Source organism: Apodemus sylvaticus, chromosome 14 (assembly GCF_947179515.1).
Source record: "Apodemus sylvaticus chromosome 14, mApoSyl1.1, whole genome shotgun sequence".
NCBI lineage: Eukaryota > Metazoa > Chordata > Mammalia > Rodentia > Muridae > Apodemus > Apodemus sylvaticus.
Window position 1 is genome coordinate 1133369 of NC_067485.1, and position 121896 is coordinate 1255264.

A 121896-nucleotide genomic window follows, 5' to 3' on the forward strand; every position below is an offset into this window, starting at 1 on the left:
AATTAGCACAGAGAAACACCCTTGTCTTTACCAGTGTGGAACATGCTCTAAGCAGTCTTCTCTGGAGGGAGACAATGAATTATTAGTCTGAAACACTTTGAATATAATGCACGTGGGAATAGCTACAGGCAGTCACTGCTCCTTTGACCTTAGGAAACTGTCACAGGAGAGGATGTTAGAACCTAATAACAGGACTCATCTAAAGGTCATGAAAACAGGCCATATCAGACACTACACAAAATATACCAAAGAACTCGTGGTGAGATAAAACCCTAACTGTAATAATAAACATGGAAAATCCTTCTATCAGAAAGGACATCCCATTCAATATCACAGAACTCACACAGGCGAAAAACCATCTGCATGTAATGACTGTGGAAAGGTTTTCTCCCAGAAGTCAGCACACAGCAGAGAAACCATGTAAATGTAACAGATGTGAGAAAACATTTGTTCAAAAGTCAGCTCTCAGGGGACATCAAAGAATCCACACAGGAGAGAAACCACATGAATGTAGTGGATATGGAAAACCATTTGTTCAAAAGTCAACCTTCAGAGGACATCAGGGAATCCATAGAGGAACAAAAGCCTTTCAGTGTTGTATGTGGGAAAACTTATGGCCAGAAATCAAGCTGGAGGGCTGGAGAGATGGTTCAACAATTAAGAGCACTGAGAGGTCCTGAGTTCAAATCCCAGCAACCACATGGTGGCTCACAACCATCTGTAATGAGATTGGATGTCCTCTTCTGGTATGTCTGAAGACAGCTACAGTGTACTTACATATAATAAATAAATAAATAAATCTTAAAAAAAAAAAAGAAAGAAATCGAACTGAAGAATACATCAAAGAACTTAAGGTGACATGATGTAATGAACATGAAAAATCCTTCTGGCAAAAGGATCATCTACTTTAACATCAAAGAGGAGAGAAACTGTTCAAATGTCATGGCCATGGAAAAAATTTGTACCAACATCAACCCTCAGGGTACACCAAAGAATCCGCCCTGGGAAGAAACCATTTAAGTGTAATCCTTAGTGACCTTGAGAGAATTCATACAGGGGAGAAATCCTCCCGATGTAATGAATGTAGGAAACCGTTTAGCCAATTAGCTGAAGACTTAGAATCTTAGTCAAACCTTAGAATATGCAAGAGAAATCATTATACAAAGAAGTCTTATGAACTCAGTGAATATGGGTAAGATCAGCTCTAAATATGTACCAGAGAATTCAGGAAGAGAGGATGTCCTGAGGCTAAATCTTTCTGACAAAAGAATCACCCATTTGATCCATGAAGATTTTGACAGGAAAAAGCTCTTCAAAGTCTGTAAGAAAACAGTTCTTGTTGTCAGTACATGTACAGGAAAAACAGGATTCAGCAGGAGAAACCATCTTACTGACTATGAATATTTGAAAAGCTTTGTTCCAAGGTTACCTGCAGGATATATCAAAGAATTCACAGATGCTTCTGGCTCTTTCTATGAAAACTCCTTCTATATGAAACCATATCTTGTTAGATAAGTCTTCTCACAATCACAGTCTGGTATTCTGTTCATAAGTCATAATTTCAGTTTTCCTCCAAGTGGTAGACCCTCTAGAATTTCCAGTCTTCAGTTCGGGTAAGCCTCTCTTTGTGACTGGCTGCTAGAACAGGGTGCCTATGATTTATGGCATAACCAGGTCTGACAAATACGAGATTGCTGAGATAGGACAGGCCCTTCAGAATAAAATGAGTGTGAGCAGCCTAGGGAAGGCTTATCTGATAAAAATGACTTGCCACACAAGCCTAATAGCCTGAGTTAGGTCCCCTGAAACCACACAGAATGAAGGATAGGTTGGCAAATATCTGTAATCCCAGCACTCCTACTGTGAAATGGGAGCTGAATAAAGGGAAATCAGCTAAAAGATCCTGAGTCAGCTATCCTTGAGTACCTGACCAGGGAAAGAAACAACAGAAATTCTACCTCAAACTAGGTGGAAGGAAAGAGGTGCCCTCTGACCTCCAAATGTCACAGAAGACACCTGCAACTCTACCCCTCTCCCATACTAAATAAATGAAAAAAAATTAAAATGAATCTGGCTTCTAGGTCAACCTTGAATGCCATGTTTTAATGCCATTTTTAAAGACGATGAGAAGGAAAGGTGCCTGAATAAATATTGGGAGTAAACCTCTCAACATTTTGTGAACAAAAATAAAACTTTTATTGTATTTCATTGTTTTGATCTGTTTGTCTCTGTGGCTAGTTTAAATGTTTCACTGCTAAGACGCTGAAGACTGTTGTCAAGAATATGTCAACTAGAATGCACAAACTTTGTCAGGAGGTTATTAGGCTAAGGATTCCCTCAAAGGTCATCAGAAAATTCACACAAATGATATCTGAAGCGGAAATCTCTGGTTTCTTTGGAGACTTGGTTGCGTCATGTGATGTTTTCCTGGAAACTGTCTTGTGAGAGGATGTTTTGCTGAAACAAGCACTTGGGGAATATTTTGCTGAGAACAGACACATGGTGTTTTTTCTGGAAGCTGTCTGAAAAAGGGCATGTGATGGTTTGCCAGATGCTTGAGAGGACAGGTGATGTTTAGGAACGATATAAATACAGCCCAGCAGACAGCGGACAATGCCCTGGCATTGATTCGCCTGGCCTTCTTTGCTGATCAGCATTTATTGTGACTTCGTAAAGAATTTCTTGTGATATTCCAGTGACTTCTTGCCACTTCTGCGTGAACTCAGGCTGATTGGCAGAGCCTCACAGTTTCTTCTGAATTGAGCTACTGCTGCTGATTCATATGAACTGAACTGATAACCTGACAACAAAGATTAGAATCACCCCAAAGAACTATCTCTAAGCTTGTCTGTATCCTCCTTTGTTCTATGAACCTTTCCACACCTCTGGTGGGTGGTGGGCTAGAAGGGAGGTTAAAGCATTTAAAAACCCTTATTAAAATAGGTTTTGAAAAACCTAAGCCTACAGATATCCATTTGACATAACGAAATAGTACCAACAGATATAGGACTTTGGATGAACCTAAAATATTGAAAATAGATTTTGTTAATTTATTTAGTTGATTGATGAGCACTCTGCTTGAGTAGTAGTTCTATTCTTTTGGTGAAGTAATTTATCTAGAACCAATCCCTTTCTCAGGCTCCTAGCAATTTCTTATAACCAGCCACAGCTTCTTTAAAAATACAAATTTCAGCTGGTGTGGTGACACAAACCTATAATCTCTGCACTTGGAAGTCAGAGGGAAGTGAATCTCGGTGAGTTTGAGGCCAGCCTGATCTACAAATTGAGTCCAGGACAGCCAGGTCTGTTACACAGAGAAATCCTGTCTCAACAAAACAAAACAAAACAAAACAAAACAAAACAAAACCCTGTGTCTAGAGGGAAACAAGTGGCCATTAGCACTAACATGGATACTCTGAGTTGGACAGGAACTAAAATGTTTGTGATTGTTTTGGATCCAAGTGCCCAAGTAACATTTCTACAGTTTTTGCAGAAGTAGTGAACACCTAGATTTAAGTCTTTGTGATTGGGCAGGGTTTCCTGAGGATTAGGAAAACATGGAAGCATTCAGATGAGGTGCTTTAGGCCAACGCAAGATAGTGTGACTTTCATATATGAATGTAGTGTAAAAATTTATATGAGAGCCCACTTTGCAAATGCAATGGCTGAGTTCAATTCTCAATTCCCACATGGTAAAAGGAGACAAAGACTCCGACCAGTAGTAATTTTGACTTTCACTCATGCAGAGTGACCGGGGCATACATATCCATACATATGCAAATAAGTAAATAATGTGTAACCTTACACATAACAATGTAAAATTCTCCCTGCCACTTAGCATTCATCTATTAGATTGATCTTAGTGGATCAGAGACTGTCCAGAGAAGAAATGGTTTGCCTCTGTTCTTCCATTCCCTTGACTCCAAGACTGAGGGTCTATAGCAGTGGTTCTCAACATTCCTAATGTTGCCACCCTTTAATACAGTTCCTCATCTTTGGTGACCCCCAACCATAAAATTCTTTTTATTGCTACTTCATAACTGTGATTTTGCTACTGTTTTGAACTGTAATATAAATATCTATGTTTTCCAATGGTCTTAGGTGAGCCCTGTGAAAGGGTCATTTTATCCCCCAAAGGGTTACTGCCCACAAGTTGATAATTACTGGTTTAAATGTATCTGGAGACTAGAGCAGAGCCAGAGGCCCGCCTTCCAGGAAGCTTGCTCAGCTATCTGGCAAGGTGCTTCCTCCACTTGGCTGCTTCTCACAGCACAGGGTGTTAATGAGCCCTCAATGTGGATTTCTCCTGAGAAGTGATCCAAGTGGAAACCACATTTTTTTTTTTTTTTTTTTGGTTTTGGTTTTTTGAGACAGGGTTTCTCTGTATAACCCTGGCTGTCCTAGAAGTCACTCTGTAGACCAGGCTGGCCTAGAACTCAGAAATCCACCTGCCGCTGCCTCTCAAGTGCTGGGATTAAAGGCGTGCACCACCACTGCCTGGCATAAACCACTCTGTTGAAAGCCCAACCAAGCTATGCAGGAATTGAAGAAATGGCTCCATAGGCTACAGTGCTTGCCAGTAAGCTTCATAACTGGAGTTCAGTTCTTGAGACTGTCCTGAAGAAGGACAGCAACCTTCCATGTGAGTGCCATGGTACATACTCTGACCTTGCATAAAGTAATTAATTAATTAAAAAGTAAACTTGGGACTAGAGAGATGACTCAGTGGTTAAGAGCACCTGTCCTTGCAAAGAACTAGAATTCAACTTCTAGTTCTTACATGGTGGCTCACACGACTGCATAACTCACTCCATAACTCCAGTTCCAGAGGACATGATACCCTCTTTTGACCTCCAAGGGCACAAGGCATGCATGTAGTACACAGACATACACACGCACAGGCAAAACACTTATATGCAAATAAATCTTGAAAAATATTATTAAAAATGATTTAGCCAGGCATAATGGTGAATGTTTTTAATCCCAGCATGAAAGCAGATGGATGTCTGAGTTCAAGGCCAGTCTGGTGCACATAGTAAGTAGACCAGGATGTCCAGTACTACAGAGAGAGAACCTTTCTCAAAAAAAAAAAAAAAAAAAAAGTTTAAAGCTATGCAGATCCTGCTTTTATTTTGTTTTAGTGACTGGAGGTGATAGCATTTTTGTGTATAGCACCAATCTGCCTTGAATTTTCTGGCCTATAATACAGGAAGGATCCTCCTGCTACTTGTCTTTCAAACACTATGATTACAGATATGCACCACCACACCTTGTCTTATGTGGTACCAGAGATTGAACACTTTACCAGTTGAGCTGTATCTCCAGCCCCTAGAGAATATATTCTTTTTTAAAAAGAATTATTTATTTGTTTTATGTATAGGAGTATACTATAGCTGTTTTCAGACACACCAGAAGAGAACATCAGACCCCATTACAGATGGTTGTAAGCCACCATGTAGTTGTTGGGAATTGAACTCAGGACCTCTGGAAGAGCAGTCAGTGCTCTTAACTGCTGAGGCATCTTTCTAGCCCTGAGAATATATTCTTTATAAAAATTTATTTCAGGAGCTGGATAGTTCAGATGATAAAAAGTTTGTCATACTAGCATGAAGATTTGAGTTTAACTCCTAGAACCTGCATAAGATAGGCACATTTGTATAATCTGAGTGATTGGGGCTCACTGACTGGCCAATGTAGCCTTCCTGATGAGTTCCAGATCCCAGAGAGAGACCCTGTTTCAAAAAACAAGGTAGGAAAAAAAAAAAAAGCTGGACGGTGGTGGCTCACGCCTGTAATCCCAGCACTCTGGGAGGCAGAGGCAGGCAGATCTCTGAGTTCGAGGCCAGCCTGGTCTACAGAGTGAGTTCCAGGACAGCCTGGGCTACACAGAGAAACCGTGTCTCGAAAAAAAAAAACCAAATCCCCCCCCCCCCAAAAAAAAGGTAGATCGCTCCTGGGTAATAACACCCAGGGTTGACTTCTCATGTGCACACACGTAGCAAATAAAGTAAAACTTTGATATCAAGTCTGTTCTGTAGATCACTTTGTCCCTTGTGATTCATTCATTGTCCCAACACAATTGGGACAATTGCTCTAACCTTGCTTCCTAAGTGGAAAGGGTGAAATGTGGTATTTGTTGGTCTTGCCATTTGTTTAACAAGAGCCCACTGACGCCCATTATGTACCAACCTGTATTTTAGGTGCAGTGGGAGGCAGAGCAGTGACTGAAATAGATCCGCTCAGAAAGGTGTCATAGTTTACACCGGACAAAGAAATGAACTGGTAAATTATACAGGGTGTTAAGTGGTGATGGGTGCTAAGAAGGTAACTAAAGAAGATAGCAGTGCTCGGGTGGTCCAGGGGATTCACTGAGGAATAACTGAACCAAGACTTAAGGAGGATGACATCAGCATCTGGCCAGTGCCTTCCCAGAAGAAAGACATGTATCATAGACTCTGAGAAGGAGCAAGCAGGTGAAATTAGGAAAGTGCAGGAGTTCACTTGCCAGAGGTCAGCTTGCAAGGAAAACAGGAAATGATGTCATGGGTGAAAAGACTAGAGTCCATAAGTCCTAGGGAGCCCTGGACTATCTGGATACCAGAAATGTAAATCTTGAGCAGATGCAAAACAGTAGAGGAGATGCCCTTGGTCCCACAACATGTAAACATGTAAACAAATGTGCATTTGTAAGTTTTCCACTTATAAATGTAAACAATGCCATCTAGTGGCATTATCTCTAATAACACCAACAAAGTTCTTTGTAAAACATTCTATTCATACACACACACACACACACACACACACACACACACACATTACAGCACATGTGTAGAGGTCAGAGGACAACTTCTGGGAGTTGGTTTTCTCCTCCCATTTGGGTCTTTATCAGCTCAGTCATCTTGCCAGCCCCTTTGTCAAATATTACATCTGGCAGTTGTACTTAAAAAACTGCTTCTTCATACCATATTGATTTCTATCTTTTTGTTAAGTGAACCACTCTGTATGTGAAATAGAATGAGAATCCTTGTAAAAGTACAGAGTTTTTCTATGCCCTCCTTTGTTTTGACCTGACATATTTATGAAAAGCTTCAGGCACTAAGCTGGGCAGATTTTGAGCTGTTCTAACCCCACTATGCTGGCCTGACTTACTTCTGAGCCACATGGCCTATTGCCTGACATCTTAGCATCTTAGTCTAATTCTAGTACCTCCTTCTTCATGACCTGATGGCAACTGCCCTTCTTCCACCTGAGACTCTCTCTCTCTCTCTCTCTCTCTCTCTCTCTCTCTCTCTCCAGGAAATCCTGCCTTATCCTAACCTGCCCAGCTATAGGCTTGTCAGCTCTTTATTTAACCAATCAGGAGGTGATAGAGAACAATGTTTTACAAAATACTGAGTCATTCCAAAGTCTAGACTGCAGCCAGATTTCTGGGTACAGAAAAGAGCACATGAGTGCAAGGTACACATGAATCACAGTGCACATGAGAACACCGTGCACATGAGAATACAGTGTACATGAGTACACAGTGCACATGAATCATAGTGCACAACCCGCCCCCCCCCAACAAATTCGGATCCATGACATTTTCTACCATGCTGGATTAATTCACATAAATTCATATACTATTATATTTTATCTGACTTAACGGTAAGCTGTGATCTCATTTTGTCCTAACATGCCAGCTATCTTTGGGAAGACTTCATGATTTGGAATTATAGAGAACAACATACAGGTCAATGTCTCCTTCAGAGTTAGTGCGACAAGGACAGCACCCAGAGTCCAGTTTCTATTATTACTGTGTTCTTTTCCACTCAAACCTCAATTCCAGAATAACAACTCAGATGCTTATTATTTATTTCAAAATGCCTAGGCCTTAAGCTAGGCTTGTTCCCCAACTAGCTCATAGCTCAGTTATCCAGTTTATATTATCCATGTTATATTCATGTCTGTCACCTGGCTCGTTATCTTGCCTCAGTTTTAAATGTCTGACTTCCTCCGAGTCTAGATAGTGAATCTCCTCCACCAGACTCTTTCCCAGAGTTCCTCTCTCTGCCAGATCTAATCCTGCCTCAGCTTACTGGCCATTGGGCTTTTTATTGACAGGTGATGCTTCCACACAGTGCATGAGATTATCCCTACATTCTACAATTTAAGTGCTTTGTTTATTAGAAAGAAACTGGGTCAGGACACAACTCTGCTCACCTGCTGCCAAGCCTGACAGCCTGGATACAATCCCCTGTGCCCCACGTGATGGAAGGATGGAACTGACGCCCACAAGTTGCCCTCTGATCTCAGTGTCACAATGTGCCCACGTTCACATATACAATAAGTTCAATACAAATGTTTAGACAGAGGAATGAAGAACTGACTGAAGTTAAAATGCAAAATTTGTTACCGAGATTAAGAGTTGATTCAAATAGAACCCACCTGCAGGATAGAAGCCTTGACTGTGTTAGGAATTCTTTCTTTTATGTGTTCTTTGTGTATGCTTTATTTGTTTCTGTGGTCTCCTTTGAAAAAAATAGGCATGGGAGGGACTTACTGCTCTGCCTACAAGTTTTCCTGATTACTGAGGAAAACAGAGGAATAAGGACGTGTCTGGAAAACAGGCTGTCCCATAGAATATTTAAAGTCAATGGAAATGACTTTGATCACTGTATCAGGTGAAGACCCACAGCCAGCTGAAGTGGCTTCTGTGGGAAAAGGGAATACAGAATGGGAAATGTAAGGTGGTGAATACAAATACCAGGTGCTAGGCCTGGGAGATGGCCCTGTAGATAAATGCACTTGCTACCAAGCCTAAAGACATGAGTTCAACATTTGGGATCCACATGATAGAAGTAGAGAGCCAACTTTCAAAGGTCCTCTGACCTCCACACACAAGAGGCTTGAATATATCCACACACAGACAACTCACACGAACAATAAGTAAAATGTAATTTAAGTTTTAATTTGTTAATTTTGTTTTTATCGAGACAGGGTTTCTCTGTGTAGTCCTGGCTGTCCTAGATCTCACTCGTATACCAGGCTGGCCTCAAATTCATCCATCTGCCTGCTTCTGCCTCCCAATTCCTGCTTCTTCTGGAATTAAAGGCATGTACCACCACTGCCCAGCTATTATCTAAAAATTTTAATGAACTGTTATTTTTAATTTCTTCCTTCCCACACACTCTTGCTCTGTCTCATTCTGTCCCTCCCTCTGTCCTTCTCACTGTGTGAGTGCAGATACCTGTGGAGTCCCCAAAGAAGGTTTACAAGCAGTTATGAACTGAGAATCTAACTTGGCTCCTCTTTAAGAGCAGTAGACACTCTGAACAGTGACTGTGGAAGCCGGAATAGGGCATCAGATACCCTGGGACTAGAGTTAAAAGGTGTTGAGTTGCTATGTGGATGTTGAAAACCCGAACCCTGGTTCTCTATAAGATAAGCCAGTGCTGTTAACAGCTGATCTATCTTTCCAGCCCTTCTTCGGCATTTCTTGTGTTACGTTTGTAAAGAATAGGACTTTAGTTGGAAATTTTTGTAGGCAGTAGAAAGAGGGAGTGTGGCTCAGTCTCACCTCCCATAGCTCTGTCCCCCCTCCCTTGATACTCAAACTGGGAGAAAGATCGGTTTGGAGTGTTTTCCCTTTTGTAGCTCCTTCGCTTCCCTCGTGGCCACGCCTCCGAAGGATCGGCCCCGCGTGGCCCCGCCTCCACGCCCCTCCTTACATTGTGACCCCGCCTTTCCAACCTCAACCCCGCCCCTTCTTTTTGGCTCCGCCTCCCGCGGTCTGTGGCTGCCGGGAGCGGTCGTCTTCTTTCACGATGGCCGCGCCGGTGACGCGGCAGGTCAGCGGCTGCGCAGGCCGGGTCCCGAGCTCGGCCGGCTCAGACACAGAACGCGGACAGCCGCTAGCGGCCGCCGTAGCGGAGCTGCCGGTGCTGGATGCGTCTGGGAGACGGGTGACGTTCGGAACGCTGTTCCGAGAGCGGCGAGCGGTAGTGGTGTTCGTGAGGGTGAGCACGAGTAGGGCGGGAGCAGAAGGGCCTCTCCTTGGCCGCCCAGTTCCTGGGCCGCGGCGGGTGCAACACCTCGCCTGGAACCGAGCGCCTGGACCTTCTGGAACCTGGCTGCTACCTTGCTAACATGCTCTTATGTATTGCTGCCTTTCAGCATTTCTTGTGTTACGTCTGTAAAGAATATGTCGAAGATCTGGCCAAAATCCCCAAGAGCTTCCTCCGAGTAAGTTTCCCGAGTGGCCGGTGCAGTGGGGTGAGCTGTGAGTGGGTGCCCCCTCCTCAGCATCCTCTGGAGCTGCTGAGACCCACGAGGGTCTGTTTTTGTCCTAATGCGCTCCTTTGCGCCCTCTTGAGAATGGACTACCATAATTTTACCTGGTAAACTGCCTTGGCAGCAACTGATGTTTTGGACCCTTTAATTTTACAACCCAACTAGTAATCCATTATAGGAAAATGTAACGTGTATTAAAAGTGCAGCTTTGCATTTACCTGTAAGATGCAAGCACCGTGTTCCTGTTTTTCTTCAGACCCCAGATGAGCTTTGTAACTGAAGACACTGGGCATTTGTAAAACTATTTTCAGCACACGTTTATGTTAGGATGTGTGAGGAAAAAAATTAAAAACTTCTGCCTGCCCTTTTATTCCTGTTGTTTATAATATTCTGAAGCATCTTTGCATTGTAAACATTTTTAATATTGTTGACATGTTACTTAGCATAAATAGAAATGGGTCTCATTGTATTTCATATAATGCATACTCTATTCTTATTTGTGGTTACCCCTTCTTGTTGCTCCCCTCCTCCAGAGCCACATTTGTCTTCTTTGTTTTCTTAATTTCCCTTACTCTCTCATTCCCTCATGCCCCTAGACCTCAGCCTCACAACCTCCTTTCTACATAAAGATGTACATATAAACTTAAGCCTAGATTCTGCATGTGAGAGAAAATAATACCATATTTGTCTGTCTGTGGCTTGTTTGACTTGGCATAATCATGTCCATTTCCACTCATTTCCTGCAGTTCATAATCATTACCTCATTCTTTATGGCTAATTGCATTTCCGTGTGTGTGTGTGTGTGTGTGTGTGTGTGTGTGAGAGAGAGAGAGAGAGAGAGAGAGAGAGATTGTTGTTGTTGGGTTATTTGTTTTGGTTTTTTGTACATATTATCTGCTGGCCGATACCCATGCTGGTTCTGTATTGTGAATAATCAGCAATAAACAAGATGTGCATGTGCTTACAAAGAACATTTAAAGATTTACTTATTTTACTTGTATGAGTACACTGTCACTGTCTTCAGACACACCAGAAGAGGGCATCGGATCCCATTACAGATGGTTGTGAGCCACCGTGTGGTTGCTGGGAACTGAACTCAGGACCTCTGGAAGAGCAGTCAGTGCTCTTAACCATTGAGCCATCTCTCCAGCCCCCACAAAGAACATTTAAAGTAGATGATTCTTGGTGATTTTGGAATAGCACATTACTAGTATCTATGTCATTGTGATTGACAGTATGCTTCTAAAATGATCCCTTTTCCTCATGTCTAACTGAAATTGTACCCTTTGAGCAATTTTCTATATGTTCTATCCCCTTTTGCCCATCCCGTGGTAGCCACTTCCATGAGTTACAATGTTTGACTCCATATGTATTATATGTGAAATTGTCCAGTATTTGTCTTTCTGTTCCTGGCCTATTTCACTTAGCATAATGGCCTCCATGTTTTCACAGATGACAAAAACAAACAAACAAACAAAACCCTCAGCCAAGCTTGTTGGCCCATGCCTTTCATCCTAGCACTCAGGATGCAGAGACAGGAGTATCTCTGTGAGTTCAAGAGCAGCCTAGTCTACAAATCAAATCTAGGACTGTCAGGGCTCTCACACAGAGAAACCCTGTTTTATAAAAACCAAAACCAAAACAAGCTTCCTTCCTATGGTTGAATGCTACTTCATTGGGGTACCACACTTTTCTTTATGCATTTTCCACTGATGGACACCTGGGTTGCTTCTTTTTCTCAGCTGTTGTTGACAGTGCTACAGTGAACACAGAAGTGTGGGGTTTCCTTGGCATGTTCATTTCAGTTCTTTTGGATATATAACCAATAGTAGCAGTTCTGAATCATGTGGCAGTTCTCTTTAATTTTTGGAAGAACCCGTGTACTACTGTCTTCATAAAAGCTGTGCTAATTTATTCTTATCAGCACCATACAAAGATTCTCTTTGTTCTATGTCCTCACAGGTATTTACCTCTTTTTTTAATATTTATTTTTTGTATATGAATATACTGTAGCTGTTTCCAGACACACCAGAAGAGGGTGTCAGATCCCTTTACAAATGGTTGTGAGCCACCATGTGGTTGCTGGGAATTGAACTCAGGACCTTTGGAAGAGCAGTCAGTGCTTTTAACCACTGAGCCATCTCTCTAGCCCTATTTACCTCTTTTTGGTTAGTAGCATCTCTCCTAAGGTGAAGAGATAATTTCACTTATGTTTTCATTTCTCTAATGATAAGTGATGCTCAACATTTTGTGTTGAGAGCATACAAATTTGTATGCATGTGTGTATAAGTTTGTGAATGCATGTGCATGGAAACCAGAGGTAAACCACAAGTGTTGTTCCTCAGGGGACATTTACGTTGGTGTTAGTTAGTTTGTTTGTTTTTAAATTACTTTTTAAATTTTTATTGGATATTTTATTTATTTACACTTCAAATGTTATCCCCTTTCCCAGTTTCCCCTCCGGAAACCCCCTATCCCATCCTCTCTCCCCATTCACGTTTTTTATGTAACATCTCTCACTGGTCTGGAGCTTGCTGATTTGAATGGGCTGACTGGACAGGGAGCAACACAATCCACCAGTCTCCACCTCTATGTTCCTGGGGTTATACACACATGCAGCTGCACTAGTCTTTTTTGCAAGGATTCTAGGGATAGAACTCAGATCCTCACCAAGCACTTTACCCACTGAACCATCTCCCCAGCCCAAGAACAATTTCATACAGCTTCTCGGTATTTATATGTCTTCTGTCTGTTGAGAATGTCTAATTCTTAGACCTTCGTTGCTAGAGGTCAAATCCAGAACCTGGTCGGTCATACTAGACCGGTTGTGGTCCCTACCCCATTTTTTGTCCATTTTTAAAAACTGGACTATTTTCTTGTTGTATTTGAATTTATAACATAGATTTCATAAGTCTCCTGATAATCGTGTGCTTTGCATAGGTTTTCTCAGTCCAGTCAGTGGGTTGTATCTTTTCTTTGTTGTTGTCTTTGCTTTATAGAATACACAACCTTCGCCGGGCGGTGGTGGCGCACGCCCGTAATCCTAGTACTCTGGGAGGCAGAGGCAGATGGATTTCTGAGTTCGAGGCTAGCCTGGTCTACAGAGTAAGTTCCAGGACAGCCAGGGCTACACAGAGAAACCCTGTCTCAAAAAACCCAAAAATCAAAAAAAAAAAAAAAAAAAAAAAAGAATACACAACCTTCTTGGTGTGTTTTACTTTTGTTACTATGTTTTGACTTTGCATGTGTGAAGGTCAGACATCTTGCAGGAGTCAGTTCTCTCCTACTAAGTGGATCCCTGACATAAAACTCAGGTCATCAGGCAGAGTAGCACCTTTACTCACTGAGCCAAACCATTGCTAGACAGTGTTCCTGAGTTTCCCTCTGCATTTCCTTCTAGTAGTTTTATGTTTGATTCATAGGTCTTGAAATTCTTACATAGAAAAGCAAATCATCTTAATTATTCAAATATCATAGTATGCATTTCTTTCTACTCAAGCAATTTTGTTTTCTAGACTCCTTGAAGCCTGTAGGTGGCATTAGAACAAAACAAAAGAATTGCTTCAGGGAAAGTTCTTTCTAATACACATACTTTCTAATAATATGTACTTGTCATTCTTTCTCCCAAAGGAAGCAGACATCACCCTCATAGTAATTGGACAATCATCATACCATCATATTGAGGTAACTATCCTCTAGCAAACTGAGTAGTCACTGTATTAAATAGGTTTCAGATACAAAATCACATTTGTTGAGCCCTAGGTGTAGGCTCGTTGGCAGAAGCTAGATTGTCTTTGTCTCTCATTTGTTCTCATGAGAAATTCCAATTATTTTATTCTCTTTTTTAGCCTTTCTGCAAACTGACTGGATATTCTCATGAAATCTATGTTGATCCTGAGAGAGAAATTTACAAAAGATTGGGAATGAAAAGAGGTGAAGAAATTTCCTCCTCTGGTAAGACATATTTCACTTATGATTCTCTCAGACACATGTGTCTTCTCACACTAGGATCTGTACATAGCAAAGGTGTGTTCAATAGTCTTTCTGTTCTTGTGGCAAAATAGGTATCCAAGGGGCTGGTGAGTTGGCTTAATTGTCAAAGGCACTCACTGCTGTTGCAGAGGACCTAGGATCAGGTCCCAACACCCACATAGTGGCTTACAACAACCTGTAACTCCAGTTCTGAGGAATATGACACCCCCCCTCTTCTGCTGTTCAAGGGCTCCTGTACACATGAGCACATATACACACACCTCTATATGATCTTTTAAAAAAAATAATTCTTGGCTGGGCGGTGGTGGCGCACACCTGTAATCCTAGCACTGGGAGACAGAGGTAGGTGGATTTCTGAGTTCGAGGCCAGCCTGGTCTACAGAGTGAGTTTCAGGACAGCCAGGGTTATACAGAGAAACCCTGTCTCGAAAAAAAAAAAATTCTTGGCAAAGGGAATTTAAGGTGTTAGCACTGCTTAGAAAACCAAAGGCTTTACTGAGATTTGGGCTTTGAACTGTAAGCTCCCTGTAAAATAAATTATTTTTTAAATTTTACACATTTTTAATATTCAATGGTGCAGAATAAATACTTTCATTTGAGAAAGAAGGAAAGATAATAGGTGTCTTAGAATTTCTTTTGTGGTGATAAACACCTTCATCAAACATAACTTGGTGAGGAAAGGGTTTATTTCATCTTATACTTAACACATCACAGTCCGTCATTGAAGGAAGTCAGGGCATGAACTGGAGGCAAGGACTTGGAGGGTGAAGCAGGAGCCATAGAGGAACAGTGCTAACTGGCTTGTCCCCATAGCTTAGTCAGCCTGCTCTCTTGTACAGCCTAGGACCACGAGCCCCAAAGTGGTCCTATCCACAATGAGATAGACTTTCCCACACCAATCATCTATTAAGAAAATGCCCACACAGACTTGCATACAGCCCAGTCTTATTAAAGGCATTTTCTCAGTCAAGATTCCCTCTTCTCAGATATGTTTTAAGTTTGTGTCAAGTTGATAAAAACCAGGTCAGCAAGGAAAGACCAAAATACAGCAGGACTAATACCAAAAGCTAAACTCCATGTCCCTCACCTGGAACTCTTGGTGGAATCCTGTGTTCCAATAAGCTTAGGCAGCCCCACCCATCTGTTTCTGCTGCCTGCAGCATGTGTTGCCTTTCTGCTGAGCCGGCTCCACTCCATGTGGGAGGCTTTCTTTAGCAGATGTCTCACAGTCCTGGCATCTTTAGTATCCTGGGATTCCCACTGCAATGTAAGCTTTACCTTCACAACTCTACGTGATGGCTTCTCAAGCTACTTGCAGGGAATGCGACACTGCTACATATTGCCTGGCCTCAGCGGCTCTGTGAGATATTGGTGCAAGCTGTCATGACCCCATAGCTTCTGCATTTCTCATGTCTACAACCCCCTTAGGAAATGCCGCCCATTTCTGCCAACTCAAGTTGTAGACTGACCCACTACAGTAGTGATAATGACCTGAGTCTCAGTGGTTGAACCTGACTCCCTAAGCAGTTCTTTTTGGGTAAGAGAAGCCCTCAGTGGTACTGTCAGCTCAGGCTCTGGGCTTTATATTTTCTCAAGCCCAAGACTCTAGTCTTAGGGTTCTGTCCTCCAAGCATCTTTTCTTTTGTCTGTGAAGAGCCAGAGGTTCTATTTAGTTACCCCCAACCTCCTTAACAACCACACCATCTGCACAGACCTCATCTGCAGAATTTGCTCACATTCTCTTTTTTGCTACATCATATCTCTGCCCTCCCTCTCTGCTCGGCTGACAGGGAATAGTGAACAATAACCATGCACAGCCTGTACTAATATTACGTGTCATGAGGCGGCTTCTGCCAGACAACCTAGTCCATTACCTTTGAGTTCAGCCTCATTTTTTTTTTTTTTTGTTATTGTTGTTTTGTTTTTCAGGATGTGGGCGTAGTGTAGCTGATTCTTTGTCAGAGTGTGACACTAATGATCTGCAGCCCTTTATGCTTCATGAGCCAGGCCTCCACAGTCTTGTGTTTCTCCTAGCATTCTGGTCTTCCTGTTAAGCTTCATCCGATTCTAGCAGTCTGCAGCTTCTTTAGTGCGTTCCTTATAACCCACAGCAAATTACATGGGGAGCATTGAATGAACAAGAGCAGACAGGCAAAAAGTGTTCTCCTTAGTTCTGTTTTTGTGAAGACAAAAACAATTTCCATAAAGACATCTAATATTCATTTTCATATTTAAGGAAAAGGATTTTAGAAGATATTACAGTATTTATCTCAAAGTTGAAGTGAGAAAATTGGCATTTTGAGAGGAAAGGAGAAGCCTTGTATATGCTAGGCAAGCTGTCTACCAAGTGGCACCCTAGCCAACCCTTATACTTTTCACGAGGGCATCTTACTTCCATGATTAATATAAAAATATGATGTGTTTACATGACTCAACATCGTGTCACTGGATATTAAACCCTGCTTCCCAATAACAGTACAAGCAGAAAGAGAGGCTTCTCTCCCTGGACTCTGATGATTCCTTGCAGCCCACTGTATGCCCATTATACCATGTAGTTAGTTTCATGTTATTCAACATTGCATTTGCTATAACTTCAATGTGCTTAGTAGACCTTAGCACACATTAGCTATATTTTTATTTTGAGATTGGATCTCATTGTGTAGCTCCAGTCTGGCTTTGAACTTGTGGTCCAAGAGGCTGCATCTGCCTCTTGAGTACAGGGATGAATGGGCCCAGCTGAGTTGACCTATTTGTAGACTGAACTTGGTTTCCAAATACTAGATATGAGAACTCTATTTCAGAGCTTTCTGGGGACCTGCTTGAGGTTTAATAATAAAAATGGGGAAACGTCTGTATAGTACAAGGCAGTCTCTCAGCTAACCTCTAACTTACCCCTACTTTCCTGCCATTGTGTCCTGCCATGTGTCTCTCTCTCTCTTCTTCCCCGCCTTGTTCCTGACCATGTTTTTGTCTCCTGCCTATGTCCTTCTGCCCAGTTCTAGCCAGCTTCTAGCTCTTTATTTAACAAAAGCTATTAGCATAGTGGGAGAGGTTCCACCATGAGCCAAACAGCAGCAGGACTACAAAGAGTCCATATCTTAGTGTTGTTTTTGGCTAGGTAGAGGGCAACACAACCATCTATGACTCCCCCCATGGCAACTTGCTTTTTCCTCTTTGGGGGCTGATGAGAAGGTGACAAACATTTACATTATAGAAAGCAGGTAATGGTCCATAGAAATGACAATCCAAATATCCTGCCAGCACTTGGCTGCCTACACAATTAATTGAAATTATATGGCCACACCTACATAACCATGTGATACCATTTATATCGGTTTAGGTCATCCCAACTAAACTCATACTTCAGTCAGTCATTTTCAACAGTTACGAGTTCTTATCTATGATGCCCACAGTGTAGGATTCTTCTCAAGGGACAGAGATTTCAGTGCAGCTTACTCTGCACTGAATAGGGAATGTGGACAATGGAGCGTTGAATAACACCAAACTCGCCGGGCGGTGGTGGCACACACCTGTAATCCCAGCACTCTGGGAGGCAGAGGCAGGCGGATCTCTGAGTTTGAGGCCAGCCTGGTCTACAGAGTGAGTTCCAGGACAGCCAGGGCTACACAGAGAAACCCTGTCTCCAAAAAAACCAAAAAAAAAACCAAACAAACAAAAAAAGATTAACACAAAACTCACTAACTATACAGAACAGTGGGCATACAGTGAGCTGCAAGGGATCATTAGAGTCCCAGGAAAGAAGCCTCTCTTTCTGCTTGTACTGTTATTGGGAAGCAGGGTTTAATATCCAGTGACATGATGTTGCAGGAGATGTGGAAGGGACAAGTGCCTGTTTTGGGGATATGGAGAGAAGGGTCTAGAGGCAATTGACTTTGGAGATGAAGTCCCAGCTCACCATGAAAGTTACTGGTGGTATGAGTGTGGGAAAGAGGTGCTCTAGACAAAGGCAAATGTACAAAGGCTTTGGGAAATGCCACTCACTTGAAGATAGGCAGGTACCTGCCTCTATCTGAACTGGTGTGAGTCATTGGATAGGCTGGACTGGTTGTCACTTAATTCAGGTTGACTCAGAGTTTGGCTTTATCCTTGGGGAATCCTCAGGTGTTTTGTGGCAGCTAAGTGAAGGAATCACAGTGTTGTGGAGAAGGAATCAGACCTGTGTAAGCTGAAGTCAGTGATGGTGACAAAGATAGTCAACCAAGGAAGTCTCACTGAGATGGGGCTGGGATATGCTTGTGAAGTAGACGTGCCATGGTCTTTTTATTGCTTTTACGTGTATGAGAATCTTGGCTGCAGATATACTCTTGCTCTGCCTCCCTGGTGCTGGGATTAAAGACATGTACCATCACCACCACCCAGCAACATTTGATAAAGTAATTCTTAAAGATTTGTTTTTATTTTATATGTCTATTTTGCCTGTATGTGCCTGTGGGGCAATGGACTATGCCACCAGACAGAAGAACTGGTAAGGTAGTAGCAAAAGTTCAGAACCCCAACTCTTAATTGAGAAAGGCAGGAGTTCAGTAGCTCCTGACCAGATTCCTGTCCTGGAGCAGGTGACCACAACACCTTACTTAAGAGGACCATGACAACTGGTCATGTAGCATAGAAACCCAGAGTTCTCCATGCTAATGAGGTATCTAGATGGGCCCCAAGGATTTAGCAAATAAGCTTCCCTTCCCAGGCATTCTTCCTGCAAAAGGTATTTAATCTTTGGTTCACCATGAGTAAATCGTATGCATCCTTTCCCACCATGAATAGAGTTTGGACAAACAAGGACTGTCTGTCTCATCAAGGAGTGCCTAAGTAGAAGGCTTCTTCCCACTTCTGGCACTCACCCTGAGCTAAACTACACCCCCACCCCACCTCACCTCAGCCCTCCCTCCCCCCAACCCCATTTTTCAACTCTTAGAGGTTCCCAGTGGTGTCTGGGTACCCAGGAATTTGAGAACCACAGCCTCAGCCTCAGCCTCAGTCTCAGCCTCGGCCTCGGCCTCAGCCTCAGCCCCCAGTATTTCTCACCCAGAGAAACATAAGCTGGAGCCCCTATCTTAGGCTATGTCTTACCTCCCGTAAGCGGTGTGTTGGCACCACAGTAGTGAAGTGAAATTCAGAACCACATGTGCTATGTGCGGGGTCCACAAGGACTAGAAGAAGGAGTTGGATTCTCTGGAGCTGGAGTTTCATACTGGTCCTGGGAACTAAGCTAGCTCTCCAACTTCAGAAAATATTTTTTAAAGGTTCCTCCTAGTAAAATAAAAACACAAGGGAAAAAAACCCCCAACATTTTTTTAATTTTAAAACATTAAAGCACTTAGACATTTTATGCTAAGTGTTAAGTGATTATGTCATGGTTTCATTTCTGTTGCTATGATAAAAACATCCTGCTGGGCAGTGGTGGCGCATGCCTTTAATCCCAGCACTTGGGAGGCGGAGGCAGGTGGATTTCTGAGTTTAAGGCCAGCCTGGTCTACAGAGTGAGTTCTGGGACAGCCGGGCTACACAGAGAAACCCTGTCTCGAAAAACAAAACAACCAAACAAACAAAAATCCATCCTGTGACATGCAACTTGAAGGAGAAATTTTACTTGACTCACAATTCTGGGTTATAGACTGTCACTACAGGAACTCAAGGTAGTAGGAACTTTATGTATGTATTGTATATATGTAATGCATGGTCACATTATATCCTCATTTAAGAGTAGAGGGCCTTGAATTAACTCATGCATGCTTATGCTCAGCCTCCTTTCTCTACTCATAATACAGAATCCCTTAACCAGAGAATGGTGCCACCCATGGTGGATACAATGATCAAGATAATTCCCCACAAACTTGTCTAGAGGCCAATTTGATATAGACTAGTTCTTCACTGAGACTCCCTTCCCAGATGACTCTAGATCATGTCAATTTAATTAAATTTCATTGAAAGTTAAAATTAACTATCATAGACTGCTTGAATTCTGTGAGCCACTCATTGTATCCCTAAAGGGCTTATAGAAATCCAACTTTATAGTCAGTCAGTCTTCTGCTGTGCAGACATACATGCAGACAAAATATTCATCTACATAAAATATAAATAAATATTTGTTCAAATTAAACAACCCAGGCTTGTGGTTAGTGTCTTCATTAAGTAGGGCCCTATCATGAGACTTAGCCTCCTGCCTGCCTGACCTGACATTATCTTCTGGGAGATTATGTCACCATTGAGGCTCTGCTTAGTTGGCATGTAGAGAAACGCACCTACAGGTAGCTGATCTGAGTCAGAAGGATGCAGAAGGGGAAGGTAAGTTTGAGCCTGGGTGTTTTTCTCTACAGTCATCAGTTTTAAAGCTTAAAGTTTGGCATAAGCAAGGCAAGAATAAGAGATAAAAATAGTTTTAAAATGGGCAGATACTGGGTTTCCCAGCTCAAAAGGAGCGGTAATGTGAGTCACAGAGCAGAAGAGGTAGGCATAGTGAAAACAGTAGAAAATGACAGGCATCAAGCAGCACTTGTGAGGCTCATGCCCTGCCCCTCCTGTGGCTCTGTCATTTCCAATCCAAGCTTTCCAAGAACTTGGAGGGAGGTTTTGGGTGCTTAGCCAGGAAGCAACCACTTCACTCACTGGCTAGAACATCTCCAAGGCTAATGTGAGGGAAACTTGAAGAATAGCCTAGTCATGGGCCCAGGAGAAAGAAAAGATTTTGGCCATCTTCATCAGCTTGTGCAGCAGAATATGTCCTGGAGAAGAGCTTGAGGTGAGAAACCAGCAAGTATACTGGTTGGGAAATTAAGATAGAAGGAGTACAAATCTGAGAAGTGGGTTGCTGATGTTCTGCCTGGCAGATGAGCCAGGTCTGTTGCCACTTCTTCCTTTAAGACAATGTCCTCATTGTCTTAAATACCCACTCCCAGTATGCTTGTCCTGGAGATATTTTTGGTTATCCAACTCGGTGACCAGTGTTACTGGCATTTAGCTGGCAAGGATGTTGCCAGATGCCTTACTGTGCAATAGAAAACGATGAGCCAGTGTCAGTGACATGTTAGCCATTGTTTCAAAGAAGAAAAAAGATAAGTGGAAAGTTCAGTGCCGTGTCTTCCATTGAAGAGTAAGGAAAGGAGGATGGGGAACAATAGAGAATGTTTGTGGTGCTGGAGAGGTGAAGGTTTCATCATTAAGAGTTCACGGTGCTCCTGCAAAGGACCTAAGTTCAGAAGTTCAGTTGTCAGTGCTCATCCTGGGCAACTCGCAACTGCCTGTAACTCCACCTCCAGGGGATTCAGTGCTCTCTTCTGGCCACAGTGGGCATAGCATGAGCATGCACAGCCATTCACAAATACAGACATAAACACCTAGTTTAAATATTTTTTAAAGAATGTTTTATACAAGAACTGGCATCATATCTTATTGGAATATAAAATGATAACACCTAAAGACAGTTTTCAATATTTCAGGACAGAGCCCCCACATAAAGTCCAACCTGCTCTCGGGAAGCCTTCAGAGCCTGTGGCGGGCAGTCACTGGCCCACTCTTTGATTTCCAAGGAGACCCAGCTCAGCAAGGAGGAACCTTCATTTTAGGTCCAGGTGAGATCAAGGGCAGGTTACTTTCCAGTGCCCTCTGCAAGTCTAAGAGCCACCCACTTATCTTAGATCCTAGAACACTATGAAAATGGAAGGCAATGAGGTGACATGCTTTGGTAAGGAGCATCTCTCATTTGATGTTTGTGTTTGGTGAGGATCCCCATCACTCCTGAGTGAGGGTAGGTATTTGAGACACACAAAGTAAGCTCTCAGTAGCTGATTGATACATGACTATTATGGTCTTTAAAAAGTACAACAGGGGTTAAAGAGATTGCTCAGTGTTCACAAGCACTGGCTGCTTCTGCAGGGGACCCATTTTTAGTTCCCACGCCTATATCAGGTGACTTACAACCACATGTAACTTTCACTTCTGGGGCTCTGACTGCCTCTTCTGGCCTTCTTGGGCCCTATACTCTTGTGTACAAACTTCCCCCCTCACACAAAAACATACATAAAAATACACATAATTAAAAATAAAGTAAATCTTAAGAATCCAGTGTTTACTTTGACAACACATATTCTAAAATTGGAACAATACAAAGACTAGCATGGTCCCCGCACAAATGATGGCATACAAATTCACAAAGTATTCCATATTTTTTCCTTGGGCACTCAAAGAAATCTGGAAATTTCCCATGAAGGAGATGGGGGATCCATATGTGCACAGCCATGCCAGTCTCAACAAAGCCATCTGGCCCAAAGGAATAGGAATGCAGCAGCACAGATCCCTGTACATTTGTCCAGAAAACATAATGAGGGCGAGGATTCACCAAACAAGCTCTGCATGTTGATAACTAGCGTCTCTGTTACCACATTCAAAAATCTTCAGACAGAAAAACAAACAGACAAAAAAGCAGGACAGTGGTGGCAGCTCACGCCTTTAATTCCCTGCACTTGGGAGGCAGAGGCAGGTGGATTTCTGAGTTCGAGGCCAGGGCTACACAGAAAAACCTTGTCTCAAAAAACCAAAAAGAAGAAGAAGAAAAAGAAATCCACCTGCCTCTGCCTCCCAAGTGCTAGGATTAAAGGTGTGTGCCACCACTGCCTGGCAGAGTCATATTTTTTAATAACTAGTTTGCATCCTCAGATCTGGAAGGGGTGTTGTTGGTTTTTTTTTTTTTTTTTAATCCTGTTTCTCATCTCATGTCACTGATTCACTTGGCTATTGTCTTCATTAGGGTTCTATTACTGTGAAAAGAAACCACGGCCACTGAACTCTTAGGCAAGGAAACATTTAATTGGGCCTGGCTTACAGTTCAGAGGTTTATCAGCATGGCAGGAAGCATGGCACACAGGCAGATATGGTACTGAAGAGGTAGCTGAGAGTTCTACATCTGGATGGGCTAGAAGAGTCACCAGGCCTGGTTTGAGTTTCTGAACCCTCAAAGCCCACTCCCATTGACACACTTCATTCAACAAGACCACACCTCCTAATCCTTTCAAATAATCCCCTTCCCTATGAGTCTATAGGGGCCATTTTCATTGAAATCACTACAGCCAGGTCTTCAGTGGATGAAGAATTAACCCTGTTATTATAGGTTTAGCCAATGGATGTAAGGCTAAAAACAATGCCATTTGATCTAAGGTTTCAAACTAAATTCTTGTTTTGAAGATATGGTGGCACACTTCTTTAATCCTAATACTTTGGAGGCAGAGAAAGGAGGATCTCTGTGAAGTCCAAGCCAGCCTGGTCTACATAGTGCATTCCAGGCCTGCCAGGGCTATATAATAGAAAGATCCTGACTCAAAGCAAACAGAAACTCTGGTTTTATGTTTTAAATGGAATTAACAGAACTTAAATGATAAATTATAACTTGTGTGGATATAGGAGGATTGTGGGTATCTAGGTATTCTGTAGCTAATTGGTTTATTGCTTTCTCTTAGGTAAGTTATAAAACATCCTATGAAGTCAATGTTTTTCTTTCCTTCTCTTTTTTATTTTGGCAGTGCTAGGGGTGACCCGGATCTTCATGAGTGAGGTAGCACAGAAGTAATTTATTTATTTATTTTTTTTTTTTTATTTTTTGGTGTTTCCAGACAGGGTTTCTCTGCGTAGCCCTGGCTGTCCTGGAACTCTCTGTAGATCAGGCTGGCCTCGAACTCAGAAATCCATTTGCCTCTGCCTCCCAAAGTGCTGGGATTACAGGCATGCACCACCACGCCCAGCTAGTAAATTTTTTAAAGCAAGCAAATTTTTGAAGTGAAATGTATTAGTACATGTGCTTAGAAAATAGATAGAGGGCCCTTGAATTTCTCTGCTGATACATATGTTAGTCCCAGATTCCATTTGTTTTGTTGGATGTTTTATTTAATCATACTTGATGAAACTGAATAAAAGGTTAAATTTAGGATGCTGTCCCCTAGGTACTCTAACATATTAACACTCTTATTCAGCCATTGCTTTGTCATGGTCAATTGCCGTGATGCAGAATTACAGTGGCATTACATAGGGAACATAAGGGACTCCAGGTAATTAATTTTCCCTCTGGACTAATTAGGAGTTGAAATGCTTCCTTGATCCTGATCAGCAGTGACTCTAAAGACTAGTGTGATGTTTGCCCTCAGCAGTCTGTCCTTGTTCTCTTCCAGGTAACAACATCCACTTTGTGCACCGAGACAGGAATAGGTTGGATCACAAACCCATAAACTCTGTTTTACAGCTTGTGGGGGTTCAGCCTGTGAACTTCATGAGCAGACCTACAGTCATCCACGTGTGACTTAACGTGGGATCTTCCACTTGTGAATGGGCCCTTGAAACATGAACCAAAATGCCAGGCACCATGGCTTCACTGGGGTTATGAGACACAGAACTTATGTGCCTATAGAACTACGTGCTGAGGGGCATCAGTTGTCAGAAGTGGAATAGACATTTTCAATTTTATAGCTTCTATAATTTTATACAAAATACATAAAAGTCAAACATTATACAATTATTACTACCATTGTTAATATCACTTTATGAATATCCATTCAATAAAAGATTTTTGGCAACTATAATATAAGAAGAGGGTGCTGGAAAGATCACTCAGTGGTTAAGAGCACTTGCTTCTCATGCAGAGGACCCAGGACCCAGGTTTGGTTCTCAAAACTCACATGGTAGCTCACAATTGTCTGTAACTCCAGTTCCAGTGGATCCAATACCTTCTGACCTCAGGCGCTAGGTGCACATGGGCTACACATGCATACCTGTTGGCAAACACTCATACAAATAAAACAATAAATAAATCTTTTAAGAAATACATACATAGTGTGTATAGAGAAAGGAAATAAAGAAGGGGCCAGATATGATGGCACAGGCTTGAAATCCTAGTTCTGAGAAATGGAGACAAGAGTCTGACCTAAGCTGTATAGAGGAAGCCTTTCTGAGAAAACTAGTTAGTTAATGAAAGGAAGGAATGCTTAAAGGGAAAGAAAAGCAACTCAAGTTATCCTGTGAACAGTGTAGCCACAGATGTATATGTTCTTTTATTTTTGTATGTTTGGGGAAAAATAGTAAATAAACACAGAACTGTGTCTGTGGTGAAAATATAGGTATTTCTGCTTGCTTTCCAAGCTCTGCATTTACTGTGCTCTATCATAAGCTTGGCTGAGTTGGGGGTAGGTCAGGAAAGAATCTTTAAAAATTAAAGTGAAAATGCCTGCCTACATTAAACTTCTTTGGAGATTTTCTTGCACAGGGATTGCCTCCCAAGTGAGGATTCATTGGACCTCTTACAGAATGCCTGGTCAACACACGCCCACTACCTATTGCCCTAGGATTGTTTTGGTGGGATAAGTTGAAGGAAATACTTGGTTTGGTTTGGTTTGATTTGGTTTGGTTTGGTTTACGGACTGTGCTGGGAATAAAAATGTTTTTATGCATGTGAGGACATTCTGTTATCACTGAGCTTCATCCCCAGCCCTGATCATATTTTAAATATCTAGGACAAAGGGTACCTAGAATATATAGAACTCTAGATTCTTTCCCTAGCAGTGCACATACATTCTGCTTTATAAAAGGCAATATTAATATTTTTTAAAATATCTTTGTAATGAGAATGCATGCTGTGTGATTGATTGGGTATGTTAGCCCACACTAAAGATCTCAGCAGAGGCAGTAAGACTGTGGTAGATACTGAGTTCTGGGCTAGTCTGGGCTATATATAGTGAAATTGTGTCTCAAAAATAACAAAAATGTGCAGCCAGATATGGTGATGCATGAAGAGGCAGAGGCAGGAGGATCTCTTTGAGTTCCAAGATAGCCAAGGCTACATAGAGAGACCCTATCTCAAAAACAAAACAAGGACAAATGTGTATTGGGTTAGGTTGTATATTCATAGAATTTGCTTTTTCTCATCCCAGGTCTGTCTTTTTTTTTTTTTTTTTTTTTTTTTAATTTGGTTTTTTCGAGACAGGGTCTCTCTGTATAGCCCTGGCTGTCCTGGGACTCACTCTGTAGACCAGGCTGGCCTCGAACTCAGAAATCCGACTGCCTCTGCCTCCCAGAGTGCTGGGATTACAGGCGTGCACCACCACCACCTGGCCCCAGATCTGTCTTATTTGAAAAACTTTTCATATTTTACCTTTCAAAGATCTTTTGTCCCAGAAATTCCCATGAAATGTATCATAAAATCAAACCACTGGTAATTCTTAGTAACTGTAGTACTACTACCTTATCCTTTTATATTAAACATATTAAGTCACAAAACTGTATTTTAATGTATTTTTACACAAGTATATACAGTCAAATTTAAATCAATAAAAATGAATATTTTCAGAATTTAAAATTGTTTTTATTTCAGTTATTTTGTTTGCTCTGGGTTTCTTTTGGGGGTAAGAGAATAGTGAACATGGAGAGAGGGCTCAGATATTAAGAGCACATGGTCCTCTTATAGAGGTCCTCAGTTTGTTTTTCTGTACTCATATCAGGCCACTCACAAATGCCTAAAACTTCAGTTCCAGAGCCTCTGGCCTCATCAGCACCTGCACATGGTGTACATATTTGTACGGATACACACACATAAAATGTAAGCAATAAATGTTAAAGCAACAGCAACTACAAACCTTTCTAACAGAGGCTGGCCTTGAACTCTCAATCCTCCGTTCCCAGCCCTCTAAATGCTGGGATTATTGGCATGTGCTATCATACCCAGCCTGTTCCTTTTTGAACATAAAAGAGTAATAACCAGATTCTTTGCCAATTCTAGCTAAAATGTAATGCTGAGGACCAGCTTTGGCTTGGAGAAGGGTTCCCGGGAGAAGGGGTTGTCTGGGAGCAGCAGGGAAACAAAGCACTGGAAGTCAAATGGTGGGTTATAAGCTGAAGGCCTATGTTCTGCTCAAACAGCTTTCAGATTGCTCTTACCAAGTTCTGCTTCCTCTAGAGATCTCCAGAGAGCTCTCTGCCCGAGACATTTTTGCAATTTCTAGCACACATCTCTAGCAGACCCACAGCCCAGTCTTTTATTTTACATATCAATTCAGTCATTACTCCAAATTCTCTTTTGATTTTCCCATGAATCAACAACACTTGGCCCCAGCTCCTTGATTCTTAGAGACAGCAAGCACAAACACAATAAGCTAGGTGGTAGGGACCCCTACCCTGAAATTGCTGTTCCTACCAAGCTCTGACTTGGATATAAACTCCCTCTGTCCCAAGCTGACCTTTAACTCAGAAAAATGTCTGCCTTAAAAAAAAAAAAAAAAAAAAACCTTAGCAGGGCAGGATCTTGTCCTGCGGATCTCCACTTCCTAAATCTCTTTATCTCCTTAGTATTTTTCTGACAAGTTGGCTCATAATGCAGCTGCCTCTCTTCCTCTCTGGGAAGCTCCTTGTAGAATTCATATTACATCCTTATGTTTTTGCATAGTTGAGAAATTATATATTTCCGAACTCATGTTTTTAGCTTTCTTACCCACAGACTTAAGGGCTGTCCTGAAGGTCACAGCGTTCTGCCATTTTGCTGAGACATAGACACAGCCTTGCCTCCTGGACTCAGTGCTGTCTCTGATTATCATGGAGTCATTTATCTTGGCAAAGAAGACATTCCTCGAAGGAGGAATGTGAAAATATGTACACTATTATAAAAACCTTATGCTCACGCCAACTATCAACACTTGTGGAGGCCCATGCCCTGCTGGCTCTGTTCCAAAAGCAGGAAGCATGCCATTCCCCTTCCATGGCCAGGCCAGACTCAGAAAATTTATATATTTGAAAGCCTAAATAAGTGTTCTTTATGTAGGTTTAGGGAGTCACAGTTCCATAACGACTGTGCAGGTGATTGCCACCCAGACAAATACATGTAATACCAAGGCACTAGCTCTCCTGCACAAGGATGACACAAATTTGTAACGCATTTCATATTTTTGGTAGAATATACATTAAAAAGAAGGTGCTAAGCCAGGCAGTAGTGGCACACGCCTTTAATCCCAGCACTTGGGAGGCAGAGGCAGGCATATTTCTGAGTTTGAGGCCAGCCTGGTTTACAGAGTGAGTTCCAGGACAGCCAGGGCTACACAGAGAAAACCCTGTCTCAAAAAACAAACAAACAACAACAACAACAAAGATGGGAAAAAGGCATTTGACTGAGTGCTTGCTTAGAGTTTCAGATGCTAAGGGGATTAGCATCATGGTGGGTAGCATGGTGGCACATAGATAGGGATTGGGGTTGAGACTTTTACATCCTGGTCTGCGGGGAGAGAGACACTCTGGGCTTATGAAACTTCAGAGTCCACCCCCAGTGACACAGTTCCTCTAACAAGGCCACAGCTCCTAACTCATCTAATTCTTTCAAACACGTCATTCCCTGGTGACTACGCATTCAAATATGTGAGCCTATGGGGGCCATTCTTATTTAAACTACCACAGGTAGCATGTACCTGTAATCCCAGTCCTGTTACTTGGGAGACAGCCCACTCACCTGAGCTTGTGTGCATGCTATGCACATACTTCTGTGTGTGTATGTGTGTTATAAAATTAGCTATAATGCACTAATGCACACTGAACTTTCCAAGTCCAAGTCACGACAATTATACTAGAATTGAAATCCTGAAACCCTTTCTGTAAAAAGATGTAGAAATTGTAGATACAATGCATTTTGTGGTGCTCTGTGTTCACCAGATCTTACCCATACAGTCTGAACACGGTGTTGAATTACTATTATAACCATCATCAACAACATACATTTCACAGAGAACATTTTTTTCAAGATATTCCAGAAGGGCCACAAACAACCAGAGAGCAGGCTGATGACAGTGTGTAAAGCTACAGGCACTTGGGAAGCAGAATTAATTCCCGGCTTATGAGAAAGCTGTTTGTTTGTTTGTTTGGTTTGGTTTTTTGTTTTTGTTTTTGAGACAGGGTTTCTCTGTATAGCCCTGGCTGTCCTGGAACTCACTCTGTAGAGAAAGCTGTTCTTTAGCTAGTTCTACCTGAGATGGTAGAGTTGAACTATGACCTACAGCCTGAGTCCCATGGGCTGCAACCTTCTTAGAACAGTCAGATCTCTCCATAGGTCATGACCCATGAGGGAATTCATTGTGAAATTTTGCAGTGAACTGCTGTGGAAAGGAAAAAAACTTGATAACAACAGCAGCAGATTTTGAAAAGTATGGCTGAAAGCAAGGAACATCAAGGCTGCTGCTGTTCCAGCTACTCAGGATGCTGAGACTAGATCTCTTGAGCTGACAGGTTGCAAACCAGTCCTGGCAACAGCAGACCTCAGCAAATAAAGGAAAACAAAATGAATCAGATTAGTCTATGTACAAATATTTTAATGAATTGCAGCACAGGGTTACTACCTGCCTCAATGGCTTATATTCCTAGATGAAAGACACACACACAGCCTTTATATTTTAATATGCCTTAAGCAGCACAGTAGCTGGGTCACTGCCTAGCCTCAGTACTGTTAGAATCTACCTCCAACTCCGAGTTACTACTTACTAATCTCTATGTTCCATCTTAGATGGCTGCTTTTAACTCCAATTAGTCAGCCCTCTGAGCCACATTTTCTTGGCCCAGAGTGCCAGGGCTCTTTCTTTGTTTCTCTACCCCGTGGCAGTTCTTGTCTCTGTCCTGCATACGCCTAAGGTATGTTGACTCCCCTTCCTTTAGCTTCCTCAGGGTCTCAAGTCCCAGAACCCTAAATCCGGCCTCTCGCTCTCTCCTCTCCCCAGCTACTGGCTGATGGCATCTATATTTACTAATCAGAATTAACTGGGGCCAGGTTCCCAGAAGGTATGTGGAGACCCTCCCCTGCAAACTAATTTGGGGGACCCAAATTAGCATTAGAATACAAGCAGCTACAGTAGTCTGTAGCTCAGTAACAGTTTTTGCCTAGGATATGTGAGACCCTAGGTTCTTCTTTCCTTACCACTGGGGGGAAGAACCACTTTCATGCTTAGCATGAGTTCCATCCTCAGAGGCAAAGTAAATTAATTAAAAATAGAAGAATGACTGTCAAGGAGACATTTGTTCCTTACCTTCTACCACACAGCTGAGGTAGACTCTGACTATGTAGATCTGGGGGAGAAATTTTCTAAGGATGTGTCATGTCTACTTCAAAATCAAGTTATTTTAAGCAGTGTGTTCTAGGGCTGGGGTGTGACTCGGTGGTAGAAGGCTTGCCTGGCAGCATAGGCAGATGAATGGATGGATGGATCATTGAAGACATGTACTTGATGTACATACAGTTTGTAAAAGATAGTCTTCAAGTTAGGTTAAAGAATTCATTATAGCTAGGCCTGGTAGCACATACCTTTAATAACGGCACGTAGGAGGCAGAGGCAACTAGATTTCTCAGAGTTTGAGGCCAGGCTGCCCTACATTAATGAGTTCCAGGACACCTAGGTTACATAGTGAGACCATGACTTAAAAACAAAACAAAAACAAAAAAACAAAACAAAACAAAATCAAAACCAAACCAAATTAAACAAACAAACAAAGCTACCCCAAAACTAAACTAAATAACCCAAAACCCCCACAATCCTAAGGGGCTGGTAAGATGACTCAGTGAGGAAAACATGCTAGTCTGCCTAAAAACCTGGTTTCAGTACCTTGGGCTGACATAGTAGAAAGGGGGAATCAATTCCTGAAAGTTGTTCTCTAACCACACATGCACTGTAGTATGTATAAGCACATATGTACACACATGCACATACATGATCTAAATATTTTTTAAAACAAAAAAAAATGTTTCTTAGAAAAATATCAACAGGGCTGGTGAGATGGCACAGCAGTTAGGAACACTGACTGCTCTCCTGAAGGTCCTGACTTCAAATCCCAGCATCCACATGGTGGCTCACAACCATCTATAATGAGATCTGATACCCCCTTCTGGTTTATCTGAAGACAGCTACAATGCACTTACATATAATAATAAATCTTTAAAGAAAAAGAAAAATATCAACAATGTTTTGATTTTAGGCACACATTCAGACAAAAGGAAACAGACTAAAAATAAAAATGTTTTTGTTTGTTTTTTGTTTTTTTCCTGGAAGTCACTCTGTAGACCAGGCTGGCCTAGAACTCAGAAATCCGCCTGCCTCTGCCTCCAAAGTGCTGGGATTAAAGGCGTGTGCCACCACCGCCTGGCAATAAAAATGTTTAAAAATAATTATTCTGTTTATTCTTATCTAAGAATTAGTCAATATTAAGAGCACTCACTGATCTTCAGAGGACCCATATCCAGTTCCCAAACCCATGTCAGGCAACTCAGAAATAAAGGTAACTCTAGCTCCATGGGACCCAGAACTCTCTTAAGGGCTCCTCAGGAACTGCATGCAAACATGCATATACTCAGACATACATAAATAATTTTAAATAAATAAAATCCCAATAATAAGCCAGGTGTGGTGGTACACACCTGTAATACCAGCACTAGGTACATTTCCAGAGTCCACCTCACACAGAAGCCAGACATGAGGCTGGAGATGGCAACAGCCACACTGTTAGAGCTATGATCTGGGGATGACCCAAATGTCTAGGACTAGGAAAGTGGATGAGGACATTGTGGGTTACCATGTATACCTGCGAAGAACAAACAAGAGATGTGCATGTCTGAGAGGCTGTGAGGAGATATCATGGCCAAAGGAACTTATGAGGAAAGCATTTAATATGGCTCATGGTTTCAAAGAGTTAGAGTCTGCCACTGCCATGGTAGGGAGCATGGCAGCAGGCAGATATATGTGGTGGTGTTGGAGCAGTAGCTGAGAGGTCACAAGTTGAAGCAATGTCTCAGAGCCAACTGGAATGGTATGGGTTTTTGAAACCTCAAAACCTTCCCTTAGTAACATACCTCCTCCAATAAGGCCATACCTTCTTTAGTAAGGCCACACCTTTAATCCTTCCCAAACAGCTCCACCAACTGGGAACCAAGTATTCAAATATATGAGCTTATGGGGGCCACTGCCACACAACAATCCCAGAAAACAAAGTAGTTGCAGAAAAAAAAACAATCCTTTATATACATACAAACAAGCACACACACACACACATATTTATATATAAATTTCTGTGTGTGTTTGTGTGTGTTGATTTTTTTTTGAGACAGGATCTCTCTATGTAGCCCTGGCTGGCCTGGAGCTTACTATGTGGATTAGAATGGCTTAAAACTCACAGATCTACCTATCTCTGATTCCCAAGTGCTAAGATTAAATCCCTGTGCACTGAGTTCAATTCCTGGGACCCATGTAGTGGAATGTGAGAATTGAATAATGCAAGTTGTTATCTGACAGCCCCTCAATGTATGCACACACACATACACATACACACACACACACACACACACACACACAGAGAGAGAGAGAGAGAGAGAGAGAGAGAAAGAAGCTGAGTCAATGCACATAACTACACACAGATATATACTCACACATAAAAACAAATAGGGCTGGTGAGATGGCTCAGTGGTTAAGAGCACTGGTTGCTTTTCTGAAGGTCCTGAGTTCAAATCCCAGCAACTACATGGTGGCTTATAACCATCTGTTTTTTGGTTTTTTGATGTTTTTTTTTTTTTTTTGATTTTGTTTTGTTTTGGCTTTTTCAAGACAGGGTTTCTCTGTGTAGCCCTGACTGTCCTGAAACTCACTTTGTAGACCAGGCTGGCCTCGAACTCAGAAATCCACCTGCCTCTGCATCCCAAGTGCTGGGATCAAAGGTGTGCGCCACCACTGCCTGGCTGCTCACAACCATCTGTAATGAAATCTGACACCCTCTTCTGGTGTGTCTGAAGACAGCTACAGAGTACTTACAAGAAATAAAGAAATGAATCTTTAAAAACAAACAAATAAATGTAATTGTAAAATAGAGGACTAGGGGGCACAGCTCAAGTGATAGAGAAGTTAACATCTATCAAGCTCAGATCCCCAGCGCTGCATAGGCCCACAGACAGTGGTACATTTCTGTAGTTCAAACCCTTGAGAGATGGAGGCAGAAGGATCAGAAGCTCAAAGTATGAGACCAGGCTGGATTCCATGAGACCCTGACTCAGAAGACAGTATCAAACAGGACAATAAAAGCACAAGTTTTCCTTTACATGGTATAGACTGTGTCACTGGAACTGGAAAAAATTTGGGACTACAGTCAGTTGAAGCACTCCAAAAGGTTTGCTCTGAAGTACTTCAAAGCAGCTCCCAAAGCCACAGTGTGATTAGCCTTGTTCATCACAAGGTGGTATTTGATGAAAGCATTTATGGAAGTCAAATGTGTTTCTAGAAAAGAATTTCAAATATGCCAATCTTTGTACAGTGACATAAGAATATAAGCAGGTAGTCAGAGTGCTTTAAAAGATTCTTTAGCGATCATTACAATTTGCTGTTATTTAGTTTTATTCAACTAGCAGCCTGGAATCCATGAGTCATTGACATTTCCAGATCTCAACCCGTCAGGACTTAAAATGCCACACGGAACACGTTTACTAACTAAATGTAAATAGGGAATAGCTTTTTATTTCCAAGCACTGTGTGGGAACATAGGCCTGCATTCTCTTCTGTATAGAACATAAGACAGGAGGATATCAACTCAAGACCAGCCTGTGCCACTTAATGAAACCCTGTCTTAAAATTGACAAAGAGGGCCAGGCGGTGGTGGTGCACGCCTTTAGTTCCAGTACTTGGGAGGCAGAGGCAGGCAGATTTATGAGTTCAAGGCCAGCCTGGTCTATAGAGTGAGTTCCAGGACAGCCAGGGCTACACAGAGAAACCCTGTTTTGAACAAACAAACAAACAAACAAACCAAAAAAATTGGCAAAGAGGGTTAGTATTGTACCTCAGTGGTTGAGCTCTTGCCTAGCTTGCTTGTGCCTTTCAATTTGGTCCCTCAGCACTTCAAATGCATCTACCCACACAAACAATTCATACTTGTTAGTACTTTAGGAAATTAAAATTGAGCTCCATAGATATATAACCACATTTAAACATAAGCATCTGACACTTTTGCAGGAGAGGAAAAAATGTATTATTTCCCTACACTGAGAACTGAATTTGTGGATGGAGAACCCCAGGCTTTCAATCAAATCACACAACATCCATTAAAATCCCAGCACTTGCAACAGAGCTCTATGGAGTCCCAGGCCATCCAGGGTTGCAGTGATATGTCTCAAATAAAACAACATACCCTAGTTATAGAACATTTAGAACATGGGATCAGCTCACACACACACACAACACACAAATGTATACATATATACACACACATACACACACATGTGTATACATACATACATAATACATATGCACATACACATATATACATAACACTATATATATATTTAGCTGAGTTTGTTGGTGCATACCCTTAGTCCCAGCACTCAGGAGGCTGTATCTGGTGGATCTCTGTGATGAAGAAACAGTAGGAGGCGTCTGTAGAAGGCAATGTGTTTTCTAGAAGGGAATGTAAGGGTGGAGGCAGGTGGATCCCTGAAGCTCATTAGCCAGGCAGCCACTGAAACAGATGAACTTCCGATTCAGTGAGAGACTCTGCCTCAACAAAATAAAAGTAGAAGGGCTGGAGAGATGGCTCAAAACACCAGCTGCTCTTCCAAAGGAACAGGGCTCTAGTCTATATGTTAGCTCACAACTATCTGTAAATCCAGTTCCAGAGGACAGTATCCACTCCTGATGTCCACAGGCACCAGGCATGCAAGAGATTCCCAGTCAGAAATGCAGGCAAAACACCACACACAAAGTTTTAAAAGTTTAATTAATATAGAAAAAGACAGAAATTAACTGGGGAAAGACATCTGTCAACCTCTGTCTACCACACACACTGGCATAGGTGCATGTGTGTAACACAGACACACACAAACACAAACACACACACGATAATACACATGATCGCACACACAAACACAAAGTCAAGCACAGGCACACATAAGACATCAGTCACTTTCACTAATTTTCATTAGTAGATTGCCTTTTTTTTTTTTTTGAGAGATGGATCAGCAGTTAAGAGCACTGACTGCTCTTCCACAGGTTCTGAGTTCAATTCCCAGCAACCGCTTGGTGGCTCATAACCATCTGTAATGAGATCTGATGCCTTCTTTTGGTGTGTCTGAAACAGCTATAGTGTACTCATATACATTAAAATAAATAATTTTTTTTAAAAGGATTCGCCAGGTGGTGGTGGCGCATGCCTGTAATACCAGCACTCTGGGAGGCAGAGGCAGGCAGATTTCTGAGTTCGAGGCCAGCCTGGTCTACAGAGTGAATTCCAGGACAGTCAGGGCTACACAGAGAAACCCTGTCTCGAAAAAATCAAATCCACCCCCCCCCCAAAAAAAAGAAAAAAAAGGATTCACTGTTCACATGACTGCATTTAAAAAGAATAGAGGCTAAGGTGGTTCAGCAGTTGGGTCCAGAGTTCATTTCCCTGAGCATATATAGTGGATTACAACCTCTTAGAACTCAGGTTCCAAGGGATTCAAGGCCTTCTTCCAACCTTTGTGAGCAAATGGAGACCAAGGGTGGCTAGGATTTCCTCAAGAAAAGGCTTTAATTAAAAAGACACAGAGAAAAATCACTGTATTCAAATTGGTAGTTAGTTCTCTTCTTAAAATAAAAAGTCTGCAAGAATGTTCTTCCCAGCCAAACAGTTGAAGAATAAGTTGCTTTTGCATTTCTACAACCTTAGAAGAGACTTGAAATTGATGCCTTTCAGTTACTTCCTTGTCAATAAGGAGCTAGACAAGAATGTCTCTCTTGTTCTGTAATAGTTGGCAAGAAAAATGTGTGTAGTGTGGATAAAGGAGGTGATTAGCTATCTCTAATTACTGATTATCTTTGCTGATTAGGACTGTGAAGCTTGCTGTGTCCTGCCCTGGGGGGAGGAGGCCTGGCTTGGCAGCTGGGCCCACAGGCAGGTCAACTTGGATCTGCAGCCACTTTTGTGGAGTTCAAGAAAGATTGTTGGAACACAGAATGTTTAGAGGACCAGGACTCAGCCAGAAGAGCAGATCCAACTCGGTCAGTATGAGAGCGCCAGAAATAAATTTCAGAAGCCAAAATATTATGCCAGAAGATGCATCTGACATAGAGAGCAGCAAGAAAAACAAGGAGAGGCAATCAGAGGCAGGGAAATGTCTAGAGGACATGGTCTCCATAGAATCATAAATCATAAAAAATTAATTTGGTTCTACAATTTATTTGGGGTAGCCATTACATACCATATGTAATTTTATAACTCACCGAACGAACACCTACTGTGTTAGATTTCTATTCCTGTAAGAAAATACCCGAGATAATCAACATAAAAAGAACAGTTTTGGCTTGCAGTTTCAGGTTCTTAGGCTTGGTTGGCCCATTGCTTTGGGGCCATTGGTGAGACAATAGATCATGGCAAGAATAACCTGCCGAATAAAGCCCCTTATGTTATAGCCAAGAAAAATGAAAGAAGAATCCCACATCTCACAGTTTCCTATAATCATGCCTCCAATAACTGACCCTTTGACACATGAGCCTTCAGAGTACACTCAAAATCCTGTGCAGTCTTTGTATTGATCATGTGCTGATTATACTTTTTAAAAACTTTAGAAGCAGGCTGATTTTTGTGAGTTCAAGGACAGCTTGGTCTACACAGCAAGTTCCAGGAAACAGGACAACTAGAACTATCTAGTGAGATCATGTCTCAAAAAAAATTATTTTGGATTTTGAGATAATGTCCCTCTCTATGTCCAGTTGACCTGGAATTCCCAAAGTGACCCAGGCTTGCCTCAGATTCACAGCATTTCTCCTGCTTCATCCAAGGACTGGGATTAAAAGTATGTGTCTTCATGCCCAGCAGGAACAAGTTTACTTATTAAAAAATTTTAATTGTTTTTTATATGCCCTGGTGTTTTACCTGCATGCATGTCTGAGTGATGGTGTCAGATCCCCTGGAACTGGAGGATTACAGGTAGTAGTGAGCTGCCATATAGGAATAATTTTAACCTGGGTCTTTTGGAAGAGCAGTCTGCACATAACATAGGGCCATCTCTCTAGCCTCATGGGGTCAGTTTATTTTTAATAGATACAGAATACCACAAGTCCTTGACAGTATTTCTATATAAAAGAAATACATTCTCCAATTTGGAACCTTTACAGCAAATCCTGTGTTGGAATTCTTTGTGTGTGTTCATGTGGGGATGTCTGTTAGGTGACTTTCACTGATTTAGCTAGACTGTTGCCACCTGGCACTAGAAACCCTCCTGTTTTTGTCTCCCCAATGCTGGGATTATAGATACTTAGCCAGTTTTTTACATGGGTACTGGGAATCTAGATTCAGTCTACATTGTTTCATGGCAGACACTTTATCCACCAAGCCATCTGGAAGCCATCCAAGGCTACAACCAGATCCCAGCCTGGAACTCTTTTGTTTTAAAACAAGATTTAGTTTATTTCTGTACAGGTAGTTGCATGTGAGGTGCCTAGGTAGCCAGATCCTCAAGCTGGAGTAACAGGCAGTTGTGACCAGCCTGACCTGGGTGCTGGAAACCAGACTGAGATATTCCACAATAGCAGCATTCACTGTTAACTGTTCAGCCATCTCTCTAGCCCTAGCCTGAACTTCTTGATTCTTAGCTGCTAAGAGATGTCAGTGATTCCAGAGTGGGGCTTCTCCCTCTTGGGTCCCCATAATGTTCCCTGTCCTCACTGTGACCTCACTTGGACCAAAAATTCTCTAAGGTGCTTTAAAATGCTACAATTCTATGACCAGTGACCAAACAATGAACAATAATGCACTCGTGCAAACAAACTCGGTTCTTTCCTGAATAGCCAAATTCTCAGAACTCAGAGGTCAGCTTGCTGAGGAGAAAAATCAGTTCAAAGGAAATGTCACACACACACACACCAGCTAATGTATTTTTTGCCACTATCTAAACCTGTCAGGAAAACAAAACATAGAGTTTGAGGTTACATTTACTTATTTCTTTAGTATATGTGGAGGGGATGTGTGTCAAAGACAGCTTGTGGGAACTGGTTCTCTTCTAGTAAGTGGGTTCCCAGGAATTGAACTCAGGTTGTCATACCTGCTGGCAAATGCCTTTCCTCCCTGTGCCACCTGACTGGTCTTTTTATTTTTTTGAGACTGGATCTGGTTGTAGCCTTGGCTGGTTTCCAACTCCTTATGTAGCAGAGGATGACCTTGAAGTCCTGTTCCCCTAGCCTCCACTTTCAAGTGCAAATATTACAGGCAGTGTGGCCATACCCAAGTAATGAATATGTTTAGCACATGAACTTCTAGTTCCCAAGATATGTCTGAATAATTAGGAGTAATCAAAAGCCTTGTTTTTAAAAATATTACTTAAGCAGGATCATAATTATGTATTTGCAAAACAGGAAAATGCATACATGGTATAACTATGTACACCTAAGCATTCCCCAATGCGCATTTTGTTAGAATTTCTAGTGGCTAGAATCTAGCCAAAATTGAAGGTGAGAGAAAATCAACTGATGTATGGAAACTATTTGGCTGTTAGACATTTAACTAAGCCAGTCTCTAAAAGTAACGAATGTGGGCCAGGAATGTGGCTTGCTGGTAGATCATTTGTCCAGCACAGGCAAGGTTTGAGTCTCCAAAGGCCAAAAAAAAAAAAAAAAAAAAAGGAACATACTAGACACACACACACACACACACACAGAGAGAGAGAGAGAGAGAGAGAGAGAGAGAGAGAGAGAATCCAGTAAGGTGTGGTGGCTCACACCAGGAATCCCAGCACTGGAGAGGCAGATGCCATTTTCAACCCTATCTGGGCTGTGTAGTGAGGTACGACAGATAATCTGTTAGAATACTTTGTTCCATGTAATCCTGGATTACAGTAGGGATTTTTAAAAAATCTATTACTAAAATTTCTAATTGTGACATCTGGTGGCCCTTCTACTATGAGTCTTTGGAACAGTATGAAGGACTTCCTCTTCCTGGGTAAAAGTTTTTGCTAACACTACAAACATTTAAAATGTTTTAAATATAAGGCCTTGATATCCTTATGGAAACCCGAAAGATGAACAAGCAGGTTCTTAAGGGCCCCTGGCTAAGGAAAGCAGTACCACATCTTATCTCTTCCTACTTAGCAGGCTTAATGTGAGGCTTCAAAACAAAAGCCAAAATGACCCTAGAGGGGAGGAACTCCGTGAAATCTGCTTTTCTGAGAGGTTCTTTGGGGTAGGGGAGGAGGGGCTGAATTTTATCCCTCTGACTCTCGACTTCCCTTTCAGACAAGACGTGATTAAATCGCTGTTGATGACAGGCCTGCCGATGGGGAGTTTGGGACCACCGACTGCTTTCCGGTCTCCTCGTCCTAGTAGATGCTACCGTGGCTACGCTCTTCAAAATGGCAGCTATGGTGAAGTTCCAGAAAGATCTGGTATCTTTTTAACACAGTAGCAAAATATGGGGCTGTATCCCTGCAGACCCAAAGGAGAAAAGTCCGAGGGCTCAGCTGGCCACGTGCTCCAACACTTCGTGCTAAGTTGGACTGTGGGCACCTCGGCTACCCACAGCAAGAGTTAGCGCGCTCCTGGGTTCCGAGGTGAGGTGCAAACCACCGCGGTAAATCGCGTCTCCAGGTGGCTTTACCGACGCTAAGAAGCCCTTATTGCTCCGTTCGGATAGGTGGGAAAACAGCGCTGGTCTGAACTTCTAAGTTTGAGGTCCACGCTGCCTTGCGTCCACAGAGCTGCGGACCGTTTTAGCAGGCTACACTCTCCTAGCAGGCGGCCATAACAAGGCTCCCTTGGCGCGAATTACAAGGAAACCCAAGAAACACTTAAAAAAGAAAAAAATTCCATCTCAAAGATCCGGAGTGGAGTTATTAGGGTAGGGCTATGCAGTAACTTGGAGACTCACTCAAGGAACTGGGGATTGGGGCGTCACACCTGGACACAAGAGACAAAAGTTAGGGGATCCCACCAAGGGGTCGCCAACGCGCTTTCGGCCCGATTGGCGGAAGCCCTCTGACTTTTCTTTATGGCGTCACCGAGTACCTGCCTGTAGGAAGGCTCCAGCTGCGTGACGTCACGCTGCACTGACCAATGAACGGCCCGAGTCGGCAGGCCCCGAGGAGGGTTGTGGGCCCTTCTTTTTGTGAATGAAGCTCCACGGAACATCCCTCCTGGGGGTCCCCGGGAGCCGCGGCCCGCTGAGCTCCGACGCCCCGGCAGCAGCGTCCCAGGGAGCGCGCGCCTTGCTCCAGCCACCGGCTAGCGCTGTGGGGCCCCCGGGACGCGGGCGGCGGGAGACGCAGTGCGAGGACCCGGGCCGGGTTCCCGGGCCATGGTCGCGGTCCCCTGACGGGCCGCGGCCGCCTCCATGAAGCGTAAGAGCGAGCGGCGCTCGGCTTGGGCCACCGCGCCCCCCTGCTCACGCCGCAGCTCGTCCTCCTCTCCCGGAGTGAAGAAGAGCCGCAGCTCCACGCCGCAGGAGCTGCACCGCCTGGAGCAGGACGACCTGTACCTGGACATCACGGGTGAGCCCCGCCACACCCCCACGAGGCTCTCGCCTCCTCGAGCCTCTAGGGGCCCGCGCGCCTGCGGTAGCAACTTTACCAGAGATGGGCCGAAGGGTCACCTCTGCAAGTGCGCCCCGCCTCGGGAGCGGTGCGGCTCTGCCCTCGAACCTACCTCATCCCGGGATGAGCCGGCGCGGTTATCCCCACGCGAGTCCGAGCCTCTGATGACTCCCGCTGGTCTTTGCTGTCCCGAGGGCCCAAAAGCCTCGCTGAGCCTTAGCAACGCGTGGGATCCCGCCCGAGCCCCTGGCCGTCCGGCACCCCCTCCCCCTCCCCACACCGTCGCTCCCTCTCAGGCCTCCCTCCTGAGGTCTCTTTGCCCTCCCTCCGTTGCCTCCAGAAAGGTGTCACGTTGATGGCGTTTGAACCACCCAGCATGCTAAGAGCTCAGAGGTGTCACTTTTGAGAAATCCCCGCCAGCCGGAGCAGGTAGAAAAGCCTCTTTCGAGGGTGATTTTCTTAGTGCCTCAGTTCTTGAAGACGAAAGAAATCCATTTAGCAGCTGCTCGGTTTGCCGGGATTGATATAGAAGCTAGAGCTTGCCTTCGGTGTACTGATGTACGTGGAAATGCGTTGTCAGCTGCATAGCTGTCGGCGCGGTTGAAGGAAGGTGCCGCGTTTTCTGGGGTGGATGGTGTCCACCTCCTCGTGGGGTTTTAAGAAAAGGTTTCCAGGCTTTGAACTTGAACTTTGCTAGGTGGGCTCTCTATTGGTGACAACATTTATTTATTTATTTAGGAAGTGTTTAGACAAACATAGAAATTTAGTAGAAAGTATACTAACTAGATTGATGGGCAACTAGAAAGTAAGACCGGGTTTTAAAGGAAGCTGAGAGGAGAGGGGAGGTCTTTTAGCGTTTGAAGGAGGAAGAGGAAGGAGTTATTTTAACTATAGCCCCTGACTAGTGTCTGTCCAGGTCTACCAGTGAGTGACCCTGAAGGAGGAGACACCAGCTTGCCCAGGTTCCTCCCAGAGACTTCGTGCTGGTGGCATCTGCACATTTCTTTTGCTCATTTTTGTATGGGGCAAGCTTATTTTTGTATAGCTCTAATTTGTAAAGATACACGGAGTATATTGAGAAAATTTTGTGGCAAAGACAAAGGAGTGCCCACTAAATGTAACGGATGCTGCAAAGTTCTCTTGTGAATGAATCTTTCCAGAAATATCCTTGACTGGTACACATATGTATCTATTCTTTGCAAACCCATGCAGGATGGTACATGATTGATTTTGCATTGCTCTGCACAGAACTTCATAGCAGAATGCTAGCCTCCAATTGATATGTTCAAAATCTCATTTGATTTTAAATACTATGTAGGACAAAGGGTATATGGCGTTAAAGGATTAAACTATAAAAATGTTTATGGATTTAAACACATTTATAGATTTAAATGTTTTATGAACATTTTAGACAGTTCTCTATTAAATATTTAGGTGGCTGTTTTCAACAAAAAAAATTGTAGCTAGACAGTGGTAGCACATGCATTTAATCCCAGCACTTGAGAGACAGAGGCAGGTGGGATTTCTGAGTTCAAAGCTAGCCTGGTCTACAGAGTGAGTTTCAGGACAGCCAGGAATATACAGAGAAACCCTGTCTCGAAAAAACCAAATCCAAAAAACCAAGAAAAAAAAAAAAAGAAAAATTGTTAGTGGACCTGAAGCTGACATTGAAGGCCTTTGTGCACACTAGGCCAGCTCCTCAGCTCTGAGCTACGACCCACCAAATAATATTGACCTCAGTCATTGGGGGAAATCTTTCTCTTTCATGAAGATAAAGGGTAACTTGGCAAGCCTTCCTGAGGAAGTCATCAAAGAAATAACGTTTAAAAAGGTCAATAATACTCAAGGAGCTAGTGCATTTTATGCACAAAATCAAAATACTGTCCAGTTACAAGCCTTGATAATGGAGCAGTCCAGACTTAGTGCAAGATGCTAAACTAGCTCCAGGGGACAAAGCTTGCATCCCTTCAGGGAATAAATTCAGGTTCCTGAAAAATAAAAACAACCAAACCAAAAAAAAAAAAAAAAAAAAAAAAAAAGAAAGAAAGAAAGAAAAAAGAAAAAGCCCAAGACAACTAAAATAGTCTGTTTCTGTGTTGTTTGCAAAACAAATTGAAGTAATTGATTTTTTTTTCTGAATGACTTAATTGTATATGTGTGTGCCTGAGTGCATATATGTGTACCATATGGATAAAGTGCCTGAAGAGAAGTATCAGGAGGCTTCCTGGAGCTGGAGTTACAGGTGGTTAAGTGCTTGGGGGAACCGAACTTGGGTCCTCTACAAGAGTAGAGCCACCTCTCAGCACCATGTGCCCATACACCTTTAAAAACACTGGGTCTCATTATATAGTCTGGCCAAGCCTGGAACTCACTAAAACACACCAGTCTTAAACTTGAGATCCTGCTCTTTCAGATTCCTCAGTGCAGAGGTTACCGGCATCAGCTAGCTACCATGTAAAGTTGCAGAGCTCAGATTACTTTTAATTTTATTTCTCATTTTTTGTGAGGTAATAATGGAGGGAGGGAATTATAAGGCTCTGTGCGCTTAGCAAGTGGCAGCTGGTCCCTTCATTTACAACTTGTTTTCCCACCACTCATTGTTTTATTGTTACTTGCTTTTTGAGACAGGGTCTTACTATGTAGCATGCTGGTCTGGGACTCTGGGTAGACAAGGTGGCCTTGAACTTATAGAGATCTGCTACCAAAATGAGATATATGAGCAGTTTTGTTTTGTTTTGTTTTGAATTCTTCATTTTTTAAAAAAAAATTCTTTTTTACTTTGTGTGTTGAGGAAGGGGAAGGGAAGGACACACACAGGGATATTTTACTCTTACCATGACTATATGCCCCAGATAGAGGACAGCCGGTGGGAACTAGTTCACTTCTTCATGTTAGTTTCCAAAACTGAACTAAGGTCATCTGTCTTGGCTGCAGGCTCTCTTACTAGCAGAGCCATCGGGATCTTCTCTGTTTGATGCCCCGTGACTGAATCTTGATCTCTTTAGCAGTAGTAAGTTGGGATTTGGGAATATGTTAGGTTCTATTGCAAATGGCTGCAGAAGCAACCGTGGATGGAGTCTTCATACTTTTTCATACATGTGTGACTCTACAGTGAAAGTATGCTGGGCCAGCATTACACAGTGGACTTTTGGATTTGTATGAATATTGCCTTGCCACCGTGCACATTCATGTGTAGGTCTTTGCAAGGACAGGCTTTCAGCTCCTTTGGATCCATAGCTTGTTGGGATGTGTGGTAACTCCATGTTCTCACGTCTCGGGCAGCTGCCAGACTCTTGAAAAGTGCTTTCACTGTCAGCTTTCCGACCTTTGAGGTGCCTATCATTTTTACGCCATCTTTACTAACGCTTGTTCCTGAGCAGGAAGACTTTTGTAGTAAGACATGGGTTGGAAATATTAAGTCAAGTTTTCTGTTTTGTCTGCTGTGCCTCTAAGGCTTTCCTAATACTGTGTAGCTGAGGATGACTTTGAATGTCTGAGCCTTTTGCTTTCACCTCAGTGCTGGGGTTATGAACCTGAATCATTGTGCCTGGTGTCATGTGATGCTGGGAACTAAACCAAGGGTTTCATGCATCCCAGGTAAGCACTGAGCTACATCTCTAGTCCCCAAACTTTTTTACCCCAAAGATTTTCCCCCCCCTTTTTTAAATTTTTCAACAGGGTTTTTCTGTGTAGCCCTGGGTATCCTGGAACTAGACCAGGCTGATCTCCAGCTCACAGAGATTCATCTGCCTCTGCCTCCTGAGTGTGGTGATTAAAAGGCCTGTACCACCAATGCCCAGCAACCCTTGATATTTTTATAGCAGCCTGTTAAATATGTAAATGAATTTCTGCCAACACCAGGGTTTTTTACTGTGTGCTGTTCATATTAGATGTTTGTGTGATCACTCTTGTTTTGTCTAGGGGCTAACTATAACTAGCCTCATTGCTGTACTGGGGGAGCTGTGCTACCAGGAGCAGACCTACTCAATAGGGGTTTAATTCCCACTCCAATCCAATCAGTATGCTTTGTTGTTATTCTTTTTGTTTTGTTTGGTGTACACACACACACACACACACACACACACACACAGGGTTTCTCTGTATAGCCCTGGCCGTCCTGAACTCACTCTGTAGACCAGGCTGGCCTCTCCCCCTGCCTCTGCCTCCCTAGTGCTGAGATTAAAGGCATGTGCCACCACCGCCCGGCCTGTTTTGTTTTGTTTTGTTTTGTTTTGTTTTGTTTTAAACTTGAACTATATTTCTGATGTACCATGAAAACTAAATCTCTTAAAGATGGTGAACTGTGTAACTAATGTTCGAGATACTAAAAATACAAGAGGAAGCTTCTGGTTAAGGAACCAGGGAGAAAGAGGACTTGAGTTATTAGTGTGTTGAAAACTGTAAGACTCAAAATTGGGGGAAATCCATGAGAAAAATTGATTGGACAAAGGCGGGAATTTTATCTTCCTATGAACCTCTTTGGTGCTACAGAGTTCCCAAGTGTTTCTCAAATATCAAGTCATTAAAATAAACCTTTCCATTAAATGAGCATGCAAAGCTTCCTTATTTTGTTAATAACAAGACTGTTAATAACAGTCTCCCCGGTCCAAGAACATCTGTTCTGTTTGGAGGTAGGCAGTGATGACAGAGTTTCACTCTGTGTAGGCCTTGAACTTGTTATGTTAACCAGCCTTGAACTCCTAGAAATTTGCCTGCCTCTGCCTTCTGAGTTTCTCATCCACCCAAGACTTCTTTGTGTAATCTTGACTGTCCTGGAACTAGGTCTGTAGACCAGATCGAGGCCTCAAAGTCACAGAGATCTGCCTGCCTCTGCTTTCTGAGCACTGAGATTAAAGCAGTGAGCAACTATTGCCCCTCAACTGAGGATGTTTTTAAGCAGTCCAGCACAGCTGCAAAATGTGATCATAGTTGATACAGAACGTTGATTTATTTCACTATTTTATATTTTAAGTTTCTAATTATTGAAGAAAATTAGGAAATAGTTACTATTGGCTGACTCAGGACTTTTTTTTTTTTTTAATGTTTGTTTTTAGAGACAGAGTCTTACTCATGTAGGTCAGTATACCTTGAAATTGATAGGTAGCTAAGGATGACTTTGAACTTCTGATCCTCCTGCCTTCACCTCCATAGGGCTGTGATTACAAGCCTGGTTTATACAGTGCTGGGGATCAAGCCAAGAGCCTTCTACTAGGCAAGCACTCTACTGACTGAGTTACATTCGAGGCTCCTGTTTTAAGTTTCTTTATTCTCCCTCCTTTTAAGTTTCCAAGGGTTTGCCATGATTTAGTATATATCATAATACCTTACTGGAGAAACTCTAGTTGGGGTCATGCTAGTCTGGTCATTTCCAAGCACTGTGTATCATATTGGCAGCATAGGCTCCTCACCGAAAGGGAGCAACCAAAGCAGTACTCCTCCCTCCCCTCTCTCATTAGGGTCTTTAAAACTCACAGCAGATGTCATTGGCTAGGGACATTGATTCATTAATTCAAGGAGTGTTTATTGAATGCTTACTATGTAAAATCTTCACCCATATTCATTGTTTGCCTACATGGAAGTGTATTTTTCTGGATAGAAGAGGAAATACTGTGACACAGAACACAGAGGGCAAAGTAAATCCATTTCCATTGCTCCTGTAGTAGCCGAGGTAGCTAAGTCTCAGGAACCGAAGCTCCTCAAAATGTCTGTTTGTCTTTCCGCCTGCAATGTACTTCTGGACTCTTGCCTTTGTTGCATCCTGTGAACTCGTCTTGATTTCTCTGCTTCCTAGCTCTGGCAGTTCCATCACACACACAGGCAAAAAGTTAAGCCTCAAATGTTATTTCTTTCATGGCTTTGGAGTGGCCAGGCAAATAGGCGAGGGGAAAGTAGTGCAGGACCAGTCCTAAAGCCTGGGAATCACCAGTCAGCGGTCATTGTCTGTGCTCTGTGTTTACAAATGATGTTGAAGAGAGCTGAGCCAAAATCACACTGTGAATTCTTAGGATGTAGGTAGAAGTCGATGGTGCAAGCTGATAACAGTTCTGGGAAAATTCTGATTGTGAGTTAAAGGAAAGGTACTTTGTGGGTGTGCAGTTTTTAACATTTTAAATTGTTAATTATTTCTGTGTGTGTGTGTGTGTGTGTGTGTGTGTGTGTGTGTGTTTGGGAGTGGGTGGACATATGGCAGTCAGAGGACAACTTGCAGGAACTAGCTTTTTTCCTTCCACTGTGTGTGTCCTAGGGTTTGAACCCAGGCCGTCAAGCTTCAGCAGCAAGTACCTTTACTGATGGATCCGTCTTCCCAGCCATGTGTGTGTGTTAAATAATTTTAAGTGGTTGTCTAGAAATAATATGACCCTTCACTTTCCCATAAAGATGCCATCAAATGCTGGAGATTAGTGATTTGAGCAAATGGATGGTCTCTGTTTAATAAAGCTGTGACTGCCCAATTTTCCCTTTTTCCAACAGATATAACTGCTTCATAGTTGTACAAAAATTATTTGGCACGTTGGACATTTGCCAGCTCATCCTGTGCCACTTAGGCAAACAGGCATGTGATGACAGTCTCTTGGTGACTAGTACCTGCAAGTTGAACTTAGAACTGAAAAATTATTGGATTTGGACAAATACACAACACAAACACAATATGCAGGTCCTCCTTACTGAATGCTGTTTCCCAAATTGACCACAAGCACAGGCCCAACTTTCAGACACGTCATTTATTCATTGAATAATATCCTTAGGTGCAAGAAATAAAGACATGTTATCAGGACATCTCTGTTCTCCTGTATTTATTTCTGTGTTGAGGATACAGAACTTGGAGCGTGAGAGGGGGGGGGTGGCAAGCGTGTGCTGTGTTTGGAATCCACGGGGCAGGCTTTGAAGAGCAAGGTCTCAGGCCAAGCTTTTGGAAAGCTGAAGTACTCAGGAGAAACTTTACTTGGTCTCTGCCAGTCACAAGGACTGAGTCCAGGTTGATTGTTCACAACCTTTTGGAGCCTCGATTCTCCAGTGTGTCAAAGATAAAGTAAAGGGAATGCTGGGAACATGCGTTGCCTGGTCTTCAAATGCCTGGATTGAGGCTCCAGGGTTACCCAGGTAACTGGTGGAGTGGCACCAGGTGACAGCAAAAAGGTGGAGGTCATTATGCATGAAGGCTCCTCCCAGCTGAGAAGCACACAGTCCCCTATCCATGAGTCAGCACGAATCAGCATGAAGGCAGTGAGTGCTGTTTGTGCTGACAGCTCCCAGCTGCTACACTGCTGGCACAGGATGTATCAGAGTCAGCAATGAGGCCAGCCTTTGGAGACACCGAGTGTCCTTTAAAGACTTCAACGAGCACCAGTGCACCAAAGCTCCAATTTCACATCTGAGCTGTTATCCTGGAGTGCTTATAGGTCGTTAGTTGTGTCTCAACGCAGAGGCTTCGTGCAGAAGCTACAGGTAGAAAGAAGGTTTTAGAAAGCAAAACAAGCTGGGCACTGGTGGCACATGCCTTTAATCCCAGCACTTGGGAGGCAGAGGCAGGAGGATTTCTGAGTCGAGGCCAGCCTGGTCTACAGAGTGAGTTCCAGGACAGCCAGGGCTACACAGAGAAACCCTGTATCAAAAGAAAGAACAAAAAAACAAAAAACAAAACAAAACAAAAGGATGGTTGAGCAGATAAACCTCAGAACTGGTACACTAGAGTCTCTCACGTAGGAGAGAACGGGCTCACACAAGTTTTCTTCTAACCTCACACATACCCACAGATAAATATAAAGGAAAAAAATTAATTCATGATAATTTTTAAAAATCTATTTCCAGCTTTGACACTTGGACATAACAAGTCTCTGCTACCGATGGAAGGGCTTCTGTTCTCCATGTCTGCCATTGTAAGCCCCCAACTTTGCCTCTGTAAACAACCCCAGATAAACCAGAGTGGCTATCTGTGGAATACTAAGCATACTGAGATATGCTAGGACACAATCATGCTTGTAATTAACAATTCTGAAAAAAATGGTCATCTTGCTTTTTTTGTTTGTTTTTCGAGACAGGGTTTCTCTGTGTAGCCCTGGCTGTCCTGGAACTCACTCCTTAGACCAGGCTGGCCTCGAACTCAGAAATCATCCGCCTGCCTCTGCCTCCCAAGTGCTGGGATTAAAGGCGCCTGCTCAGCCATCTTCCCAGCTCTGAATTAGTGTCTTTATTTTTATATTTATTTGTTTGAGGTAGGGTATTTCTATGTAGCCCTGATTGGCCTGGAGCTTACTAAGTGGCCCAGGCTTGTTTCAGACTCATAGAGTACTACTTGCCTCTGCCTCCCAAGTGCTGGAATTAAAGATGCATTTAGTTGCTGTAATTTCCAACCCCAATAAACCCATTAAAAATGCACAATCCAATTATGAATGTAAGCTATATGCCTAGATTGGGCAGACTTAGCACTACACTAACTTATTCCCTAGCTGTAAGACCCCTTACTACTTGTGGTTTCTCCTGACCATGTGGCTCAAGTTCATCGAGGCTTCCTCCTCCTCTGTCCTCTCTTCTCTTTTGCCTCTCCTCCTCTCTTCTCCTGCCCCCACTCTCAAACCTCTAGTCCCACCTTTCCCCTCCACTGCCCAATCACGGCCTTTATTGATCAGTTAAAATGGGGAGAATGTTCACCTGAGTATGCGATGTACTGTTCTTCTGGGGCAACCCCTCTTGAAGAAGCACAATTAACATCAGAATACAAACAACATCAGGAAAACCCACAACAGTACTTTATTATTTTGGCTAAGATTTAAAAATGAATGTTTGGGGAAGTACATTTTACTAAACAGCATTTTATTTTCCTTTGTACCCTAGCTACAGAATATTTTCACCTAAGTCAGTCCTCTAAGATGTTTTCTATTGGAGTTGTTTGTTTGTTTGTTTGTTTTTAATTTTGGGAGCAAAGAACTGGACATACTATTTATGTGAACATCTCAAAGCCATTTGTCACATAGAAGGGTACCTTTACCAGTTGTATAAGCAGGCTCAGAAAGTGAAAAAAAACTGTACTAGACAGAGAATTGGAGTCTGTAGGAGTTAACCAGTCTTCCAACATGGCTTTTTTAACCTTATTTTTTAAGTTTCCAAGCTTGGTAATTTAGCTTCTAGTTGTTGTTTTTTTTTAAAATTTCTTTTTAAGTGCATGAGTGTTTTGCCTGCGTGAGTGCCTGCGAAAGCCAGCAGTAGGTGTCAGATCCCCTGGACCAGGAGTTACAGAATGTTGTAGGGTTCTGGGGATGGAACCCTGGTCCTCTACAAGAGCACTAAGTGCTCTCAAGTCCCTGAGTTTCTAGTGGGTTTTTGTTTATTTGTTTTGTTTTTAGATTACCTGGTTTCAGTATTATGCAGAGATTATTGTAGAAAAATGTTTCCAAGAAATAAAGTTGATTACAAAAACAAGGCAGGAGAGATGGCTCAGCAATTAGGGCTATATACTGTTCTTATAGACAATGATTCTCATCTCCTATGTCAGGCAGCTTACAGCTTCTTATAACTTCAGCTCTAGAGGAATCCAGTGCCCTCTTGGCTCCCTTTAGAACTTGCACACATTTGATATACACACATAGACACATACATAGTTAAAAATAAGAAATAGCTAGACAGTGGTGACTCATGCCTTTAATCCCAGCACTTGGAAGGCAGAGGCAAGTGAATTTCTGAGTCCGAGGCTAGCCTGGCCTACAGAGTGAGTGCCAGGACAGCCAGGGCTATACAGAGAAACCTCTCAAAAAACAAAACAAGACAAAACAAAAAGAAAAGAGAAGAAATCTTAAAAGCTGATTTTAACCTTCCCAAAGTAGAATATATATATTCTAAAAATTTTAAACTTACATTTATTTAGTGTGTGTGTTTGTATGAGAGAGACTGTGTGTGTGTGTGTGTATGTGTGTGTTTGTGTGTGTGTGTGTGTGTGTATGTTTACATGAACAAGCATAGGTGCTGGAGAATTGGTTTTCTTATTTCATAATGTGTGTCCCAGGTATCGAACTCAGTTTTTTGGGCTTGGTAGCAAGTTTTTACAATAAGTTATGCCATCTTACTGGCCCTTAAAATCAAGGCTCTTGAAGTGTGATATGTATATCGCAGCTGGGCCCTGTTTTGATAGAAGTTTTATGCCCCCCCTTTTTAAAATAACTTTTCATGACTATTATCCCATCAAAGGTAGTCAGATCCTTGGCTACTTTGTGGTTCTTTCTGATACTTTTAAATGGTCAAATCTAATCTGTGAGTTGTGATTCTTGGTTGTGTCTGTTTCTGCTTGTCCTTGGTTTAGTCTGAGGTGACAGCAGTTCTGTCTGTAGATCACCTTCTTTCCAACTGAAGCTGAAACTGCACTTCCTATGAAAAGAGGAGTTGATTTCTATATATTCATAATGCCAAATGTGATTTCTGGGTATTTTTTATTATGAATGCTAAGTGATGAATATTTTTGGTAGTACCAAAATTTGTCTTTTAAAATTGAAGTACCTTAAAATGTGCTTTCTGAATTAATATTTACAATTAACTGATATAACAGCTATTCTTTTTGGTTTGTTTTGAGAGAGGGTCTTTAAAATAATAGTTCTTTTAGTTTTCTAGGCATTTTTGTGCCTACCTGGCAGGTTTATCTAGTTTTTTGTTTTGTTTTGTTTTGCTTTGTTTTGTTTTTTGAGACAGGATTTCTCTGTGTAGCCATGGCTGTCCTGGAACTCACTCTTGTAGACCAGGCTGGCCTTGAACTCAGAAATCCACCTGCCTCTGCCTCCCAAGTGCTGGGATTAAAGGCATGTGCCACCACCGCCTGGCCTAATAGTTTTTTAATTCCATGAAGCATGAGGGAAATTTCCTGAAATGTTAGTTTCAATTTTGGTCTCAGGGAAAGGATTTTATGTTCTGTTTTGGATTCAGACAGGAAATCAAGCTGGGTGCTAGGAATGGGTTCCAGGGCCTTGTGTATGATTGGCAAGCTCTACCACAAAACCTCAGCATTAGTCACTTTTTTTTTTAAGTATTCTGATTTATTTTGATTTTCAAGTTACTCAAATAAGGGAGCCGTGCATATAATAATGTTTCAATAATCTATCTTTTTATGTTTCTTTTTTAACAATGTGTATAAATATATTGCCTGCATGGAAGTGGACCCTATGTATTTGATATCTGAGGAGACAAGAAAAGGCCATCAGATCTCCTCAGTTAGAATTACAGATAGTTGTGGGTGCTGGGAATGGAACATAGCTTCTCTGCAAGTGCAGCAGGTGATCTTGAACACTGAGCCTCTGCTCTAGCCCCGTCTAGTGTCTAGTTCTTTCTAGTTCTTAGTATTATTTATACGCCAGAGAAGCAGTTCTCTTAGAGGGTGCAAAAGATTTAGTCCCTCTGGAAAACAGAGGAAAGCTGTGCTAGAATTAATTCTAGACAAGCATCACACATGACTCCATGACTTCCCAGGTAGTTCACTTCTATCCCATTAAAATTCTGTTGGCAGCCTACTTTTCGCAAAAGCAAAACATCTTGTTCCTGATGTCACTGGAATTTGTTGTTCCTTCAGGTTCTCATTTGAAAGTGAAATTACTCTCAGCTCTGCTGTGCAGTTTACGACATTGATCTTTTTATACCCAATCCATAATGCTTTAATATCGTTAACGAATTTTGAATTCTGCAAAGCTCTCTATTTTAGGACCATCTCTGCTGAATCATTCTCTGAGTTTTGCTCTTCTGTATGAATTTATTCTATGGGATTAATTAAAGTATCTATTCAGTAAAGATTTATCACACAATTGCTATGAGCAAGAAATCGTACCATGTATTTATTACTGAGGGAGGGGGCAGAGGGCTGGAAGATTTATAATATTGTGTCTCTATCTCTAAACAGGGAGAACAGTAGATTCTTAGTCATCTCAGAGAAGACAGCTAACAAGGACTTAACCACGTGACTTTGTTCTCTTTAAAATATCAGTTTGAGATGGTTTTATGTTTGAAGTGTCACTTGACAGTTCCTGCATGACTTCAGTTACTTTCCCAGTGTTTGGCAAAAAGGATCCATTTTAATGATGTATCTTTGTGTGTGTGTCGCTGTGTGATGTTTTACTTTTTTTCCTTTTTTTAAAAAAAAATTCTACTATGTTTTACCTTTGTTCTGTTTGGACATAAACTAGGGTCATCTGGAAATAGGGAATCTTAATTGAGGAATACCTTTCATCAGATTGGCCTGTGGGCATGACTCTGGGACTTCTTCTGGGCTAATGATAGAAGTTGAAGAAAGTGACCCTTATCACTGAACACAGCAGTAGATTAGTCATCCTGATGATGACAGGAAACACAGGGACTCAATTGAGGGGCTACAGATCCTGCCTCCAGGTTCCTGCCTTGAGTTCCCTCAGCGATAGACTGTTATATGGACATATAAGATGAAATAAACCCCCTCTTCCCCAAGTTGCTTGTGGGAGAAGCCACTGAATATTATGTTGCTAAATATTTCAGTAGCTACATTAGGTGTGTGAGCTGAACTGAAAAACACCCCCACTTTGACATTCTTTTAGGGTGCCGAGAGAGAAGTGCTTTGACAAGAATGTGTGATGTAATTTAAAATTATGTTCTTAACTCTATGAAAGATGTTCTCAACCTGCATTTGGAATTTATTGTTGAAATATTAAGTAGCTTGTTGGAAGTGCCTCATAGGTGAGACTGAAACATCCTAACGTGCATTTCTCCCCCCTTTTTATATTGAAATATCAGCAAAGCTTAGTTTATAAAGGTAGGAACTTTCAGCTCCACGGTTAATGTGCTTTTGTTTTAAATCATTGAATCTGAAAGGGCCTAAAGCACAAATCCAATCAGGATGCTTGCCTTGGCTGCAGGGAGAACTGAAACAGAGATAGATCTCAGGAAGGGAGCTGGGGCTGCCTTTGTTGTCTGCAAAGAGAGGACACTTAGCAGTGAGTGCCTTGGGATGATGGGCTATCTAAAGTTTGAGCTGGGATTTTTAGTTTCTTCCCTCCCTCCCTCCCTCCCTCCCTCCCTCCCTCCCTCCCTCCCTCCCTCCCTCCCTCCCTCCTTCCCTCCCTCTCCCTTTTTCCTTTCCTCCCTCGTCTTCTCCCTCCCTCCCTCCCTTCCTTCCTTCCTAATTAAAAAGTGTTTTTTGAGACAGGGTCTCATTATGTGTCCCTGGCTGGCCTGGAACTTGCTTTGTAGACTAGGCTAGCCTCAGATTCATAGATCTTCCTGCCTCTTATTCCTGAGTGCTGGGATTAATGGGGTTTCTCACCACACCCAGCTATATTACTTTTATTTAGTTCAAGCACATGCACACATGCACACATGCACACATTCAGGGGGCAGTTATGTCCTGCCCTGAGAGTCTTGGGGGCTCAAACACAGGCTGTTAGCCTTGGCCGCAGAATACAGACTTTTCTTATTTTCTCTGTAGAGCAGGAATTGACTTTATTTATTAGAGCACTTCATTTAATTTTTAAGGTAGGTTTCAAGTAGCCAGGCTAGCTACAATTTTACTAGATAGATAGAGAAGGATGATCTTGAACTTCTGATCCTTCTGCACTATCTGGGTGCTGGGATTTCAGATGTATTTCCTCCAGAATTTTTCCTTAATTAAAACACTTTGATAATTTCCAAAATGAAGATGTAAGATAATTTGAGAAGTAACATATTCTTGGATCCTTCACCTCGTTATTATTTTGAGAAATAGTATTACTTAAATAGTTCAGACTGGCCTCAAAATTATAATCCTCCTGCCTAAGACTGTCTAGTCCAGAGGTTGCAGGCATATTTCTTAAATTTTTTTAATTGAAGCTTTGGTTTAAGAACTCCTATTTAGAATGATATATGAGGACTGAAGTCCTTGAGCAGAAATGACTGGAAGATGCTGTATCACCAAAGCCCACCTTTTATGAGTGAACTTTTGATTGAATTTGATTTTTGAATTTGAATTTTGATTTGAATATGAGTGAATGTATTTGATAAGCACAGCCTGCCAGCATCTCAAATAAATTGGAGAATGTTTTTTTCAGGTGCCTCAGTTGGCCAAATCTCTTTCAGGCACCTCAACTAGTTTCTTCTGCCAGGTAGCTTATCTGGTTTCAGTTTTCTTTGCAGCTTTGTTTGTATAAGAGTCTTTGCAGATTGGCTTCACTTTGTCTGAGAGGGACTCTCAGACTTTATTCTTGCAGAGAGGGGCCTAGTGAATAAGATCAGTTTCAGGGACTTCCTGGTTTTGTTTTTTGTTTGTTTGTTGGTTGGTTGGTTGTTGTTACCAGTGTTTTGAGACAGGGTATCTCTGGAACTCACTCTATATAGACAAGTCTGGCTTCGAATTCAGAGATCTGCCTGCCTCTGCCTCTGGAGTGCTGGTATTAAAGGCGTGAGCTTCACCAACTGCCCGTCTTTTACCTTATTTTTAAAAGCTTCTCTGCAGGATCTGATGTTTCAGTATGGGAAGCTGTTTTACAACAGGGCATTCAGGGGAAGAATGGAAATCTAGTCATTTGGGGCTGAAGACTCAGCTGTCATTAACAAGAAACCAGGACCTCTGAAGTGAAACCTTTGACTTTTGGAACAATCAATGATCATTAGCTAGGCTGAAGAAAGCAGCATGTCTGAGGCTCATGAAATCTTCTGTGATCAAGGTAAAGACCTATAGGCAATAAGGACTTATTCTGTGGCTTTAAGGTTCTATTGGCAGTTGTATGTGTAACATCCAGAAGGCTGATGGGCAGACAGATCCTGACTGTGGTGAATGTGGTAAGACTGGAAGAATCAAACCATTGCCAAGGTGCAATGCCAGGAATGGGTCTCCATGGAGACTTAGCAGATTCAGAGTCAAGTTCCATTTCCAGGAACTCATTGTTCTCAACTAAATGGAGCGTGTCTGAGGGTCTGAAGACAGCTTTAAGTCTGTTTTCTAACAAGCTAGATAACAACTGTTAGGAATTCTTGAAACTACTGTAAGATAGACACCCCCCCCCCAACCCCCCATGTTTAACACACTCAGGACTTTGATGGGCTGTGTGTGATAGCCTTGTATGAAGTCATGGGTTACAGGATGTGATTTAGTAATTACCCGAAGCCTTCCACTGGTACCTTTTGGTTGCATTCTCTTACTGACCAAAGCCCTGCTCTGTACCTTGTTTCTTCAGAAGAATTCATTCTTTTTTAGTACAGGGAGAATAAACCTGGTACTGCTTATCCTGTCAGATGTGTAATTGAACAAAGCCAACACTTTCTCTTGGGATCCTGAGTCAGACTAAAGCCTTGACTTTAGAAGCATGAGAGAGAATTTTTTCCCTTAGCCTACTGAATATTGGCTGGCAGCTTTAGAATTTACTGGGCTAATTAGTTCCTCTCATCTTACCTAGCCCTTTAAGCCTGTTCCCTGAACTAAGGGTTCAGTTACTATTCTGGGTTCTTAACACACTGTGTATCAGCGTTCTGGTCACACTTGATGGTACTGCCTGAGAATCATTGAAAAAGATAAAGTCATCCCTGGTAATTTAGAAATATTTGCCTTTTTCAGGGACAAGTTTGGGAGCAACAGTGGGGACAAAGGTGGCAAGTTACAAAGCCTCAACAACTTGGTATCTGAATAAAGAGGGCTGTGAAGAGAGCCCAGTGGTAGTGCCCTTGTTTAGCCTGCACAAGGCTCTAGGTTCAATCCCTAGTACCATATACATAAAATTTTCATATTTGCTCTTTTAAAAATTAATTACACTTGTATCTATGTGTGGGTGGGTGTTATGGCACACTACAAGCCCTGAGATCTGCTATTATTTGAATAGATGTTTTCTTGGGCATTGCCAGGTGCCAGGAGATCATCACAACTCAGGTGTCAAGAGATGTTTTGGATGGACTTCCCCCATATTGTCATATCAACTTAAGAAATATAGACAGAGCCAGGCGTGGTGGCACATGCCTGTAATCCCAGCACTAGGGAGGCAGAGGGAGGCGGATTTCTGAGTTCGGTGCCAGCCTGGTCTACAGAGTGAGCTCCAGGACAGCCAGGACTCCACAGAGAAACCCTGTCTCGAACCCCCCCCCCCCAAAAAAAGAAATAAATATATACAGAACGTTTGTTTGTTTGAGACAAGGTTTCTTTGGGTAGCCCACGCTGACCTGGAACTCTGATCTACCTGCTTCTGCCTCTCAAGTGCTGGGATTAAAGATGTGCACCACCACTGCCCAGCATATAGAGAGCTTTTTGCCCTCCAAAAAAAAGAAAGAACGGAAGGAAGGAAGGAAGGAAGGAAGGAAGGAAGGAAGGAAGGAAGGAAGGAAGGAAGGAAGGAAGGAAGGAGAAAGAAAGGAAAGAAAGAAAGGAAAGAAAGAAAAAGGAAGAAAGAAAGGAAAGAAAGAAAGAAAGAAAGAAAGAAAGAAAGAAGAAAAGAAAGAAAGAAAAATCAAAGCATGCACAGCTTAAGAGACCTTGGCTTCCTGCTTCCTGTGTAGCTGATGCCAGCCCTGTGCTGCACAGAGGCTGTGGCAGGGAGCTAAATGACACTACAGGGAAATTAGCTGTAATTAAGTGACCTGTAAGTAAAGGTGTGGATGCCTCACAGAGCAGCGTGGCTTGGCCATCTAGATTGATGATACAGGGCTACTGGTGGGCATCCCACCTGCTCTCTCCTGCTTTTGATCTGCTGGGCAGCATTCTTCAAGATGCAGCACTTTGGGGAAAGCTCACTTTTATGGATTTCATTGCCCCTAACCCACCTCATCCTCTTAAACAACAACAAAAAAATCTTGCACAGTCATCTCATCCAAAATAGGCAATTTGGTATGGAATTTGCTTCCCTGTGCTACTTAATCACTTCCCACCAGGCAATCACAGAAGTCATGCTGAGATGCAATAATGAGAAATGAGCTGAGGGCAATCACAGTTGGTAGTGCTTGCCCAGCGTGCACAAAGCCTTGAATCTTATCCTGTGCACTGCATCAGCCAGTCAAGGTGATACATGCTTTTACTCAGCTCCAGGAAGGTAGGGACTGGAACTTCAGAAATCCAAGGTCAGGCAGAGACCCCATGTCAAAGAACAGAGAGGCTTTCCCTCAGTTCTTACTGTGTCTGCACATGCCCCGCCCTTGAGTCAGTTCTGACCTCATAGACTGGTTCTGTGGGGTCAGAGCTTGGAATTATCCAGATGTCACAGACAAATGACATCCCAGTTGCTTTGTCTCCCTTGATGCTTTCTGCTGTTACCTTATTTGTTAGGTTCAGGGTCTGGGGCAGCCCGGAGAAATCAGCCTTGGCCACCTGTTCCTAGTAGGCCAGTTCAATGAGGTATAGTAAAAGCATAAAAATGAATTTATTTAATGTGGCCACATTGAGAAGGGGAATGAATAGAGATCCAGTGCCCATCCCAAGTTCTAGGGTTCTAATGGGGAATTTAGGTTTAAGTAAGTGTCGGAGCTTGCCAAAGTGGTGCACACCTTTAGATCCAGCACTCTGGAGACAGAAGCAGGTGGATCTATGTGAGTTCCAGGCCAGCCTGGTCTATGTATCAAGTTCTACTCAGCCAGGGCTATATAATAAGACAAGGTATGCTCTAAGTAGGCAAGAGTGGTCCTACCCATTATTGACTAGGCACTTTGGTCATCAGAAAGTTCCTCCTGGCTGTTACCAGACTTCATTGTTTCCCTTTTCTCAACATGGGATTTCTGGGGAAATCCCAATTTCTTGGAGTATATAGTCTGATAGCCAAAGGGAGGGGCACAATGTCTGTAGACTATTACCATTCTCACCTAGATTGTGACACTCCCTATGGTGAAGTGGGGGAGATGGGGTGACTGCTGGATGCTGAGTGTCTAGTGCTTAGACCAGGATGGACTCTGTTAGGGTTTCCTTTTGTTCAGCTTAGTTGGTCTTTTCCTTCAGGCCATTAAACAGGTGATGGATGAGTGCCTGTTGTGTATCTGTGCCAGGTGGCTTTGAATAGGTTTGGCCCCCATAAATTCTTATGTTTGAATACTTGGCTCAGGGAGTTGTATTACTAGGAGGTGTGGCCTTGTTGGAGTAGGTGTGGCCTTGTTGAAGGAAGTGAGTCACTGTGGGGGCGGGCTTTGAGCTCAAGGGGTGGGGGGCAATGTGGAATCAGAGTCTTCCTCCTGGCTGCCTGAAAATAAGTTCCATTCTGCTGCCTTTGGATCCTGGTGTAGAACTTGCTCTTCCAGCACCATGTCTGCTAGCAACACTGCCTTGCTTCCTGCTGTGCTTGATAGTGGACTGAAGCTCTGAAACTAAGCCAACCCCAATTAAGTTTTGTTTTTGTTTTTGTTTTGTTTTATAAGAGTTATCTTGGTCATGGTGTCTCTTCACAGTAATGAAAATCCTAAGACATAGAGTATGTCTAGGGCTAAGAGGCTTAGTGCTAGGGAGTCAAGACTCATGCCACTCAGACCTCCACAGTGGAGGAAAGCCTATCTCCTTGTATTTGCTTTACTGACCAGGGAGACTGTGGGGGTCTCTCACTTCTCAGCAGTTATAAATTAGAACTGAGAGACCTATAAACTTGCTATGCACTAGAGCTGCCAACAAGCAGAGTATGCACAGGCACTATCTCTGCAGAGGGCCACGCTGGACAATTTCAAAAGTGGAGCTCTGGGGAGCAAAGCTAGTATAGATAGAGCTGTATGGTATGTCATCAGCAGAGCCACTCTTGTCTCCTTATTCTTAATCTACCTTTTAAATAGTAAATAGATGCATAAATAAATGTGGTTGACATGTCAGGAAGAGCAGATAGTTCTCCTAAGAAAAAATAATTTAGAAGCAATGGGATGTAGCATGACCCAGGCTCTGGCTAAGTCCCTACCCTGTTCACCTACCCACTACTGCCCAGAGAATAGTTAGTTTCTGTAAACTTTACTTTGTGAGACCTCAGCACTTCAGTCATGCTTTTTAAATTTTACTACTACTACTATTACTATTATTTTGAGCAAACAGTTTTGACTGAAAACAGGTAAAATTTTAATTTTTATTATTTTATTTTGAGACAGGTCTCTATTTTGTAGCTCTGACTGACCTGGAACCAGAATGGCCTCAAACTCAAGAGAGATCCACTTGCTTCTGCCTCCCAAGTGCTGGGATTAAGGGTATATATATATATAATATACCACCACATCTGGCAGATAAAAATACTATTTGAAACATCTCAAATTATTGTGTTTTCTGGTGAGTCTTTATTATCAAGGTCTCTGTATCCTAAGCTAGTCTTGGACTTCAGCTGAGGATAACCCTAAACTTCTGATTATCCTACCTCTGCTATCCATAGTGCTGGGATTACAGGTTTATATCCCACCCCATTTTTAGGCAGTTCTGGGGAGCCAGCCCCTGGCTTCCTGCATCCCAAGCTCATTTTCTTTTCTAATTTTAGCTTGCAATATAATTATTTATGATTTTAATGTAATTATGTTAAGATTACCTTTCATTGTGCTTAATATAGAACACTTTGTTAGTACTTTTTAACAAGTCCAAAGTAGCCAAGATTCTTTTATTTTTTAATTTAGTTTTTTAAGTGTGTGTGTGTGTGTGTGTGTGTGTGTGTGTGTGTTCCCATATTCATGTGGATACCCTTGGTGGCCATTAGATTCCCTGGAACTAAGGTTGGAAGTGGTCATGTCCCACTTGATGTGGGTGTTGGGAACAAACTCAGTTCTTCTGCAGGACCAGTACAGCTCTTAACTGCTGAGCTGTCTCTCCCAGCCTCTGAGATTCTTTTTTAAGCTACCTTTTCACCTCCGGCTCCTTGAAATTATAAGATACAGCTTACATACAATCATATGTGTAGATTGAGTTTATCAAGTATATATGCTCATAAGCCACTGCTCTGAACTTTCCATGGGTTTCTTGTTCCATACCTACTCCAAGAACAGGTCAGTTTCTGTCTGGACCAGTTTTGCCTGCAGTTGAACTTTTGTGTACAGAATCCTGAAGTGTAAATTTGTCTGCACAAGGTCAGATGCAGGTGTTGGTCTGAGCATCAGGCACTTGCTCTCTTTGGTTGGAGTATTGTTCCACTGGGGAGTCTGCTCTCTTACTGATGATCTCCTATTGCTTCTAGTTGTTGTCTATAACAAAGCTGCCGTGAATATTTGTGTACCAGTCCTTTTGTAGACACTTGGAACTTCTCTTGGGTATATACGTAAAGGTCAAAGGGAAAGTTAACTTGGAAGAAATTTCTAACCATTTCTGTGGGGTTTTGTGTGTATCTGTAGGGTGCACATGTGTATAGCTGAGCCTGCTGGAGGGTAAAGAGGCCAGAGTCAATGTTGGGTGTCTTCTTCTTGACCCATTTGCAGTTTCCACACCCACACTTGCATATGGGGTTCTAACATATGGAGGCTTCTTTCCTGTGTCTCCCTCTTTGTTAGGAGTAGGGAGGGATAAGGCTAGGTTCCAGAGTATTTGTTTGCCTCTCTGTTGCTATGATAACACCATGACCATGACCAAAAGCAATTTGGGGAGGAAAGGGTTTATTTCACTTACAGGTCTCAGTGTACCATCCAGGATGACCTAGGGTAAGAGCTGAAATAGGAACTGAAACAGAGACCATGGAGGGGTTTGCCCAGCTAACCTTTTTATACAGACCAGGGATAGCACCACACACAGTGGGCCAGCCCTTCCACATTCATTAGCAATTTAAAAAAATATCTCAGGTACCATAGGCCAATCTGATTAGGACAGTTTTTCAGTTGAGGTTTCTCTGCCCAAGTGACCCAGAAAGGCACGGAATTGGGTTGTCCTTCTGGCAAAAGGGACTTGGGAGGATTGAAGTAAAGCTAAGCCAGTCCAGGAAAAATAAAGGATGTTCTTTTAAGGTCTTTTTTTGGGGTGAGGGTGGTGGTGGTGGTGGTGGTGGTGGTGGTGGTGGTGGTGGTGGTGGTGTGTGTGTGTGTGTGTTATGCCATGAGGAGTAAGTGGATCCAAGGTCAGTTGCCATTATCAAGTTAGGCTAAGAAACACTATGTTCTTTGCAATTTGGGTTAGGGCAGGGGTTTGGAAAGTCCCAAGGACATTGTTGGATAAGGGGCTTCTTAAAATTCCACAGAATAATGAGCCTGATTAATATATGACTTATGGGACGTGGCCATAGTCAGCCAGCTTTGGGTCCAGGCCCAGGGAAGCTGGGTGTGTTCTTTCCCTGCCTGCAGTTTTCCTTTGAGGCCTTTGTTTCTTGAAGTCTTGTTTGCAGGAGGGTCAGGCTCCCACTTCAACACTTTCCTGTGTTAATAAATGTTAGTATTATTTTATGGTTCTTAGGAGTATAGGCATATGCGAATGGCTCTACTTCTTTCCCCAACAAGTAGTAGTAGTATTTCTAATTTTAGCCATTCTAGTGGATGGGAAGTGCTACTTCACTGTGATTTAATTTGCTCTGATTTTGAATACTTAGTTTTCATGAGCTAAAGGCCATTTATTTTCTTTTGTTAACTATCTTCAAGCCTTTTGTCCCAGTTTTCCATTTTAAAAAATATAATGCTGATGTATTAATGCTATGTGTGCCACAGAAGAAAAACAGCACAATATTAGCGTAGAGGTGATTTTTTTTTAATCACAGAATTTTTCTAAAGAAAAATTATTAGAATGGACTAGAATTGTGACTTGTCTAAATTGTTGTTTTGAGAGACTTTAAACATAGGAGATAAAGTTTAATTAAGACCATGCTTCTGATAAAGAAAGGCTCAGCTTTCTAATCTGTGGATGCAGACTCATAGAGCTGGTGACTGAATGTGGGGGTTAGGTAAAAAAAAAAAAAAAAAAAAGAATAGTAATACTGAAATGTTTCTAAAATTGCAGCGAGTGAATATTGTAGTCCTTGCTTGTGTTGTTGCCCTGGGTGTTTTTGCTGCATCCTTTGGTTCTGAACATACAGCACAGCAGTTTCTACTGTGTATGCCTCTACATGTGCAATATTAACCAACACTGTGTAGAAAACCTCAGATTGCAGGGTTTTACTGCACATACAGTTCTCTTCTCTGACAGAAACATTCTGTTTAATTAAGGAAAGCAAAGACTTTTAATAATATTTTCTACTTCCATCCTCAGCACATGTGTCGAATAGTCTGTCTTTGGATTGTGTTCTGGTAGAATGTTTGATTTTTAAAAATTGCCAACTTGGGTTTGTTCAAGAGAAATCTTCAAATGAGTTTTGCCTTGAGATTGGGACAGAATTGGCAGTTTCTGAAATCACCTTAAACTTATGCCGTACTGTGTATTTATATAAAATGGTCTGTGTTCTCAGCACCGATGACTTTAGAATCAAAAAGTTAATGAACTCCAAAGAAATCATTCAGATGCTTTGTGTCCTGTAGTATCAGATTATTTGCCCCAAAATTCTTTTGTTTGTTTGTTTGTTTGAAGACAGGATTTCTCTGTGTAAAGCCTGGCTGTTCTGGAACTCTCTTTGCAGACCAGGCTGGCCTTAAAGTCACAGAGATCTAAGTTCCTCTGTCTCTGAAGTGCTGGGTTTAAAGGTGTGCACCAGTATCACCCCCACCAAAATTTTATTCTTTATGTAAACGTAAAAGAAGCACATCCATCTTATTAATATGTAACTTGGGTTTAGTCTTTAATAGTGAAATTTACATGTATGCCAAAGAATTGCTTAAAATTACTTTTTCTTCCAGATTTACCAGTATATACTTGATTTTCATGATTATGTTATACACCCATGTTTTACCTAGGTTAATATAAAAAATTCTGTGGGCAAAGTGGTTTCCTGTAAGAAAATTTTAAGAGGGTCTGAAGTGAAGTTTTTTTCCAAATGTTCCTTCAGGCAAGTCTTTGTTTTGAAATGAGGTAAATATTGACATCCATCTTTTTCCCCTCTGAAGTTTTTACTTAAATAGAAATATAAGAATTTGTTACAGTTCCTGGCATATAATCATAGATGAGATCCATCTGCCTAAAGTGCCCGGTCTGTCTCTTCTGTGACCTCTCCCTGGATCAGCTCTGGCCATTTTGCCTGATGGGCATGTGACCTGCCTGTGGTAAAATCTGACCTCCTGTCCTACTACTGACTGAGTCAGTGGACTTAAACTCAGAGAGATACACCAGACTCTGCCTCCAGAGTGCCAGGAATAAAGGCGTGTGCTATCACAGCCAGTTTTGTAGCTAAATTTTTATTGCTGTGATTAACACCATGACCAAAAGCAACTTGGAGAAAAAGGTTTGTTTTAGCTTAAAACTTACAGAGCAGACTCTTATCACTGAGGGAAGTCAGAGCTGGAACCTGGAGACAGGAACTACAGCAGAGACCATGGAGAAACTCTGCTTACTGGCTTGTGCTGATTGGTTGGTTACTCAGCCTGCTTCCCTGTAACTGAGAGCTGTCTGCCATAAACAGCTCCTCTTTTGAGAGTCTCTTTCCAGATAAGTATGTTCACATCAGTTACATGCCCAGCTTTTAGGACATTTGTTGTTGTTTTGTTAACATTCTTTTCTGAAAAAAACATGAATAAAGTCAGTTTAATTATACACTTACCCTTGCTATGGTTATGCTAAAAGCCAATTTTCAATCAGAAGATCTGCAAAGTTGTCAGTTTGCTGAACCAATCTTTTTCAGCAAGCAGGTACAAAAGAGTGAACTCAAAGATTAGGTTTGTTTTGTGCAGATTATATTTTACATATAAGACAGTTGTTGGCGCATGCCTTTAATCCTAGCACTTGGGAGGCAGAGGCAGGCGGATTTCTGAGTTCGAGGCCAGCCTGGTCTACAGAGTGAGTTCCAGAGCAGCCAGGGCTATACAGAGAAACCCTGTCTCGAAAAAAAAAACCAAAAAAAAAAAAAAAAAAAAAAAAGACTGTTGTTATTCTTGGGATTGGTACCACTCAACTGGTATAAATGGGAGTTGGGAAGGGACTGCATAGGTAACCAGGCTTAAGTCCCAAATATGCTATCTGAAATAATAGTCTTGCTAGACTCTGTCTGTCTGTCTGTCTGTCTGTCTCTGTGTTGATAATAGTGCCCCAGGCCTTTATAGAAGAGCAGCAGCACTGGGCTACACTTTTGCAGGATACTAAGGTCTTGTTTGTTTCTGAGACAAGGTCTTGTGTATACTCAACTGGCCTGACCTCAAAGTTTATGCAGCCAAGAATGTTCTTGATCTCCTGTTCCTTCTGATTCCACTGCTTAAGTGTGGGACACCATGCCCAGTTTTCTATGGTGCTGGGGCTCAAACTCAGGCTTTTGCACAGGCAGACGGTCTCTCACTGAGCTGTATCTCCAGCTGAAACTAAGATATGAACTGAAAAATTTCACATAGCCAGAATGCATGTGAGACATGCTGGGTAGATCCAGTGAAGCTTCAGGGCCCCTTGTTTAAAAGATAAAAGATAGGGGGAGTCAAGATTTTCTCTCAGTCAGTGGGCATAAATTTCAGAAGTCATACAACAGGGCTGAAGGAGGGGACAGTAAGAACTTAGAGGTAGCAACTGCCTAGAGGGACAGACATTCTCCATTGAGAGTGAGTGGCTGGAGCTTTGGCCTTGGGTCTGTCTGGGTAGATCTTGGTCAATGGAAGAGCTGCTGTTATATATACTGAACAGGGGAACTGAGCACACCCAGGCTGACAGGGAAAGAAGGCTTCCTTTCTACCCAGAGGAATATGTTTTCCCGTAGTAAACTAATTATAAGATGTTCTTAGTAAGTCCAAGACTGTCCCTCTGGATATGGCTCCCTGGCAGAGCCCTCACTTGACAATGCTTGCAACTGTTGGTTGCAGGTTAACTGGTTTAGTTCTCAGCCCTGAAGAAACCAGCAAATTTGCAAAACCCAGGACTTTTTGTTGTTGCTAGAGACAGAATCTAGGGCTGTACTAGATGCACACCCAGAGGCCCCAAAGACTCTTATTAAAAGGTGTGAATCTGTGTGTGTTTGTGGGGTCAGAGGATGACTCAGGAATTCATACTTTGCTTCTACAGTGTGGATTCCAGGAATTGAACAAGAGTTGCTAGGCTTGATAGCAAGTGCCTTAAGCCATTGAGACATCCTGTTTAACCCTACTTCTTTTAGTTTGTAATTAGAGTGATTTTTTTTTTTTTTTGGATCTTTTTTTTTCAAGACAGGGTTTCTCTGTGTAGCCCTGGCTGTCCTGGAACTCACTCTGTAGACCAGGCTGGCCTCAAACTCAGAAATCCGCCTGCCTCTGCCTCCCAGAGTGCTGCAATTACAGGCGTGTGCCACCACCACCTGGCTTAGAGTGATTTTTAAAAGGTTTTTTTTTTTAAATCCTGAGGTTGGGTGTAGTAGCACACCTTTAATCCAGCACTCAGGTAGGCAAAATTAGGCTGATCTGTGTTAGTTAAAGGCTAGCCTGGCCTACATGGTAAGTTCCAGAACAGCCAGGAATATGTAGAGAGACACTGTCTCAAAAAAAAAAAAAAACCAAAACAAAACAAAAATAACCAAAACAAAGCAAGCAAGCAAACAAAACCTAAATCTTGGAATTTCCAAAGATTAGAGAGTGCACACCTTTCAGTGTGTGGAGAGGGCCCTCTTTAGGCAGTCTCATGAAGTGCTTCACATCTCAATACAGATTTAGCTTTGAATAAACATTATCCTGCAAGTTTAGTTTTCAAAATGTTGCCATTTTGAATAGATAATATGTAACCCAAAGTTCAAAAGCTATAACAAGGCATAAATCTATCTTACCCTTGCTGGGTCACCTGCTCTAAAAATGTCCACTGCTTAACAGTTTTCTGACTTAGCTATCAGTAGTTGCATATACACATGTTTTAAGGCACACATTAAAGCTCTATGGTAGGGGCTTGGAAGTTATCTCCATGGGTAGGAGTGCTTGCATGAAGGCCTGATGACTTTAGGTTGATCACTGGAACTCACAAGGTAGCAGGATAGAGTGTGGTCCTCTGACCGCCATGCACACAAAATATTTAAAAAAAAAAAAACCTCAAACTTTAAAATGGCATTTCTGTAATTTTTGTAATAGCATAATTGAAACTGGGTATGCTTGGTGGATTTAGAATATTCTTAATAGCATATTCCTTTGACTTGCTTATTATTTATGCTGTGAAAACTACTTTAAAGAATGTATCGATTTACCAGTTGATTTTCCTGATGGTGCTTTGATTCAAGAAAACTCCTCCCCATATGCAAGTATAGAAAGAATCCCTGCAGGCCTGGCAGTGGTGACGCATAACTTTAGTCCCAGCACTTGGGAGGCAGAGGCAGGCGCATTTCTGAGTTCAAGGCCAGCCTGGTCTATAGAGTGAGTTCCAGGACGGCCAGGACTACACAGAGAAACCCTGTCTCAAAAAAACAAAACAAACAAAAATCAAAAAAACAAAAAAAAAAAGAAAGAAAGGAAGGAAGGAAGATATAATGCTGTGGTGTGTGTGTGTGTGTGTGTGTGTGTGTGTGTGTGTGATCTCAATCTGATACATCTGAAATTCTAGAATAAGGTTAGAGAATATCTTTGGGGACTATAATGTTTCATTTTTAGGAAAACTTGCCATTTTAATTTTCTTTCAAGGGAAGGGCATTGGCAACTTTCCACTTCTCGGTGCTTTTCTGTAGAAAGTTTAGGAAACTTGGGGAGGAAGTAAAGATCCACAGACTCAGCACCATAAGACACTCAACAAAAGTGGGATCAACTCCATCCTGTGTGTTAACTTGTTCCCTTGAGATTAAGAACATAGGCCAAAAACTGAATGGTTGCTAAGAAGCACATCAAATATTTTGCTTTTAGACCATCCCCATACCTTTAACATAGCAAATGACCTGAGTGTTACGTTTATTTTTAACTAAAAATATGTGTGCCCTATCCCTACTGTGTGGGGAGGTCAGAGGATAACTTTGTATAGTGGGGTTCTGGACATTAAACTGGTTGTCAGGCTTGCATTATTGAGGGGCAAATACTTTTACTTGGTAAGTTATCTTAGCCTCTACTTATTGAGGGAGACTCATGATAGCTTAGGGTTGATCTTGAGTTTTCTTTGGGTGAGACTGACCTTGAATTCTTGAACTTCCTCCACTCTGTCTTCAAGTGCTGGATTATATTCATGCCCAACTCAAGCAGAGTCACCTGGAAGTTTCTAAACTCTGGAACAACCTCCAGCTGGAGGCCTGATCTGAGCTGTGACACTCCGTTGTGTGGGTCGGGGAGCGCCCCCTGGTGTCAGGCAGCGGCGGTGGGGTGGGCGGGAGTCCCGACTTTGTGGCGAAGACTGGCGCCGGCCTGGACCCTAAAATCCTTCATCATGCGTGCCTGGGTCTTACCGGCTAGCCGGTTTTGAGCTGGGCCAGTGTACCCGGAGCTGGCTGAATCCCTCCCGTTGCAAGACATCTGGTCTCTGGCCGCACGTGCCTGTGTATCTGGTTTCTTCCTTTGCAGGACAGTTGGTCCTAGTTGCAAGTTCTCGTGGGCCATGTTTCTGTTTCTTTCCCTCTCTCTCTCTCCCTCCCTCCCTCTCCCTCTCCCTCTCCCTCTCCCCCCTCTCTTCTCTCTCTCTCTCTCTCTCTCTCTCTCTCTCTCTCTCTCTCTCTCTCTCTCTCTCTCTCTCTCTGCAGGGTAGTTGACCTCTAGTCGCGCCTGCCCGTGGGCCTGGCCTCTTTTGTAGGACGCCGGCCCCTGGCTGCCTCAGGGACGTCCCAGAGTTTGAACTTCCGGGGTTGCCTCCCAGTCTGTTGCTTGTCACCCGCCAGGGCGTTTCCGTGCCCATGCATGGGCGCGGCCCTTTAAACTTCACTGTTTTTTAGAGTTTGGGGGTGTGGTCACACTTTCTTTCTTCTTCCCCGTCGCGGTCACCCCAGACCCGCCAGGTCCTTCTCTTGCCCTGCTTTCCAGATGCTTTGGAGTCATGAGACGAGAGGGCGCAGGGACCCCTCTGATGGCCGAGGTGATCCGAGGTGAGTGCACAGGGCAGGACTAAGGATGGCTGGAGGATCTTGCTGCCCCAGGAGCACAACTGGCCTCCCTTCTGGGTCCAGTGACTTTGGGAGTAAACCTATGCCTTAATGTGCTTGTGACCCCTGTGTCCTACAGCCTCTCCACCCACGCTGCGTGCGTGCGTGGGAGCTGGTGAAATTCCCAGTCCAGTCGCAGATCAAAGGTCATTTGTGATTAAAAAGGGCAAAGCCCTGCCAACCATTTGAATGCAGCTGCAAGAAGTTTGTTGCATTTACTAGAAGATATGTGCAGCCGTTCTAAGAGTGGAGATAGGGACTGAAAAGTTTAAAATACCATTTGAAAAAAGGACGTCTCAGCTCCTGTTGTTTCTTACCACTAACAAGTTGGTCTAAAAAGAATATAAGTATTTCAAAGGCTGACTTTGATTTTTGCCCATTTGGGGTGTAGGTATCTAATTGCTGTTAAGATGTTGCCTTTTTCTGGGGGTAGGTGGGAATAAAAGTAGATGGAGCCTTTGAACAGTTCCCTTCTTGCTGAACTCCACAGCCTCTGGCTGTATTCATGCAACACAGTTTCTACCCCAGTCTGACCTTGCCACTCATTTGCCTTGATTTTAAACAGGAATTTTTTTTATAAGAAACCCAAAGCAGTGGTTCCAATTTAAAATTAAAAAAAAAAAAAAACATATCCATGAGTATAATTGTTTAAGCATACCTTCTTGTGTTCTATAGTTGTAAACAGCAATATTGAAAGCATTCTTTGTTTTTTACTTTAAAAGATAGTTTCCTGCTGCAAGTATTTTCATTGTGTCCTCATAAACTTGATGCATAGGCTAGCTATCAGAGGTAAGCTGAATTTCCTGACATTTCTTAGTCCAGTTGCTGCAGAAACTGAAACAGTACCACTACATGAAATATCACCTACCACCATGGGAGCTTACTAAGATTAAGGCAATTTTTTCTTTAAAGCTTTGCTTATTTATTGATATTCACCAAAGAGACTTTCATTGTCACCTCTGCCATCTGAAACATGGGGGCTGAGAGGGAGCACAACAAAATCAAACAAGCCAGCCATCTTTGAATTCATCAGAAAAGAATTGGGTCTTGACCTTGACACCTGTTTAAGAACTTGAAGAAAAGAACATTGCCATTTTCCATTTCAGATCGCCTTTGTTTTGCCATTCTCTACAGCAGACCAAAGAGTGCATCAAACGAACATTATTTCAGCATAGATAACGAGCTAGAGTATGAGAAGTAAGTATTGCCTCTTGGAAGGCTCAAACTTTTAAAATTTCCACTGAGGAATCTCTTAAGTATGTGTGCAGATGACATAGCCTTGGAAAAATTATATATCTGATGAACATTTGCATCTGGGTGCTGTTTCAGATTCTTGGTTTCAAAAAAAAAAGATCTTTGAGGATACAAAGAACCTCCATTTAAACCCTGATTTGATATTCTAATAGTTTATACTATAGAACTCTGAAATATGGACATGTGAAATACTGGTTTTGCTAGTGGAAAATATGTGCAAGAATACTTTTTTCTAATTAAGGTTAGTTATTCTACATGGGGTGTGTGTGTGTGTGTGTGTGTAGAGGTATGTTAGGGGAAGATAGCAAGATATGGTGCAAGTTAGCTGAGCTCTCCACTAATGAAGTGTACAACTCTACCTCACTTGTTGAATAATTGTTTACCAGAATATTCCTTCTGTTAGTATTTGTAGAGCAGGACCTTAGAATTGTATGGCCAGGGTTAATTTGGGTTGGTGGATGTCCTCTTGCCTTAATTTTAGGAGCATTTACATTCAGAGCAGCTAAAATGTATACTTGTTTCTTTTCTTTTTTCTTTTTTTTTTTTTTAAAGCTTCTATGCAGATTTTGGACCACTCAATCTGGCCATGGTTTACAGATATTGTTGCAAGATAAATAAGAAGCTCAAGGTAAATCTTTCAACTCAAGGTTTGGCTGAAGTGATCACTCAGCAGTACTTTAGAGCAAGGCAAAGGAGACCTGTCTCTTGTTTAAAAGATTCAAAGTTTGAAAGAATGCTTCCTCTTACAAAACAAAACCATTTGAGACAAGGTGTGCTAGTGCACACCTGACTTCTGAGCATTCAGGTGAGAGATCCCAAGACAAGCCTGTGCTACAGCAAGATCTTATCTTTAGAAAACAGAAAAAGTTTACCAAGACACCAGTTGCTTACTGAAGTATGATTTAGGATGCCTTGAAAACACAGCAAATGTTTAGAAGGTGTGGTGGAGTACACCTGTAGTCTCATCACTCGGGAGGGATTGCTGTGAGATCACATGGTGCACAGCAACTGTATGAGACTCTACAGCCTGACCTACATTGTAAGATTCTGTGAATGGTGTTTCCCATTGTGGTAGTATTTAGAATGTGTGCTTTTATTTTTCTGAGTCTGGAAAAGTGGCTCAGCAGTCAAGAGCACTGGATACTTTCAGAGACCCACATTGTACATCATGACTGTCATGGGAGTTCTAGAGGACGTGACACCACCTTCTGGCCCGTGTGCATCTGCAGACACATAATAGACACATATACATGCAAGCAGAAATACATGTTAAAAATATTCTTTTTCCTAAACTTATATTGCCATATATTTGTTTCCTAGAGGTTTTTTTTTTTTTTTTTTTTTTCTGGGCTTTGAGACACACATATGTGCAACCCAGACTGACCTAGAAGTGTCTGCATCCCCTCATGGATACACTAACACATGTAACTTGTGTTTTCTAATTTTAATGGAATGGGTTATATTTGGGTTCTTTGGTTCCAGTTTCGGTTGAAGAAGCTCAAACAAAACAGTAACTCAAAGTGAAAGGCAGACAAGTCCCTTGTCTGACCTTATGGGAACTGAAGCAGACAAGGGAAATGTTTCTCTGCTTTGGCCAGAGTTCCTCCTGCCTCCCCTTGAAAGAGAGTGCTGGTGAAAGGTTGGGGAAAACATTGCCCTCTCTGAGCTGGAAACTCACTCCTCAATGTGAACCTTTTACACATATGGCCAGGGAGTCAGAGAACCAAGGATCAACAGTATGCCCTTGAGGACACAGTATATTCTTCTGATTGAAGACAAACTCCATTCCTTTATTTAACATCTTAAAATTACTAGTTGGACATGTAAGGAGTACCTAGCTGGGCATGATGGTATATGCCCTTGATCCCAGCACTTGGGAGTCAGAGGCAGGTATCTCTGAGTTTGTGACCTCCCTACATAGTAAGTTCCAGGCTACCCTCGATTACATAGTGAGACCATGTCTCAGATTTTTAAAAAGTACCTAGTCATTATAAACTGACAAGTCGAAAATACTGAGTTTGTGAGCAGGAATTAAAAACAAACAAAAACTTACAATGGATTACCTACCAGAGAACTATGTAAAACAACAGTTACTTTTGCTTGACACTATTACAAATTTATAGGTAAGGGAGATATTTTTTCCCTTCTGAGCATCAGCTGTATTCGCTATATATTTAGACACAAGTGTAGACTTCTTCTAGAACTTCTTAGCAAAGTAAATATCCATTGCCTCTGTCTTTGGATCCCTCTCCCCTTTCCCCTTCATCTTTTGTTCCTACAGGGCCAAGAGGCTAAATATAATTCCCTCTCCTCCCATCTATTGTTCCTTTACTTTGGTTTTGAAAGAGTGAGTCTATGCATGTGTGCACCTGTGCATGCACCTTCATGCCTAACCTGTTGGAGACTTTTATTCCTCAGAATAAATGAGTGCGTTCCTTTCTAGTGATTTGCTGGAGGCACTGAAGAGGTATTGAGCAACCAGCCCAAGATCTCACTGCCCACTGAGCTAGTGAGATTGGCAGTGCCCTGAATGAAGAGGGTGCCAATGGCTGGCTGGGTCTTGTTTTTATTTTTAATTGATTTAGATCCCTTAGTCCATATAAACCACCACAGGAAAATATGCTCACACTGATTGATGCTGTAGACGCTAGAGCATTCAAACAAGCATGGGCCAGTTAGATAAGCAGTGCATTCAAACATGCTGAACATACTCTGTCGCAGCTTTACTGATGCATTTCACATTAGAGAAGAACCACCGGGGACCTGCTGGGTGACAATGGCTTCATCTTCTTTTAACTTTTTGTCGAAGTATAACAGAAAAATTCACAGATTCCTAGTGTATGCTTAATTTTCATAAATTAAGAAGAGGCCTTTCAGCTGCTGTCTCATGTCTTTGCTATATATGATTTAACTAGTGGTTTTAGTACTAGAGTTTTTTTTTCTCAAAAAGATTGTTTTTATTTTATGTGAGTGTTCTTCATGCATGTATGTTCATGCATGTATGCCTTTGTACCATGTATGTGCAGTACCCTCAGATGTCAGAGTACATCGAATCCCCTGGAATAGGAGTTAGAGACAGGTGTGGTAGGTGGGTTTCTGGGACTTCAAGGCCAGCCTGGTCTATTTAATGAGTTCATGCTAGCCAGGGCTGATAATAAGACCCTGTATCAACAAAATGGGGATTCATCAGGCACCTTTCCCAGCTTGTTACATCTCCTGTTACAGGAAGCCCTGCGTTTGTCGATTTTTCAGATTGGCACATCTATCCTGTTTCTTTTGTCACTAGCTGTAAATACTGCCATGATCTTATATCTTCTCAGAAAAATATGGCACTATTGAGTGACAGTGGCCTCCAGCTAAGAACTTTAGCCCCCACAGACTCTGGATTCATCAGTCTTTGTTCTTTCTTGGCTCTCTCCAGAGCTTTCTGAAATGATCTGAAGGTTGGCTTGTCTTTAGGCATGTATCTGTTCACATTTCCCTTTCTCCCTTTTACTTTAAATAATTTTAATATCACAGAATGGCTCTTGGCATTTCAGGGCTTCAGTGTCATTGTTCTTAGGGTTTTAATATCGAGGTCGCTTATGTATGTGAGATGTAGAATTTGTCACAAAGCAAAATTTTAGGAAACTTGAAGTGGTCAAGAAAATACTAACAACAGTTTGTTTTGATGCAGTCCATTACAATGCTGAGGAAGAAAATTATCCATTTTACCGGCACTGATCAGAGAAAGCAAGCGAATGCCGCCTTCCTTATCGGGTGTTATATGGTAAGTGTCCCTGGGTCTAAAGGTCAGTCAGTGCGCACAGCTGTCCTGCTTTACAGTCAGGCCTGGTATTTTTAAACTACTCTTTCCCTAAGATACTGTCTTAGTTTCTTTCTAGAGGGCATGTGTGTGTTTGCTTTTTGAAAATCATTCACCTCAGGAAGACTTAAACTTATGCTATGTGGGGAGCATGTATGAGTCTCTGTGTACTCAGTGTTACTGTGAACCTAGAACTTAAAAGATTTTTTTTTTTTGGTTTGTTTTCTGTTTTCTGTTTTTTGTTTTTTGTTTTTCAAGACAGGGTTTCTCTATATAGCCCTGGCTGTCCTGGAACTCACTCTGTAGATCAGGCTGGCCTCCAACTCAGAAATCCACCTGCCTCTGCCTCCCAAGTGCTGGGATTAAAGGCATGCACCACCACTGCTCCACCTGATTTTTTTAAATTAAAGTTTCTTTGTCTAATTACAGTGGAAAAAGTTGACAATCTTTTAAGCCTTTAAGGTTAGTGAATATGCCTCCCAAAGCTGCTTTTATTAATTCATAATTTGTTTAGAGAGTTATAAAGTCAACTGGGGTCAGACTCCTCTTGTGTGTGTGTGTGTGTGTGTGTGTGTGTGTGTGTTTGTGAATATCAGAAGATGGCTTTTAGGGTTTTCAGATTATCAGGCTTGGTGACAAGCAGCTCTACATGCTGAGCCATCTCTCCAGATAACTCTATTCTCTGTAAAGGTGTATATATTTGTGGAAAGTGTTTCTTTGTGAGTGTATGAGCATGCGTGCATAGCTGTATGCACATGTTGGGTGTTAAATATGGAACTACAGGCCTCTTCCCATCCACCCCCTCTCCCTGCTGTTATGTTAGCGCCAGGATCTGAACTCCAGTCCTTCTGATTGTGCAGTAAGGCAGCAAGAGCTATAACTCACCCCTGCTTTGATAGATTTGTTTGCTTACACTTGTAACCTTGACCCTAGGCTCACGCTAGGCATCTCTTTACACTGGGCTGCATCCCCAACAGGAGCCTTATATCACCTCATACTCCCTTACAGTTACCTTCTATCACTGGAGTTTACAAAAACTGGGTGGGTAGAATTAGTTGAAACTGCACCTCAAAATTAGATTCTTTTAGAGGGTTAGGGTGTCTCGGCCTTGCGGATTGTCTTTTTCTGGTTATTCTCAGAAAAGTAGCGGAGAGAAATGTTTCAGAGAAAACAAGTTTTAGTACTTCATCCTTGAAGGTCTGAGATACAGGAAGTGAATTGTGTCTGTTGAAGTCTGAATTCTTCAGCTGAGTTGTTTCTGTCTCTTGGTGTTTCTAATGTTGGCAGCAAGTCCTTAAACAAAAGGAAAAAGAAAGGCTAGAGAACTTATTGCTCTCCCAGAGGACCTGAGTTTGAGTCCCAGAACCTATGATGCTCACTCATAACACACACACTCACACACACACACACACACACACACGGATGGGGGAGGGGAAGGGAAGAGCGCACATACATGGCACATGTGTGGAGGTCAGAAGACTTCTTGCTGGAGTCAGTTTTTTCCTTCTGTCATGTAGATCCTGAAGATCAAACTCAGGATATAGGGCTTGGTGGCAAGTAGCTTTGTCCACTGAGCCATCTCACCTTAACTATATGACTTTGGTTCCATTATTTGCCCAACTCAGCTGGGGAGGAGGGCCTTGAATAAATGACACCTTAAAGAGAAAGTGATATTAGGATTATCAGGGTTCACAAAACATTAATGGCAACCTAGAGAATCAGTCCTCAGTATGACAGAAAAACTACTAAGCTGTTGGTGGGGTCTTCTCCACATATTGTCCAAGAGAAAGCCTGCATGACTGGGACAGTTCCACCTCACTGACAGGGCCCATATACATGAATTCTTAACCAGGTTTCCCTTGGGATCGATTTCTTTCCACTGTCAGATAAAACTCTATTGGCCACATTGTGTGAAGCCAGTGGCTGCAACTCCAGGGTGGAGAACTCAGAAAATGGTCAAGCGGTATGGTGGAATTACAGGGTTAAAACCAGAAAGAAAGTACTGGATAGTTTTATAAATAGGAAGTTGCTCTTGTTGTTGTGGTTTTTAGTTTAGTTTAGTTTGTTTTTCCAAGGCAGGGTTTCTCTGTGCAATAATTGTGGCTGTCCTGGAACTCCCTTTGTAGACCAGGCTGACCTTGAACTCACAGATCTGCCTTCCTCTGCCTCCTGAGTACTAGTATTAAAGGCTGTATTGCTAGTGCCCTGCTCATTCTTCTGTTTTAATTTGTTGGTTCTGTAAATTAAACTCAGGGCCTCCAGCATCTAATCAGGTATTCTACCATCAAGAAAAACACCTAGCCCATGGCTGGTGTTTTTCAACAGTGAACAAGAAAGATAAAACTTGTATTTGTGGGCAATGTCTTGATGTATTCGATCCATTTTGATTCACCTTTGACTTTGCTAATAGTTGTATTTGAACACACAGAACCTTAGTTTTGTTCTATGTTTTCATGGTTAATATATGGATTTAGAATTCCTCTGAGAGGTTTTGCCTTGCACATCAATGTTGATTCCGTGGTTAAGAATTTGCCAGGTGTACTAGGTGGTTTTGTGTGTTAATTTGACAAAAGTTAGAATCATCAAAGAAGAAGGAGCCTCAGCTGAGGAAATGCCTCCGTGAGATCCTGCTGTAAGACATTTTCTCAATTAGTCAGTGGAAGAGGGCCCAGCCCATCAAGGGTGGTGCCATCCCTGGGCTGGTGGTTCTGGGTTCTATAATAAAGCAGGCTGAGGAAGCCAGGGGCAGCAAGCAGCACCTCTCCATGTGGTAGGCTGAACACTTGCCTAGCATGATAGGGACCCCAAGTTTCCATTCCTGGCACTGCAAGGGAAATAAACAACCAACAGAAAGAAACAGAAAGACTGGGGAGATGGAGTAGTGGGTAAGAGTGCTTACTGTGCATGAGTGAGGATCTGCATTCTTATTTCCGCTCTCATCTGTGACTTGGAGACTTATTTTTGTTCTGTTCCTGGTAGCTTATTTCTATATTATCCCATTTATAGTGTTCTGTGTCTGCCACATGGCTGGTTGCCTCATCTCAGTTTCATGTGTGGGACTTCTTCCGAGTCCAGGTGGTGAATATCCCTCACCTGACTATTTCCCAGAGTTCTTCTTTCTCTCTGCCAGATGTCCCACCTTCTAATCCTGCCTCAGCTTATTGGCTATCAGAATTTTCTTGGCAATGCTTTTACACAGTGTACAAGAGATTATCCTTACATTCATGTCAAAAAATTGAGCACAGCTACACACGTCTTTAGCCCTAACATTGAACAGTTGGGACAAATGAGCCTCCAATTCAGAGACAGACTTTGTCTCAAGTTAGAGAGAAATACAGGAAGGCAACTGATGTCTTCCTTTGGCCTCTGTATATATGTGAACAGGTGTGTACTCACACAAACATGTGGATGTAACACATACACGTTTATATACATATGCACATGTAGGTACATATAATTTGCATACATTTCGCAAGCAGTGCATTAGCATGCACACACATATATGAATACACATACACACACATACACACACGCGCGCAGCAATACTTCCCTTTTTTTTTTTAATCTTTTTAAAAACCTTTATCAATACAAGACTCTGGCCATCAGAAAGCCAGATTTCCTAAGGAAAAAAGTGATTAGCATTTGCTATTTGTGCAAATTAAAAAAAAAAATTTAGGCCAGGCAGTGATGGTGTGCACCTTTTTTTTTTTTTTTTTTTTTTGATGGTGTGCACCTTTAATGCCAACAGCAGTTGGGAGGTAGAGGCAGGCAGAGTTCAAGGCCACTCTAGTTTACAGAATGAGTTCTGGGACAGCCAGGGCTAAAAAGAGAAACCCTGACTCAAAAAAACAAAAACAATATATATATTTTAGTAGCTACAAAACAATTTTTATTATCTACTTTAAATTTTTTAAAGAAGGGTCAGTGGGTTTTGAACATAGTTGCTCAACATTTTACAAAATGCCAGTCAGCTTCACTCAAAGAATTATGCATGTTGGTGCTTACCTTCTGGTATGTATGTGCTCCATGTGTATGCTTAGTTTCTTTACAGGTCAGAAGAGGGTGTCAGGTCCCCTGAAACTGGAGTTCTGGTTGTGAGCTGCCTAATGTGGTTGCTGGGACCTGAACTTGGGTTCCCTGAAAGAGCACCAAGCTTTCATAACCACTGAGCCATTTTTCCAGTTCCTATGTTTTTGGTTTTTTGTTTTGTTTTGTTTTCCTTGGGATTAAACCTAGGACTTAATGCATGCTACTTAGGTGCTCTACCATTGAGCTACATTTATGTGTATATGTGTATTTGTTTTATTTGTATATTTATGTGCTTGTGCAAACCATGGTGCACATTTGGGGGTCAGAGGACAACTTTAAGAAGATGTCCACCACTTGGGACCTATATCCACTGAGTTATCTTGCTGTCTTGAGATCTTTTTAAAATTAAAAACAGTTACCATTCTGTCTTACTGGTTATTATCTGTGGTTACATCTTCCTGTTAAGCTTTTCTACAAGTTACCTCATCTCTTCTTAGGTTATACATACTTTGAGGGCAAAACTTGTAACATTTTTGTCTGTAAAAAAAAAAAAATACAAAGCCTCCAGGTGTAGATTCCATGACACAGCAGAGTACTTGCAAATTTTCTCTTCCATGGTTAATAAATTACTCTGGAAGAGTTAATTGTGGTAACTTGTAAGTTCCCTGGTAAATATTTATCATTGTATTTTTTTAAGCAGTTCTTAACAGTCCTTAAAATGGCTTACCTTTTAAGCATTCATATGGAAAATTATGGTCCTCATTAATTCCTGAGACTATACTCACTCAGCAGTCTATGAATAGAATCCCACAATCTGAAAAGTGAAAAGACTTTAGGTCTTTAATGGTAAACTTTTGGCCCTCTGGCCCACTTTTTAAGAGATTCTATTGATTTGGACTCTGAGCAGTCAGATAAGGTGGCTTTAGACGAAAGGAACTGGACTTGAAGTGGGAGTAAGACTGGTATCTGGAAACTGAGGGCCGGATGGCATTCAGCCAACAGTGCAGATGGTACAATAGAGACCATAAGGGAGAGCCAGGTGGATGGACACAGGTTCTGTAAAACACTCTCCTGTGTAAACCTCCTCCGGTGTTATAAGAGGCAGAGAGAACGTGGCAACTGTAAACACAGCAGCCAGGCCCCCAGACAGAAGCCACAGGTATAGCACCTCAGCTACTCATGAGGTTTACGTCTCTGTCCACTCCAGTAAGCACCCAGACACTGACTGAGTGCTATTAACTTTGACCCTTTGACCATGTGCAATTCTTGTTTGCAAATCTGTTGCTCTTATCTTTATTTCAGTCCTGGTCTTAGGCAGGATGGTTTCTTGTCTATAAATAAGGACTGAGCAGTGGCCTCCTATCAGTAACAAGCAGGGTGATCCCAGATGAGCAGCTAATGCCTCCTTTGGAGAAGATCAGCCTGCAAGGGTTATGTAACTCGTGGAGTATTTTTAAATGGTTGTAGCCCTCCATCCCCACCCCGTGTTTAAAAATTGAGAACACAGTGCTAGGGATATAGTTCACTTTGAGAGTGCTTGCCTAGCAGGCAGCAAGCCTTGGGCTTGACTTCTAATACTGAATAAACCTGGTGCTTATAATCCTTAATTCTTGGGAGTTAGAGACAGGAGTATCAAGAGTTCAGCTTAGGCTACATGAGACACTGTTCTTTAAAAAAAAAATCAAACAAAAAACCAAAACAAAAAAATCTTTCCTTTTAAAAAAAAAAAATCAAATTGTACTGAGCATGGTGGCATATGCCTTTAATTCTAGCCCTGTAAAGGCAGAAGCAGATGAATCTTTTTAAATTTGCGGCCAGCCTTACCTGCATAGCAAGTTACAGGCAAGCCAAGGTAACTAGTAAGATCCTGCCTCTAAAGACAAAACAAAGCCAAAATAACTAAACATTTTTATATACATGCATGAAACTATGAGGAAAAAATTGGAGAAAGAATCAAGAGTTTTGCTTTGTTTTGTTTTGTTTTTTAAACTGTAGCAATGTTCAGGGCTTACACCCAAGTCTTGCTCATTCATTTTTACTGACTTCTGTAGAGAGGAATATTTATTTATCTCTTTTTTTTGGGGGGTTGGAGGTAGTGTTTCTCTGTGTAATAGCCCCTAGCTTTCTTAGAACTCACTTTGTAGACCAGGCTGACCTCAAACTCACAGAAGTCTACCTGCCTCTGTCTCCAGAATTCTGGGATTAAAAGGCATGTAATGCTATATACCTGGCTGGTAACAAGGCATTTGAGATTCTAGACTTCAAGTTTCCATACCTAAAGTAAGGATAACTATAATACGCATATAAGTAAAAGTAATTAATAAAGCTAAGGCTATTGAAATGTAAGGCCATCTGATGTTTTTATTTTATTGATTTCCTTTGAGGCAGGACAGTAGCTTAGGTTCATTTCAGACTCTCAATTCTCTTGCCTCAGCTTTCCTGGTACTGAGATAACAGGCCTGTGCCACCATACCTGGCAATCAGTTTAGTCTGAAAAAAAAATAAGTTAGGGGCTGGGCTCAGTTGCTAAAGTAGTTAAGGATCTGAGTTTGATTCCCAGAACCCAAATACAGAAGCTGGGTGTGGTGGTAGGCACAAAATCACAATGCTGAAGGTTGGAGACAGGAGGATTTCTGATCACCACTGTAGCCTAACTGAGCTTCAGGACAATGAGAGACTCGTCTCAAAGGAGGGTGACACCTGCGATTGTCTTCCAGCTTCTACACATGCATACAGCATACACACACATCAAAAGAAAAGCCAACTGTGAATTTTTTTTCTTGTTTGTAGTTTTATAAATCTGTGCTGTGTATGTGTTGTGTATATTCTGCTTCTGCCTACTTTTTACCAGCTGAATATGAACGTGTATTGATTTTGCGCACATGCTGTGGTAATTTGGAGAGAGTTTTGTTTTGTTTTTGTTTTAAACTCAGTCAAATTCTTGGCACAGGAAGGACTGTATCATCTGGCTGACATGTGAAAATAGTTACAGGAGCTTTTAAAGGCTACAAACATTGTGACATTTTCTGCATAAAGAATATTTGCAAATAGTTTATTGGTTTCTCCTGTAGCTGTGTTGGTTGTTGGGACCTAAATTCCTTTTGTTGTTCTTAAGCCTGGCTCAGTAACTGGTGTTCTGTTTGGTCTCCATACACTATCAGAGCCTCTCTTAAGTGTGTAGATGACGCTTCAAAGTGTGTATAAGGACAGAAATCAGAAACACATGTTTAGTTGGACTTTGTTGCTAGAGGCCAGGCTTGTCAGAATTAAAACCATGCACAACGGAGTAGGGATGCTTTTCTAGGTTACGAGTCCTTCTGTCACTTAGGAGCACCTTCCAGTATTCAGGGGTCACAGGCCCTCACAAGACCCAAAACTTGTTATCAAAGACCTTAAAAAAAAAATGAAGTTTTTAGTTTTAGAAAACTAAAAAAAAAAAAAATGTTTTAGTTTTCTGCCTGTACCAGAGAGTTGAGTACTCAAGGTGGCTTTGTGCTCCTGGCCTTAGGCTTTCTGCCTCAATTCCCAAGTAGTTGGGGCCACAGTCTCTGTCTATCTGTCGCTCACTCCTGATCCCTTCTCTCCCCCTCACTGCCTCCCACGGGCTCTCTATCTCTGTCTGTCTGTCTCTGTCTCTCTCTCTCTCTGTCTCTCTCTCTCTCTCTTTCTCTCTCTCATGCACCCATATACCACCATTCTTGGCTGGCTGTTTCATTGATTTAAAAAAAAAAAAAGACCTTGAGAAACCCTACTGTCTTATTTCCTACAGTATTTTTATGTATATTTATTTCACGTGTATATGTTTATGCAACTATGGAGGCCAGGAAAACATTTTTGAGATTTAGTTCTCTCCACCTTGTGAATACTAGAGATCAAAGGCAGGCTTTGTAGCAAGCACTTTCACCTGCAAGACCATCTTGCTACAGGTACTTAATTTTTTTCCTTTGTGATTTCTGTTTCTGCAGAGACATGACTGGCCACAACACATCTCCACAATGGTCATGTAATTTTTCATTTGTTTTGTTTATCTGGTTTTATAAACTGAGTTGTTTCCTTACTGTTGGGTGTGCTGCTACATGACCTACTGATGCCTAAGTCACTTCTAGAGTTAGTGATCTAACAGTAAATAACCAGGTTTTTTCAAACATTTATTTATTCACTTTATATCCCAATATCTGCCTCCCCCCACCCTGTTTGTTTTGTAGCCCTTGCCATGTTTTATGTGGTGCTGGAGACAGAAACCAGGACTTTGTACATGCTGGGTGAGCACTCTTTCAACTGAATCACATCCCCAGCAACTGTTCTCTCAAGCTCCCTTGGGGTAGGAGGTAGAGGTTGCTTCTCTTGAATGGGTCAGGTTCTCAGTCTCCTGATCTTTAGTTATCTGGACGATTGTCTCCAGAGGTGGCTCACACATCCCTGGCAAGCCACTGTTGAACTTCAGCAGGAGACACTCTTCACTGTGTGATCTGCTGAGGATTGCCCACAAAAATGACAGTTTTCTCTACCCAGAATGAGGGATCTCAGGAAGAGCAAGGCAGAGACACATTCTTTATGATCTTATTCCGAAATTTCCACTCTGTCAGTTCATTTTCCCCTCCTTTTAAAATTAATTAATATGCATGGGAGTTTTGCCTGCATGTATTCCTGTGCCTCACATGTGTTCAGTGCCTTTGGAGGTCATCCCCTGGAATTGGAGTTATAGACCATTGTGTGGTACCATGTGTATATTGGGAGAAAAACCTCTGAGAGTGCGCTTGAGATCTGGCTCATATGTTAAGAGCACTGGCTGCTCTTTTAGAGGTGCTGAGTTCAATTCCCAGAAACCACATGGTGGCTCATAACCAGCTATACCAGAATATGATGCCCTCTTCTGGCATGCAGGCAGAACACTCTATACATAATAAATAAACAAATAACTCAATAAATCTTGAGGAGGAGGGGAAACCTGGAAGTAAAAAAGGGTTCTCTGGAAGAGCAGCTCCTAACCACTGAGCGACCTTTTCAGCCTTACGCTCCTGTCATTTCTGTAATTTCTGACAATGTGAGAGGGCAGGTTAAATGTGGAAATACAAGGAGCTAAGGTTCATTGAGACTGTCTTGGAATCTGGCTGTCATAGTAGCTAATCTTTTTCTGGGTAATCATCTGTTTCTTGGCTTCAAAATAGCACCATGACATTCGAGTGGGCATTCTGTATGACATTCTGTATACATAGCTTCTGATATAAATATCCAGGAAGAATTTGCCGAAGCATTTCTTGTATCTAAATAAACAGCAGTGATATATTATAAAATTGTGTTGATTTAGAGTTTGCTAAATTCAACACTTGTTTTAGTATAGAAATCACTTAATAAGATTCCTCCTAAGAGCTACATTGAGAATAGCTTTACCTGGGAAAGTCTTCTCATCAGAAAAAAATGAGTTGCTTTGAAAGCAAAAGCTGCAGATGTTTTTTAAAAGATTTATTTCTGAAGTTGAGCATGCCTTTAATTCTAGCACTTGGGAGGCAGAAGCAGGCAGATCTCTGAGTTCGAGGCCAGTCTGGTGTACAAAATGAGTTCCAGGACTGCCAGGATTACACAGAAAACCCTGCCTTGAAAAAAACAAACAAAAAAGTATAAGGGTTTGCCTGTATGTAATTATGTGCACCACACCACATGCAAACAGTGTTTGTGCATGGAGTGCATAGAGGTGTAAACTGGATTTACAGTTATTCATGGTCATGAGCTACCAACTGGAACTGAACCCAAGTCCTCTGCAAGTTCAGCAACTGCTCTTAACCACTGAACCATCTCTCCAGCCTGCTAACAAGTATTTAATAGTTATGTACAAAGGTTTAGATTAAATCTCTGTTTCTTTCGGGGGTTAGGATTAAGTCTTAACTGTTTTTTGTATAGTCATTCCCCAAACAGTTTTAAAATACAGTTTTTTAAAATTCATCGTTGGGAATCTGGAGTGTTCTCTCATCACCCATGGGGGGGAAATGCTACATTGCTCTATTCTTTGAATTGAACTTGTGTTCTAAGACCAACCCACAGTTATTAACAAGTTAAAGGCAACTCTATTTTGAAAGTTTAGAAGGAAATGAGGTCATTACTCTTTTGGTATTTAAAGAAACCAAGAAGCTACAGTCTTGTGGAATAAAATTTGCCTTAAACTGATGTTTAAGGAAAAAATGTGTATGTTTTTGTATAGAGAAGATGAACTTGGAAAGCTAGAGAAAGTCTGAATTAAAGGTTCTCTGGATTTCATTTGAATTATATACACACATGTTCATGGATACACAGCAAATCCAGCCCTTTCACCTTATCAACTTAAGGTACTTTGGTTTTACATATTTGTTCAGGTGATTCATTAAGGAATATATTCCTTATTTTTTTTTCCTTCTTGACAGTTCTGTTTATTATAACTCTTGTAACCTTTAGGAGATCTCTTGGCTGAACTGTTCCACACATTCAGGAGTTTTATAGTATGACGTCTGATTTGATCACTAATGAAAATTGCATTGAGTGCTCTATATTGTTCCAGGCCAGCCACGTGGTAAATTCTGATCAGTCAGTCACAGGGCTACAGGTGAACACTTATCAATCAGTCAGTCAATTAATCAGGCCAGCTACAGGGTATATGATGAACTCTTATCAGTTAATCAGTCAATCATTCAACCAATCAGTCTCTCAAACAGGCCAGCCAAAGGCTGAATGGTGAACTCTTATCAGTCAGTCAATCAGGCTAGCCACGGGACTATATGGTGAGCCTTTTTCAAAAAAGGAAGGAAGGAAAATAAATACAGTTGTGATGAAATAGTAGCTCTGATCATCACCCTCTTGTTCCCTGAAAAGGTGATACTGTCCATTTGAAAGAAAGACATTGCCTTTTCCTAGGTTTGCCAACATGTATGTGAGTCTCTGTTTTGTCTTAATGGGTGGCATCATCGGTTTTCCATTGCTTTGGGCTCTTTACGTATATCCACCAAGGCTTTTTATGCCAAAGACAGTGCAAAAGCACCCAGAGGACCATGGACTAGACCTTTCCAAATTGAACCAAAATAAACCTTCCCCACCCCCCCACCACCACCCTAGGCATTAGGTTATCCCAGGCATTTTGTCACATTGATGGAAAGTGGACTAACACAGTTGCAAATTGGGGCAAAGTGTAGCACAGAATTATAATTTTTCAGCCATAAATCTGTGGCCTTCCATGCACCATCAAAACTATGTATCTTAAAGAAGGCTACTGGGAAGTTGCAGTTTATGGGTTGGAGAGACTCTGAATGCAGTAACATGAACATAAATGTTGAAGTTCTCATGTATCTTGTCCTATATTGTTGTAGCCTATAGGGCCAGTATTGGAAACAGTGACAAGGTCTGGTTCTCACGCAACTAAAACCTGATTTTGATTAAAAAAAAAAAAAAAACAATTTGTTTTTGTTTTTTTTTTTTTTTTTTTTTTTTTGTTAAGACATCAAGCATATGGGGCACCCTCAGGTTTTATTTTGTTTTGGAGGTAAGTAGGTAGGAAATTTTATGGTGTAGCCTAGTGGAACAACTCTACAATGCCCCCAAAGTCTGCTTCCCAGGAAATATGATTCAGAGTTACTTTTCTCTTGTTCAGTTACTACTTGCTGTTTTGTCTGTACCAGTTAGCAAGTGATCCACAGGAAGAAGTGGTAGGGTTTTTAAATTTAGTTTTGGGTTTTGGTTTCAGAGGTACTTTGTTGTTGTTGTTGTTGTTTCTGTTAGTAGAATGGAGAAAAGATACGATTTTATTAGAGTTATTGGGTGTTAGTCAATTTTCTAGTACCGAAACATACCTGAGATTATACCTTGTAGTAAGGAGAGCTTCATGATGGATTGTGCTTTTGCATTTATGCCTGTACTCAGTTTGTGCTGGGGCTTCGGGGCCTCTGATGAGGGGACAGTGCATTAGGGCAAGGAGCATGTGGTAGAGCCACCTGCTCACTTCACGTCTATTCAGAATGGTTGAAAGAAGAAACTGCAAAGTCCCAAAGTCTCCTTCAAGGACACCCCCAGTGACCTAAACCCTTTGACACCCCCCCCCCCACCTCCATAGCAACAAGCTGAAGACCAGACTTTAATACCCAGGCCGGTGGAGTCCATCCCAGGTCCACATTAGAGGAGTGGTTAGTCTTAGCAAGGGGCAGGAGACACCTGGAGGTTATAAGGGTGTTCTAGTTTCATGTCCTAGTTTCTGTAGCTGTGATAAAAGATCTCAGCAAGCAAGAGAGAAACAAGCAAAGAGAGAAAGGGACTTGCTTGACTTACAGTTGTAAGTTATAGTCCATTATTGAGGGGAAGTAAAGGTAGGAACTTATATCACATCCACAATCAAGATCAAAAATAAACAAATGCACGTGTTCTTACTTGTCTGCTTACTTTCAGCTAGCTTCCTCCTCTCTCTTCACTGTTCAGGAAGCCCTGACTAGGGAATTGGTGTCTTCCATAGTGGATTGGGTCTTCCTATAAATTAACAATTAGGATAATTCCCCCATAGGCATGCCTCTCAGAAAGAATCTCTTCCTAGGTGATTCTAGGTCTTGTCAAGCTAATAGCATTAACCAGCATAGCAGAAATGAAGTAAAATATAAAATAAAATATTTTTAAGCAGGTTGGATTTTTAACTTATAGTTGTTTTTTTAATATTTGTTTATTTTTATTTATATGAATACACTGTAGGTGTCTTCAGATGCACCAGAAGAGGCATCAGATCCCATTACAGATGGTTATGAGCCACCATGTAGTTGATGGGAATTGAACTCCAGACCTTTGGAAGAGCAGTCAATGCTCTTAACTACTGAACCATTTCTCCAGCCCAATTTATAGTTTTGTTTTGTTTTTAAGATTTAATTTATTTTATATCAGTGCTCTGACTTCACACATACCAAAGAGGGAGTCAGGTCCCATTATAAACAATTATGAGCCACCATGTGTTTGCTGGGAATTAAACTCAGGATTTCTGGAGAACAGTCTGTAGCCCTAAATTTATAGTTTTTATGAAGTAGTTGTATCTTTTTTTTTCCCTAAATAAGTAGTAATAGAAGTGATGTTAGGTTCTACTTATGTATGTGTTGAATGAGTAAGATGTGTTGAATCAGGGTATAGAGGATATTTGTAAACTGGTTTGTTTTACTTGAAAATTTGATAATGTAGGCAATTTGATAATTAGGTAAGAGTTAAGAACACATTTCTTAGCTAGATATCAGTGGTGCAAGCCTTTAATCCCAGCACTCAGGAGGCCGAAGCAGGTGGATCACTCAGTTCAAGGTCAGCCAAGGAACACATTTCTTTGGGGGATTGATTGACATCTTTTCCTACTGCTACTGAGGCTAAGTAAATGTTTGAGCATTCTATTAATTAGTGTATCGTTTTTTCCATTGCTGCTACTAAAATACCTATCAAAAACAATGTGATAGGATTTATTTTGACTCATGGTTGGAGAGAGGTGAGCCCAGGTAGGAGGATGTGGCTGGGATTCTTAACTGACAAGGAAACAGAGAACAGGGAATCTTGTTCCTACTTTGCCCTTTTTATTTGATTTAAAACCTCAGCCCATGGGAGGGCAAGTATTTTATCTTTAGTTAAACCTCCCTGGAAATAACTTCAGACGTTCCCAGAAGAGCATCATCTAGATGATTCCAAAAACAGTCAAGTTAATAGTGAAGATTAACCATCACAGCTATAATTTATGGAGAAAGTAAATGGAATAAAATTCTAGTAAGAAACCATTCAGACCTTGGGAAAATGGTCCATTTATAACTGTTAAAACAGAAAATAATTGGAATGCCCTCTGGAAACTGTCAAATCTTTATAATTAGTTCTAAGATCTAGCTTTATGTATAAAAGATTATTGCTAGGTTTATTAATTTGTTTACTAAGTGTGTGTACACACATATGTATGTATAGAGACCAAAAGTAGACATGTGTGTCTTCTGTTATTTTCCACCTCATTTTTTGAGGCAAGATTTTTCACTGAACCCAGGGCTCCCCAATCTGGCTAGGCTATTCTGGTCACTGCACGTCAGGCATCTGTCTGTGTTCTGTGCTCCAGCTCTGGAGTTAGACACCTGTACTACCATGATCATCTTTTACATGGAATCTGGAGATCTGACTTGGAGTTCTCATGCTCGAATTGTAATCCCTTTACCCAAGGAACCCTTTCCCCAGCTGTGGTCTTTTAATCCTTGTTTTGTTTTGTTGTTTTGTTTTGAGACAAGGTTTCTCTGTATAGCCCTGGCTGTCCTGGAACTCACTCTGTAGACCAGGCTGGCCTCAAACTCAGAAATCGGCCTGCCTCTGCCTCCCAGAGTGCTGGGATTACAGGCGTGCTCCACCACCGCCCGGCCCCACCTTTTTTTTTTTTTTTAAGTGAATGCTTTTAATCCAGTGATAGGTTTACATTTAAGTCAACTACTTAAGAGCTATTTTAAGTTTTCATTAATTTCATAAGTGTTTTCTCCACAAACCAGATGAACACTGATCTCAGTCAGATAGGAATGGTTTATTGAATGCACACCCTCATACTGAACAGATCAGAATTATCTGAGGCTATGAAAACAAACATTTCTCAGCCCAGTGCAGGTGCAGGAAGTACTGCCTGGTAGACTGCTGTCTGACTCAGGCCATTTTAGACATAAAAATTCAAATTGACCTTGAATTTGATAGGTCCTATCTAAAGCTTTATGGAATTTTCTTTGTTTTGGTTTTTTGTTTGTTTGTTTGTTTGTTTGTTTTCCTAGACAGGGTTTCTTTGTGTAGCCCTGGCTGTCCTGGAACTCACTATATAGACCAGGCTGGCCTCAAACTCAGAAATCCGCCTGCCTCTGCCTCCCAGAGTGCTAGGATTACAGGCGTGCGCCACCACCTCCGGCCTTTTATGGAATTTTTCTTAAGATTAACAAACTTCATACAGAACACACCAGGCAATGTGGTCAGCATGTCCTTGCTCTGTGTCAAGTTTTAGCAAATATTTGCATATTACAGCAACAAAATAAAATAGCTGGCAGGCATGGAACAACTGTGCTGGGGGTGCAGACCTCAACAATAAGTACATTGAGTTCAACAGAATAGGCAAAACCTTAGAGCCCATCCATTTATGCTTGGGCCAGAAGTTAAGAGGTTGAAGACAAAGCCTTCACTTCAGAGTTCCTCCAGCTGTGAAAACTGCTTCTACACACAATATTAAGCACTGGAGATAAGAAGCTTGTATAGAGGTAATGGTGGTGGCCCATGCCTTTAGTTATAGCACTGGAGAGGCAGAGGTAGGGGGATCTCTGAGTTTGATGCCAGTCTGGTCTACAGAGTAAGTTCCAGGACAGCCAGTGGCTACATAGAGTAGCTCTGTCTGGAAAAACCAAGCCAAACGAAAACAAAAAAAAGAAGCTTGTAATTAACTTAGTAACGTTTTTCCCCCTTTTATGCCATGTCTTGGTTCCAAAGATCAAACTCAGTGCGTTGTGCATTGCTGAACCTGTGCTGTGCTTCTGAGTTACAATTTTAATCTATATTTGAGGTTTTCTATTGTAATTTAAAATATATTTTCCATAGATTAGCTTTGGAATTTAATATAGTTTTGATCTTTTTATGTGTCTAACCCAATGCATGGGGGTCCCTAGTTCTCGCATGGGAGTTGGGAATCCCCTGCAGCCAGTGGTGGCAGATGGTAGGTAGTGAAAGTAGCAACAGCTGCATAGATACAGGTGAATAACCTCTCAAGTGAAAAGACCTCAGAACAATAAAAACTGAGGAAAACACTGCAGGGCACAGTTAACGTTCCTAGCATGAACCACTGTTGCCAAAGAAGGGGGTTTGGCCAGGTGTGATAGGGTATTCCTTGGGTAGGTGGATCTCTACAAGTTCAGCGCCAGCCTGGTCTACATGGAGTTCCAAGTCAGCCAGGGCTATGCACACAGCTCATGAAAACTGTCAACAAAAAGAAGAAAAGAAAATATGTTTTTGAAGTATTTTACCAGAGGAAAACAGAAAGATACCATAGTTCTGAAGACAGAAGAAGCAGATGAGAGTAGGAAATAGATGTAGTTAGTCCAATAGCAAGCATTCACAGTGGAGAGAGTGAATCAAGGACTTTGTTTTGGAAAAGAGTATTGTCTTAGTCAGGGTTTCTATTCCTGCACAAACATCATGACCAAGAAGCAAGTTGGGGAGGAAAGGGTTTATTGAGCTTACACTTCCACATTGCAGTTCATCACTAAAGGAAGTCAGGACTGGAACTCAAGCAGGTCAGGAAGCAGGAGCTGATGCAGAGGCCATGGAGGGATGTTTCTTACTGGCTTGCTTAGCTTGCTCTCTTATAGAACCCAAGGGCACCAGCCCAAAGGTGGAACCACCCACAAGGGGCCCTCCCCACTTGATCACTAATTGAGAAAATGCCCCACAGCTGGATCTCATGGAGGCACTTCCCCAACTGAAGCTCCTTTCTCTGTGATAACTCCAGCCTGTGTCAAGTTGACAGACAAAACTAGCCAGTACAAGTATGGTTCACTGGTACACTTCTGTTCTCTCTCTCTCTCTCTCTCTCTCTCTCTCTCTCTCTCTCTCTCTCTCTCTCTCTCTCTCTCTCTCTCTCTCTCTCTCTCTCGAAAGCTGTAGAGAATGACTCAGTAGTTAGAGACTGGCTGCCTTTGCAGATCTGGGTTCCCATTCCCAGCACCCGAATGGCAATTCACAACTGGGCTCCTCAGCACTGCATGCACAGAGTACACTGATATACATGGAGGCAAAACACTCATAGCATAAAAAATAAGAAACTTTAAAAAGTAGCTTGGGACCAGTGAGATTGCTGAGCACGTAAAGCCACTTGCTGCATAGGTCTGTTAGGAGCATTGACTGCTCTTCCAGAGGTCCTGAGTTCAATTCCCAGAAACCACATGGTTGCTCACAACCAGCTTTAATGGGGATCCAATGCCCTCTTCTGGTGTGTCCGAAGACAGTGACAGTGCACTTACAATCATTAAATAAATAAATAAATCCTTAAAAAATAAAGCTATAAAAAAGTTTTGTCTTTGAAACCAACATGGTTCCAAAGAAGAGAAACAACTTTACAGAGTTGTCTTGTGACTTCCACATGTGTCCTTTTGGCCATATTCACAAATATTAAAATAATAGTAATAATAAATTCATCGACCCTGCTTTTGGGGTTCCATGTCACCCCACTACAGTCAGCAGCTCCACCTCCACTTGTCCACTTCTGAGGATGCTGAGGAAGGGAAATATTTAAAGCATGTCACTCAAACATCTGGATCTGGAAAATGTGCTTTTTAAAATGCTGCATATCTTAGCATAGGTTGTTTGAAGTGTTGGTGTGGCAGGGAGGAGTCTCTGGCAGGTTGAGACAAGCAGTTACCAGTCAGAACATGGCTCTGCAGATTAGCTGCAGCTTGTGCAGAGATGGCTTCTTAGTGACAGAACTGTGTCATTGAGAAGTAAAATGCCCTTTTCTTTTCTTTCCAAATGTAGGTTATATATTTGGGAAGGACACCAGAAGACGCGTATAGAACTTTAATCTTCGGAGATACAGCTTATATTCCTTTCAGGTAAATGTGCAGGTTATGTGGTAGATGTATTTGATCAGACTCTTACCAGGAACCTTTTGGTGGTAATTTTTGAAAGAAGCAAAACAGAAAATGAAACCTTGGCAGGAAGGCATGTTAATGATGTGACACCATAAAATACAGGAGTCTTAACAGTGACACTGTTGGATGTTGTCACTTCTGGCCTCTGTTTGGTAGACATTGGTGACACTACACACACACACACACACACACACCACTTCTGTTATCAGAATGTCAAATGCCTCCTACCTTTGCCTTCTAAAGCTCTTTGAAATGGTAGGGGTGGAATAGAACTTTCCTGAGAAGCAAGCTGTGGTGTAGCTAGGGGAGAATCCTCATGGTACTGTGTCATTACTACCTCAGGTTCCTGTGCAACTAGCCAGGGAGTTTCCCTACTCAACAGGAGGAACTTTATAGGACAACACCTGATCCCTTTTCCCAGGAGCACAGCCAGAACAGGTGGTGGGTGTGGCTGGGGATGTAGACAGCCTGCAACAGAGCCTGTCAAACAGCTTTGTGTGAGGTGTCAGGCCTTGATGCTCCTGCCCTGGGAGTAGATAGCAGCCTTATCTCCTTACTAGTTTGATTGTCTTAAAAGAATCTTAAAGGAAAAAATGTTTTTAAAACTATGAGCTGATTAATCTAGTGTCCTGTAGATGAACTCTGGAGTATCTTCCTAACTGAAGACAGTCTCCTCAGATAGTTCTGTGGAATCCTCTTTACATGAAAAAGGGCTTCCATTGTTGGGACAATGTTCGGATTTTGGTGATGTGGTGGTTAAAGGCAATGACTGAGCCAGAGTGTTCCTTCCTTGTTGCCTAGCAGGCTGTCCCAAGTGTTCTGTGATTTGAGGTGTGTAGGAAGAGAGAAGGTGCTGAGGTGAAGTAAGCCAGCCACTCATCTTTTCAACTTGTAACAAGATGTTAGAAGCAATTTTTGCATCTGTGAGTCCAGAGTGAGCAGTGGGCATATAGATCTGCTGTTATAGCACAGCGATGACCTTGTTGGGAGAGTTCTCTCCAAAATGTTAAGCCCTGTTGCAGTTCTTTTTTTTTTTTTTTTTTTTTTTTTTTTTTTTTTTTTTTTTTTTTTTTGGTTTTCGGAGACAGGGTTTCTCTGTAGCCCTGGCTGTCCTGGAACTCACTCTGTAAACCAGGATGGCCTTGAACTCAGAAATTCCCCTACCTTTGCCTCCCAAGTGCTGGGATTAAAGGCATGCTCCACCACTGCCTTGCTCTTGTAGCCATTCTTACAGCTTAGACTACAACGGAGCATAATGTAAACAGGCTTACTTGCTAAAATGTAGCACAAACAGCCTCAAGCCTGGTTCTCTTACAACCTCCCCACATAGTCCTAATTTGCCTTTCTCACATTTTGTCATTTGTTTGTTTGTTTGTTTGTTTGTTTGTTTGTTTGAGACAGGCTCTTACTATGTAGGCCTTGCTGTCCTGGAACTGTGTAGACTTGGCTGTCCTCAGACTCAGAACTGCCCTGCATCTGCCTCATGAAGGCTGGAGTTAAAAGTGTGTGCCACTGCTGAGGACCAGCCTTAGTTTGGAGAGGGGGTTCTGAAGGAAGGGATGTCTGGGAGCAACAAAAGTGACTGATCCAAATCGTGGTCCAACCTGACAGCTTTTGTTCTGCTGAGATGACCTTCTCTGCTCTAGACAGCTTTTTCTTGCTTTTCTAAAAACTCCATGGTTGAGACAGCTAACATTCTGCTTGAGACAGCTAGTAAAAATTCTAAAAGCTCCCTGGATAGCTCATGAACTTTTGACCAAAGTCAGAAAAACCACTATAAAAAAAAAAATTCTTGGATCAACTCAAAATTCTAAAAGTAAGGTTTTCCAATCAAAATCAGAAGCCAGAAAATGTTCTAAAAGAGCTGTGTTCACTCTTCAGAGAGCCTTCTCTGTATAGCTGCTAGAAAACTATGAACAATTCTAAAAGAGCTATGTTCATTCTCCATTGATTTTCTGACTAAAATCAGAAATCCCGTTAGATTTTCTTGAAGGGCTGTGATCTCTCTCCAGAGATCTTCAGATAGCTCAGCTCTTGCTGTTACTTTCTGCTATCTCATCTTGTGCAGACTGTAAAAGCCCACTCTTATTTGCATATCAATTCAGTTATTCCAGGTTCTCTCCTATCCATCCCACAAATCAGCATTCTATGACTTTAGCCCGTTAACTCTTCAGAAGAGACAGCAAACATAATCACAGACAACAAGATACCTGGAATCACCTTTCTGATCATGCCTGGTCCTAAATTAGCTCTGTCCCAGGCTGACTCTAAACTCAGGAATCTGCCTGCATTTGTAAGCATAAACAAAAAAATTGTATTTCCTTCTTTAGCATCCTTCGGACAAGCTGAATTATAGTGCAGCTGCCACTGTTCCTTTAGATCTGTGATGCCCCTTATACAATTCGTATTTCATCCTTATATTTTTACATATCTGAGAAATTATATATTTTTGAACTCATGTTTTTAAGAGTTCTTTTCCACTGCTTTAAGGACTGTCCTGAAGGTCCCAGTGTTTACCATTTTGCTGAGACATTAGCCACATCTTGGCCTATGCTGTCCTTATCATGGAGTCATTAATATTAACAGAATGGACATTCCTCGGAAGAACACCAAAATATGCACATTATTATATAAACAAGCTTAAGGCCACAGCAACCATTGACCCTCATGGAGGCCCATGCTAGCCCTGTCTCGGGCAGGAACCATGTTATTCTGTCCCTACTAAAACCATACTGGATTTGGCAGTGACATCATGACCAGCCTATTCTCCCTCCATCCCTCCCTCCCTCTCTCCCTCCCTCCCTCTCTCCCTTCTTAACTTCCATTCCTCCCTCCGTTTTGAGATGGGGTGGTCTGCCTACAGCTCTGGCTATCCTGGAACTTACTATGTAGACCAAACTGCCTCAAACTCACAAAGCTCCACCATCCCCTGCCTTGCTAATGCTGGGATTAAAGGTGTGTGCCACCATACTCAGTATCCTATTCTTACTAAATTGTGTCATTTATTTTCTGTCTTAGTGAGGGAAATAGTCTGAACAAGCACACTTGTATTACTGTTGTCTGTGGTAATGCTCTGCTTCTTAGACTTGTACTTTTTGTGAGAGAGTTTGCATTGTCCCCTGACCCTCTTCTTTCCACTTCCCAAACACTAGAGTTATGGGTGTGCACCACATGCCCACCACCATGGTTGTCAATGGCTTACTTTGGTTAACAGAGAAGTGACTCTTACCTTTGCTGTTGCTGTGTCCTTTACAAACTTGAGCCTTACTCTGAAGAAACATAGGAGTACCTGTATCTATAGGGGTTATGTACCCAAAAGAAAACAAGCAAAAAAAAAAAAAAAGCCTGCCCTCACATAGTTTGCACAATATCCATAGCCCTTTTTCTCCTTTTTAAAAATTGATATACAATTTGTTAACAGTCAAACAAACACTGAATACATGTATGTGTAGTGCTTAGGGAGTGGACTCAGGACTGTACAAGGGCATACAGTGGACCATTGAGCCTGCACCCCAGCTGAAAACACGAATCTGTCTTGTACAACCAAGTGTTACACATATGTTTGTGTATGTGACTACCACACTTTGGGATCTAGAACATGGCTATCACCCCAAAGATTCCCTCCTGCCCTGTGCCGTCAGTTTTGACTCTCCCATAGAGATTGCTCTTATTCTCCCTTTCCACTGTCACTTAGGTTTGCTTGCTTTGGAACTTCCTGTGTCTGGAACCATCTAATATGCATTGTGATGGCTCAGTGCTTAAAGCACTTTCTGCACAGGCCAGGGGACTAGAGTTTAGATTCTTCACAGCCCACATAAATGGTGGGTGGGTTTGACAGCCCAATTATCATTTCTGTCTTGGTAGGCAGGCACAGGGTATCCCTAGAGCAAGCTGGCTAGCAAGGCCAGTCATACTGGTGGGCTCAGGGTTTTGTTGAGAGATCTTGCCTCAATAAGGTGGAACAACAATTGAGGATGATTCCCAATGGTTCTGGTGCAAGGACTGGGGTGTGCTGGGGGCCTGGGTCTTCAAGAAGTGATCTTGTGTGTTCAGATTGTGTAAGGAAGGACTTAAGTAAAATAGGCCGTGAGCCATTGTTATTCTTGAAAAACTCCATGCATTAAATTCTTTGCATGGTTAAATTGGTGTGCCTTTAACTAGGTTAACTAGCTTGGATAATTGTTGGCCATGTTAAAAAATTAATGCTAATAGTTAACAGTTACTTTCAAAGTCATGCATTACTACAGTTTGAGAGTTTACTCTGTTGATTGCTGATAGGGCCAATACAGTATTTGAGTGGAACTGTATGTTGGGTAGTTATTAGCTTGCTGAGATGTGGAGTGATTCTACTGGATGCTCCTGTGATTTTATTGGAATTCTAATTCTTAAGAATTAGATTGGGCTGGAGAGATGGCTCAGCGGTTTAGAGCACTGACTGCTCTTTCAGAGTCCTGAGTTCAATTCCCAGCCACCACATGGTGGCTCGCAACCATCTGTAATGGGATCTGACACCCTCTTCTGGTATGTCTGAAGATAGCAACAATGTACTCATACATAAAATAAATATTTAAAAAAAAATTAGAAAAAAGTTACCCAGTTAAATTATTCAAAGTTCTACTATAGCTATAGGAGCAACTATAATTATAGGAGCAGAATGCTTGTTTCTGTGCTGAACAGTTCATTGAAGCAGAGCGCATTTGGTTTTGAATTCTAGGCAGCTTTGTCTTGGGGGGAGTGTGCTGTAGAACATTAATGGATTAACACTTTGGGAATTTCAGAGATGCTGCCTACGGAAGCTGCAGTTTCTACATTACACTTCTCGACTGTTTTCACGCAGTAAAGAAGGTGAGTGCCTTGCAGAAGATGCATTCTTCTACATAGGGTTCCTTCAGGTATGTTAGGTCAGAAGTATTCCATTCCCCGTTAACATTAAAGTGACCCCAAAGTAATAAACAGCTCATTCTGAATTTCTGATTGTTTCTATGCTTGGATGGGATGGAAAAGGCATTTATAGACAGAAGACAGGCTGGGGTTGTCACCAGTTGGGTGAGCACTTGCTTAGCATTCGAGAGGCCAAGGGTTTAATACCAGCATCACAAAAAAAGGCACAAGAGAGTTAAGTAATTTGGTTCTAGATACAGTGTTAACTTTGAGTGTGCCTCATTTAAAGGGAAAAAAAGTTGAATACTTTCCCCCTCCAAGTTATGTTTATGTATATACAACACAGTAACTGTAGGGTGTGCAGTGGCAGTATTGGCTTAGTAAATGCAAAGTCCTAGGTCACATCCCTTGCACCAACAGCACAGTAACTGTGAGACTCAGTTTTGTCTCCAGGCATTGGACTATGAATTCAACAGGAGACTTTGGACAATTAATTTGTTACAAAGTTTTATATAAAAATAAGTGTGTCACAGTTGCTCTGTCAGAAAGTTGCAGGAAGGTGGGTGTGTCATAGGAGCTTTAGCCTTTGAAAGTGTTCAGCATCCTAGGATACATCCTGGTTCTTAATAGAAAATTGGCATTTTCCTTATACTTTTGTTCATAAACATTTTCTTTTGGATTTAGGCAATGCAGTATGGCTTCTTTAATTTCAACTCATTTAACCTTGATGAATATGAACACTATGAAGTAAGTTCTAGGTTACTGATTTCAGTCTCCCTACTCTGCACTTACCAAGGCATCATGGACCAACATAACTGTATTTCATCACCATCGTGTGTGTGTGTGTGTGTGTGTGTGTGTGTGTGTGTGTGTGTGTGTGTGAGAGAGAGAGAGAGAGAGAGAGAGAGAGAGAGATGCATATTGGTGAGTTTGTGAAGTTAGAGATCAGAAGACATCTTAGCAGAGCCGGTTCCCTCTCTTCACATTTACATGGGTTCTAGGCTCAAAATCAGCTCTTTAGATTTTGAATAGTGTTAATCCATCCCACTGGCCCAGATGATATTTTGATGGATATATGCTTGTAAAATGGTTTGCAGAGTCAAACTCATTCATACATGTCCTATCTAGGTGAGCTTGGGACATTTAAGATGCAGGATCAGCCTGCACATAAGACCCAGAACTTATTACTGGAAATTTGGGCTCTCATCGGAATTCTATTTGCCCATATACTTTTCAATCTGTTATCCTACCTAAAGGAATAAGGACACTGTTTTTTTTTTTTTTTTTTAATATTAAGCAATATGAGGAGGTGCTTCAGAGGTGAATGGACTTTGAATACCCGAAACCCACAAAAATATTTGGTGGGCATGATGTCCAGGCAGGCAAATTCATAGGTATCTTTTATATTTTTTAACATAAATATTAAGAAAAACAAAAGTCCTTGGTTTTAGGGTCCCCTCCTCCATGTATATGGGCAAGATGCTGTATTAAGGGCCCTTGCAGGCAGGAACACTTATAGATTGTGTCCTGCTGTAGATATTTAGAGTGAGAAGAGGTTTTGTAGACAGCACTCCATGAGTTCATCTCCTACATCCACAGATAACTAGCTTTGGCTGTTATTTCTAAAGACCTATAATTGAAGTCTGAGCTATTTTCACTGCAAAGATAAAACATATCTTGGGGTTCACTCCTGCCAGCTGTATCTTGTAATACCACTGTTTTCTAAAGTGCAATATTTAACTATGTCATTCAGCAACTCCATAACTAAATTACTAAGATCCTATGTTTTTGTTTGTCCCTATAAAACCAAACATGTAAAATAAAATATACTGTCTTGGGGCTAGGTAGAGAGCTCAGCACTTAAAGTACTTGCTGTACAAGCATGAGGGCCAGAGTTTGGCTTCCCTAGAAGCCACATATGCCATGCAGCAGGCATACATGGCTGAGGCCTGTAATCCTAGCACGCAGGAGGGAGAGACAGATGATCCCTGGGGTGAGCTAGACCAGCCTGAGTTAAAGTCCGCAAGCTCTGGCTTCAGTAAGAGTCTGTGTCCCAAAAAAATGAAGTAGAAAGTGATTGAACATCAGATTCACACACACACACACACACACACACACACACACAGTATATAAAAACCTGAAAATGGCAGTTGACACATGAAGTGCAGTGTTTCTATTTCCACAATTGTTAAAGTGATTTTTCTCTTCTGGCACTGATTCTGTCACAGTCCATTGGTTTTTACTTCTTAAAAGTCTGTGTTATGCTGGGCATAGTAGGGCATGCTTGTTATCCCAGCACTTGAGAGGCAGTGGCAGACAGAGTTCTGCTGAGTCCAAGAGTATCTTAGTCTACATAGCAAGTTCAGATCTGCCAAGGTTACATGGCGAGATTCTGCTATAGAAAAGAAAAAAGGAGGGTGACTAACTCCTAAAGAGTGAAATCCATGGCTGTCTTCTATCCAACATATGTGTGTGTTGTTGTTTCCTCTCTGTGAAAAGAGTGCTTCTATCTGACACTTTACTCTTTTTATTGGGGAAGTCAAATTTGTTTACATTGAAAGTTACTTATGGGGTGGGGGGGGGGTAATGTACTTCTAATCTCCTCACACACACTAGAAAAGTTTGCTGTCATAATAGGACTCCATTTGCTATAATAGGAATTCATTTGCTATAATAGGAATTTATTCAGATAAAATAACCAGGTAGTTGAAATATAACTGAATACAGAGTATGCCTTCCAGGCTAATGACCTAAGCAAAGAAACAGTTTTAAAGTGATTGACACCTGGGAAGGCAGCCATTCCTTGAGAATACTCAAAGCAAAATAGATTCTATCTGTGTCTATTAATAAACAGCAAACATGCTAAAGACAATAGCTCTGAACTGAGTGTTGAAAAGGGAGGTGGAAGGAGATACGGTTCAAAGGTTAATTGTGCTGGTCTCTCCTCTACAGAAAGCAGAAAATGGAGATTTCAACTGGATAATACCAGAGCGGTTTCTTGCCTTCTGTGGGCCGCATTCAAGATCCAGGCTGGAAAGTGGTATGCAAAACTCTGGAACCTACGTAGCCTCTTTTTCCTTTTGCAAGAGACTAGTGAGCTGGGTACTGCCGTGTTTGCCTATACGAGTAAGGCAGGAGGACATGTTGAGTCTGGTGTGCTATAAGGTTTGGGTGTCTGTGATGGGCTCAGCCTTGCACTCCTCACCTTCTGAGAGGGAGGCCCCTGAGTTGCCTATGGAGGGATGACCAAAGAATTAAGCTAAGCTTGATTCAGTCTTTATGATTTAACTACTCTTAGTTATTTGAGCACACTGTTCTGCTTAGATGTTAACTTTTTAAACTTTTGTTTTTTACAGTTATCATCAAATTGGTATTCAGTCCCCAATCCAGACATTGTTTATACCCACTTTCAGATGAAACTGTTTTCTGTTGTGTTTTTCCTGCATCTTACAAGCTTTGGTTCATTTCTTTATATAGGTTACCACCAACATTCTCCGGAGACTTATATTCCATATTTTAAGAATCACAATGTAACTACCATTATTCGTCTGAATAAAAGGATGTATGATGCTAAGCGCTTTACGGATGCTGGATTTTATCACCACGATCTTTTCTTTCCGGATGGCAGCACCCCTGCTGAGGCAATTGTCCAAGAATTTCTGGATATTTGTGAAAATGTCGAGGGTGCCATTGCAGTGCATTGTAAAGGTAAATAAGCAGCTAGGTTGGTTAAAGGGCAGTGTGTGTCTGAGTACAGTATGAGTGTATGTGTAGATACAGGTTGTATCCTTTTATGTTACATGGCAAGACAACTGAAAGAATGATTTAAGCTTTTCAGTGACATTATTGTGTGTGTGTTAGAGAGAGACAGACAAGACAGACAGACACCAAAGACAACATGTGGGAATCACTTCTCAGTTTTCTCCTACCAAGTAGTTCCCAAGAAGGGAGCTCATAGTATCAGATTTGGCAGCAAGTGCATTTACCAGTTAATCCATCTGGCTGCTCAGAAAGAGCGATTTTAAAATCCTTAATTTATATAGAGAGTGTAATAAATTATCTTCAGGAGTAAGCCTACCACAGCTTATTACACTGAAATGTGTATATTTCTTCAGATGTCAGTCATGTGTCTATGAGATGAGTCCTCAGGTTGTCAGCAGTAGAGCAAAGTCTTGCAGCAGCTTGGTGTAGACTAGGATGTGTTTCAGCAGCTTCTGAATCTAAATGTGCCAGGAATAACTATAATGATGTATTGTGTGAATATAGTAGAGTTTCTTTAACTTTAATTAAGAAATTAAATAATTATGAAAACAAAGGATTTTAAATGGCAAGGTTAAAAAAAAACAAATTAATTTCCAGAGCTAAATCTGTATTTGTAGTTAGGAATGTAGCTATAATCACATCATTCAAGTGTTCAATTTGCAATGGAAGATGACAAGGCATACCAAAAAGTAAAATGGAGTCAGGAAACCCATAAAAACTATTCTTGACAAGGATCAGATAGTGCATTTTCCAGACAGATGATTTAAAACTGCAACCTCAACAGTGTGCACAGTGAAAAGAAAATGTGGGAACAGAGGGGGGAAAATATGTGAGCAAAATTCAAGTGTCAATAGAAGACAAAAACCATGAAGTAAACCAAAAAGGCAATTCTGGAAATGGGTTGAAAAACCTACTGGCAGGGTTCCAAAGGAGACCTGAATAGGCAGAAGGAAGAAGCCAGGACTATAAAGAGCAGAGCTACTAAAAACACACCAGGTCTGAGGAACAATGAGAAAAGGAGTCAGAAAGAGTAAGAAGCAAAGTGTAACAGTTTGGGGATGGAGCTGGGCAGAGCAGATGTGCACAGTGGGAGGTCCAGCAGAGGAGAGGGTGAAAGGGGTCACACAGCTTGGAAATATTTCCCACATTTATGAAAGGCATGATTGTAAACATTCTCAACATTCAGCAAGCTCCAAACAGAACAAACTCAGAAACTCGCATGAAGACTCTTTATGATGATACCGTCTAAAGCTAAAGAAGAGAGAGGAAACTCTCCAGTTACCAGACCTGCCATTAGAAACGTAAACTGATAAGGAAGAACTTTGTAACCAAGAGCCTTATAAACCTTTAAAACTCCCTCAAAAATAGAAGAAATTAAAACCACCCTCAGATGGTCAAGTGCTGGGGGAATTGTTACAACTTGACCTGTACTCTAAGATGTGCTAAGGATATCTGTTAGGACTCTAGGCAGTACTCAAAGCCATATGAAGAAGCGAGTGTCTATAGTAGAGGTCAATATGCACATAGATTAAAGACTAGTAATTGCTTGTAAAATAGTGTCACTGTTTTGATATAAGTACGGTAGCACATAAAAAAATAGAAAACCATTATAGAAATCAGCAAAATCCAGGGGTCAGTTCCTCACTAAGTCTGACAAGAACAAAAATAATCACAAACCTTTAGTTTTGTGTTTGATGATTGAAGATAAAAGAGAAGAAAGGCTTAAATTATTGCATGAGAAGTAACAGTGGGGATAATACTGGAAAGTCTGTAGACATGGTAAGAGGACCTGAACTCAGATCTGTGTATAAAAAGGTAGGTATGGTGGCATGCACCCCTAACCTCTGCACAGGGGATGGGTAGACTTACTCAGCTTACTGGCCTGTCTATCTGGTGTTGGACAGTGAGCTACCTAGCTGAAACCTGTGTACCTCTAGACCCTGGAATAAGTGAAAATAAGGTGGACTGGTAGAGCTGGATACCTGAGTATATATACATGTGCAAACAACCAGTAAGAGATAACTGAACAGCCGCAGAACAGAAAGCTGGGTGATGCAAATGAAGTGGAAAGTTCCCAGAAACAAAACCAAGCAACACAGAATCACCATGAGATGTGGATAGTGGGCACAGAATCTAGAACTCTGAGAAGGTAGCAAAGTTAACCAGTGAAGGAAAAGGACCTGATGCATTGCCTATGACTAACACCAATTCACTGAGACTTATTCAGATTTGAAGGGAATGAAGAACACAGTAGGTTGTTCTCTGAGGCCAGGATTGCTTTGCTACCAAACATAAGCAAAAAAGCCATCCATTACTATCATCATAAGCATCCTGAACAAAGTGCTTACTAGCTGAATTCTGTAACATACTAAAAGAATCACGGAGCTGAGTCTCCATTGGTAGAGGGCTTGTTGTGCAAGCATGAAGATTTGGGTTTGATTTGCAGCTCTGGATAACCAATGGTATATACCCGAAATCATAGCATTGGGAATGGAGACACACGAGAATCAGAAATTTAAGATTATCCTCAACCACATAGTGAGTTTGAGCCCAATCTGCAGTTCAGGAGAGCCTGTCTAAAATAATACAGTACAATACAATACAATACAATACAATTTGCTCTACTAAAGCATTTTCCTGGAATTACAGAACCAATGCAACATAGAAAAGTCTCCACAGTAACTGTGAAGCTCAAAAAACACATTATCATCTCTGTTGTTATAGGAATGGCATTTGACAGAATTCAGCACCTCCCTTTTGTGATAAAACCACTAAGAACGAAAGCGAGCTGGAAGGAAACTACCTCCACACAGCCTCTCGCTGAAACCTTTTCTTTGCTTGCTCTCATCTGAGGTGGCTTTCCTAACAGCAACTTCCAGTCCTCTCCCATACAGTTCAGTTCCAAAGCTGCTGCCACTGTTTCATGTATTTGGTCCAGCGGCATCCCTTTCTAAATATGTGCATCTAACAATCCAATTGCATGTTTACATAAAGATTTATGAAAAGAAACTAGAGTCACTGAGTCTCTCACCTGTAACTGAGCTGCCTACCTAGAGGCGTGAATGCAGGGTGCAGGAGGACCTGCTTTGGGTGGAAGGCTAATCTTTTTGTTCTATTCAGATTTTAAATGGATTGGAGGAGGACTGCCCACGATATGAAAAGTGATGTGCTTACTAAAATTGGCACTGGATGAAATGCTGATCTTGACCAAAATTCCTTCCACGTTGATAGATAGAGCACATTAACCATCATGAGAGTTTAATTATAATGGTCTCCATAAGAGGAAAGAAATAGGGCTGGAGGTGACTCATCATATAAAGCATTTGCCAGGCAAATGTGAGACTGCAGTTCTGGTCTCTAGAAGACACAGAAATACTAGGTGGCCTTGTAGCTCACCAGTAATTCCAGCCTGGGAAGGGAGAGACGGTGCATTTCCAGACCAGGATGGCCAGCCAGATGGCTATATCTGTTAGGTTCAGTTCAGAAACCCTGCCTTAGTGAATAAGGGGAAGAGCAGTCAAAGATTCTTAGACATCTACGTAGGGCCTCCTCATGCATGTGTGTGGGCCCCCTTGCCCCACACACAATCAAAAACATATTGCTAGACTATCTCTGATGCACCAACGCCCAAATAATAGCACAGAGGCCTTCTAGTAATTATGAATGCTTTAAGAACTTAGTTTAGGCTTGCTCCCAGCTAACTCTTATAACTTAAATTAACCCGTTTATACTAACCTACATTCTGCCACGTGGCACATTACCTCTCCTCAATACCTGTACTTGGTTCTTCCTCTGCAACTGGCTGGCAAATTTCTCCTACCTCTCTGTTTTCCAGAGTACCTATCTCTGTTGGATGTCCCACCCATCCTCTCCAGCCTAGCTACTGGCCATTCAGCTCTTTATTAAACCAATCAGAAGATGCTTTAGACAGGTGAGGAAGGACAGAGAGACATCTTCAAACAGTATACTAAAAGATTATTCCAACAAGCATGCATACATACGTACTCACATGCACAGAGAGGAAGAAAGAGTTAAAAGTAAAAGTGAGGTATTGTTTAGGTTGGAGTGCTTGTCTAACACGTCCCAGGTTTGGGTTCTGTCCCTAGCACTCCTCCTGTAAAATGGAATGTGAACGATACAGATGTTGAGTAGGTAATACTGTTGGATGTGGTAACAAGTGCAAGGCTTGGGCAGAAAACAGCATACTTAAAAATGTGCATGCGTGCATGTGCACACATACCTGAGTGAATATGTGCACCACATTTGTGCAGGTGCCTTTGAGGCCAGAGGGTGTTTGATCTCCTAGAAATGGAGTTGCAAGCAGTTATTAGCTAGGTGCTGGGAATGGAATCTGGGTTTTAGGTCCTCTAGAAGAGCAGTAAGTACTCTTAGCTGTAAGCCATCTCTCCAGCTCTAGACTCCACGTTTCTTAGAGGTCCCTGTTCAGAAAGTGATCTTCAATCTTTTGCTTTACATCAAATCCTCGGGGGGCGGGGGGGGGGGGGGGACCTCAGAAGGCCTGTGCTCCTGGGCTTGTATCCCTTTTAGACCTTGAGGATCAGACCCAGCACCTAGCCTTTTAAAACCTCTTTAGATTGACTTAGAGAATCTTGTGGAAGGAGGCAAAACCCTTGGAAGACTAACTTTTTTTCCCATCCTCCTATTCAGAAATTCCTGGAAGATATGCAAACAGATTTCATTGATGTGGTTTGTTTTTCTAGCTGGTCTTGGTCGAACAGGCACTCTGATAGGCTGCTACCTCATGAAGCATTACAGGATGACGGCAGCCGAGAGCATTGCCTGGCTCAGAATCTGTAGACCTGGCTCAGTGATTGGGCCCCAGCAACAGTTTCTGGTCATGTAAGTGTGCTTGAAGCTTGTCTTCTGTAAGAACCAGTGGATGGGGGAATGGGGCGGGGGGGGGGGGGGGGGGGGAGGGCGCGCGTGTCCTTATGGAAAGCTGTATTTTTGATGATGTCTAAACACTATAGGAAACAATCAAGCCTCTGGCTGGAAGGCGACTATTTCCGTCAGAAGTTAAGAGGGCAGGAGAACGGACCCCTCAGAGAAGACTTCTCCAAACACCTTTCGGATGTTGATGACATTTCAATAAATGGGCTTGAGAATCAAGACAATCAAGAGCCTGAGCCGGTAATGGAACCACCTCGGTCACGCTGTTGTTATTGCTGTAAATGCTGTTGAGATCCTTGTAGGGCATGGAGAAAACTATAGGTAAAGATTAAAATAAAGTGGCTTTTAGGGGCTGTTACCACACAGTCATGTTTACATATATTCATAACCTTCTCTAGAAATGTTTGACTGAAAAGAAAGTTGTGTGCTTACAAAGCATTTTGTTGACTACCTAAACACAGATGGCAATTATCAGGGGGGAGTAAGCTCCTAAGATGGAGCTGGTTACACCCCAGCCTGAGCGCACTGTCTTCATCTCAACTGGTTAAGTAGTTTGAATGGAGACCTTTCAAAGAACCACTGTTGTAGCAGGCAGCAATAGTGCTAGGTTAAGTAGTAATGAATGGATGTTCAGACGTTAACAAGTTCTAAAACCAAAAGCCCATTATGTATCTTTACCCCTTCATAGAGGGCTTTGAGACCAGTGACCCTGAAAGTCAGCTTTGATCATCTTGAAATATAGCTGGTAGCTTGATTTTTGAAAACTGCTGTTTAGCATTAAGAAGAAACTTAGAGTGTTTGTGTATATGCACGCCTTTGTGTGTATGTGTGTGTGTGTGTGTGTACATGTCTGAATGTCTGGTTAAGTAGCCACTTGGCTGCAATAGAACCTAAGTTAGCTCAGTGTTTATTTTGTTGTTGTTGTTGTTATTGTTGTTTTAACACATGTAGTATAGTGATGATGATGAAGTCAGTGGAGTGACACAAGGAGACAGACTTCGGGCCCTGAAAAGCCGGAGACAGCCGAAAGCCAGCGCTATCCCCCTCACGTGAGTGCCTCCCTCCTTTCTGGTCACTTGTCTGTTATTTTTCCTGCATACTTTTCTCCATAGCTGCACAACATTACTTTGCAGTGATAACTTGTGTGGTTTAAAATCTAGAGGTGCTCGCCTGGGAAGTGCTAAGCATGCACAGTCTGAAGAGATGAATGCATTTATCTCTGTGTCCTACTGTAACCTCAGGAGCCATGATAGGTAAGAAAGCAACATCAGGGAAGTTTTGTCCATAGACAGTCAAGAGTGACAGCAGATATCTAGACCAAGTTAATAGATTTGTCCTTAGGTATTAAAATGGTTACTTGTTATTCCACTCCCTTACACATGTCCCTCATCAGTCTGTACACAGGGAAATTGAGTCAGTTGTCATGATGTTTTATCATCTCAGAGTAATGATAAACTCATCCCCTAATTATTATATTTTTATAAATTTTTTTTTTTGGTCTGGAGAATTGAAATGGAGACAAAGGTTTATCACAATTAGAAGTTTCATAGTTAGTAGGTGTCTTTATCCCCACATGAACTTCTTAAGCACTTGTGTTAATTTGGATCTAGCTACAGGGAACATCCACAATTGGCATACAAATAACAGGGAAGCAAAGTATGGAGCTAGTGTACCTTTCTGTAGGCTCTCTCCAGTAGGCGATCCCACCCAGGCATCTCTTTCTCTGTGAGGAAAGACTGATGGAGATAAGTCTCTTTATCATAAATATCTGGCAGTGCAGTAAGAAGTTAGTGATGTGGTTCTTCAGCATGCCTCAGGGTCCAGCGCTTCTTGGGGGGGGGGAGAGGGTTGGGAGGGTTCCTGACACAAAGTATCAACATTTTCAACATGAAGTCCTATGTGAATTCTGATTTTAAGTGTCTATTAAGAATTCTCCTCTTTACAAATAGTGCCTTTTGTATAATTTATTTTATAAATAAATAAAAATATAGTGTAGGGGGTACATTAACGTCGAATACCATGTTTTAAAATTAATGTTTTTATCTGAGGCCTTTCCAGTTATTTTTATTCACAAAATAATCATCCCAAAACTAATTATGTGCCTGATAGAAGAAGGTAAGGTCATATCCACAACAGCCCTATTCAGAGCTTTTGAGTCATGTGGGAGCTTACCATATAATGCAGCTTCTTGTTGGAGCTACTGAGATTCTTATTTCTAGTGAGCCTCCTTGCTTGCCCCTTGCTGGTGGTAGTGGTAGGGGGAGACTTTGACATCCTTTGAATTTTATGGGTTACACACATTTTTTGTTTTAAGATTGTCCATTGCCAGTTTATTTCTTAATAGGTTGTTTTGCCCTACATTCAGAAGCCAGGTTAGGAGTAAGAGAGGAGACAAATTCTGCTTGGTCAAAATTTCTTGTTCGGGAGTTGGAGAAATGGCTCAGTGGTTAAGAGCACTAGTTGTTCTTCTAGAGGTCTTGAGTTCAATTCCCAGCAACCACGGGGTGGCTCACAACCGTTTGTAATGGGATCTGATGCCTTATTCTGGTGTTTATGAAGACAGAGCACTCATGAACATAAAATACATAAATTTAAAAAAAATTAAAAATCTAAAGTTACTTTAAAAAGTTCTTGTTAGACTGGATAAAAGAACCCGGGTTCAATTCCCAGCATCCACATGGCACCTCACAACTCTCTGTAATTCCATTTCTAGGGGATCTGACATGATCATACGGATGTACATGCAGGCAAAACACCAATGTACATAAAATAATTAAATCATTAAAAAGCTTTTGTTATCTGCTGGAGAAATGCACGACATTGAGAGTTCTGCCCATACAGAGGCCCCAAGTTTGGCTTCCAGCACCCAGATCAGGCAGCATACAACCAGCCGCAACTCCAGCTCCAGGAAATTTCTGCATGCTTGCTCGCCCTCTCTCTCTCTCTCTCTCTCTCTCACACACACACACACACACACATACACACACACACACACACACACACACACAATATTTTTCCAAAGGCTCATATTAAATAGAACTTTCAAGAAATGTTACTCTCCACTCTGTTCAGAAAAGTGTTTTCTGGAACTCTGTCAGTAATCTCTTTTGTTAGATAAGCTGAGATTATAGAGTTCATAGCCTGTGGGTTTATGGATATATATACATATACATACACATACACATATATATGTCCATGTGTGACTACATACAGTGCAAGCAAACACACAAGAAACACCAGGCCAAAACTGGATATGTGGTGCAGCACTTGGAACGTGGTGACAGGAAGATCAGCGGTTTAAGGGTACTCTAAACTACATAGAAAAGTCAAGTCCAGCCTGAGAAGTAGGAGACCTGAAGACAGAAGGCAGAGAAGGGAAAATAAATACCAAATTTTAAGTGTGTACTAGTTCTTTTTCTGTTGCCATAATGAAACACCATAACCAGGGTAACTTACCAGAAGGAAATGTTTATTTGGGCTTAAGGTTCCAGGGGGTTGGAGTCCCCAACACGGGGAAGCAACAGCATACATAGCAGCAGGCATGGCAGCTGGAGTCAGAAATGAAATTTTAAATTTTGAGCCGCAGGCAGGAAGCACAGAGAGCTAACTGGGAATGGCAAGCCACTTTGAAACCTCAAAGTTCAAGCCCAATGATATATGTGTGTATCATCCCCCTCCTTCGCCCTGCATCCCCAGCAACCCCTCCCATCCCCCCTATCAAGACCCCATACCCTACAGCTACCTGGACTGTCTCAACCACCTGGGGACTAAGTGTTTAAATGCCTGAGGCCTGTGAGGGCCATCTTGGAAACATACATGGCCGCAGTAGCAAAATCAGTGGTTCTTGGTCAGGTGCACTTCTGTAATCCACATTGCTGAGTGTGCCGCTCACTGGAACTCCCAACTGACTGAGCATTCTGTTTTTGTTGATAGGAGTTCCTGGTCTCAGTTACTCCTCCCCTGATCATATTAGACAGTCTGTGGATTGTTTCTGTGTCCTCTTCTATTCATGTTCAGGTGTAGTGTTTTGTATATTTAATGATGGCCAGCTCAAGTATTTTCTGTCAGTCAGTATGATGGGAAATGGAGTCTAACCATTTGTTCCTATATGTTGAACCTGTTTAAACTAAAGTCAGCATTTTTGTCTCAACAGAAGCTGGACCACCACCACCCTTGTTTCCTGCCCCTTTGCCATCACAGTTGCTGCTCTGGGCCTTTTAGGGTATCTTAAATCCACAGGTGGCTCTATGTGTTTTATTATATGATTTATTTTGGCTTCCCAATTTGAACATCTGTTCTTTCCCCTTCCACCCTTTCCAGATGTCCCCTAGCTGTGCTGACCTCTGCACTGTGTAGTGTTGCCATCTGGTGGATTGTGTGTGACTACATTCTTCCCACCCTGCTGTTCTGTCTTGATGGCTTCAGAACACAGTAGCCATCTGGACCCTTTGACAGATAGTTTGCTGTGTAAGTTTCCTGTTCCATTTCTCTCCTGCCCTCCCCTGGTGTCCAATGTGGTTCTCATGGTGCATGTGTTTCTCCTTCTGGCTCTCTTGGCTTTGTTGGTTTGCTTGTTTTCCAGGGTTCTCTTTCTGAATCTTTTCAATGAATGGGATGGTACCAGCAGGGGAGGGCCTCAATGATCCTTCTGAGCCAAGGATGTTAAAAATAACATGTAGTTTTGAAAGTTGTACTAGCTATTCATAAATGTGGACATTGAAATAGTTTTCTCGCCTGTCAAAAATGTTCTGGTAGTTGGGCCAGGTAGTAGCCTGGTTTTGTGTCCACAAGGGGGCTCTATTCACCTGTCATGTTCAGTACCTGGAGTGTATCTCCAGTCAAGTGTGTCTCTCACCATTTCTGCTTTTAGCAAAGATTGGGCTTTACAGCCTTGGGGGCTAGTGAGGATGGTAGCCCAATTTCTGCTCATGGAACAGCTCTCTTCAGGTCACCTGTCTTGAGACTATAGGACTGTCCACTCTCTCATCACATCTTCTTTGTGTTAAGTGAGAAAAGGAAGCGGGGAGCTGGCTGTCTCCCTTGCTTGTGTTTCTGTAGTCTCTGGACTTTTCCTTCCTTTCCCCAAAATAGCCAGACCATCTTTGTTAGGTTATGATTACAAGTGTAGTCTCTTGACCTGTCATTTTCTCAGGGGAGACACTTGTCAGCAGAAGGCAGCAGTCCACACCACAGTCCAGGAACACAGAGGGAGACTCTGTTCCATACCACCACCATCCTGTATGTTTTCTGAGACCTTTCTTCCATTCATTCCAAAAATTTACTTTTCTTGTCCCAGCTTGGACTTAAAATTGTTAAAACATGCAGAGTTCCCTTCTAGGATCTCCTCCAAAGTGAAAATCCATTGCAGCCAACCTGGCCCTTTGTGGTTCTGTGGAGGGTTTCATGTAGCTAAGAAAGATTTTAAAAGGAATCAGAGTCCACTCTTTAAAACTAAGAAAACATGATGAACACATATTTATTTACGATGGTGTTTCCTTGTATATATTAGATGAGTTTATCACATTTCACTTTTTTTTCCTACCTATTGAACAATGATACCTTTTATAGTTGATTCTTTTCAACTCTTCCAAGTGGCCAAGATTTTCTGAGTGGGTAGAGTTTCTGCTAATAATATTTGTCTTCAGGCTCAGCTTAAATGTTGCTTCTACTGGGGAGTTCCTCCTCAGTCCTCTGCAAGAGCGTTAGATTACTCCTATAGCTGATGTCACCACTGCGTTTCAAGACCAAAACAGGGTGTTCTGTTTAGCCTCCCTACTGACTTGAATTAAAAGCTTTCTGTAATTGAGGCAAGTAACAAGTGTGGTCTTCATAGCCTCTAGCTCTTGGTGAGATTCTTCCCTAGAGGCTTAATTTGTGGGTGACAATCCACTGCTCTGTTGTCAATGGCCATTGCTGTGAGCTGGTGAGTGAGCTTTGCCTAGTGGTGAGCGTTCCATTAGCTGGTGGCCTGGAGCCTAAGACCAGAAAGCATTTTATGTTTTCTATCTTCTGCACACATTGGGGGGCAGTGCTACTAGAGAAAGGTGCAGGGGTTTTTGGGGCATCCTAGAGAAAGTGATCTTGGCAGTGATCCCCTAGAAAGCCATCCATGCATTTTGAGGCCTGGCAGGCTACTCTTGGTCCAAAAGATTGTTTTTCTAACTTTACTATGTATCTCATCATTGTCAGTGTCTAAAATTTGGAGCTGCTGAGGCTTTAGAAATACCCCAGACAGGGCAACAGTCTATGGTTTGGGCATAGGGTATGGAGGATGAAGGCAAACTTCATTGGGGAAGAGAGAGGAAAGAAAAATGTAGTGTGTGTGTGTGTGTGTGTGTGTGTGTGTGTGTGTGTGTGTGTGTGTGTTTTTAAATGTTACTAAGCTTTTTACCTCAGATCTGAAATAGAGTAGCATTACAGAAAAAGCCAGTTTCCTTTTTCTCCCTTGTAAAAAAACAGCAAAGGAAAATCAAGTATACATAACTGCCCAGAAGACTGGAGAAATCAGCACATGGATTTGGTTGCCTTTAAGCAAACTTCTAGATTCATATCCTTAAGAGATAAACAGCTCCTCTTTGATTTGTATTAACACAAATAAATTGTAGCATTTGGATAAGAGAAATAGTGTTAATATTCTAGATATCCCAGTACAGGGTAACCATGATCAGCAACTAACAGTTTTTTAAGGAGAGGGCCTTGGAAGTTCCCAGCACGAGGTATGGTATATAAGGCTATGGTTGAGTCAACTATTTGTCTCATTGTTACACATTGTGTCTGTATAAGTGAGTCCTCATGCCCAGTAAATATGCATGCTGGTAATATGGCTACTAAACTGTTATAAGTCATTTTAATAAATCCTGTGTGGGGGAGGAGAGTTAATGCCTTGGAGCAGCTGGTTCCTCCTTGAGTCACTGAGTCATATTTCTGTATGTGCCCCCTGTTCCTGTTGAAATATTTCAGGTTGGCTTTGAGAGTTGGGCCTATTCACCAGGGGCTTTCTTTGCTGTGGATAACCCTACTATCATCTGAGCTTAGGAACCTTTGCTGCAGTAGAAAGGCCAGTTGTTGTCAATCACCCTGGTCATGACAGGCCTGTGAAGTAGACTCCTCCTTAGTTGGAATCACCTCTTTTTACTCTCTGGAGCCGGTCTCTTACAGCTTGCTTTCCCAATAGTGGTTTGACTCTGAAGGGAGGGAGCTTTAAAAAAAAAAAAAAGATTTATTTGTTTGTTTGTTTGTTTATTATATGTAAGTACACTGTAGCTATCTTCAGACACTCCAGAAGAGGGAGTCAGATCTTGTTACAGATGGTTGTGAGCTACCATGTGGTTGCTGGGATTTGAACTCAGGACCTTTGGAAGAGTAATAGGTACTCTCAACCAACCACTGAGCCATCTCTCCAGCCTGGGAGGAAGCTTTTAAGTCAGTGTTTTCTCCTTCACTTTGCAAACACTGATGGGAATAAATCAGTGCACATGGTTCTGAAGCAAAGAATTACCTGACAACAATTTTTGATGTTTTCTGTTATTTTCTTCTAACAATTTACTGAGAATTACTTACGGAGAGAGTAAGTAGCCTGTGTAGCCTGTTCTTTCTAATTAATGATTTTTCCTCCTGGGCAATCTTCCGTTAAGAGAAGGCTTTTAGATTTTAATTAAGACAAGTTTCACAGCATCTAAGTAACTGTAGTTTTGTTATGACAATTGAAGATTTAGTGAGTAGTAAGATGCAGACAAAACTGAAATCTTGCTTGAACATTTAAAATTTGGCTTGGCATAAAATTATTACTTTGTTTATTATACTTTCTTTCTGCTCTGACCAATGAATATTATGTAGCTATTTTGCTAAATTTATATTTAAACACTTTAAAAGGGTTTATCATTTGTCTTTGTGACTGAAATCTGAGACCCTGCTTTGACAGGCTTGACTAATAGATTTCTTTGGTTTATCAATTGTACAGAATGCTAGGTCATTCATTTCCCCAAAGCAAAGCACCCTGGCTAGCTCTGTAATAACCTTCAAAGAGAAATGAGATGCTTGGTATAAAAATGTGCTTCAAGTTTGTTTGTTTTGTGTGTAAATGGAAAATGTGATTGTACAAAATTGCCTCCTCTATCAACTATTTAGCAGTTGTTTTAGTGAATATAATCTTACCTTTTTCCAACTGTTTTCAGAGTAATTCTTCAGTCCAGTGTTCAGAGCTGTAAAACCCCTGAACCTAACCTTTCTGGCAGTGCAGGCATTACTAAACGAACCACCAGATCTGCTTCCGGGAAAAGCAGTCTTAAAAGGTGAGAAAAGACTCCCATTCTGGAAAGTCTCATGTTTGTTTCCAGTTTACTCTTCTGGAACCTGCTTCTGGAGACTGGCATGAAGATAGGAAGTTGGAGGCTCTGTGACATGAATAGAGGCTACTGTGTTACTGGCTTTTCAGAGGAAACCCCTCTTGTTGGAAGTGTGGTCTCTGGCATGGTTTGATATGGGGAAGCTGAAAGCATTGCCCTAGAACTTTGCCTAGGTGCTTGATGTTAGGCTTAAAGGAAGCCTCTTCGACCACATCAGGTAGAACTCAGCAAGTCATAGCAGAGCCTCAAGGCTCTCAACCTGATGTCCTGTTCTCTGGCCACAGTGCTTTCCGAAACCTGCCACTGCTTCCCTTTTTATCTCCTTGGTTGATACTTCTACTTACACGAGGCTCTAAGAATGTTCTCCACCATATCTGGATGTCTGTCATAAACCAAAGACAAACATGTCATTCTCAAGTTATTCTGAGACTCAGCCCCTGTTGAGCAAAGAATTGGCCACACCATTGCTCCTTCCTGGCCCATGAAAAGCAGGTACCTTGATTATGCTTGGACACCATCACTTGACAGTGGTGACTTCACTTGTTTTGGTTTTTGAGACAGGGTCTCTTTGTGCAGTCTTGACTGTCCCAAAATTCACTCTGTAGCCTAAGCTGGCCTAGAATTCATAGATCTGCTTACCTCCACCCTTCCAAATGCTGGGATTAAAGGCATGCACCACCACCATCCAGTAATAATACTTCACTTGAAAACGGATGGCTCTGAGAAAAAACAGGGCCAGATTCTGCATTCTACTTGCCTCTTTTATCAGTTCTTGTTCAGTTTGTTGGACACTTTCTCACCTTCATTACGTAGGTCACTGTAGCTCACTGGTGTGGTCCACCATCACTGTCTGTCCCAAGAGCTCTGAGCACTCTAGGTTCTAAGAGATGCTTTTTGAGTTTTGTTGTTTTTCCTTGTTGCTGATTTCTTTGTAACATTTCTCTTTGGAGTTAAGAGTCTCCAGAGAACAGAAAAAAGAACAACCTATATGGGTACTTTAGAAACTTCAGTCAGCCACTGACTCAGAAAGTTTGGATTTAATTTTAAGGGTTTTATATGTGTGGAGTGCTGGATACCACAGAAGCCAGGAAGCAGTATTCTTAATTAGATATGTAGTTAAGTTTTGTTTCATTTATACTGTGGTTCCAACTTGACAAGAAAATTATGAAAGGGTCAGATTTAGGCACACTATAACATAGTGTCTGAATTCTGACAGAAAAATAGGAGATGGGCTGAGTTGTGCCCATTTAATTAATTAATCATTAATCAGGAACCATTTATTTACTGATTGACAATGCTGATGCTGGAATTTAGGGTTTCATGCAGAGAGACAAGTGCTTTACTACTGAAGTAAATATCCAACCCAAGTCATGTCTTAAAAGAAAATTTAATGACTTGGATAAGTACTTTTGAAAAAAAGTAAGAAAAATAAATAAAATTCCCATGTAAAACTTCTGAGCCATAACTCCAGTTTGAAATTATACAGTATGACATATATAGAGAAGTGTATTGTCATAATTATTTGCAATATGCAAATTTCTAAATATGCATACAAATGAAGCACAAAACACCATGTTTCTTGATTCTGATTGGTAGAACAGTTGAGGTTTTAGATTCCAACTTTTCCATTAAGTTGTAGGAAATGTGAATACCTTTTATGTGCAGTCAGACTGTCAAAAGTTCCCTGTGAATGGTGGCCTTTAATTCCAGCCCCTAGGAGGCAGGGAGCCTGGTCTATATAGCAAGGTTTAAGCCAAGTAGGACTATGTAATGAGACATTGTCTCAAAACAGAACATCAACCATGTCAGAAGGCATGGTGTTAATGTTGATATCTAAGTGCTTGAGCTTTTGGTATAGTCCACTAAGACTTGCTCATTTGATTCTGAGTGATAGAATTTAGCCCAAGCTTTGAACTTTGAATATCATGCCATATTCCACTGAGGAAGGTTGACTGTGTACTGTTCCTTATGTCTAGATTTCTTGGCTGCACATGGCCCTCCTGTGACCTCCACTTGTCTTCCCTGGATAGTAGTTTCTGATTTTCAGTGAGCTCCTCCTGAGGTCCTAGATTGTATGCTTTGAGGATTCTACATGAGCTGGGTTAAATGAACTGGACCAAATGCCTTTCAGGAATTTAGGGTAGAGAAAAGCCAAAGAGATTTGGACGTTGAGGTAGGAGTACTGTGGCCTACATTCATATTACCTTAACTATTATCACCTCTAGCTTCCAGAAGAAAGGCACACAACTGTGCATGGTGTTCCATCACTTCTAGGAAATAAAGAGAATCAGAGACTTCCAGGCTAAAGTCTCCTGCGTTTAACCTGCTGAATAATTTTCAGCTTTTGTTTAGAGGGTATTAAAGAAATGCCCTCTATATACCATTAACATTGGTATGTAATTTACTCCAGGAAAAACTATCTCAGCTGAGACAGTTGGGTAATTCTAACACATATAGGTTGGGCAATTCTAACATTGAAATCTCTTCTCTTTAAACAATAGCACCCCCTCCCCCCAAAAAGCACATCAAAATTTCACTTTCTTTCAATGTCCATTTGTCTCCCCTTCGGGCTCACCAGGCCTCCTGGTTCTTTTGTGGGAGAGTCCCTCTCTGTTCCAGGTCCTTACACTCATGCATCTCCTGTGATGGCCCGTGACAACATTAATCTTTAATCCCATGCCTTCCCCTCCTTCCCCTTTGAGGTTTTTGGGATAGAGTTTCTCACCAACCTCCCTTTGCACTGAGCTGACAACTGAGTTGTATCAAGGGAGACTTCAACTTCAGAGACTTCCCCAACAAAACCTCTTAAAAGATTGGCTACTTGCTCTGAGAAGATGGGTGGGTTGCGATAGAGGTATTTGCTGTTGGAGAAGAAAAACCACTGTAATGTTCCTATCAAATGGCCTTCTATCTTGTGTCATTTGGATGGAAGCCACATCCAGTCAGAAGTCCTGTGGCTTCTGGGTATGGAGCACACAACTTGTGTGGGATGGAGTCATTTGGTTCCTATACTGATAATGCTGTTTGTCTCCTTTTCATTTGTCAAGTTCTGAAGGAAGTTCGTGGGTTTCCACACCTCTCACTTTCTATTAGGACCATAAATCCATTATAACAGCTTATAATTGACTTAATGAATTGACTTTTTTTCAGTGTTCCCACATCAACTCTGAAGTGCTCTCTCAGAACAAGTCTTGAACACTGTCACATCTATAAGTGGAGGACTTGCAGATGCCTTATTTGGGCCATTCACCTCAGTTCACACGTCTTTCTGTAGCTCTTCACTGCTATTTCTGGAAGCTTCTAAAGTTTCTTTTGGGTCATCTTTACTTTTTCCATTATTTCATCCCATTTTCTTAAAAATCTCTCATATCCCCAATGACCTTTATATTTAAGATGTATCACTCTCTTCTCCCACCAAACCACCCTAATGCCTATGGCTCTGGGAAACTTGTACTTTCAGGGTGTGATGCTCAAGGTCCTTCATTGCACATCCAGTGCCTTGTGATCATCTCTGTGGAGTGCCTTGTGTACTTCCTGGACTTTCTAAGTCCTTGCTGTGGAATTCATGCCCATCTTGCCTGTCATTGCATCACAGCTCTCTGGGTCTCAGCTCCTGGTTCCTGTTCCATTGCTTCTGGGATTTTATATTTCATCAGCTATTATCTCCAGGAGTCCCAGGATGTTCTCTTTCTATTTTTCTTAAGTGCTGGTTCCCTCTGAACTTTAAAATAGTTAACATCCTATGGAATGGCGGATCTATTTCCGCATGATTCCACCCGCCAATTGTCTTTGCACTCAGTACTCTCTGCTCATGTCTGTAAAAACTATGCACTCAATTCAGATGAGTCTTCTCTTTCCAAGTGAGGGTCATCTCCAGGTCAGAAGTAGTTTCGTGGGTGGGTTTGTCTTTTCTCATTCTTACTTTCTTCTTTCTCTTTTTCTTTGAAAGTTGCTGATGAGTTTGAGGTATACCTGCACATTGTGGGAGGAAGAAAGAGAGAAAGGGCAAGTCAGGTTGATTTTGGGTAAGCGCAGAGGGGCCCTTGGTTCTCCTCGCCCAGATCTCTTTACAGACAGGCCAAGTGCTTTTAAGAAGTTGGGCCTGGCTTGAAACCACCCAGTAATCCCTCTTTATCTCTTCCTTCTCTCCTTTCCCCACAGCCTGGCTCCTTGGAGGGAGAGGAGGAGGAGGAGTGCTTTGCAGCAAATGCCCATGCTGGCCTTATGGTACCTGCCTTGCTCTGCTGCCCATGCCCTCCTGTCTTTGTTTATTTCTATTGCTTTTTTTTTTTTTTAACTGTAAGCAAAATTTGAACTTTTCTTTTCCCTGCCTTTCTCTCATGTCTCCCTTTTTATGGTTGATGTTGGTTGTGTTGTCTCTTCTAAAGGATGCCATTAAAAATCACACCAAGTGTGCGCTTTTAGCATGTTGATGTTCTCATTATGTTGCCTTCCTTGTCTTTGAAATTTTCCTCTGGGACATTTTAGAATTTGCATGGTAAATCTCTTTCTTTTTTCTCCTCAGTCCAGCCATTTCAAGGACTAAGACAGTCTTACGTTAAAGTAGAAAAACAAAAACAAAAACAAAAAAAACGGTGACCGGCACTCCAGGGAAGACTAGGAACAGAAAACCCCCCAAAGGATTTAGCCAATCGATCTAAGAACAAAGCAGACTCTGCAATGGCCTTAGCTTCTTTCCACATAAGAAGTTCATTCGATGAAGAAAATGTCACTGGCCTCTCATCCACTCACTGACTCCGGGTTGTGGTTGAACCATTTGAGGGCCTGACTCTCCCTTTTGTAATCTCAAGTTGGACAAAAGCTGCTGTTGTGAATTTAGTCTCAGGTGTCAATACCCTGTCCTCTGCCACCAGAGAGCTGTCTGGTGAGTGTGGTACATGTGTGTTCCTGTGATGGCAATCATGTTCGCTGCTGGCCTCCAGAAGAGTGGAGGATCTGATGGAGAGCTTTTAGGTATTTATTTTTTTGTTCAGCCTGTGACCCTGACTTGCAGTTTATAAAGATGAACGAGGTGAACATCCCTCCAGTGGGACCCTCCATCTTAAGGTATGAATTGGTACAATCAGCTTCACGTTCCTCTTGTTAATACTGTTGTGATGCTTACTGCGTGAAGTACCCAAGCTGCTTGTTTTTCACCAAAGAGTGCTTTATTAACAATCTGTGAACACTGCTTTTAAACACTGTTGTATGTTGTTACGGTTACCAAAAACTTGCTAGAGAATATTGATGAGAGCATTGGAACCCTTTCTCAGTTAACTGGTTCTACAAATCCTCCCTTGTGTCATTTAGGATGGAGATTTCAGAGGTGGGATGTTGTTGGATTGCTCAGTCTCGTTATAATTGTGTTTACTCCATTACATTAAACCAAAACATCAACCCTAGCATTTTTCTTTGGAAAAGCATCCTAAATAATGGTGGCTTTAACAATAAAATTGTGAGCCTTGCGGTAGTAGTGCATGCCTTTAATCCCAGCATTGGGAGGTAGAGGCAGGTGGATCTCTGGGTTCAAGGCCAGCCAATATTACACAAGGAAATCCTGTCTCATAAACAAAACAAAACAAAACATCAACCCCAAAGTCCCAAAATTGTTAACCCTTTGTAGAGTCTTTCTCTGTAACACTGTGGAGTTTTTTCCTTGTGATTCACAGTTTGACTTTAGTGACAATCACTTGCTTCTGGAGTTAGGCTGTTTGTGTAAGAGAACTCACTGTTGCCTTTGGTTAGGGAATATGACTAGAAACTGTAGCGTGCCTTTTCTCTTCACCCTGCTGGATGCCAGCAACACCCGTGCCATGAAGCAATTTTAAAACCAGAATTTATCTGCTGCCAAAAAAAAAAAAAAAAAAAAAAATCAAAAAAGACAGAGCCCATAATTAGAAAATACTTCATAGTTGTCTTGGTTACTTCCACAATTGAGGCTAATGGTTTTTGACTCTCCCAGTTTAGAAACTGGAGAAATGCAATATTGAAAGCCATTGACAGCCAATGCCTTCCTAAGACAGATGAATGTGTCAGTGAGCAAGCAATCCCACTTGGAAAAGCTGCCTTCCTTATAGTTGGTATTGACAGGTTAAAGTCTAGTTAATGTAAAAATATTGAAAGAATGAGTCCCCCCCCCTCCCCCTTCAATGTTCCTATCCTCAAACTGCATTGGCCGACCTTGGATTGGAGGCCTGAGGATTCAGTGTAAATCCTCACAAAGAGCCCCTCCCTAGGCAGCACATAGCTTTCAAGCAGTGGGAAAAGACTGTTAAGGTAAAGTTTGTTATCCCTAGATATGAATGAGTTTAAGATCTAGGTAGGACAAATGTTTCATTTACCAATAATGCTAAATCAAACTGCCTAAGTCTAAAATAGAAGCTTCTCAGGTGATTTTTTTCCTTCCCTGAACAAGCTAGGCCTGGTACTTAAGAGACAGAAGGAGACTTCATTCCCTGAACTAAGCTAGATTTGTTCTCATGTATCAGGATGAGTTGAACAGGGCCTGCCCACAATGGCTGGTGGTCAACAAGTTTGGGCTTCAGAGATGACCACAGTGCTTTTTGTGTTGGCAGCTCCATTCCAGCTAGAGTTGCTGCCACTGTGGTTCTTCCCTGGATTTAACTCCCTTGCTGAAGTTACTTAGGAAATGTGAGTTGGTGAGGATGCATTCCCAGGAAAACCTACTTGATGTTGTCTGGGGAGGACTGCATAGCAACTGACTGGTAACATCCAGGACCCAGAAAGTCTTTGATCAAACTAATGGAAAGTTCTTCCCATTGGGATTAGTGGACAACCTCTCCCCAAACTACAACTACCCAGAAATTTCTGGGATAGAAGACCCTGTTACTATAGAGCATGAATCAGTAGATATTGGGTGGAGGGGCCCCATTAACTTAAGAACTTTAAATACCTTTGTAAGTACATCAAGTCCTCTTCCAATAGAATTAAAATTAGAACAGTATATTTATAGGTGCCCTTGATGCTTTGGGGGAACTTATACTATCCAGAGTCCAAAAGAGGAATGTCTGTAAAGCTGGGCTTCAGAACTGTATACACATATTAATACAATTCTGAAACCCAGCTATAACTCTTGCCTTGAGGTAAGAAGGATGGACCCTGAGTAGCACCACATTCAAAGGTAGCAGTATTTGTCTAAATAGCCACATGCTGCTCTTCCTCCTTAACTTCCCAGCTTTAACTTGACCCCCAAAACCTAGCCCCATCCATTGTCCTGCCCTGCCCTACTGCTCCCCTCTTGGGTGGCTTCTACCTCTTGGTTTGGGCCCTGACAGGTCTTAGAGGCTTCCCAAGTGTTCTCATGAGGCTCTTTGAGCATAATCAGGTCTGGTAGACCTTTCCAGCTTTCTGGGTAGTTTGTAGCTGGAATTCCTCAGGCCTTCGTTAGCTTGAATAGCTGTCTGTGACAAGTGAGTATGTGTTCTGGAAACATCAGCTGCTTTTCCTCATATTTTTTTAACGGTTCTTACTTGCATTTTGGAAAGCAGTTGGTCAGAAACCTTAAAATCTTTTTTTTTTTTTAAGCTGGGCAGTTGTGGCAGGAGGATCTCTTGTGAGTTCAAGACCTACCTGGTCTTCAAAGTGAGTTCCAGTATAGCTTGGGCTACACAGAGAAAACCCTGTCTCAAAAAAAAAAAAAAAAAAAAAAAAAAAAAAAAAAACAATAGAAACTATTTTAAGATTTCTCTCCCACTGAAGTGACCTAGTGAGGATAGCCACTGCTCTTGCATTTCTCCATAAATCTGAGTGTTCCCCATACCACTGAGTGGAAATACTACAGATATGTTTAAAAGATTGCCTATACTGTGTAAGAAATTACCTCCTTGATGATCGAGTAGAACTCACTGTGGGTAGTCATGTTTGTCACATCCGTCAGATTACGGCACTGCAGTTTTACATCCATTGTTTGAAGACTTTATTGTACACTCATGTGCAGATGAAGTGATGTTTTAAATGTTACTGATGAGTCAGTATTTGATCAGTCATTGTCTTGATATTTTATTAAATTGTATATTTCTAATCATATTTTTAAAAGCAGAGAGAACTGGTTGGATGTTTATTCTCATGAAGGTATTTTTAAGATAAAGCTTCACCATAGCCTGTAAACTTGGCACATAAGTAGTTTTTGATACTTTTTGTTGCATTTGAAAAATCTTGTGTATTGTAAAATGGTTTTATACAAAATACTAAATAGTAGAAATTGTATAATTTACAATTGTATAATTAAAAATATTATACAGTCTTTCGGCTTGTTGTATTCACTTACTAAGCATGCCCAATAGATAGCAATTCAATTATGAAATGGATCTAATTCTTAGTTTACAAAAGGCATCATAACAGAATACTACAGAATGGATGGGACACGTAAAGAAAAATGTGTTCTCTCTTAGTGCCAGAAGCATGAAGCTCTGACCAAGATGTCAGCAGGATGGATTTCTCTCGAGGGGTTCTGTTCTTTGCTTACTCATAGACATTTCTCACTGGACTTTATATGCTCTTTCCTCTGTACTGCCCATCTCCGGTCTTAGAAGCTTAGCAGTGAGAATGGATTAGG

The 121896-nt window shown here is 41.8% G+C and overlaps 2 protein-coding genes and 1 non-coding gene across 13 annotated transcripts; all 3 read left to right on the top strand.

Moving 5' to 3' along the window:
* Positions 1-9751: 9751 nt before the first annotated feature.
* Prxl2c (peroxiredoxin like 2C) lies at positions 9752-26607 on the top strand. Of its 3 annotated transcripts, XM_052157042.1 has the most exons (6): positions 9752-9998; positions 10156-10224; positions 13903-13956; positions 14121-14226; positions 21720-21851; positions 24438-26607. In XM_052157042.1, exons 1-6 carry the CDS (start codon positions 9807-9809, stop codon positions 24563-24565), a joined length of 681 nt encoding a protein of 226 aa, XP_052013002.1. In that variant the 5' UTR covers positions 9752-9806; the 3' UTR covers positions 24566-26607. The 3 variants fall into 3 exon arrangements, with proteins under 3 accessions (XP_052013002.1, XP_052013004.1, XP_052013003.1); XM_052157044.1 differs by lacking the exon at positions 21720-21851; XM_052157043.1 differs by lacking the exon at positions 13903-13956.
* LOC127665338 (U6 spliceosomal RNA) lies at positions 22345-22449 on the top strand. Its single transcript, XR_007973382.1, has one exon. It is a non-coding gene; the product is annotated as a U6 spliceosomal RNA (small nuclear RNA).
* A 9512-nt stretch (positions 26608-36119) lies between the features above and the next one.
* Positions 36120-120863, top strand: Cdc14b (cell division cycle 14B). 9 transcript variants are annotated; one of them, XM_052156576.1, is made up of 18 exons: positions 36120-36284; positions 39513-40762; positions 68575-68670; positions 69834-69924; positions 70534-70609; positions 73658-73750; positions 91307-91383; positions 96201-96267; positions 96988-97050; positions 99256-99343; positions 99781-100011; positions 104787-104925; positions 105057-105216; positions 105928-106025; positions 106137-106229; positions 109130-109198; positions 109297-109443; positions 117847-117943. In XM_052156576.1, exons 2-17 carry the CDS (start codon positions 40606-40608, stop codon positions 109409-109411), a joined length of 1713 nt encoding a protein of 570 aa, XP_052012536.1. In that variant the 5' UTR covers positions 36120-36284; positions 39513-40605; the 3' UTR covers positions 109412-109443; positions 117847-117943. The 9 variants fall into 9 exon arrangements, with proteins under 9 accessions (XP_052012536.1, XP_052012538.1, XP_052012539.1 ...); XM_052156578.1 differs by lacking the exon at positions 117847-117943 and adding an exon at positions 113151-113244; XM_052156579.1 differs by lacking the exon at positions 109297-109443 and having other exon boundaries at positions 109130-109215; positions 117847-120863.
* Positions 120864-121896: the final 1033 nt, after the last annotated feature.

Excerpts from the sequence above, each read along its gene's own strand:
- Cdc14b (XM_052156576.1), top strand. The coding sequence starts at position 40,606 with ATGAAGCGTAAGAGCGAGCGGCGCTCGGCTTGGGCCACCGCGCCCCCC. Across the intron at positions 69,925-70,533 it reads AACGAGCTAGAGTATGAGAA|CTTCTATGCAGATTTTGGAC; the intron begins GTAAGTATTGCC and ends TTTTTTTTAAAG. Across the intron at positions 97,051-99,255 it reads ATGAATATGAACACTATGAA|AAAGCAGAAAATGGAGATTT; the intron begins GTAAGTTCTAGG and ends TCTCCTCTACAG.
- Prxl2c (XM_052157042.1), top strand. The coding sequence starts at position 9,807 with ATGGCCGCGCCGGTGACGCGGCAGGTCAGCGGCTGCGCAGGCCGGGTC. Across the intron at positions 13,957-14,120 it reads CATCATACCATCATATTGAG|CCTTTCTGCAAACTGACTGG; the intron begins GTAACTATCCTC and ends TCTCTTTTTTAG. Across the intron at positions 21,852-24,437 it reads AACCTTCATTTTAGGTCCAG|GTAACAACATCCACTTTGTG; the intron begins GTGAGATCAAGG and ends GTTCTCTTCCAG.